Source organism: Panthera pardus, unplaced genomic scaffold (genome assembly GCF_024362965.1).
Source record: "Panthera pardus isolate Hobbes unplaced genomic scaffold, ASM2436296v1 HiC_scaffold_12, whole genome shotgun sequence".
NCBI classification, from domain to species: domain Eukaryota; kingdom Metazoa; phylum Chordata; class Mammalia; order Carnivora; family Felidae; genus Panthera; species Panthera pardus.
In genome coordinates this window covers 10,068,416-10,180,762 of record NW_026526677.1, presented here as the reverse complement: position 1 = coordinate 10,180,762, position 112,347 = coordinate 10,068,416, and the positions used below count along the sequence as shown (strand labels likewise).

General features: G+C 58.1%; 3 protein-coding genes across 13 annotated transcripts; 2 read left to right on the top strand and 1 right to left on the bottom strand.

Moving 5' to 3' along the window:
* The first annotated feature begins 22,038 nt into the window (after positions 1-22,038).
* On the top strand, positions 22,039-29,712 carry PPP1R32 (protein phosphatase 1 regulatory subunit 32). Of its 3 annotated transcripts, XM_053899190.1 has the most exons (13): positions 22,039-22,176; positions 22,700-22,898; positions 23,104-23,257; positions 23,982-24,110; positions 24,750-24,813; positions 25,267-25,379; positions 25,992-26,051; positions 26,188-26,274; positions 26,820-26,933; positions 27,015-27,109; positions 28,729-28,893; positions 29,362-29,443; positions 29,615-29,712. In XM_053899190.1, exons 1-12 carry the CDS (start codon positions 22,068-22,070, stop codon positions 29,429-29,431), a joined length of 1,359 nt encoding a protein of 452 aa, XP_053755165.1. In that variant the 5' UTR covers positions 22,039-22,067; the 3' UTR covers positions 29,432-29,443; positions 29,615-29,712. The 3 variants fall into 3 exon arrangements, with proteins under 3 accessions (XP_053755165.1, XP_053755167.1, XP_053755166.1); XM_053899192.1 differs by lacking the exon at positions 23,982-24,110; XM_053899191.1 differs by lacking the exon at positions 26,820-26,933.
* A 13,284-nt stretch (positions 29,713-42,996) lies between these two features.
* Positions 42,997-45,449, top strand: LRRC10B (leucine rich repeat containing 10B). 2 transcript variants are annotated; one of them, XM_019414624.2, is made up of 2 exons: positions 42,997-44,734; positions 45,037-45,449. In XM_019414624.2, exon 1 carries the CDS (start codon positions 43,413-43,415, stop codon positions 44,289-44,291), a length of 879 nt encoding a protein of 292 aa, XP_019270169.1. In that variant the 5' UTR covers positions 42,997-43,412; the 3' UTR covers positions 44,292-44,734; positions 45,037-45,449. The 2 variants fall into 2 exon arrangements, with proteins under 2 accessions (XP_019270169.1, XP_019270168.1); XM_019414623.2 differs by having other exon boundaries at positions 44,983-45,449.
* Positions 45,450-48,346: 2,897 nt separating this feature from the next.
* On the bottom strand, positions 48,347-111,550 carry SYT7 (synaptotagmin 7). 8 transcript variants are annotated; one of them, XM_053899630.1, is made up of 13 exons: positions 110,789-111,550; positions 85,821-85,924; positions 81,390-81,469; positions 77,244-77,375; positions 76,113-76,337; positions 72,359-72,730; positions 68,301-68,423; positions 63,336-63,471; positions 58,953-59,223; positions 55,430-55,599; positions 54,867-54,981; positions 54,136-54,335; positions 48,347-51,701 (listed from the first exon to the last, which is right to left on the bottom strand). In XM_053899630.1, the coding sequence occupies exons 1-13, from the start codon at positions 110,817-110,819 to the stop codon at positions 51,597-51,599; spliced, it is 2,064 nt and encodes a 687-aa protein (XP_053755605.1). In that variant the 5' UTR covers positions 110,820-111,550; the 3' UTR covers positions 48,347-51,596. The 8 variants fall into 8 exon arrangements, with proteins under 8 accessions (XP_053755605.1, XP_053755607.1, XP_053755606.1 ...); XM_053899632.1 differs by lacking the exon at positions 76,113-76,337; XM_053899631.1 differs by lacking the exon at positions 77,244-77,375.
* Between the last annotated feature and the right edge of the window lie 797 nt (positions 111,551-112,347).

Sequence of the window (112,347 nt, the reverse complement as noted above, 5' to 3'; positions counted from 1 at the left end):
GTGGACCTCACGAAGGCAGGCCAGGATTGACGAGCACACGGTGGGTGATCACAGGAGATGCCTGCAGAGAGGAAGTGTGGGCTTCCAGTTTTGGGGAGCCGTAGGGTTCCCATAGAGCCTCCTCATGGGCCTTCCTGCCCTTCAGTGCCTCCAGCTGAGGAGAGAAGAGAACCGGTCTTTACTTATAGGACTTCGTGAAAGCCTCACAGCCTCACAGCGCCCCTATGGAAAAGTGGTGTCATGCTAATTTTGCAGATGAGAAAGTGGGCTCAGAGTCATTTGTCCCAGGTCAGGTAGCTATTCATTCGTAATTCACGGTCTCCTTTAGGGGCACCTAAAGTTAAGCATCCAGTTTCAGCTCAGGGAATGATCTCACGGTTCATGAGTTCAAGCCCCACGTCGGGCTCTTTGCTGACAGTGCAGAGCCTGCTTGGGATCCTGTCTGTCTGTCTGTCTCTCCCTCTCTCTCTCTCTGCCCCTCCCCCACTCACACTTTCTGTCTCAAAAATAAAAAAGCAAGAGAAAAAGCTCGTAAAGCCCTTATGTGCCCCCCCCCGCACACTAGTTCTCAGTAGATATTAGGTGTCAGTGCTTGGTCATGGGCCCCTGAGGCCTGAGAGTTCAAGCTGTCTCCTAACACAGATTGCCTGGCATGTCCGTGAGGTCACCGGAGCTCGTGCAGGGCTGTCTCCTGCGCAGGTGGTAGGAAAGCGCAACCTGTTAAAGACCCGCACGCTATCGTCCCAGCCAGTGAAGACAGAAACCCCCCTGGGGGTGAGAAGCACTCTCCCCGAAGCAAGGAGTAGGAGTGACCTTTGGGAGGCAGCAGCAGGGCCAATGAGAAGGCGTCCCCTGGCCGCCCTTGGGCCTCTTGGTGAACCGTGGGGAGGGCGTTAGATGGAGGGTTTGTATAGAGATCAAAGTGGATGTAAGAAGTACACACGAACCGGGCAGTGACTGACTCGTCTGTTCTGGGCGCTTGTGCAACCCACCCCACCAGCCTAGTGTGCAGCGTGAGCTCTTTTCCCCTGGGGTCTGATCGCTCCTCGCCCTGATTGTGTCTCATTTAATGTAACGTTAAGCTCAGGCCGCCTCCACCTGGGAATGGCGTGCTTCTAAAAGGGATTGTTTTCCTCCCAGGCTGCTGGCTTGTGTCATCTGAGAGCGAAGGATCTTGCTCACTTCAGCCGCCCAGTGTCAGACTCAGGGGTGCTGTGTCAACAGTTTTTCCCTCTATTAGGCATTAACTGAAACTAGGCCGGCACAGTGCATTTTTTAAAAATTAATAAACGTCTAGCAAGGGCCTGCAGCCCCCCAAGGATCTGTGGTGAACAGGAGCTTGACCCATAGCTCTCAGTCTGACCCCTCAGTGCTCAGTGGCCTCATTGCGGGCCAGAGCCGGGCAGATGAGCGTCTGGCCCGTGAGTCCTGCCATTGCAGGCTGCCAGGTGACGCATCACGTTGGGTCATAAAGGCTCTTCTCTTCCATTCGTTCCTCTCTCCATCATCTTAAGCCTTCAGAAGGCACAAGCCAAACACCTTTGCCCCAGCTCTGTTGCCTTGGGGTCACTGTGGACGTGCCTCTCGCTGGCTTTGAGCCCCATCTGGAGATGATCTGGTCCGACTCCTAGCTCTAGCCAGGGTGGCACAGACACGCACCTGCTTCATACTTTGAAACGTCCCCAGGGGAAGAGATTGCACCGGCAGAATTAAGAGTCCCGGCTGCCCATCTGCCGCCACTGCTATGGCGAGATGGAGAGGAAGGGTCCGCGGGATGGAAGCTGGGCAGCCTTACGTGGCGAGCAGGTCTGGGAGACTTCTGAGCTGTCAGGTCCCCGTCACAGCCTAGTGTGTCTGACGGGGTGGGCTCGCCGTCCTGTGGCCGTCAGGGGGGTGATGCCTATCAGCTTCCAAACAGCTTCCAGTTAAGCCACCTGTCGGCAGGCACTTCCGTTTGCAGGGGAGCCCTCTGGGAGGGAGGTTGCGTGCAGAATCTTCCCCAGTCAGTCGGGTAGAATGGCGCCGGTGGGACAGGTGGCCTGACGCAAGGGCTGCTCTTTCAGCTTCGAGAAGCACATGTCTGTGAGCGGTCTGACATTTTTTAAGGTGACTTATAGAAAAGTGGAAGCTTTCCAAGATAACAGGCTCGAAGCGGAAGAGCTGCAGCGAAGAAATCTACCACCTTGTAACCTGTAACCACAGAAGCGTCCAGGTCTTTTGCTGGGTCCCAGGTCTTGCCTGAATCCAGATACCCCTGCCAGAGCGGAGAACGTTCTCTCTAACAAGGGCACTGTGAACACATCTCACGTAACTACACATCACAGCAGGTAGTTTTAAAGCACATGGTGACATTAAGGTGTGTGGGGTTTTTTTGCCAGTGGATTTCGGGTTGGTGGGTAGTGAATGGAATGTTCACATTTGGCGATGCCCTGGAACACATGTTTAGGGCAAATAGAGCAGGGCAGATGTTTGGGAGTCAGACTTAAGTAAACATCCTGGATCCCATTGGTGAGCCAAGTGGGCACAGCATTTAACCTCTGTGTGTGTGTGTGTGTGTGTGTGTGTGTGTGTGTGTGTGTGTAAAACGGAAAGGAAAGGAACCTCCCCGCACGTGTGGGGGGAAGGACCAAAAGGGTCACGCACGTCAGGCGCTCAGCGCAGTACCCCGCGCGTTGGCGGCACTCAGTAGTCATGGCAACAGCGCCGTGTGCCGAACGCGGGCCCAGCACTGCTAAGAGGACCACGTGGGCTCTATCACGGGATGCTCCCAACGGTAACGTGAGACGGGTACAGTTAGCATTCCCCTTCCACCGATGAGGAGAGTGAGGCGTGCTGAGACGAAGCTACGTGCAGGAGGTCACAGATGGGAAGGGGCGGAACAAGCATCTGAAGGCCGGCCTTGGTCACCATATGCTCCAGTGCCTCGAAACAGGAACGCCACCACCAGTACCCCTCTGCTACTGACTTCTCGTCCTGGGCCTCATCTTGGTCCGTGGAGGACTGACTGCTGGGCACACTTGGCAGAGATCCTCCCTTGGTTCCCGGGCCCGGGCTCTTGCAGAAATGACGTCATGGCCTCAACAGCTCCAGCCTCAACCACCTGAGCCTTACAAGCATGACAGGTGCAGTCTCCAGAGGATGGTTTGGAGAGACCCTTCTTTTGGACTTGGGGGACGGCCAGAGAGCGAAGCTCCAACTCTGCCCTAGTTTCGAGGGTTTTGCCCTTACCTCAAGCAGCGGGGAAGAGGTCTGAAGCTTTCCGGAGCTTCCTGTCACTGTCTCTCCTCTTCCTCCAAGTTGGAGGCTGGCTCTGAGAGCAGGATGTGGCTGGTGGGGAAGGCCACGAGAATCCCGTTCTAGGGGCCGAGACGAGCTGCCCACCCACACTGGCTCCAGGGCTTTTGCTAGGAAGACAGTGCTGGCTCCTAGTCAGCGGCTCGGACGCCAGGCCCCTGGTGAGCGGGACCCTCACCCTGTTCCCCTTGCCTCCCACCCCCCTCAGCAGGGGCTGGCAGAGGTGAGAAGTTCTTGTAGATGCTGCGCTAGATGATGTGTCTCCGGCTCAAGTAGAAAGAAGCAGCTGGTTTGGTCCAAAAAGGAAGCGATGCCCAGAAACTAATTTGAAAGATACACTGTAATGGTCTTCAGCACGGTGTGCATTAGCAAAACGTTCGGTAAAGCTACTGCCTGCTCTAACTTTAGAGGAAGCCCGCGTGCTTTCCAAGCTGACGACCCACGGAAAAGAGGTTGCAGAGCCAAAAACTAGTCATCTCTGTTGGCTGCTTTTGTGTGCGTTTGGTGAGGATTTACAAGGAAGAGATGAGCTCAGGAAAGAATTACCTTGTGTTCAAGAAGTAAGGAACGGAAGTGGAATCCGGAGATCCAGGGCCTTCCAGGGCTGATAAATCTTCTATACCCTAAGTAGAAAAAGATGAGATGTAAGAAAAATCGGGGGCAACAAAAGCCCAGTAAAACTTCTCCCTTGGATAAAGTGACTCAGGATAAAGTGGATAAAGTGACTCAGGACAGGACAGGCAATGCCTCCTGTTATTATTCTGAATAGCTTCAAGATAGCCATTGAGGGGAGAAGGAATAGTAGGGAGAGTGAACCAGCAAAACAAGTTAGGTTCTAGAATTGTCTAGGAAAGGAGGAGCCAAGATAGCAGAACAGCATGGAAGTATTTTGTGTGTTTCACGTCCATGAAATAGAATTGTCTAGGAAAATACTTTGGGGAGTGTGGCTACTGGCACACAGAACTGACTAGAAGCAAATGGGGTGGAAGCCAGCTAAGTCTGTGAGGGATTGTATTGCCCTTGGAACCATGACCTGGGGCTCCCCTCCCCTCAAAAAATAAAAGTCCTTGAGACGCCTCATTGGCTCAGTCAGTTAAGTGTCTGACTTCAGCTCGGGTCATGGTCTCACAGTTGATGAGTTTAAGCCCCGCATCGGGCTCTGCACTACCCTGCTGACCTTCCCGCTTGAGATTCTCTCCCTTCCTCCCTCTCTGCCCCTTCCCTGCTCACGCTTTCTTTCTCTCTCAAAATAAATAAATAAAAAGAAAAGTCCGTGACAGTTTTGGGGCACCTGGGTGGCTGAGTCGGTTAGCGTTCAACTCTTGGTTTTGGTTCAGGTCATGATCTCATGGTCCATGAGATCGAGTCCTGCATCAGGCTCTGCACTAGCAGCCCAGAGCCTGCTTGGGATTCTCTCTCTCTCCCTCTCTCTCCGCTCCTCCCCCCTGCTCGCTCTCTCTCTCTCTTTGAAAATAAATAAACATTAAAAAAAATGTTCTTTAAAAAAAGTCCTTGGGTCTCCTGGGTGGCTCAGTTGGTTAAGCATCCAACTTCGGCTTAGGTCATGATCTCGTGGTTCGTGGGTTCGAGCCCCCCAGTCAGGCTCTGTGCCAACAGCTCAGAGCCTGGGGCCTGTTTCGGATTGCGTGTCTCCTCTCTCTGCCCTTCCCCCACTCGCCCTCTATCTCTCTCTCAAAAATAGATAAACATTAAAAACAGATTTTTTTTTAATAATTAAAAAAAAGTCCTTGCCAGTTTTCAGCTGGACGTCCAACCATCCATGGGCAGGAGGGAGAATGTGCAGCCCCCAAGGAGGACAGGCCTATGTCAGAGGTGGCCAAGGAGGAAGTTCCCAGTGGAAGGAGCCGGGCCAATGTGAGCAGGGGGCGGCTCTGCAAGGCAGAGCCAGTCGGGGAAGGAGTTTCCCTGCAGCGCCGTCTCTGCCCCACTGCTGTGCGGGGCAGGGCAAGGGGACAGCGGACCTGGCTTTTCAGTGCCAGGGGTCGTTGGCCCAGGAAGAGAAGAGGTTGCTGCACTGACGTCACCAGGGACGCTGGGCTTCGAGCCAGATGCAGGGACTGGGCGAGGCTCTGGGTGGTGTCCCTCGAGGAGAGCGTGCGTGGGGGCCACGTGGGAGCAGACACCTTGCTGGTTTGGCAAACGGAAGGGCGGCTGGGGCAGGGACTACAGGATCTGCCCATCGCCCCGTTTCTTCCTCCTGAGCACCTAGAAGACCGCCAGCTCCCAGCCTCCCTTACCTAAGGGCGGTGCTGGGTGATCCGCACGGGCAGGTAGGACGTGGGCAAACATAACGAAGGCCACCTTCAGGCCTGGGCCCTTACGAACACCCCGAGTGACCTCAGGCCGCCGCCACCCGGCTGCAGACGTCCAAGATGCACGTTCACGATGGGGTGCCCACGCCAAGGAGGAAGGCCACCGAAACGCTCCCATACTGCACGGACGAGATACGAGCCTTTACGGTGTCGAGTCAGGGCGGTTTTGTGTTTTATTGATTTTCTTTTCGCGGCCTTTTCTACTCTGACCAGCATGTCTTGTTGTATCAGATACACAGCACAGCAGACCCCTGAACCACGCAGGGGTGGAGATGCACACACAGCTTTGACTCCCTGAAAACCCAGCTACGAATAGCCTACCGTGGACTGGAAGCCTTACCGATAACATGAACAGTCAATCAACACATCTTTTGGGTTGTGTATTATAGACTGTGTTCTTACACAAAAGTAAGCTAGAAAGAAAATGTTATTTTTTTAAAATGTTTATTTTTGAAAGAGAGAGAGAGACAGAGCTTGAGCAGGGGAGGGGCAGAGAGAGTGGGAGACAAGAATCCGAAGCAGGCTCCAGGCTCCGAGCTGTCAGCACAGAGCCCGACACGGGGCTCGAACCCACAAACTGTGAGATCATGACCGGAGCTGAAGTCGGATGCTTGACTGACTGAGCCACCCAGGCACCCCCAGAAAGAAAATGTTATAAAGAATATCATGGCGGGGGGCTGGCTGGCTCAGTTGGTTAAGTATCCAACTCTTGCTTTCAGATCAGGTCATGGTCTCATGGTTCCCCAGATTGAGCCCCGTGTCGGGCTCTGTGCTGGCAGCGTGGAGCCCATTTGGGACTCTGTCTCCCTCGCTCTCTGCCCCTCCCCTGCTTGCATGCACACCCCCCCAATAAAAATTAAAAAATAATAATTAAAAGAATATCATAAGGTGGGGGCCTGGCTAGCTCAGTGGAGCATGTGACTTAAAAAAAATTTTTTTTTAACGTTTATTTATTTTTGAGACAGAGACAGAGCATGAATGGGGGAGGGTCAGAGAGGGAGACACAGAATCCGAAGCAGGCTCCAGGCTCCGAGCTGCCAGCACAGAGCCTGACGCGGGGCTCGAACTGACAGACCGCGAGATCGTGACCTGAGCCGGAAGTCAGACGCTTAACCCGCTTAACCGACCGACTGAGCCACCCAGGCGCCCCAGCATGTGACTTTTTAACTGTTTATTTATTTTGGGAGAGAGAGCATGAGTGGGGAGGGGGACAGAAAGAGAGAGAGAGGGAGAGAAAGAATCCCAAGCAGGCTCTGCACTGTCAGTGCAGAGCCCGACTTGGGGTTTGAACTCACGAACTGTGAGACCATGACCTGAGCCAAAATCAAGAGTCGGATGCTTAATTGACTGAGCCACCCATGTGCCCCAGGAGCATGTGACTCTTAATCTCGGGGTCGTGAGTTTGAGTGCCACGTTGGGTGTAGAAGTTATTTTTTAAAAAAGAATACCATAAGGAAGAGAGAATACATTTACAGTACTGCACTGTATTTATGGGGGAAAAACCCACGTATAAGTAGACCCACGTGGTTCAAACCTGTGCTGTTCAAGGATCCACTGTATATCACTGCCATTTCTTGTATATCAGACCTCATCTTGGCCAGGCCCTCTCTGTTTTGGTGCTCCAGGCTTTAAGATGCTCCTTCAGCCTGTGCTCTCCACAGTCCCTCCCACCACAGGGCCTTTGCACATGCTATGTACGTTTGGTCAATCGGCCGTCTCACTCTCCACAATGACTATGTCAAACCTACCCATCCTCAAACCTGTGACCTTTCACGTCCCTCCGTTCTCAGGAGACAACCTCACTGACTTCCTTCAGGGAAAACTGGAACCATCAGACGGGTACCCCCATACCTTCCCATAGCTGCACACGCTGTTGTCCTGTTATAACACAAGAGCTGTCCCTCCTCCCACGTGCAGGTTCAGAGCCCATCCCAACCGTGTTCCATATCATCCAGCAGCAGCCCTTATACGCTCATGTATCTCTCTCCGCTGCATCCAGCTCGCAAGCCGGATCCTTCCCCTTTCCTCCCTTTGATGGCCCACCTTCCCCGAAGGATTGACTGCACTCCATTCCGTTCCTTCTCTTCATCCGACTAGCTCTCCACTTTGCTGTGCTATGAGAGCGTCTCTCACCGGGGTCCCCTAGGACCTCCCTGCTGCAGTGGACATTATACACCTGTGCCCAACAAGGGAAACCTCTTTGTCCCGTTTTCATGACTCAACGTTTCCTTGCGCCTCTCTAGCCACACCCCCGCCTCCGTAGAGGCACATTTACCCTCTCTCCGGTCATCAGAGTGGAAGGTCCTCATCGTGTTGTCCTGGGAGCACTCCTCTTTTCTCTTGATATGTCCTCTAGTGATCTCACCCACGCTGGGCTGTCCGGTACCAACTGCGTGCGGGCAGTCGGCAAATCTGTGTCTCACACCTGTGCTTTCCTTTGAGCTCCAGCCTGAATATCTAACTGCCAGCTTGACTCCTCCAGTGAGTCTCAAAGGTCCTTCAAACGCAGCACGTCCAAAAGGGAACCAGGCTATTCCCCATCCCTGGTCCACCCCCCTGCCAACCTCCCTAGCTTTCCTCTGTAGTCTCTCAGTGAATGGAGTCAGCATCCGTCCAGTTGCTCGAGCTAGAAATTGTCCCAATGCCCCCCCCACCCCCCATGACATCATCAAGGCCTATTGACTTACTTCCGAAATAGCTCTTGAATCCATCCACTTCTTTCTGTCTCCAGAGCCATCACCAGGGTCAAAGCTGCTCACACCCTGCAGCTGAACGACTGGTATGGCTGCTGGACACCCCCTTGAATCTGTTCTCCACCTGCGGCCCTGTATTCCGATACACTGTTCTGATCATGACTTCCACCTCCTTAAAACTCTTCCATGGCTGCCCACTGCTCTTCAAAAAAAGGGAGACACTTAACAGAGTTCTCTACGACAACCCCTCCCACCACAGGGCCTTTGCACCTGTAGTTCCTTCTGCCTAGAATGCTCTTGCCTCCGTTTCCTTCTTCACCCCTATCCTCTTTCAGATCTCAGCTCAGGTGCCACTTTCTCGGAGAAGCTTCCCTAGCCTCTCCATTTTAAATCTGTCTGGTGATTTCTCTGATCAAGGACTGTCTCCTCACCAGATTGTAAGTTCCATGAGGACAAGCATTAGATCTATTTGTGCTCATCTTCTTATCCCTAGCGCCTGGCATATCGCTTGGCACATACAAGGTGTTTCTAATTATTTTTTTTAATGTTTATTTATTTTTGAGAGAGACAGACTGCGAGTAGGGGAGGGGCAGAGAGAGGGGGAGACACAGAATTCGAAGCAGGCTCCGGGCTCTGAGCTGTCGGCACAGAACCGGACGCGGGGCTCCAACTCCCGAACCGTGAGATCATGACCGGAGCCGAAGTTGGATGCTTAACCAACTGAGCCACCCAGGTGCCCCAAGATGTTTCTAATTATTTAAGAAATCAAAAAAAAAAAAAAAAATCTATGCGTCAATCACATTGCAGAGCTCAAAGCAAACCTTCCCAGCAGGGAGAGCTGGGGTTCTGCAGGGATCGCAGCCCTCTTGGGTGCACTGCAGTGATGACGTATTTTTTCCCCTCTCTAGTTCCAGTGGTTTTGTGTGCTTGAAGGATTGGTCCCCAGCTTCCTAGGTGGCTGGATGCCCTTGGACTGAGGAGAAGGGTTTCCATGAGTTAGATGGGTCTGTCTCACGGTGGAAAGCAGAAAGTTCTTGGTTCTCTGCCCAGGTCTCTGGAAGGAAGCACACTCCCAAACCCAGATGTGCTTCAGGAAGTAGATGCTGCATGGAGGGGTGCTGAAACCTGGGGCGCAGTGTTTGTGTGTGTGTGTGTGTGTGTGTGTGTGTGTGTGTGTTGGGGGGTCTGTCCACCACCCGCTGAGGTGTGGGCGTTATTCCCGATACTTTTGCCAGATGGCGATGTTCTTTGCCTTTCTCGGAAGCAGGGAGGTCACTTAGCTGGGAAGCAGCAAGACAAGAGTTAAAGCCAGGTTTCCCTAGATCTTGGTGTGAACTTGTCCCGGACTTGCCCTGTTCACTCCTTGCCTTCACAAGCCTTGCCAAACCCATGCACCATCTACACTAATACTTACTCTCTTCCTTAAGTCAAATACCTTTTTTATTTAAACAAATTAATTTTCAGGAGCGCCTGGGTGGCTCAGTCGGTTAAGTGTCTGACTTCGGCTCAGGACATGATCTCACGGTTGGTGGGTTCAAACCCTGCGTCAGGCTCTGTGCTGACAGCTCAGAGCCTGGAGCCTGCTTCGGATTCTGTGTCTCCGTCTCTCTCTGCCCCTCCCCCCACCTCTAAAACTAAACGTTAAAAAAAAAAAAAGAACTTTTAAAAGGAAACTTTACATCATAACCGTGAATGGGAAAAACCGTATCAATGGCGTCACTGGCCAAAACGAACAAGGTACCTATAAAAAATGCATAAAAGTTATGGATTTTTTCTAACATTTTATTCTAAAAACTTTCATATACACAGCAATGTTGAAACAAGTTTTTTTTTTTAAATGTTTATTTTTGAGGCAGTGGGGGGGGGGGGGTGGCACAGAGAAAGGCACAGGGAGAGGGAGACAGAGGATCCCAAGCAGGTTCTGCGCCGACAGCCGATGCGGGGCTCGAACTCACGAAAGTGAGATCATGACCCGAGCCAAAGTCGGACGCTTAGCCAACTGAGCCACGCAGGTGCCCCACGATGTCGAGAGAGTTTTACAGCGAACGCCTGTATATCCGCCACTTAGATCCTACCATTAACTTTTTACGTACTCGGTTCATTGCCTATCTGCCCATTTTCCCATCCGTCTCTGTCTGTTAATCCATCTACTTTCTGATTCACTTCAAAGAAAATCACAGCTATCAGAACGCTTCCCCTAAATACTGCAGGACGCACGTCATGAACTAGACATATATTTACTTAAAGTTGTTTCCTTTTGTTGTAGAATTTGCATCCAATGGAATGCCCACCCCTTAGGCCACCATATCTGGGTTTTTTTTTTATTGTTGAGCCGAATGTGTCCCATGGAACAACTCGACCGCACTCAATCTGTCCGTTGAGTTCTTTCCAGGATTGGGCTACAGACAATTCCTTTTGTCAACAAATGCTTTTATTTCGCTTGGTGAATATCTAGAGGTAGAATTGCTGGGCCAGAGGTGGGCGAATGTCTAGCTGAAAAGCAAGTGCCAGAACGTTCTCCAGAGCAGAGGTGCCATTCTATACTCTCACGAACAACGTACGAGAGATCCAGCTGCCCCGTGTAACCTTGTCAGGATTTGGTGTCAGTCCTTCAAGATTTAGCCATTCTTTTTAAAAAAAAATTTTTTTTTAACATTTATTTATTTTTGAGACAGAGAGAGACAGAGCATGAACAGGGGAGGGGCAGAGAGAGAGGGAGACACAGAATCCGAAACAGGCTCCAGGCTCTGAGCTGTCAGCACAGAGCCCGACGCAGGGCTCGAACTCACGGACCGTGAGATCGTGACCTGAGCCGAAGTAGGACGCTTAACCGACCGAGCCACCCAGGCGCCCTAAGATTTAGCCATTCTTCTGGCTAAGTACTGGTGCCTCACTGTGGGGTTTTATTATTATTATTGTTATTTTAAAAATATTTATTTTTGTTTCTTCCTGGGAGGGCAAAAACTGGGGAAAGGCAGAGAGAGAGGGGGGACAGAGGATCCGAAACAGGCTCTGCACTGACAGGCTGACAGCAGCGAGCCTGATGCAGGGCTCGAACCCATGAACCGTGAGATCCTGACCTGAACCAAAGTCAGACGCTCAGCCCACTGAGCCACCCAGGTGCTCCTCACTGTGGGGTTTTTTAAAATTTCTTTTTAATGTTTATTTGTTTTTGAGAGAGACAGAGCATGCAACAGGGGAGGGGCAGAGAGAGAGGGAGACACAGAATCTGAAGCAGGCTCTAGGCTCTGAGCTGTCAGCACAGAGCCGGATGCATTTTTTTGGTTTTATAAAATGCGTTTATAAACTGTGGGGTTTTAATTTGCATTTCCCTGATGATTAACGGTGTTGAATTTTTTTTTCACGTGCTCCTTGGCCCTCCATATATCTTCTTTGGTGGGGGGCCAGTTCAAGTCTTTCGCCCACATTTAAATTTGGCTGTTGTCAATTTGTTATCGAGTTGTAGGTATTCGTGATACCTGCTCACCAGTCCTTTGTCGATATATGTTCGCAAATATTTTTTACCCAGTCTGTGAGTTGCCTGTTCATTTCCTTACGTGTCTTTTGAAGAACCAAAGTTTTAAATTGTGATGGAGTCCAATTTGTCAGCTTCTCTTTTCATGGTTATTGCTTTTTGTGACCTGTTTCAGAAGCTTGCTTATCCCCGAGCCATGAAGGTGTATCTGTGTACCTTGAATGAATTTTTTTTTTTTAATTTTTTTTTCCTTGAATGAATTTTTACGTGTGGTGTGAGGTAAGGTTTGAGGTCCTTTTTTTTTTACATATTGATACCTAGTTATTCCAACATCATTTATTAAAAAGGCTTCTTTTTTCAGCCTTTTTAAGCCTTTTTAAAAGGCTTGCTGTCATATCTTTGTCAAAAACCACATCTGTAACTGTGAAAACAAACAATTATTTGTACATTATTTAAAAAATTTTTTTTTTATTTATTTTTGAGACAGAGAGAGACAGAACACGAGCAGGGGAGGGTCAGAGAGAGAGGAGACACAGAATCCGAAGCAGGTTCCAGGATCTGAGCTGTCAGCACAGAGCCCGACGCGGGGCTCGAACTCACGGAGCGCGAGATCATGACCTGAGCCGAAGTTGGCCGCTTAACCGACTGAGCCACCCAGGCGCCCCTGTACATTATTGAATGTCCACACTTAAAAAAATTTTTTTTAATGTTTATTTACTTTTGAGAGAGAGACAGAATGCAAGAGGGGAGGGGCAGAGAGAGAGAGAAACAGAATTCGAAGCAGGGTCCAGGCTCTGAGCTGTCAGCACAGAGCCCGACGCGGGGCTCGAACTCATAGACCGTGAGATCATGACCTGAGCCGAAGTTGGACGCTTAACCAGCTGAGCCACCCAGGTGCTCCTGAATATACACACTTTTTTTAAAAAATTTTTTTTTTAACGTTTATTTATTTTTGAGACAGAGAGAGACAGAGCATGAACGGGGGAGGGTCAGAGAGAGAGGGAGACACAGAATGGGAAGCAGGCTCCAGGCTCTGAGCCATCAGCCCAGAGCCCGACACGGGGCTCGAACTCACGGACCGCGAGATTGTGACCTGAGCTGAAGTTGGACGCTTAACCGACTGAGCCACCCAGGCGCCTCAGTAATTCTCCTTTTAAACCGTGATGTTAACCAGCTTCGAGAATGCCAACAGCCCATATGTATGTAGGTGGAGAGAGCAGAAGCTTTTAACTGTCTTTTGTGATGCACTTGTTTCTTGGTTTGTCGCATAAAAAATGGCTGTCCACGTCCAGGAGCATTTGCTGTGGTGACACGTGTGTAAATCCAGCGCTGGAAAGCCCACACCGGTGATCGCCATCGCCTACGAGGCCCGTTGACCACGTGGCAGGAGGGGCACGTGGCCGCGTGGTCGGTGTCCCTGCCAGTGTCAGGGGGACAGCCAAGACCACACGTCTTGTAGCTTTCTCCTGAGACTAACGACAGCGAGATGTAACCGTGTGAGGCGCGCCTCTGGGGCAGCTCACTTCTAGAGAGAGGTGGAGGCTCTCGGGCCATCCCGCTCTACCTGGGGATCAGAGGTGCAGAAAAGCCGAGCCGCTTGGCCAGGGCGGCTCCGCCGGGGACCGGGAGATGTGGCGCGTAAAGCCGGGCAGCCCGGTTCCACGCCGGCCCTCCTCACCCCTCTGCGGTTTTGCCCTCTCGTAAGAACAGGGCTTGGCGTGCTGCCTGTAGTGGCCGTTCCTGTCCCTCGGTCATTTCGGTTTATAAATTGTTAAAAACCTGTGTGCGCCATCGGGGAGTGTCCCCTTTGGGAACTCTACACTGTCCCTTGGGTGCCCGCCGCCTGGATCTTGCTAAGCACCTCCCGGAAGCCACTGTGGGGGGCGCAGCGGCCACAGCACCCCGGTCTCTCTGCCGCCAGGCGGACAGCCCTGTTCAGATCTGTGCTTTAGGTAGAGCACTGTGGCAGGGAAAAGCATTCCAGGCAGAGGGAACTGCATGGGCGAAGGAAGGAGCTGGCAGAGGGCGGGGCATGTTTGGAGAGTCTGGAAACGGCTCTTGTTTGAGGCTGGAAGCACGGGGCACCTGGGCGGTTAGACTATGATAATAAATAAACCTCCAAATCGCAGCAGCTTTAACAAAGCGAGGTTTATTTCTCACTTGGGCCAAGTCCAGCGTGAATGGGGCAGTGTCTGCAGGGGGTGACTGGGTGATCCAGGCCCTGCCCTGTGGTCTCCACACATTGCTGGGGTTAGTGATGAGGCCTGGAAAGGAGGATGGCAGATTTTTAAAAATATATATATATTTATTTTGAGAGAGAGAGAGAGAGAGCGGGGGAGGGGCAGAGAGAGAGAGGGAGACACAGAATCCGAAGCAGGCTCCGGGCTCCGAGCTGTCAGCACAGAGCCCCTCGTGGGGCTCGAACTCATGAACACGAGATCATGACCTGAGCCGAAGTCAGACGCTTAATGGACTGAGCCACCCAGGTGCCCCAACTGTGGTCTTTTCTGAACCCTCAGCCTCGCTGTATGACTTCTGCTATGTGACCTCACCACTGTGACCTCATCACTCCAGCTAAGGAAACTTCTGCCCTTCGAGAAGTTAAGGGCATCTGACAGCACAGCCCTCGTAAAGACAGGGCTGCAGATTTGAAGCCGGATCTCCGTGTATCCAGACCCCCTGCTCTCGACCCCTGCCCCGAGTCTCTTGCTGATCGCTGCCGAGAATATCTTCATCTCATTGGACGACTGGGACTGGGTTCTTATTTTCTGCTCTGTCTCATTTCATCTTTCCCGGGAGTCATGAATTTTTAAATTTTGTGCGAGATCAACCAGTGCACCCAGAGGAGACAGTAAAAGAACAGAACAGGCAGAACCAGAACAGCCATCAAATGAGCACGAGCTGGAGAGAGAATGCTCAGGTCGCCAAGGGAATTGTTGCCTTTTAGGAAAGACAGAGACAGAGAGAGAGCGAGCGAGCGAGCAGACTTAGGCCATCAGACTCGGGCCATTTCAGTTCCTGGTGGTGACTGCGTAGTGAGCAGAATACTCTAGAGCACTTCTTAAAGGGGAGGGTTTCAGGACCCCGTCCCCAGCAGCCCTCCTGTGTCCCCAGGGCAGTTCTCCTTCCTAGAGGCCCCAGTCACAGCGCAGAGAAGCTGGAAACAGGCAAATAGTGGAAGCTGGGGCCCCCTGGCCTGCCCGCTGGCTCTCTGCCTGAACCCAGTCTTTGTACCCACGATCATCACAGCCCCATCTCTCGCTGTGCCCACTGTGTGGGTGCCACGCTGTGCCCCCTTCTTACTGCCCTCGGGTCATTCCTAAAATGGCCCAGGGAACAGCTAGCATCCTGCTGTCACAGAGAGGAAAGTGAGGCCCAAGGACACTGACCTTGACTGAGCTAAGATCTGAGTGCAGGTGGGTGAGGCCCCAAAGTCAGACCTAGTAGCCTCTGATCCCCAGCCTGGGCCATCCTCGGGGCTGCGGAGCCCTTGAACGGGACGGCCCCCACCAGCCACCCTGCTACCCCCATCCTGTGGACAAGCGGGCCCTGTGGGCTTGGCCATTGCCCCCATCAGCCCTTCCTGCCATGATCCTCTTTATGCCGTGTCTCCAGCTTCAAATTACTCTACACCAGGTCACTGAGATCCCAGTGATCCCACAGTGGGAGGCACCTGGCCTGGGTGGGGTGTGTCAGGTGGGCTCAGAAGCATCCTGATTCAGAAGCAGTGTTCCTGTCGGCAGAATGAGGGCTTTGGGGAGCTCGGTGCCACAGACCCCGTGGCCTCTGTGGCCATATCTCAGGGTCTGGGCCAGGAGACATGGCCAGTAGGGGGTCCAGCTGGTCCCAAAGCGGGAGTGTGGGCGGAGCCGAGGCGGAGCCCCCACCGCCCTCCCCCTGGAACAAGCGGAAGGACCTTGAAAGAGAATGGGCTGGGGTGCTGCTATCACACAGGGGAGGGCCTGGAGGAGGAGGTGCGGAGGTAGCTGTCATTTCCACGTCTGTTTGAAGAACGAGTTCTGAGGCCCTGAAGCCAAAGAAACAACACATCTCAAACTTAAACAAGCAAATCTGTTCTGGCCCAGCGCCCTTCGATTCACAGGCAGCAAGACCAGAGAGGGTGATGAACTAAGGAAAGTCACACAGCACTATTTGTGCCACAGCTGGGCATCAAACCCAAGTTCTGGAAGAGGCTCAGAAAGGAGCAGGGATGCGACCTGGTCTCACCCAAGACATCAGCCTTCCTGCCCCGTCCTCTCCCACCTGAAGGGCTCAGCCCAGGCCTTCCCTGGGGGCAACACTGATCCAATCCCTCCTCCCCCACCACACCCTGGTTTTAGTGCCAGCCCAAGGCCAGGCAACATTCCCTTTGGGGCCACCCCAGCCTCTAGCACAGGGACTTCGAGAGCCGACTCTTGATTTCAGCTCCGGTCATGATGTCACAGTTCCTGGGGTGGAGCCCACGTCAGGCTTGGGATTCTCTCTCCTTCTCTCTCTGCCCCTTGCCTGCTTGAATGCATGCACGCATGCTCTCTCTCTGTCTCTCTCTCTCAAAAAAAAAAAAAAAAAATTAAAAAGCTAAAACATTTAAAAATTGTGGTAAAATATACATAACATAAAATTTACCATCACAACCATTTTAAAGTGCACAGTTTAGGGGCGCCTGGGTGGCTCAGTCGGTTGAGTGCCCGAGTTCAGCTCAGGTCGTGATCTCACGGTTCGTGGGGTCGAGCCCCGCGTCAGGCTCTGTGCCGACAGCTCGGGGCCTGGAGCCCGCTTCGGATTCTGTGTCTTCCTCTCTCTCTCTGCCCCTCCCCTGCTCACACTCTGTCAATCTCTCTCTCAAAAAGTAAATACATCATAATATTGCACAACTCTCCCCACCACCCATCTTCAGAACTTTTTCATCTTCACCCTGTCGGTGCAAAGCCCAAAGGCTCGAACTCACAGACTGTGAGATCATGACCGGAGCCGAAATCAAAAGTCGGAGGCTTAACCGACTGAGCCACCCAGGCGCCCCTTAGCACAATTTTTTCAAAAGGAGAACAAAGTCCCCTCTCCCTGCCACCCCCAGCCCCCTGCTCCGCTGCACCCCGGAGCCCTGCTTCCCACTTCTCAGTCATCGTGGCCAATTTGGATGATTTTAAGCCTTTCTTCTGTAGATTTTCACCCTGAGGCATCTAGCACAGGCCAAGGAGCTGAGTGAGAGAGAGGGCAGGGGAGGCACGCGTCTCAGAAGAGAAAAACCATCATCAAACCTGAAAACCCATTTTCAGATTTTGACAACAGCTTGGAGAACCTTCTAGTTCAACCCATGAGGCAAGAGCAAAGCAGCCGCCAGCATGCCCCTCAGAGCCAGGCTGTCTGGATTCAAACAGTAACTCTTCCCCCATTAGCTGTGTGACCCCGGACAAGTCACACAGGTTCTCTGGGCCTCAGTTTCTTCATTTATAAAATGCAGGTGCTGATGCTATCACTCCCACCCAGGAGCACATCTCACCGTGGCGGGGTTCGAATGTGTTCATACATGCGAGGCACTTAGAACACTGCCTGGTACCAAATAAAGCCCGAAAGAGAGTTTGCTATTATTGTCATCCAGATTCAGGTGAATTCAAACTTGAATGCCTTCTGGGATGGAGAACTCACTCCCCACCAGGACTACCTGTTCCCCCATTAGAAGGTTGGGTGTGTCAGGAAGTTTTTCCCTCCTTGAACTTCTCCTGATAAAAGCCCTGGTCCTGCCCTCTGAGACCTGTCATAAAGACACACGTCAATCCGGGGCGCCTGGGTGGCTCAGTCAGTTAAGCGCCCAACTCTTGATTTCTGCTCAGGTCATGATCTCACGGTTCATGAGATCGAGACCCGCGTCGGGCTCTGTGCTGACAGTGCGGACCCCGCTTGGGCTTCTCTCTCTCCCTCTCTCTGTCCCTCCCCCCTCTCGAGTGCTCTCTCTCTCTGTCTCTCAAAATAAATAAACTTAAAAAAAAAGACACATGTCAATCAAAGACAAATGACACCTGCTTGGTGCTGTGCTGCCTCGTTCGCCTGAGTTGATCTTCCTTTGGGGACCCAAAGCCCACGCAGCCCAGAGCGCAGTGTGCAGATGTCTGTCCCCATTCAGGGCCTTCCCCTCATTGGTCCCAGCTAAGGAGTTCCGTGTGCCAGGGCCCCAAAATGTCCTCTAACTGGTTCCTGAGCCTCAACCTTCCAGGCTTCAGAGGGGAGGCAGCTGCTGGTGTCCAGGGCCAGCCCCAGTGTGTCTGTAGCTCTGCCTCCTCGAAGGAGGGAAACAGGGCTGAATCTTGCTGCTCAGGACCAGGCAGGCCTAGAAAGGAGAAAGAGGTGGCCCATCTGGCCGGGGCGGTCTGTCCCTTTGGGAGATCACAGAGCTCAGCCAAATGGTGTGAGAGCCCACTGCTATAGTCCCAGCACCTGACAGAGAATTTCCAGCACATTCTAGCCGGCTTGGTGCGGATTCTGGGATCAAAGCTGGCTCTACGCCTTCCTGCCTATAAAGTGGGGATAATAATAACAGTTCCTGTCTTCTGGGGCCGGACTGAAGAGTGAAGAGACAACCCAGCTCTCCACCTGCACAGAAAATGCTCGATAAATGGGAACAGCATTGGGAAGATGGGCTGAGGCGGGCCCTGGATTTTTCCCACTTTAAATCTGGAAGGATCCTTTAGTCCGTTGCTTCCTCTTACAGATAGAAAGATGAAGGCGCGGGGTGCCTGAGTGCCTCAGTTTCTTAAAGCGGTGAACACGTGATTTCGGCTGTGGTCGTGATCTCGTGGTTGGTGGGATCGAGCCCTGCGTGGGGCTCTGCGCTGAAAGGGGGGAGCCTCCTTGGGACGCTCTCTCTCTCTCTTTCTCTCTCTGCCCCTCCCCTGCGCATACTCTCTCTCTGTCTCTCAAAATAAATAAAGAAACTTAAAAAAGAAAAGAAAAGAAATACGGAGGACGCCCGCTGAGAGGTCCGAAAGTCACACAGCAATTCGGTTACCACTGGGGAGCGGCACCTGGTAAACTGCCCGGAGGTTCCTGCTCCTTCTAGGCTCCGGCCCTTGCCCTCCCCGAGCGCTCCTTGCCAGGTCGGCCCCGTCTGTTCTGGAGGGCAGGGGAGGCAGGGTGGTGTGTGGCCGGGGCGATGGGGGCCCTGCACCCTCCTCAGGGCGCTCCAGGAGCCCCCCAGCCCTATGAAGGCGGCACCTGCTGCACATCTTGCAGTTCCCTCTGGCAGCCGCTGGGTGTCGCCACACAGCAAAGAAACAAAAACAAAAACAAAAAAACAGGTCGCGGGCGCCCAGACCTAAGGGGAGTTGGGTCTGGGAGCAGACACCTCCCTGAATTCCTCCGCATCCTCTGTGGGCTCCAGCCCGGGCTGTCTCCGGCAGCTCTAGAGTTTCCCTCGCAGCGCTCCCGACTATTTCAAACCTCTCGCCACCTCCTCTGCCCCCGCCAGCTTCTAAAAGGAAAACCTGGCACAGCCTCTCCTGCCCGAGTGCTTCCTCCCCACACAGTGCTCCGGCCACCAGGGACCCATCGCGGCTCCGAGCATGCCAGTGCTACCCACCCTCGCCCTCGCAGGGCCATCCAGGTGGCGAGCCCTCCCTCCTCTCCACCTACCGCCTGCTAGACACTGCGCCTAGAGTATCTCAAGTGCTTTACAATGTACCACAACCCCATAGGCAGCTACCATTTTCCAGAAGGGGAAACTGAGGCACAAGTAGCACGCATGGAATCTTAGTTATGTGGTAGAGCCAAGGGCTTATGCCATCAGGCTTCAGGGTCCGAGCTCTTCCTTGTAACCACTTTTCTATGCACACTTTGGGGAGGGCCACTGCATCCCTCCATCCTGACGACGCATGGCGGTCTTACTCCCCTTTGTGGTTCGTGGGTGGAGCTCACCCGAGCCTCCACCATCAGACTGGGAGAGCAGGGCTGTGCGCTTTCGCTTCTGGCCTCGCAGCTTCTGATCCCTGAACAGAGTTGTTCCTCTGGTGGGTCTCCCCTTGGCCCTGGGGCACCTCTGGGTCCAGGGCCTCTCTGTGGGGGTCAGGTGTGGTCACAAGCTGGCAGGTCCAGTCACTTGAGGCTGAGGGCAGCCAGGGCACCTCCTGGGTGGGGCGGCCCCCTTTCCCTCGGCATTGTCTTCATTCACACCTCGTTTTCCCCTAGCTGTCGGGGTGTTCTAGAGCCAATGCACCCCAGCTCGTGAGAGAGCAGAAGGCAAAACCTCCAGGAAATTTGTGAGCTGATTGCCGAACTCGGCCACTGTTAAAAAATCCAATGATAGAAACTTACAATCGAATCAATTACATTAAAAACAAAGCAATACATATTCGACGTCATCCCCTCCTTATTACGTTCCTTCATTTGTCTGCCATTCGTGGTCTGGAGGCTACTTCGGTCTACTGGCTCTGGATGTGCAAGGCCTGTATAGTGGGGGCTGTGTAGGGGGTTGAGTATGACTTCCCATTTCCCTGCTTGGTGACATTGCTCTGGCAGTTTGAAAGCAGAAATGGGCAAATGCTACACATCAGGGCTCCCCACCCCCCAGCACACCCCCAGAAATCAAGTTGTTAAACATTTGCAAGCCTGAAAGCACCTGTGGGGCAGATGGGTCGGCCCAGAGGGAGCAGGGACTTCAGAGTTGGCTGACGCCCGTCTTAATCCTTCGCCAACTCTGAGGCCTGGGCAATGTCCCTGGGCCTCACCTTTCCCATCTGCAAAATAGGCTGAGGGGGGCCTGGGTGGCTCAGTTGGTTAAGCGTCCAACTTCAGCTCAGGTCATGATCTCACAGTTTGTGATTTCGAGCCCCGCGTTGGGCTCTGTGCTGATGGCTCAGAGCCTGGAGCCCGCTTTGAATTCTGTGTCTCCCTCCCTCTCCTCCGCTCATTCTCTCTCTTTCTCTGTGTCTCTCAAAAAATAAACCTTTAAAAATAGGCTGAGAATAGCAGCTTTGAAAAATTGAGCATCAACTGTCTTCCGGGAGCTGAATACATTAAGAGGATGGGCACCTCACTAAAGGTGACACGTCCGGTTTGAGCTCCACTCTCAGGGGCTGTGGCCTATTGGCCCTGTGATCGTGGTGCCCAGTTCACAGGGTGGTTTGGGGGGGGATTATCTGAGGTGACGTGTGTAAAAGAGCTTGGCACCGATCTGGCTCAAGTAATTCCCCGAGAGGCTTACGGGTGGGATCTGGACCCGCCCACGTTCGAGTCTCAATTCTTGGGTTCCCGAGATCTCTGGCCAGTCCAGGCACTGCTGTCTCGGCCTCATATTCCCCACGTGAAAAGAGGGATAATAATAGCTACCTTGAAGAGCCACTCAGAGCACTGGAGATAAAGGATGTAAAGCATCTGCCGAGGAGTGCATACCCAATAAGCGTGAGTGGTTGTTTGAGATTATCTTTAATTTCTTGTCACTCAGACAGCAACTCTGCCCAGCTCTGCCCAGGGAAGCCGGTGGTGGGGGGTGGGGACCAAAGGAGGCAGGACCTTGCCTGGGCAGCACCCCCCACCCCCCATCCTGGCCAGGTCAGCCTCTCAGTGGGCCCGGGGCTCTAGAAGGGCTTCCGAGGCGTGGGGACGCTGTTGCTAGGCACCAGTTGCTAGGCAACACACTGTTTCTCCTGGCCTGGCCACCTCCCAGAGGGCCTGGGCTTCTCTGGAGCAGCTTCTGCCTCCCGAAGCCTCTCTCGCCAGACCTCAGAGCCACAGCAGAGGGCAGGTGAGGGTGGGGCCAGCTGTGGTTGGGCCCCAGGAGGGCTGAGCCAACTTCCTCCAGCAAGGCCCCGGAGCTGGGGGAGAGACAAGGAGCCTGGGGCTGGGAGTGAGCTCTGGAGCCTGGGTGGCCAGGAATCCCCAGGTGGGAGGGTGTCTGTCCATTCAGTCCGCAGACGAGGCCATGAGGGGATTGAGATCAGGAGCTGGCAGTCGGCCACTTATTATGAGCGAATTCTTCATCTTCTGGAAGCTCGGTTTCCCGGCTATACCCTGGGGAGATGACAACAAGGTGTGAGGAAGGCGAAGCGAGTGCATACGAGTGAAGGGTTGACAACGAGGACTCTTTTCTTTGGGGTGCGGGTGTCGGTGGAGAGGGACAGGCCGAAGGGGAAGGCACTGGCTGGGTGGGGTTCGAGCTTCACCTCCATGGTCTCCGCAGTCCGGGCCTGAGCCAGGCTCGGGGCCTTTGGGCTGCTGACCTGATGGGGCTCCTTGTGTGTCCTTCCTAGGTGCCCCCCCCTCGGGGCCCTGCCCCACAGCATCATGATGGGGAAACTCCCCTTGGGGGTTGTGTCCCCTTACGTAAAGATGAGTTCAGGAGGCTGCACGGATCCCCTGAAATTCTACGCCACCACCTACTGCACAGCCTATGGTGAGGACCCCTTTGGGCAGAGGCCCCCCCACCCCCCCTTCCCGGACCCGAGGCAGGATGGGAGGAGGCCCTCCCACTGGGAGAGGAGCAGCCTGTCCGGCCTGTCACCACTCGGAGCGACTCCAGCACGCCGAGGTCCCCCAAGGAACCTCCCAAGGACCGTGAGCCTCCCAAGGACTGTGTCCACACCTGTACTGTTGGGCTGGTTTTGCCCTGCTGTCCCCGTCCCCCTCCCCCCCCCCATTCCATCCTGTGATTCTGCCACACTGACCTTGTCCCCACCTCGTCGTTTCTATTTCCTGCTGCCACGGTCTCGAAGGGCCAAGCTTTCATGGCTCCTGTCACACTTGTTCCAGCCCCTGGCTCTATGCCTTCTCCATCCCAAGGGGCCTGGGCCCCTGTGTGTGTGTGTGTGTGTGTGTGTGTGTGTGTGTGTGTGGAGGGGGGGTTGCTGGGAGGCCCTGCTCACTGCTTTTCCACTCCGCTGACCCTTGGTCCTGTCTTCTCGCTCCCCCTCTGACAGGTCAGGAGGAGTTCAGGCCCCGCATGGGCAGTCACGAAGGCATAGGCTACAAATCAAATTACCGTCCTGTGGTCTCATACCAGGCCAATCTCGATGCCCTGGACAACCCGGCCATGGGGCACGGTCCGTACAATCCCTTCTCACCCCCCGCTCCGCTGAGCCTTAGCTCTCAGGGCCATCGAAGCTCATCAGACCCACTGTAAGCTCCGTGCGCAGACGCCCTGACCCTTGCCCGGCCTAGGTCTGGGACCCTGGGGCACTCGGGGCGCGGCGCCCGGCCTGGGGCCCAAAGGCAGGTGGACTCCTGCGGGAGGTTCGAGGGGAGTGGGAAGCTTCTAGAGATAAGCACAGCAGCCTCCACGTGGCCCTGGTGGTAATCGCTCCCGCTCCTGCCCCACCCTCAGGGAACAAGTCCGCCCCAATTTCCAGTCAGTGACCAGTCAGAGTTACCGCCCCCTGGAGGTGCCTGATGGCACATACCCGCTGCCCTGGAACGTACACCAGACCAGCTCTGGCTATTCTCGGGAGAAGCCCAGCGAGGCGACCCCCACTAAAGAGGTCAGTGCTGGGCTAGGGGCAACCCCCGGTGGGGGGGAGAGGGGGAGCCCAAGGCTGGGGTAGAGGAAGAGCCGAAGGGAAGAAAGGGTGAGGATCCCTCCGGCAGGGCGAACTGCACCACCAAGGGTTGGTCAAGGCTGAGATGACTGGCACAGGGGAGCCACATGGGGGCTGGGAGTCGAATCACCTTTACCACCTTCATTCATTCAACCAGATTGTTCTGAACGTCTCTTCTATATATGAAGGTGCAAGTGCTGGGGGGGAAAAAAGGCAGGGGGTGCAGCAGAAGTGAAGGGGTTGCAACGGCAAAGCAGGAGGGTCGGAAAAGAGCTTGCTATGGGGACGTGAGTCAAAGAGTCAAGGGAGGTTAGTGTGCCTCTAAATGCAGCGCTGTGAGAGAGAGAGAGTTCCAGGCAGCGCAGACAGCACGTGCAAAGGCCCTGCGGTGCGAGTGTGTGATGTGACAAAGAACAGCAGGGAGGCAGATGGCTGCAGCCAAGTGAGGAGCCGAGGTCCTCGCGGGTGGCTGTCAGGCCATGGGATTCTACTCCCAGTGCAGTGGGAAGATTGCAGGGCTCTGAGCAAAGGAGGGACGTGACCCAACTTCATTATAAAGGGGCCCCTCGGGCTACAGATGCTCCATAGGGGTCAAGGGCAGAATCAGAGTCGAGAAGTGACTGCCATCGCCTCACCTGGAGAGTGACTGGCCGCTTCTCCTTCCCAGGTCAGGAAGGTCCATTTCGACACCCAGGACTATGGGCCGCAGGCCATCATAGGGCTGGAACCCAGGGACATGCCCCTGCTCCACCAGCAGCAGGGCAAGGGCTCGCTGCAGTGGGAGAACTCCCGGCATGTGAGTGGGCAGCCCCCAGTAAGGGCTGTGCCCTGGGCAGAGGGGCCAGACCCACCCGCTTCCCCTCCCGGAGACATGTACCTGCTCTGACTCACCCTGAAAGCCAGCTAAATAAAGGTGGACTCAGCATACCTAGAAACAGTGGGGAGAGCCAAGGTCATTTGTTATTTCCCAGACTGCATCAGAGCGGTCCTCCCAGGCTTCCTTACTCGTGTCTTGGGATTTAACCCCAGGGGCCCCTTCCCTCCCCTCTCCCATGCAGACCTCTTCAGCCTTGGGCGGTTAATTGTGAAGTAAGCACCCATTTTTCTTCCCTCAGCCTCTCTCCTTGCTTTGGGCCCCCTCCTAGTCTGGGTCCCAGGGCTCTGGGACCCCTGTTCATTCCTGGGAGTCCAGTGTGGGATGTCACAGTTGGCACTGCCACAGGGGAACCGTGTTCTCATGGTGGAATTTATGGGGCTCAGGTGCCCCATCAGAGACAGATTTGGGTCAGGAGCGCTGTGCTGGCCCTCCCTGCTCAGAACAGGCCACACAGGTCTACTCAGAGCACAGATAACTGAAGAGCCACCACTGCCACCAGCCGCCTCGTGGGCCCTGTTCTCTCTTACATCCCCCCCCGGCTCACCTTCTGTGTTCCAGGGCCCGCGCTTCATGACTTCTGAGTACAATTCCAAGTATCTCAAGGAGACTTCAAACCAGCCAGGTAGGCACACGTCTGAGCTCACGCCTCTCTCCCACTATATTACCCTACACCTGAGCCCTAGGAGAGACGCCAGGGGACCCGGATGAGCTGGCACAGGACAAAGAAGGCACCAGCGGGAGAAAAAAGGACACACAGGCAGCTAGGGGGAGACGTGCCTTAGTGCCAATCCCCCAAGGACACCTCACTCGCTTAGGAGGGCTGTTGAACCTGACCATAGCCGCCTCCTGGCCCATCAGCCCTGCCCTTCCTTCTCCTCTTCTCCTCTCCCCTCTCGCTGTCTATCTTGGACTCTGAAGTCTTCCAGATGCCCACGATCCTGTAGCTTGGGCCTCCAGACCCTTGGAGCCAGCTCTGTGCCCGCTGGCTGGGACACTGAGCCTCTGGAGGCCATGTGGGCAGGGCCAGGTGGCTGGAGTGGGGCTGGGGACAGCACAGGGGGGATGTCTTTTGCAGATCTCTTGCAGAAGATATCAATTGGCTCCAAGGAGGAGACTGGCTTCACCGAAGAGTCTACCAAGAACCCCATTGGCTTCCAGCCACCCTCCCAGACCGTCCCTGGGGACCTGGTAAGTCAGGCTGCTGCCCACTAGGACCTCAGGGTGACTTCTAGCTTCTTTAAAAGTGTGAGTTGGGGCGCCTGGGTGGCTCAGTCGGTTAAGCGTCCGACTTCAGCTCAGGTCACGATCTCACGGTCCGTGAGTTCGAGCCCCGTGTCGGGCTCTGGGCTGATGGCCCAGAGCCTGGAGCCTGCTTCCGATTCTGTGTCTCCCTCTCTCTCTGCTCCTCCCCTGTTCATGCTCTGTCTCTCTCTGTCTCAAAAATAAATAAACGTTAAAAAAAAATTTAAAAAAATTAAAAAAAATAAAAGTGTGAGCTGCGGAACCCTTTGTTCAAACACAAGATGAACGAGTGTGGGTAAAAACCACCGCTTTGGTCCAGCCCCCCCACGGCCCCATTTTATGGATGAGGAGACTGAGGTCCAAAGAGGAGAAGGGGCAGGGAGCCAATGTTTGGACAAGAGTTCAGACCAGAGCCCTGGCCTGCTGATTCTCGTTCAGCATTGTTCTCCCCAAACTCTTCCCTTTCCTCAGTTGCCCCAGTGATACCCAATTGTGAGCCCTCCCCTGCACGCAGGACAAGGGGCCGCTGCTTATGTTCCTCTGGGGGCCTCTTTCCAGGTCCTCCACCCTGGCCAGAACGTCACCAGGTCCGACTTTCTCCCCATGACCCACATTCGTGTAAGCTGAGCTGGTGGGGGTGAGGGCTGTCTGACCCACAGCCTGGGGTCCTTCTGTGGGGCCATTAGGACACTACCTGGAAGGGTGTGGGGGGAGCAGGCACGCCGTGGTGCCAGTGGCTGCATTCCTGCCACAGGGGGATGAGTTCCTGCCTGTGCTGGCCAGAGGCTCCGAGCGGGAAACAGGCTACAGCCGAGTGAATGAGAGGTTGCTGAACCCCAGAGTGAGTGGCCTTCTGCGGGGGGTGGGGTGCTCCCTCAGAGCAGGAGCACTCTACGGGAGGAGACAGGGAGGTCTGTTGGGCGCAGTGGCATTTGGGCACTAAAGAATGGGAAGAATCGGGATGTTTTGGACGTCCTGGTGGAGGAGTAAAGGCCTAGGAAGCTGGAAAGTGAGGCGTGTCTTTGTTTTTGTTTTTGTTTATTTTGAAAGAGAGAGAGAGAGAGGAACAGAGAGGGGGAGAGAGGGAGAGCATGAGCAGGGGAGAAGCAGAGACAGAGAGAGAGAGAATCCCAAGCAGGCTCCGCACTACCAGTGCAGAGCCCGACGCAAGGCTCAAACTCATGGCTCGTGAGCCGAAACCAAGAGTCGGACGTTCAACCGACTGAGCCACCCAGGCATCCCGAGGGGTGTCTTTCAAACCAGGAATTTGGTTTGTCTGGAGGGGGAAGGGCGAGGCCCCAGGGCCACATCTGCCTACGCTCCCTCTATCCTTGCTGCCTCGCCCTGGCCACCCGGCCACCTTTCTTGTGGCTCTGTCCTCTGCAGGTGCCCCCACCCGGCCCACGGCCTAGCAGCGTGAGCCACGGGCAATTCCAGCCCCCCCAGCGGGTGCAACAGACCAACGTTGCCCTGCTTGGCAGGGAGACTGTGGGAAACAAGGTGAGGCCGGGGTGCCCAGCCCCACTCCCGAATCTCCACCCCGTCCCGGCCTGACACGTCCCCTCTATACCTCTTGTGCAGGAGCCCACAGGGTTCAGCCTTAACAACCCCAGCTACATCCGGAACCCCTATGACCCAGACATGGATAATCAGTACCTGACCACCTACAACCAAGGGTAAGCCCCCCTTCCCCGTGCAAATCGACGGCCGTGACGCTGACGTGCGGTTTGTAGACAGACACTGAGACAAGTCACGAGCTCACAAGTCTGTGAGGTAGACCAACACTGAATCAATGTGGGTTCCCCCAGAAGCAGCCCCGGAGCCAAGGATTTGAGTGCCAGCCTCTTACTGGGGAGCGTGGGGGAGTGGGAAAGTTGTATGGGGAGAGGAAGGCAGCCCCGAGCGAGTGTGGTATCAGCCAGATATCCCGCGGGAAGACTCCAGAAAACGGTGCAAACACACAACCCGGGATCATCCCAGCCAAGCGGGGAGAGAGCTAGGGGGCTGATACCTCCACACCCATCGGTCGTTAGTTAAGGGCTGTCCCCAGGGACCATACTAAGAATCCCCGGTACCTCCTTGCTCAGGCAAAGGGAGCTGTAGCAGCCTCTGGGACGCCTTCCTCTGCACTTCTCTCTGATGCAATGCAGGCCATCGATGCCCAGGCTGGTGGGCGGGGGGAGAACAAGGGGGCTCAAGGGGGCCCGGGTGGGACAATATCCCATCTGCTAAGATCCTACATCCAGTCCATGGCAGGCGGGCTCTGTGCTCCCCAGAAAGTAAGCTCTGTGCTAAGCATCAGGGAGGGCTTCCAGGAGGAAGTGGCCCTAGAGCCGTTGGGAAGGGCTCCTGGGGCCAGGACTGGATGGGGAGGGCATTACAGGGGTGGGATCAAGGAGGTGTAATTCTCTGGACAAAAGCCTCCTAGCACAACATCTGCCCTCTGTGTGTCCGCCTGTGTCCACACTGCCCCCCAATTCCTTGGTCTCCCAAGATGCCTCCCATCCTCGGGCTAACTCCCCTCTTTGGGATGTGGACTTTGAAGCTCAGAGGGGGGAAGTGACGCCAGAGCCACACGGCAGAGCCGAGCCGTGATCTGTTCCAGGTCCCACGGAGGGCGAGGGGGAGGGGCTGAGACTCACTCTGGGTTTTGGGGGACAACAGTGTCCCTGCAAATGCCCTCGTCCTGTAGCTGCTCTGGCAGAACCTCTGCCCCAGCCAGCTCTGTGGGGTCCTTCTCCCACACCCCCCCTCGGCTTTCCTGAGCTCCTGCCCGTTGTCAGGCATGCTGCCCTTCCCCAGGGGTGGTAGCCACTGATTTTCCCACTTACCTGTCTGCACCCCTACTTTGTAAGCCCCAGGGCGGGGCCCACATCATACTCCAGGCACTTTCAGAGCCTGGCCCAGTTCTCAGTGAATAGTAGCAAAACGGAAGCCAAGTGGATCCCCTGGAGAGAAACGAAGGAGGGGGTCTCCACTCCCCACCCCTGAGGTGTTCACAGGCCGGGGAGGGAGGTGCACTTAAAGGGTCCTTTACGTTCCCAAGTGCTGGCTCGGCATGGGGGGCTGCACAAAGGAGGGCCATCCAGCTCACAGCAGAGCCAGCGTCCCCCATGCGGGCAGGGGCTCAGGGAGTGCCCGGCAGAGGGCACAGCGTGGGCAAAGGTAAAGAAGCTGGAGGGATCGGAGGCAGTCTGCCCTGCTGGATTCAAGATTCCCATCCCGGAAGGGCAGAGAGGCCGCAGAGGTGGGCAGAGGCCGACTTATAGCCAAGAACCCCCTCCCTGTGCTGCAGGTACTTTGAGAACATCCCTAAGGGTCTGGACCGAGAAGGCTGGACCCGAGGTGGCATCCAGCCCCAGAAGCCTGGAGGCTACGCCCTCAACCAGCCGGTCACCCGCATGGAGGCCACCCCCACCCCCACGGAGAGCCTACGGCGCCTGCACCCCCACGTGGGAAGGTAGCTGGCCCTCTCTCCCCCGCTTTGCCCTTTGCCAAATCCAGGCCTTTCCCCAGCTTCTGCCCTCCCTCACTCCCTCCCTCCATCCGTCTGTCTGTCTGAGAGGCCCCTTTCCTCTCTCAGGTTTGTTCACTGCTTTTCCTGCTACCCCCCTCTCCCCAGCGACCCCTCCCTCTGTGGGGGCTGCCCTCCACCCTCCCTGTTCCCATCCCCATCCCGGAGGCCAGCACCTGCTCCCTGCCTGGCTGCGTGGGGGGTGGGGACAAAGCTGAATGGACTGTGGTTCAGCCTCACTCTGACTCCTTTCGGCTCAGGTCAGTTTCCCCCAAATTACATTTGTAAGACAGTGGCCCAGAGTTGGCGGGCAAAGAGCGTTTGTGGCTTGGCCAACCGGGCTGAAGGCTGCCCCAGGGGAGGGGCAGGCAGAGCAGAAGGTCCCACCCGGCCCCGCTCCCCCCTCCCCTGCAGAACCCTGATCGCGGAGGACCCCTTCTACCGAGCTGTGCCTCCCAGCAGCCACTTTGCCACATCCAGCTGAGCCTGAGTCGGGGTAAGGGGCTCCCCTGCGGGGCCGGCCCCACTTCCCCTGCCCTGGGACAAGCAAGCCCTGATGGAGACCCTGTCCCAGAGTGGGGGGGGGGGGAGACTGGGGACCTCTCAGGGTGGAGGAGTGCCCAGAGCCACCCTGCAGCCCCTCAGGGGGCATCTCTGCTCCCCACAGGTTTGCCAACCCAGCTGGACAGGAGCGGATTCCCATCCCTTCCCCTGCTGGGACTCTCCTGTCTACTTTCCTAATGAAATAAAGAGCCTTGAAGCGGGTCAGCACGTCTAGTCCCTGCCAGGGGAGCTGGGGAAGGATTGGGGAGGGCGCGGCCAGAGTGTTGCAGTTGGGTGGCCGGGGCGGCAGCGGGGAGGGGGGTGTGCTGGGCGGCAGGGCCAACTCTGGAGTCAGGGAGGTCGTGTTGGACTCACTGTGATGCTATGGACCCAGACACAGTTTCCTCTTCGGTCAAGGGGTCTCCTACAGCCTGTGCTGAGGGCTCAGTCAGTGTTGGGTGGGTGGGGGGGGGGGGGGAGGAAGCCCCAGGAGGGAGCAGGTGGGACAGAGTAGGGGGAGGCAGAGGGGGGACAGAGACAGGTCTAGGAAGAATATGTTTATAAAATGGGGCAGGGGAATCTGAGCAGGACTTCCAGGGTCCTTCTGAGTCCCACACTGGATGGTTTAAAAGAGAAGGGAGGACCGAGGGGAAGGCAGTCATAGAGATCTCTCCCCAGAGACGGATGGAGAGAGGGCTGCAACTGGATGGACACCTGGACAGTGACACAGGAAGGAGTGGAGGCTGGTTGAAAAACCTGGTGCCTCGGGGCAGCCCTTTTGTGAGAATTAAAACGAGTGTCCCCCACCCCCCGCTCCGCCCACCGCTCCTCAAGAGGGAACTTCTCTTGGGAAGTAAATGCCTTCCTGCCTCCAGAAGCGGTAGCCTAACACCGGGTGCCTGTCCCCTCCGCCAGGTGCATTTGCACAGTGCACAACTACACAACTGTATGCTGTGGCCCCACCAGCGCCATCTCCTCCTTATATTAAGGGGACTCTGGCCCCAGAAAGAGTGCACGAGTGGCTTGAGGTCCCCAGGGTAGAGAGGCAGCAGCAGCCCCAGGCTTGGCTGTCCCCTGCACCTTTCAGGCTGGCCTGCGTGCAAAGGGGCAGACTCAGTGGTCTAGCAGCTGCCCCCTCCCCCACCCCTCAGTGGGTATCTGTGAGCCGCACTGCTGGCCCCCCCAGGCCTGGGTGTACCAGCAGTCTTGAGTGGCAGGCCCCGGGGGGCTGTCCTCACTCGGCCTGGCTGGGGCTCCATGTGGGATGTGGGTGGCTCCAGCTGGCTCCAGCACTGGAGGAGGGGACTGGGGACACAGAGTCTCTCAGCTACAAACCCAGCCAGACTCAGGACCCAGTGACAGCCGCCCAGACTGTGGGTGCGTCCTGCGGGTCCATGGCCTCCGGTACCGGGGGCAAGTTACCAAATCAGGGGTTGGCCAACTGGGCTGGGTGTCCGTTGTGGCCTGGCCACGGTGAGGTCGGGGGTGGGAAAGAGATCAACCAGCCCCTCCAGCCCACGGTCTCACACACACACACACACACACACACACACACCCTGCTTCACATCTCCATTTCTTTCTTCCCCTCCAGTGTCCTTTTACAGCTCAGGTTTCCTGCTCACCCCTCCTCTGTCTGACTCAGTAAAGGGATATGGTGTCGGGGACATTGGAGACTGATGACGCGCTCTCTCCATGGCCTCCCCCTCCCATTGTCCGGCACCCAGTTTCCAGGCCATGTGAGCTGGGGCCACCCCACGCTGTTTCCTGAGCTGGGAGCTAAGGACTCCACCCCAGAGAGGGGGCTGAGCAGCGCCCCTCTGCTCCCCTTAGCTCCTGCCTTTGCCCCCTGTGGCTTCTCTCCAGGAGCCCCATCCTGACCTCTCCGTTTGGATCCTGGACCCCAGCCCAAGAGGCTGCGTGAGGGCGGGGTGACCCAGGGCATGCGGTGGCAGAAAGCGGGTGCAAGAGGACCCAACGCCTAGCCTAGATGTTTCCGGAAGTCCTGCCCGGTACAGGGCACGGATGTCCCCATCTTCTAGATGAGGAGACAGACACAGAGGCGGTGCCATCGGCCACGGGTCGCGCATCAGCAAGATCTGTGGGTGGGGGCCTGCTGGTAAGTGCGGGAGGGGGGAGCCCGGACTGGCAGCAGCCTGGTGGGGGTGTGAGTCGCCTCGGAATCACACACGCCTTCCTGGCCTCTGCCCACCCCGCTAGGTTTCTCAGAGCAGGCCCCGTGGGGGAGGGTGTGTGAGCCGGACCGTGAATTAAACGGGCAGCACGGCCAGTTGTGGGCGCTGTAAGGGGCAAGGCCGTGGGCAAGGACACAGTGCAGGGGCCAGCTCAAGGCTAGGGAGCCCTTCTTTGACCTCCTCCTCAATGATGGGGCTCAACAAAGCCACAGAGGACGTCTGTCTTGTTCACAGTGGGGACTCCAAAGCCCAGGACAGTGCCTAGCACATTTGCAGGTGTTCAGAAAGTATTAGAGAATGAATGAATGAATGAATGAACGACCGAGTGAATGAACACTGCCTGTCAGCAGAGCACCAGATTTGAGCTTCTGGGTGTCACTTGCCCTAGTCCCAGGATGTCAGTCATCCAGGCTTCCTGTGTATGTACAGGCCAGCAGCTGAGACCCTGCTGTGCCTACCCCCCACCCCTTGCACGGATGCCACAGCTGTGACCTCGCAGGACCTCTGAGTTTTAAGGCTCCGGGCCGCCTCTTCTCTTTGTATGTGCCCCCTTGCCCTCCCCTCAACCGTGCCCACCCTCTGACCAACCCCAACCAAACTCCCCTGTCCTGTCCTGAGGGCCTCACATTCTAATCTTGACGCCCCCCCGCCCCCCCGCCACTGGCCCCAAGACCAGGATCGGGTCGGTGCAAACCTCTCTGTGTCCCCAGGGGAGGAGGGGTAGATACTTTCCCCGCCGTGGCCACTCAGGTTACTGAAACCCCACTGAAGTGCTGGCCTTTGCCACAGCACACCTGCTCCGTGCTGTCAGGTGAGTGCGGGCGCGGATAACGTGGCTTCGTTTGGGGAGGCCCCGTCCCCTTGCCCCTCCGAGACGTGAGTCTTTGGCCCGGCCGCAGCCGGCCTCAGCCCAGAGCCCTTTCTTCTCCCCGGGCCCAGGCAGGCAGCGGAGCAAAGCTGTCCTGACATGAGCTCTGGAGACGGTCTGGGTTCGTACCCAGCTCTCCACAGCCTGCCACCCGCCGGGGAGGCCACTTGACCATTCTCAGCTGCAGTTAATAGCATTACCCACGTCGTAGGCTAAACAAATGACAGGTATCGAGTGCTTGGCTGGCGAACAGTAGCTGGCTTGATGCTGGAGCAGAGGAACCAGAGGCCCACATAGGAGTGGGGACTTGGGACACTCACGGGGTCTGGCCGTCGTCTCGTCCCGCGTGGCCCGGGACAGGCGCCCTCAGGACCCTTGTCCAGGAGCAGCCCCTTGTTGGGTGCGTAATCTACCTGCACAGCCAGGAGGCCTAGGCCGCTCCTGTCGTGTCCCCAAGGCCAACTCCTGCCAGGCTCTCTGGCAAGCGGCCTGCCTCTTCCCTCACCTGGAAACCAGGGCTTGGGTGTTGAGGTGAGTCACTCTTAGTGGGTGCTGATTGTAGCTGCTACCAGAAGCTTCCTTCCCCTCCCCGCGGATATTCTAGAAGCCGTTCTGAGGTGTACAATGATGATGATTAACTTTATTAAGCCCCCACAGCCTGCTGGGTGCTGGGAATATTCCGTGGGCCTTCATTTTCTCAGCAAGAACACGGAGGGGCCTCCCTCGGGGGGGGGTAGTTTGGGGGTGCAGGTGGGTGCTGTGCTGACAGCCGCGGTGTGGGGGTGTGGAGGCCCGAGGGCTGATGGGACGGCAGGATTGGGAGGAACGCTGGATGTCACGCCATCGGGCCCCACTCCTGACGCACGGGGACGTGTGTGAGGCCGCTGCCCGTCATGGCACTGTGGCAGCTGATGTTGACAGGTACCATCTGGCCGGGTCACGTGGTGACAGGAAGAGCCACCAGCTCACAAGCTTGACAGCTGGCCAGCTGGGAAAAGGCACCTGTCTGTGGGAACTGGAGGCCCCCGGGGGGGTGGGGGAGGGGGTTAGGAGGAAGCCTGCGTGGGAAGGACCATGGGTTTGCTAAACCCAGACAGATGGAGGGCCCGAAACTCAGAATCCGATCCCCACTTTCCTCTCGGACCATCTGGAGGGCCACCCATTCTCGAGGAAATTTTCCCAACTGTCAAATACACAAGGGCAGAGGAGGAGCGGGACCCAGGATCCCACCCCCCCTTCCCCCACCTGGGAGCCTCCGTTCAAGGTCAGAGGAGAGCCTGCCGGTCTTTCGGGCCTTTGGACACTCCTTGCTTCTCACGAGGCTGCTCTGCCAAGAACGTTCTTGGAATCGTAAAGCTTCACTCCTGGAAAGACCTTTGTCATAACAGTTAACCTGGGCCAGACAGACGAGACAGCCTCCCAAACCACGCAGCTTGGTGAGCACACACTCGGGTCTCTGCGCTCTGAACACAAGGCCTTCCCCATGGTATCGCTGACCTGGGGCCCTTAAGTGGGCTGAAGTCGGGGCCTGGAAGCTTCCTAGGAGAACCGGGCATCTCCTTGGCAGCCAGCAAGGCGTGGGGCTTGGTTTTCTTTGGCTGAAGGGGGAACGTGTGAGTAGGAGTGTGTGTTAGCGTGCGTATGTCCTCAGAGGTCCCCAGGTTAAAGGGACAGGCCAGAAGGACATCGGCCTAGCCCACCTATCCTCAGAGAGACACTGGGTGATGCTGAAGGAGCTGTGTCCAGGCAAGACTTTATGGGACTCTGGGCCCCAGCATGCCTACTGTGGCCCCAGTGACAAGGGGTGGTCCCTGTGGCAAGACCCTTGCCGCAGAAACACGTTGTCCTGGAGGGCTCTGGCACCAGGGGCAGGAGGCTTTAAAGAACACGGGCAAACGGACTCCCGAGCGTATCCAAGGCATCTGGCAGTGTGGGCACTCCTGGGTACCGCAGTGAAAACCCTGGAGTGTGGGACAGCGGACCCTCCACTGTGACCATGTGGTCCCCTTAGTGCTCCACACTGCAAGTAACAGAAACCGACTTCAGCTAATGGAAGCAGAAGACGAGCTTACTACAAGGATTTCCGAGCTCCCGGAATCTTTAGGTAGACTGGAGAACAAAGCGTGGACGCTACCCAGCCAAGAACGGGGGTCAAAATCGTCCCATGAGCCCGGGCGCCTGGCGACAGCCTGCCTTCCCCATTGCCGATGCCCCCGCCGAGCCTCAGAAGGGATTCTGCTCCGCAGCTCAGATTTCCGATTCCAGATCAAGGGTGGGCGCGTTTCTGCTGGGTGGCTCCGAGGTCCCATGCCTGCACCCAGCTTGCCGAGGAAGCTGGGACAGTGAGTTCGTTTCCGGCATTTTCACCTTCCACAGGAGGAAACGGGTTCTGTTTCCTGAGTCGGTTGGGATCGTCCGACGAAGAAGAATGCTGAGGGGTCCGGGGATTTCAAATATCCTTCACATCCGGGTTACCAACGAGAAGGAAGCGAGCGTTTGTGCAATGCCTTAGGCACTGCGCAGGGATGCTGCTTGCCTTCAAGGACACTCTGGGAGACATGGGGAACAGACAGATCCCCTCCCTCAACTTCCCTACTGGTCTACCAACCTGCGAGGTCGCTGATGCAAAGGCGCCCCCTGGGCCGGGGTGCCACTGTACGTGGCGCCATCTGCACGGCGGGTGTGGACCTCACAGACACCTAGTCAGGAGCTCGGAAACGCACCGTGGTGTGTCTGTAACTGAACTTAGCGAAGACGTCCATCGGTGGCCTCCAGGCCAGCTTCCTCAACCCCTCTGAATTTAAACTCTGTCCATTCGGGACTCAAATCCAATCTGCCCCTCCTCCCTTTCCTGTCCTCTTTAGCAGCGTGTGGAGCTTGCTCTTGGGGGGCAGGCAGCCACCTACGTGGACTCTCCCGGAGATGTGGACCCTCCACTGTGATCTTTGTGGGTTTTGGTCAATCCACACGTGTCCCCCCCGCACCTGCCCCGAAGAAGCTGGGACCTTCTGAGCTCTGGTTGCCAGGGTTCTGTGAACCAGCCTCCAGCGGGGCCACACATGCAGCCCCTCGAGGTCTATCAGCTGCTGTCAGCACGCCAAGTCTATCTCAGAGGTGCAGAAACTTCTAGATGCTCTCTCTCATGAGACAGCAGTTCAAGGGTAGAGGGTTCAGGGGAGGGGCTAGCTCACCTCAATTTTGACTCTCCTGAGCCTTCTCCATCCAGACAGGGGCACTTGTGGGAAGCCTGATACATTCTTAGGCCACACTTGGTAAGGAAATTGTGGATTTCCTCTGCCCTGGTGTCCCCTAAGTGTTCCTGGAATGGTTTTCATGTCACCCTCTGCCTTAGCCCAGAGCAAGTGAAACCTGAGCACTTTTGCGCGATGTACCCATCCATCTGTAGGGGTGCAACTCTGCCCCTTCTCTCCCACATACTGGTTGAGCCCTTCTCTCTTTTTGGGTGGGATCTTGGCCCCTGTGATGACACATGCTGGCCCACTCCAGGGCTTCTGGCATCAACTCCCCGCTCTCCAAGTTCAAAGCCAAGCTTTTGGACCTACACAAAAGATTTCTGTCTCAAAACCCAGCTCCCGCAAGGCTATAGTCTGAACTCGGGTTTCAAAGCGTCTTTTGCAACTCAAAGGCAAGGATTTGATTCTTTGTTCTGAGTTTCCCTCCGAGAGCGCGCGCGAGAGCAGGGAATATAGGAAGCCAATTTAGTATCTGACAGATGGGAATGGGTGTGTGCAAATTGTCTACAGGGGAGCATTGGTTAATATCTCAGAATGACGAACCCCAGGTCTCATATTACTCACCGATGCTTCATGATAATTCTTCAAGAGGGGGTGACTGAGCCCATTCCAAGGCGGGGAGTAGGGTGAGGTGAGGGAGACGTCCTCCCAGGCACAGAATTTAGAAAAGTGTCAAAAAAAAAAAAAACAAAAAAAAAACCCTCTGCAATCCAGATAAATAATAGTGTAGTGCATTCGCTGAAAACATAAAAGTGAATGCAAAAAAAAAATCACAGTGAACAAAATACCAACACTTTAAGACAGGACAAGACCTATGGATTTTTCCTCTTGCCAAAGGCTCCAATGGGGTTCATCACAGCAATGATACTGATCCTATCTTCATTTGAAACTGTAAGGTTTTGTTCATTGTAGATTCTCTGCATTAATTTCGGACCAAGAACCATCGCATTGAACTATTATTTATGTTGATTACTGAGGTTTTCTTTGGCACCCCCTTCAATTTTGTGCCTTGCTCACCTCGCCCTAGCCCTGGGCTTCCTCCTCCAGATGTGAACATCGAGGTTCAGAGGTGGTGAGTGGCTCAGGCGGAAGAAAGGGCCTCACACGTGCTGGCCGTGCAGGCACAATGCCGCAGGCACCGGGCTGAGTGTGTGGCGTATCAGTGGATAAGGTCCCTGTCCTCACAGAGTTTGTATCTGGTAACAGGGGAAACACTTTCCAATCAAGTAACCCGCAGCTGATTATTTAATTACAATCGGGACAAGTACTTTGAAGGAGACACGTAGGAGCTCAAGAATCTACAGGATGGAGGCTTGACGGGCTCTGGAGGGTCCTGGAAGTACTCTCCGAGCAAGGAAAGTTGGAGCTGAAACCTTAAAGATGAGGAACGTGAGCCAAATAGAGAAGGAAGAAGAGAAGCCAGCATGTGTAGAGATCCTGGGGTGGAAAGAAGCTGGTGTGTGTGGGACACTGAGAGGGAGTATGCAAGTCAGTTCGGGCTGATTCTGTAACAAAGAGCCCCTAAGTCCAAATGGCTACACATATTAAAAATGCGTTTCTCAGGGCGCCCGGCTGGCTCAGTTGGCTAAGCGTCTGACTCCGGATTGCGGCTCAGGTCATGATCTCACGGTTCGTGGGTTCGAGCCCCGTGTTGGAGTCGGTGCTGACAGCGCTGAGCCTGCTTGGGATTCTCTGTCTCCCTCTCTCTTGCCCCTCCCCTACTCGTGTGCATGCCCCGTCTCTTTCTCTCTCTAAGTAAATAAACTTAAAGAAACCGTATTTCTCATTTGCCTCACAGTTTAACATGGGTCACTCATCTCCAAGTGGCGGGTTGGGGATCCGGGTCTTTCCACCTTTAATACTGCAGAAACCCAAAGAATAGAGGGTTGTGTCTGGATGTGGCATGTATCACTTCTGCCCATTTCCACGGGCCCGGTGCTCCATCCAGGGCCCCACCCCATCGGCCTGGGAGAAGTAGCAGGCTAGCCGCTCAGCGAGAAGAGGAGGAAAACAGAAGTCGTGACCCTCAGCAGCCTCTGCCACAGGGAAGGGGGCCAGGCCGGGCAAGTATCTGGCGGTCATGGTCGAGACTGGCATCTATAGTCTTAGAGCAGAAGACCCAGCTTGCCCTTGATCACGGATCCAGAAATGCATTTTTTTAAAATATTTATTTTTTTGAGGGGGTGGAGAGGCAGAGAGAGAGAGAGAGAGAGGGAGAGAGAGAATCCCCAGCAGGCTCCACACTTGTTAGCACAGGGCCCGATGCGGGGCTCGAACTCACAAACTGTGAGATCATGACTTGAGCCGAAGTTGGAAGCTTAACTGACTGAGTCATCCAGGCGCCCCATAGGAATGTATTAATGCAAGGGCAGCTGTTAGCCATGACCACTGTGGCCTCTTCCTGGAGAAGAAGCTGTCATGCCCAGAACCTCTTAGGATGGTCAGGTTCCCGTCCATGGCATGGAGGTGTGGCCTTCACTCTCTTGGCCTCTTTTGCTCCAGCTCTGGTGTCCCTAGAAGGGAAAGGAGAGAACTCTCACCTTTCAACAGACCAGGCAGCTCACTCTCAGAGCTCAAGTTCCAGGGGAATGTGATCCTCAGATCATGTCTAGCCTCTAGTTTCTAGAAGGTCTGGGGAGCAGGCTGAGTTAGCCTCATGTGTTTGGCTACCCAGTGAAGGGCTCTGGTCTAATAATGGGTCAGAGACTACCTAGAATTTGCTAATAGGCAAATCCTGAGCCCAGATCACCACCCCTGCACTTGAGGACTTCTTTGCTCTGCCCTCTTGAACTTGGTTGAGGTTCCTAGGTTTGTCCTGTGGCTTCCAGGGTGCCCCTAGCTGCTCAAACACACGGAACCCTGGGGCCATGGATCAAAGTCTCCAAGTAGGGCAGTCCCGGCAGCCGTTTTGCTGTTTGGAGGATGGGAGCAGTCATTTGGGCAACGCTGGGTGGTTTCTCTAATTTCCCCCAACCGAGGGAGACCATGAGACACAGCAGGAGACGCCCAGACTTTGCAATAGGATGGACTGGCTTTGCCCCTTCCCGGCTGCATAACCTTGATCAAGTTACTTCGCTGAATGCATTTCCTCAGCAGTCAAAGAAGGGGTGCTTGCCTGGCAAAATTGCAGTGAAAGATCAATGAGACAGCCTACAGGTGCCAGTAAGCGATAACCATCATTCTCTTGTGGAAGAGAACCCAGGTGAGAGGTGCATCAGTTGCACAAACTCCTTCCCTCCCCCCCTCCCCACACCTTCCTTGCAGCTGCAGCCAAAGGGATCCTGTTAAAATATGTGTCAGATTGACGAGGGCACTTCTCTGCTCAAAGAAACCCCCCAGTGACCTCCCATTCAGAGTCAAAGCCTTCACAAAGGCCACGGACCCAGTGAGGTCCGCCCCCTCCTCACTAGCTGTCTCTGGACTCATCTGTAACCACGTTCCCCCTTGCTCCCCCTCCCCGGGCTCCCTGCTGCTCCAGAATGCCCCAGTGCACTCCTGCCCCAGGGTCTTGGCACAGCCACGCCCTCTGCCCAGGATGCATTTCCCCTTGACATCTGTCTGCGTGGTCTACTTCCTCTCCTTCCCATCTTTTCTCCAAGACCATCCGGTCAATGAGGTCTCCCTGGCCACTCTACTTAAAATGGGGCCCTCGATCCTCCTTCCGTCTCTTTCTGGCTTTATCTCCTCCACGGCCTGACCATGGCCTGAATGCAGCTTGTTGACTATCTCCACTTACAGGGATATAAGTTCTACGACGTCAGGGTTGTGTTGGTTTTTTTTTTTAATTTTTAAAAAAATGTTTATTTTTCAGAGAGAGAGGGAGCGAGCAGGGGAGGGAGACAGAGGGTCTGTCAGCTCACAGCCCGATGCGGGGCTCGAACCCACCAACTGTGAGATCATGACTTGAGTCGAAGTTGGACATGTTAACTGACTGAGCCACCCAGGTGCCCCCAAAGTCAGAGGTTTTTGTCTATAATGTTCACATTCACAGACATCCCCAGTGCCTAGACATACACATAGGGGCTTCATGTTTGTTGAATGAATACCTGAGTGGAGGCAAGGACTCAAGTTGGGGAGGGCTGCAGACCAGAGGAGTGAGCCTGGCATGAAGGACGTCGTCAATTTCCTTTTTCTCCAAATGACGGAGTTGGACCAGAGCCCAGGAGACCATGAGCCCGTGGGAATTGTGCACATCAATGGTGAGTTCCTGCCTCCACACATTTTTCTAGGGTAAGGATCACTAACTTCCTGCAGACATTTAACAGAGCTAAGCACCGTCCCTGCTCCACTGTTTCATGGTTTGGATTCAATAGGCTCAAATCCTTGCTTTCTAAGAACCCACGATACCTACACTCCGTGATCTTATTCTAGTCTCAGCAGCCACAGGGGTTCTGGCCCCAAAGAGGGGGCCTTGGCAAGGTCAGCCTGGTGGGGAAGGGGTGCCCGTGGGTGGGAGCACGGGAGGGAGACTTCTGGGTTACATATACTGCTTTTCTTCTCTTTATATGAAAGAAAATAGATGTATACCAAGTGTGACAAAATGTGAACAATTGTCAATGCTGGATACTGGGCACAGGCGTGTTTATCACAGAGAGCTTTGTACTTTTTCTGCGTTTCAAAAATTTATTTTAAAAAACCCCACAGATTTGGAGGTGGGCAGGGCAGTTATAGCTTGTGATTAGGCATAGAGAGGCCGTGTGTGTGTGTGCGCGCGCGCGCGCGCGCGCGCGCGCGCGCATGCAGAGGGGACAGCCAGGGTCTGAGCCCTCTCTCCCGCCCTCCCTGCTCCCCCTTCCCAGGTCTCAGTTTCCTGCCTTCCTGGGGAGCAGGGACAGGCTGAGAGGCCCCGTGCTGGGGGTGAAGCTAATTCATTAGTGACGCTCTCGACAAGGACTGGGCGCCTGCAGTGCCAGCGTGATTCATCAACATGATTGCCCCGCTGCCAGCCTGCGTGGGCCTGGAACGCCAGCACATTTTACCTTTACCCACTGAGAAGGGCCCGGTGGGAGGTGAAGGTACATGATCTACTCAGAGCAAGAAAAAGACTCGGAGCAAAAAGAGGGCTGGTCCCCTGTGCCCTTGACCCCAGGAAGCTCTGCCAGGCTGGGGCTGGGGTGCGGGAGCTCCTGTGACTCCTGCCCATGCCGGCACAGCCCACGAGGGCTGCCTGGTGCTGGAGTGCCAGCTCTGAGCCTTGTGCCGAGGGGTGGGGGCTGGCTGGGCTTCCTCCTCCACATCGAATGTTCCCGGGTTGGGGGAGGGGGACTGCTTGGGGGGCGGGGGAGGGGGGGAGGTACTCAGCCTCTTCCCCTGCATCTTGGCTGGGTTCTTTTTCCTCAGCTTTCTAGCCTCTGAGGTATCACCTCTTCCACAGAGTTCTCCCAAAGGAGAAGAGAGAGAGTTGGTGATAAAGGTCGGACTCATGGTGGTCTCTGGGTGGGGAGGATTGACTGAGAGAGGCACAGGGAAACTCGGAGTGATGGGAATATTACATGGGTGTTTACATTTGTCAAAACTCATCAAACTGGACACTCACCATCAATGCATTTCACTCTCCGTAAATTTTGTCTCCACTAAAAAAAAAAAAAATGTTAAAAAGTTTGGGGCAACTGGGTGGCTCAGTCGGTTAAGCGTCTGATGCTTGATTTCGGCTCAGGTCATGATCTCACGGTTCATGAGTTCAAGCCCTGTGTCGGGCTCTGTGCTGAAAGCACGGAGCCTGCTTGGGACTCTCTGTCTCCCTCTCTCGCTCTCTCTCAAAAATAAATAAATAAACGTTTTTAAAAAGTTAAAAGTTTTCATTGAATGCTTACTATGTGCCAGGCACCTGTGCACTTGTCTGCCACCGGGGAAGCTTGCACTGCAGTTTACAAGTGGTTCTTATCCTTGCCTTGCCTTGGCCACTGCTCTCTGGCCCTGGGCTGGCCTCCCCCACTGCTTGCAGTGGGGATGGGAACCCCGGTGGGTGGAAGGAGAGGTTGCTGCCTGGACATAGTCACTTACATAGTCCCACCAGCCAGGTTCAAGGGAAGAGTTAGAGGCTCCCTTGTGAGAAAACTCATTGCCAGAGGTGGGAATCATCATTGTTTCTGTGTTTTTTGTTTTTGTTTTTTTTCATGTTTATTTATTTGTGAGAGAGATGGAGCGTGAGCAGGGGAGGGGCAGAGAGAAAGGGAGGCACAGAATTTGATGCAGGCTCCAGGCTCAAAGCTGTGAGCACGGAGCCCAAGGCAGGGTTCGAACTCACAGACCGTGAAATCATGACCTGAGCGGAAGTCGGACACTCAACCGACTGAGCCACTCAGGCGCCCCGTCATTCTTTTCTATTTATTGGTGTGATACATGATTAAGAGCACAAATCCCAGCCACGCAGGAGCGGGGTGACCTTGGGCAAGTCCCCCAGCTCAAGTCAAATTCTCAGAGCCTCAGTTTCTCTCCTTTGCAACTGGGGTATTGAGGGTACCTACCACCTCAGACGTGTTGCAAGGATTCAGTACAATGCCCTCAGTACAGCGCAGGGCACATGGCAGGCTCGCAGTAAATGGGAGCCGGTGTTTCTGCCAAGATCTGAAGCGGAGGGAAGAAGGCAGGGGCGCACCGCTGTTGGTGGGAGCATGCGCAAGAGAGTTACAGAAGGAGTGGTCATCCTTGGTGGCGCTCGGAGGGGCTCACGTGTCCCAGTCCTCTGCCCACCGCAGCCACGCACAGACCTTGAACACAGCTGGAGGGATGCGGCAGGAGACTGGAGTGAGTACACGAGTACGCGAACAAGGAACCTGTTGGGCAACGAGGGCGGGGAATGGGGGCGGAGCCAAGTCCCCACAAATCCTCAGCTGTGACCCACCCCGAAAAGGGCCAGAAAGTGACACTGTTGCGAGTTACTATCCTAAAGTGACCCCAGCGGGGAGAATGGGAGCAAGCCGGCATGACCGGGCCCCTCAGTCCCTCCCCGAGAGCCACTTGGCCAGAGTCCTGGTCGCGGGCCGGGTTTCCTAGGTCCTCGGTTCCTTCTTACTTGCCGCTCTGGGTTCCACACCACCGCACGCCCAAAGGCTCGCCGGGCCGAAGGTGTAGACAGCGTCGGACGTCGGGTCTGTGTTAGCACAGCGCCAGGCTTTCGCTGCGCGGACCTCGGGTTCCCCGGGCGTGCGGCGGATTCCGGGCGGGTCTCCAGGGCCGGCGCGGGGGGCGGGCCCGGGCGCCCGGACCCCACTTAGGCGGCACCTTGGCCCCGCCCGGCCCCGCCCCCTCGCCGCCTCATTGGCAGCCGCACACGCGTCGGGGGTTGCCAGGGCGACGGGTCGCGGAGCCGCGAGGAAGCGCGAACGCGAGCCAGTCGGCCTCCGGCGGAGGGAGCGGGGGAGGCCCGAGGGCGGGCGGCGGGGCGCGGCGCGCGGCGGCGGCGGGGGCCCCGAGCGGGCGCCTCCTCCCGGCCCGGCCCGGCCCCCCCTCCCGGCGCAGAGGCAGGCCGGGGCGGGGGGCCCCCCCGGAGCCCGCGCGGCCTCGGCCCCGTCGGGGAGGCCCGGGAGCGGCCGGGGAGGGGGCGATGCCGGGAGGAGGCGGCGGCGGCGGCGGCGGCGGAGGCGGCCCCGGCCGGGGCCCGTGACCATGGGCATCGCCGAGTCCACGCCGGACGAGCTGCCGTCGGACGCGGAGGAGCAGCTGCGCAGCGGCGAGCAGCAGCTGGAGCTGAGCGGGAGGCGGCTGCGGCGGCTGCCCGGCGCCGTGTGCGCGCTGAGCCGCCTGCAGAAGCTGTACGTGAGCGGCACGGGGCTGCGCGAGCTGCCCGAGGAGATCGAGGAGCTGCGCGAGCTGCGCATCCTGGCGCTCGACTTCAACAAACTCGAGCGCTTGCCCGACGGCCTGTGTCGCCTGCCGCGCCTCACGCGCCTCTACCTGGGCGGCAACCGGCTGCTGGCGCTGCCCGCCGACTTCGCGCAGCTGCAGAGCCTGCGCTGCCTCTGGATCGAGGGCAACTTCCTGCGGCGCTTCCCGCGGCCGCTGCTGCGCCTGGTGGCGCTGCAGTCGCTGCAGATGGGCGACAACCGGCTGCGCGCGCTGCCCGCCGAGCTGCCGCGCATGACGGGCCTGCGCGGCCTCTGGCTCTACGGCAACCGCTTCGAGGAGTTCCCGCCCGCGCTGCTGCGCATGGGCCGCCTGCACATCCTCGACCTGGACCGCAACCGCCTGGGCGGCTTCCCCGACCTGCACCCGCTGCGCGCCCTGCGCGTCTTCTCCTACGACCACAACCCGGTCACTGGGCCCCCGCGCGTCGCCGACACCGTCTTCCTCGTGGGCGAGGGCGCGGTCGAGCGCATGGCCGAGCGTGACGAGCCCACGCCCCGGCCGCCGCCCCGGCGCCCAGCTCGGGCTTTTGAGGATGAGGAGGAAGAAGACCTACTCATAGGGGGCGGGAGCTCCCGGGCTCTGGGGCCCCCCGGGGGCAGCCTCCCCGCCCTGGAAGCCGCCCCAGGACTGGGCACCTGAGCCTGCGCTCTGGATGATGGACTTCGGCCGTTCTGGGAGGAGGGGCTCCGGGAAGGACTGTGGGAACGGTGGTCCCCTACCTTGGGGCAGCGGAGGGACCGCTTTGGGCAATCTGTAGGGGACGGGCACGCCTGGGGGCCATCTTCAAGTATTCCTGTTTGGTAAGGAGACTGCCGCCTGGCTGATCTCTGGGCAGTCCTTGGACCGAGAAGTCCGGACTCAGTCCAGTTCCCTATGGCTCTGTCGGGTCTCTGACATCAGAGTCACTGACCGCACAGTAGAGATGCTGGCTTCCTCCTGGAACCAGGGTCACCGCTCGCTGCTGGCTGAGTCTGGATGCCCAGGCTGCCGCTCCAACCCCCCTCCTCCTGGAGTTTGGATCTCCTAGACCCTACCCTTTCTGGTGCAGGAGCCGCTACCTCTGGGGTGGACCACACGCCTGTGTGAGACATAACTGCCCTGGGAGAAGGGCCTGGGCCACGGGCGGGGGCTTGGGATTGGGGCCGGGGCCCAGGACAGAAGTCCTGGAAACTGGGATGGGGGCCCTAACACCGGAGCTGCCCTTACCCCTCCGCTGGGGGTCTTCTGCCCATCCCTCCCTCCCCAAGCCCTCTTAAATTTGCATGGGGGAAGGGGGGCGCTTAGAGGGCAGGGTCTCCACCCCCACCTTTGATTCTGTTCTGTTCTCTAGGCATGGGCCCGGAATCTTGCTGGGAGAAGAGAGCTCTCTCTCCTTTCCCCACAGCCTGAGCCTTCCAGCTGTCGAGTTTGAAAAGAAGCCACTGTGCCTCTAGGGCCTCCTGCGCGGAAGAGAGAGGTCCTCTGCCCTGGGAGGCTGCTCCAGAACCTCTCCGACTGCCTGTACTCTCCATTCCCTTAAATGGGCACAGACAGGGTAGCTGGCACGGTGTGGGGCAAGGGACAAGCACTGTGTGGCTCCGCTCCGTCACCAGGGACAGCCTCGGGGTGAGGAGTGGGGTATCGCTCTGCAATTCCCAGGGCCGGATCTTTCCCATCCAAGCAATAATGGGAGGAGGGGGCCAGGGTCAGGGACACTCAGGGACACTGTCAGGGGCAGTGGCCCCATGTGGTAGTGCTTTCTTTAGGAAGAAAAAAAAACCTGGCTGTAAACATAAATTATATTTCTTGGAGAAAGAATGTGCGTTTCCCACATGCCTGTTTATTTATAAGCCCTGGGAGGGAGCACCGGGTCCCATCGCTGTGGGGAACCTGGGCTCCCTCCGGCACTGCCCTCTTGTCCATGTGCCCCAGCTCTGCGTCAGATTGGCTCTGGCCAACAGTTGTGTCCTGTCTGGGGAACAAGTGCTTGTCCTCGGTTACAAATAGCTCTGGCTGCTCAAGGCTGGTCTCTTGTCTCGCTCTAACTTACTCTGCCTGCCAGGCACCGTTCTCTGCCCTCTCCAGCTTAATTCTTAGGTTCCTGACTCTCAATATAATTTGAATCTCCCTCAAGCTGGGCTGACCTTTCATCTCCCGCTGGTGCTAACCCCCGCCCCCGCCCCGCTGTGGTTCTATTCTCTCTCCCTCGCTCCATTTTCCTTTTTCTCAGTCTCCCCCTCTGTATCTTTTTTTTTTTTTTTTTAATCACGGTATTTCTTTCTCCCCTCATTGTTCACGGGGAAAAAGAAGATTTAGAGAAAAAAAGATCCTAAAACCTCAAGCCTAGAGGCTCATCTCCCGTGAGAAGCCAGGTCACCATCACCATGGCAACGGGGCTGATGTCATACAAGGCCCAAAGGTCAGGTCCGGCCCAGCAGCTCTGTTGGTCACTGGACTGGGCCCCGGTTAGGAGGAGGCTTGGGGTGAAAGAGAAGGGCCTTGAAAGGCCGGGGGTGGGGGGTGGGCCATGTCTACAGTGCCCCACGTGGTCCGAGGCGGTCAGCGGCGGGTGGGCCTTGGGGGAGCATGGCAGGGAAGCTGTGCAGGAGCTGTCTGTGTATCAGGGAGACGGGGATAAGAGCAAGAAGGCAGGCAGTGGGGACAGTAACGACAAAGGAGCAGAGGCAGTGGCAGGGCTAGGAACAGGCACAGCCAGGGAAGGGACTTGTTCATCCGCGAGTTTCAGGCCTCCTACCCCAGGGCTCAATCCACGCCACGGGAGATCCCCTCTGTCCTCGGCTGATGGTCAAGGTCTCGGTGTGGAATGGGTGGGATGTGCTCTTGCTCTCTCCCAGAGCCTCCCCACGGCCAGACCTGGTCGGCAGAGCAGCAAAGGGTGGGGTATGTGTGCATGTGGACCCTTTTCTTAACTTTGCTACAGTCATGCCCTGCTTCCCACCCATCCTCAGGGGCTCAGGAAAGCAGAACATGGTGTTTGGGAACAGGGAACCCTGCCCAGGAGCCCCTCCCTGCTTCCAATGCCACCACATTGGTTTGTTCAGCCACCTCTCCCAAAGTTTCCTTAAGACACCCGGCACTCTTGTTCTGAGGATGGACATTTATTAGCACACCTGGGTGCACCACACAGAACATGTATTCAGACAGGGATCTCTGCCCGGGGTGGGGGGGCTTACAATCTAAACAAAACACAACACACACACATACACACACACACACGCGGGACACAGACACGGGGACCGGGGCATCTTCAAGGGACACGGATGGTCAGGGGGAGCCACAGGCTGGGGCATACAGCATGTTCAAGCGTTGTCCTTCCGTTGTCTTTGGTGGGGGAGGGAGAGGAGAGCAGGACGTGGCCCAGGATGGCCTTCCAGAAAGCAGTAGCATCCAGGAGGGACTTGCATGAGGAAGAGAACACCAGAGGACAGTGGTCCCGGGCCCAGGGAGGGAGGGGCAAATTTCTTGGTGAAGGCATGGATGAAGAGAGAGCCAACAGAGTGAAGGCAGGAGAAGGCAAAAAGTCCAGGAGGAGCCCCTGATCCCAGGGCGAGGGGCTGTCCCGTCTGCCAGGCTGAGCTGTCCCTGCTTCCCGGCCCAGCTTTCCAGAGCCATTGTTCCAGAGAGATCCTGAACAGAAGTTCTGGCAAGGGGTGCTCTTGAGGCTACTTACCTGACCCTAGGGCTCCCTCTAATCTCTGGGACAGAGATCAGAAGCCAAAAGGAAAAAAAAAATCCACCTTTTAATGGGACACTTAAGCCAGGTTGTAAGAAATCGACGGGGCGGAAGGGGAAAAGGTGGGCAGCTTCAGGTGGGGGTACTCAGTGCCACGAAAGGAAGCAGCTAGCTGCCCACCCCAGGTGCTGGGGAGCAGGGGCGCGACGGCCAGCAGGTGGACACATGGTAACAGGTGCACTTGCCCCTTTTGTGTCTGCGACACATGTAGCACCTTCCTTCTAAAGTACCCTGAGAGCTGCCAGGCCTCAGCTTCCCCCAGGCTGTGTGTGGGGAGGGGAGGGAAGGGGTGGGGATGGTTATTGCTTTTTTTGTGAACTAAAGACCCTGGCCTTGGGGAAGGAAATAACTTGCCTGGGACCACAGTGACTAGAGAAAGAAGACACTGGGGCCCAGTGTCCTCAGACCGGGACTGGCCATGGCCTCTTTTGAGTGGGAGAGACTTTTCTAATCCTAAAGGATTAAACCAGAAAAGGATGGCGAGAAGACAAAGATCCAGCCAACACAGACCTGGATCCCTTTCCTTGTCCCAGCGAGGACCAGGAAGGAGACACTGGTCTGAAACCACAATGGCCCAGCTGGCATCAGGGGACAGTAGGGCAGGTGGAGGGCCCCGCTTCGGATTGTCTGACCTGCCTTGGAGGGGGGTGATGGTCCCCTGGGGACTGAGGGAGGCCGTGTGCTCTAGAGGACCTCAGGGAGACTCTACTCCCGACAAGCCTTGCTTCAGGCCTGATTGGGAAATATGGCTGCTCTCCTGCTTGCTGGGCAGCTGGTGGGTTCAGATTCTAGATCCGAGGACGAGCTGGAAGCTCAGGGAGGATCTCATCACCAGTGAAGCCAAATCCCGAAGGTGACAAGGGGAGACTCAGTCCCAGGCTCCCCATCCCCCTCACCCCGCTGCCTCTTCCCCTGGGAGGTGAGGTAGGGCTGGGACCCACGGAGGAAAGAGCCGAGGCCCTACTTTGTCACGATCCTTTATTAATCAGAACGGGCCCTGCCACAAAAAGCAGGGCCCATTCCCACAAAAATATGATTTTGTAAAGAGGAAATCTTGCTGGCTTAGAGGGTGCGTGTGGTGGAAAATTTTTTGTATGGTTCTTTTTTCCTTTTTTTTCTTCAGTTTTTCTTCATTTTCTCTTCACTGCAATTTTTTTTTTTTTTTTGTGATAGTGGGTTTTGTCTTTTTTTTTTTTTTTTTTTTTAAATAAAACACTTGCACTCAAGGACTCAAACACAATACAAACAGCGGCCACCAACCCCACCCCTGGGGTCCCAGCCGGGCTGGGGGCTCTGGCCCCCCCCCTTGGCTTTTATTGTGGCTGTTTTCCTTGTCCCTTCCCTGGCGTCTGGCGCCAGTGGGCAGGTGCGGGGTCCTGTGGCAGGTGGAATTTGTACAGCAGTTACGTAGGGAGATGGTCACAAGAAAGGATACCTGAACAAGATAACAACCAAATCTAGGGTGCCCACAAAGACGGCAGATGACGCTCATGAAGGGACCTGGGACACAGTGGAGAAGAGATAGATGGGCCCAGGCCAGCCTCAGCTATCCCTGGAGACTCTGCAGGGGGAGGGGCAGGGGGGCCTCGCTCTCAGGCTACAGTAATAATACTTTGCTCCCGGGTAGCACCTTCACAGTCCTCCTGCCTCAACCCCCAGGTCAGGTGACGGCGGCCTCACAACCTCCCCTATGAGGTAGGTGAAGTATTATGACCATCATTTTACAGATGGGGAAACTGAGGCCCCGGGAGTGTGGGTGATCTGCCCAAGGTCCTGGGATGGTGGCAGGGCTCCAGTGCCCTCCACCCATCCTCAAGTTCCCCCATTCCCTGTTCTCCTATAGGCCTAGCCCACCCCCTCCTCATCCCATACCACCCGCCTCCTCCTGTGCCAGCCCACCGGCCCCTGGGCCCACCACTTGCCACCCCTCCCCCGCCTCTGGGCTGCGTGTCTTGGGGGTAGGGGAAACCCAGGTGGGTCCGATTGGGAACAGACTCCGCCCAAAGATGCTCTCTGCATATGATTGGTTAATAGCTCCATGGGTGGGGCTGGGGAAAAAAGGGATGCAGTTGCCCCGCCCGCTCATTGCAGGTTGGTTCAATCCCTGAAGGCTCCAACAGGCCAGGGGACATGGGGCGGGGGCTGGCACCGAGAGGTGGAGGGGCACGGGATCTGAGGGAGGGGTGGAGGATGACAGACCCCTCGCCTCTCAAGGCTTTCCACAGCACCCTCGGATCACGTCCACACAGCCCTCGGAGTTGCTGCCCTCCCAGCGGGGGGGCTGGTCCCCAGCCTGCCCAAAAAGAACCCTGCAGTTGGGGCCGGCCCTCATTCTAAGCAAAGCTACAACAGAAAAATTGGGATTTACAAGAAATGTGGGTGACTATTTGCTTCACATAAGTACTCCTCAATCTACAAAATGATTCACTTACTCTGTGTGATATTCCTCCAGATCCTAGTGGGAGGGGAATGGGGCCAGGGTGTGAGATTCAGTGTAACACATGTGGGCAGCTCAAGGGGAAGCCTACCGAAGGAAAATGGTTCCCCAATTCCCATGCTTTTGCCGTGCTCCGCAGGTGGGGACCCTAACCTTATCCACAGTCTCCCCTGGGGTCAGGCCCAGCTCAGGGGAGGGGGGGGGGCAGGGGAGATGGGGTGTAGAACTGTGGTCCCAGATAGCAGCCACAGATGTGGTGTCCGGGCGCCACCTGGTGGCGTGTGTCAGAAATGTCAGGCCCAGGCTCGTGGACCCCTGGACTTGAGACAGTCGCCAGCTGCCTTGTATCAGTATCAGGACCCTGGTGGGGATGAGCAGGCTTAAGCAGGGATCATCTCGGAATCTGCTGTCTCCAAGGGGAAGCCAGTTTTAGTCTCTGCAGCCGCTGAGGCAGAGAAACCACAGCTTGTGTGGGGCAACCTCAGAACCTGCAGCATCCTGGACTTTTCCTGGTTTCCTGCCTGACCTGAGGGGCAGAAGCGGCTGCTGGGGAAAGAAGGTGGGGCCAGAGACTCCTGACTGCGAATGGAAGGGAGGGTCTGTGAACACGGGGGAGGGGGAGGATGCAGAGGTTCCAACAGCGTGGGGGGGTGGGCACCGGGGTAGAGATAGGGAAGGAGAAGGAAACTGGGAAGCATGGAGAATATTGCCAGCTTGGCTGGGATATGAGATCCCGGAAGGCTGAGGGTGTCTGCATGATGGTGCTGGAGAAGAGAGCTAGTGGGGGGGGCTTGGGCCCTGAGAAGGAAGGGAGGTGAGTCCTGGTGGAATGTGATGCATACAGTAGGTGCCTAAAAGGTGTGAAATGATGTGCAAGAGATGAAATTGCTAGGCAGGGAGCTACTGGAGAACACTGAGCAGAGAGGGGCTCGGGGTGGAGGCGGCAGGAGGCAGCCACGTTCTCAGCCCAGCTCCACTGTCTGCCCCTCTCCCCCCCACCCACCTTTCCCCAGTCCCCCCTTCACCTGCCTCTCCTAGCCCACCCCCTGGCTCTGTGCATAGACCTCTCTCAGCCTCCTGCCCTGCCTCACTTTATGAAACCCTGCCCTCTCTGCACTGCCGGCCCCGGGGGTGGGGACAGGGTAAGAGCGCCCCCACCCCCGTACACACACACACACACACACACACAGACACGCACGCGCGCACACAGTGGACACGACGCAAGGACACAGGCTGCGGCTCCAGGACCCCGGAGCGGGCTATATACTATCCTTGGCATTCAGGGCCCAGTCGGCACCTGAAACTGCCCGGGGAATGGGCCTTTCCTGGCCAGGCCGGGGCCAAACGCCCCGGCCTCCCCTCTCCTGGGCCCGCATCGGGAGCTGGGGAGGAGGCAGCTTCTCTCCACTCCAGGCACTGCCTTAAAGAAAACGGGGGACCGTGCCCACCTGGCGGGCCTCTGGAGGGATCTGCCCGTCTGCCTGTCTGGCCTTCACACTCTCCCTCACTTCTTTAGTATCAGCAAGTCAGGAAGGAAAGGGGCAAAGCAGGAAAATGGCTCCCAGAGCCCCTCCCCCAGAGCTGGACAAGTGGAGGATGAGGCTGGAACTTCCTAGAAACGGGGCCCAACTGACTCCTGGGACCCCTCCATGGCCAAGCCCTCAGGGTCCTCCCCTCACCTACGGCGGGGGGCCAGGCCGGGCATTGTGCATAAAGTGGTGAGGGCATGATGGGGACCCGGGCCCTCGGCCCCCTGGGCCTCCCTTGGCCCCACTTAGGCCTTCAGCTGGTGCCACTGGGCCACCGGCTGCCGGGGACGGGCAATCATGTCCTTCCAGTGCTTCACCTCCCCGGGCCCGCTCTTCCAGGACAGGTAGATCTGGGGAGAAAGGGAAGAGCACGGTCTCAGTGATACTCTCGGAGGAGGCATCGGCCCCTGCCCCCGCCGGGGGTGACACTCCATCTCCTCAATGACACCCCGAGATCAAGATCTTGGGGACCAAGGGACCTCCGCCCACAGAGACAACCTCCCCTCAGAGGCTCCCTCCGGCCTCCTCCCTGCCAGCAATGACCTACTTTCCTAGTGGCACTTCCCTCCGGGAGCCTGGGCATGCCTGGCCCTTCCCAGTTAAGACTCCTGACCTGCTTTGCAGTGGGGGATGGGGGTCGAAGGTGGGGTGGAGACGGTCTGTTCCCACGCCCTTCCCTGCCCTACCTGTTGGCTGCTGTCAATCTCTCCTGCCTTACGAGTCCTCCTACCTCCTCACCACTTACTGCACACTGAGCCCCGGGTTCGGGGCTTTCTACACACAGATCATCCTATCCTTACCTGTGCGGCAGGTATAGGATCCCCATTTTACAGATGGAGAAACAAAGGCGTGGAGAGTGAAGAAACTCACCCACAGTCACGGAATTTGTAAGTGGTGCGGAGGAATTTAAATCTAGGTCCTTCTGGCTCTGCACTATCAGCCCAATCCTGCAGCCTTCTGCGTTAGGGGCGGCCTCGTGGCGCCGCGCACGTGGTCCTCCAGCTGACCCCAGCCTTGTGACTGGTGGCCGGTTAGAAGCATAGGGCTCCCTGAGCTACCCAGGCCAAAGTGAGAACCAATCCTCCTTCACCTTCGTTCGGGCAACAGAAGATGGTTTCAAAAGCAGCTATAATTTGTATCTAAAGGACACCCAACTCGAAAAGGCTAAGCTTCAGAAAAGCTTAGAAGTAGATGTGGCTATGTGGTCCTTGGCCCCAGCTGGTCAAGGAGGGGGCTTAGCAGGCCTCAGGCCTGCTCGGAACACATGGTCCTGCTGGGGTATGGGTGACGCCACCCTGAGAAACTGTCCCACCTGTGACCACAGGCTGGTCAGTCATGCTCCCTGGGCCATACCAGGTGGGGGGCAGGACTCAGGTATCCTCTTTGAGGCCCCCTGCTTCCCTTAGCCCCAGGAGCTAAGTTCTTCAACCCCATCTGTCTGAGGCTTGCCTCCACCTTGGCCCCCTTCCCTGCGGGGGCCCAGGCCATCCTTTCCCATTTACCCCCATTTACCCCTGGGTCGCGCCAGGGGTAAGACCAGGTGATCCATAGTCTCTCCTCATGGGCGTCTGGCATCTGTCCTTCACCTGGCCTGCCCTGATCACTGGCTTCCTGCACTGCTCCTGGTCAAAGCTCCGCGCCCAGATGCACAAACATGCCCTTAGTAGGAATGTTTCAAAAATAACTTTTATTATAATGGCAGCTAACATATACCTTCTAAGCACTGTACTAGGGGTGTCGCCTGTGAGGTTAGGACTGTCTTACTCTCATCGTGAGAGGAGGAGATGGGGCGCAGAAAGGTCATGGCTGTCGAGAGGGGGGCTGGGCCCAGGAGGTCTGATTCCCAAGCCCAACCTCTCAACACTAAAACCATAAATGAACACAGGGACAGACATTTCAAAGTAGAGAAACAGAAGGGTTTGTGTCACAGAATCACATCCTGGAAAAACCGAAGGACTGGCATGGATTTTTTGGTTAGTAGATGATGAGAAGAGGTCACTTTCTACAAGGAGGATACCCACATATCTCAGGCAATTCTCACACCATTGGGTGAAGTGCTATAGGGTTGGTACTATTAGCTCCGTTTTACAAATGAGGACACTTCGGGCGCCTGGGTGGCTCAGTCCTGTTGAGCGTCTGACTCTTGGTTTTAGCTCAGGTCATGATCTCATGTTTTTTTGAGTTCGAGCCCCACATCGGGCACTGCTCTGGCAGCCCGGAGTCCTCTCCCTCTCTCTCTCTCCCTCTCTGTCTGCTCCTCCCCCACTTGCACTGTCTCTGTCTCTCTCCAAATAAATCAATACACTTTTTTTAAAAAATGAGGACACCGCAGGTAAAGAGAGACAAGTGACTTGCCCAAGGTCACACAGCTTTTAGTAGCAGATGAGGTGGCAACTGAAGCCAGGTATTTGGAGTCTCGCTGCAGCTCTTGACATTGGCCCGCATAGCTTGCCCTCTGAAGATGGGACCTGGGTGACGTTGCTCGGAGGTCCTTACCTTGCCCGAGGGTCCTGTCCAGCAAATCCTCTTTTGGGGATCCAGGGCGCTTCTTTCTCCCACTTCCTTCTTTCCCTGCCCTCCCAGTGGTCTGTCCTGAGCTGCTGAACCCACAGGAGGACACTTAAGGGAGATTTTGTCCTAGCCTCTCATTTTCAGATGAAATGGAGGCCCAGAGAGGGGAAAAGACTGGCCCTTCTCTCTCCTGCTGCTCAGCCCTGAGCTCACCTACTACCCCTGCTCCTTCTTGTGAGGACAGGTGCGTTACCCCTCCCACGAGGCCCCTACCTTGCCAATAACGTCATTGCGGCTAAGCTTGTCCTTGTCCATGACAGTGATGATGATGGTTGTCTCCCTCAGTTTCTCAGTGGGGATATCAAAGGCAAAAGACTCATTGAAGATGGGGTTCAGGTTCCTCTTCATCGTCACTGTCTTCTTCTTCTCTACCCGCTTGTCCTTGTACATCAGCCACACCTTCACGTAGGGGTCTGGCAGATGGGTAGGAGAAGGGTCAGATGGGCAGTGTGGGGGGCTCCCCAGGATCCCCCTCCTTCTCCAAGTGTGGAAACTGGGGCAGGAGGGACTGTAAGCTTTCCCCAGAAGGTGAGGAAAGCCCTAAGCAACAAGGAGAGGGATCTGGGGACCAGCGGATGGGTGAACTGGAAGGGACCTCAGCCATCACCCAGGGCCCTATTGTGAACAGAAAGGAGGAAACCCAACCCCACAGAGGCCGAGCCCCACAGTAGTCTCCGAGCTGAGGCTGGAGCCCAGGTCTCCCACCACAGTGCTCCCCTTCTCTCCGATTCTGGTAAGGGGAGAGTCCAAGATGATGCTGACCCCAGGGGTGCTCCAGAGGGGGCCACCTAGGGCTCTAGGGTAGAGGAGTTGAGACCAGAGGTGGGGTAGGACGGTCAGGGGTGAGTGCCACAGCTCAGACCCTGCTTTCCACATCCAGCATGACCCTCACGTCCCCACAACTCCCCAGTCCATCCACCCTCTGTGATGACTGGCCCCAGCACCTGATGTGCCCCCGATGTCCATGGCTTTGAGGTTCCGGGCTTTGATGATGTTCACGATGATGGAGTTGGCAGAGGGGTTGTAGCAGAGAGACAAGAGCAGCTCCCCTCGGCTCCCCTGGGAGGGATAAGGTGGGGGGGGTGAGCCTGGGCTTTGGAGAGGGTTGTCCCCCAGCCTTGCCTCAGCTCCTCTGGGAGGGAGAACAGGAGGGCTTGGGGACTAGGGGAGAGGGGACAGTTAGAGAACTCTGGCTGGCTGGGGTGCTTACCCACCCCCATCTGTCACCTCTGTCACACCTGGTGTCCCCTCATCTGGCAGTTCTGGGCGCCACCCCCACCCCCCATGAGCCCCCACTCCCTGAGCAGAGTCCAGGTTCCTTGTCACAGCTCAGGCAATTCTCCCCAGCGCGGTGCACCAGCTCTGAGACCCAGGGCGGGAACTCCGCTGCCCTGTGCACTGGCTGCACCTCCCCCCCCCACCCTCCTGACATGCCAGGGGACAGGACCAGATCTGCCAGCCCTGACCTGCCAGCCCCCAAGCCAGGGACCCACAAGTGGGGCCTTACACTCCCATCGCTGCATGGCTTCAGATCCTTCCAGAAGGTCTGCATCTGGGTCAGGTCCACCTTGTTGAGAGGGATGGACACCTCTCCAATGGGGTCATTGCGGCTAAAGCGGTCGTAGTCCAGGACCTGGAGGTAGAGGACCCTCTGCACCACCTTCTCGTAGGGAAAACCTGGGGGACAGACAGCCTGGGTGAAGAGTGAGACAGAGGGGCCACACAGGGCCTGGGCAGGGTGATGCTCCAGGGCAGGGAGGCCCCGGGAGGAAGAGGGCCGGCCCCCGTGCGGTCCCGCTGCCGCCCCACTGAGGCACAGCAGGCAGCAGCCGAATTCAGACCTTCCCGCAGTATTAGCAAGAACTGTCCCCGTCACATCTGTCTCTCTTGACGGTTCTCCAAGGTGGATGGCATCTCGTACGTTTCACAGAAGAGGAGACTGAGCCGCGGATGGCTTAAATTACTTGCCCCAAGTCTCCCAGCTGATAGAGAGCAGAACGGGGACCACTGACCCACTCGTTTGTCACATGGCTGTCTTGGTGGCCGGGCAGCGGCCCCTTTCTCTCTGGGAAGCCCTGCCACTGCCGATCATCCCGAGACAAGCCTGGGCAGGTGGCCCTGTCGGAGGTGGCCACGGCCACCAGAAGCCAAGCCCCAGGAGGACTCGAGGTGGAGGAAGCGGCAAAGACACAGAGAGACAGGAGTGGATGCTTGTCCTAGGACTCGCGCTTCCCCCCCTGCTTCCTTCCAGGGCATCGGCCTGTCCTTCACTGTTCCTCAACAGATCCTGCGGCTGTCCCCTTCTCCTCCCTCATCCCCGCCGCTGGCACATTTTGCCTAGAGAGCCGCGAGAGTTTCCAAACCGCCCTCCCTACTTGCACGCCTTCTCCTACCGTCCATTGTCAACACAGCAGAGCGATCCCTTAAAAATAGAAATCACATCATGACACTCCCTCGCTTAAAGCCTTTCAGTGGCTCCCAGGGCACTTAGAGTAAAAGCTGCGTGCCCTGCCTTGGCTTCAAGTCCTTCTGTACAGCCTGGCCCGCTGACCTCTCTCTGCCCCTCTTGTGAGCACTCTTGGCCGGCGATGGGCTCTCACCGCACCAGCCTCCTTCCCGGCTTTTCGGCACCCGGCTTCTCCTGCTTGGTGGCGCCTCCGTGACCCACCCTGGCCTTTCCTCTTCCTGAACAGGTCACCGCTTTCCTTCCTGACATCCCAGACGGGGTCGGATCCCCTGCTCTACGTTCCAGCAATTTCTTTTCACGTCACACACCCCGGGGCTGTCACAGAGATGTATCTGTTTCCTTGAGTCTGACTCCCACTAGGCGAGGATTTCCAGGAAGGCATCGCTGCCCTCAACCACCGGATCCCAGCATCTAACGCTGTTTCTGGCACATAGTAGGCACTCGATAAGTATTTGTTTAAGTGGATCAATAATTGGAAGAATGAATGAATGCCAGCGAAATGGCCTGACCGAGCTGCTGGAGTGTGCCGGGGTGCAGCGGGAGATAAGACCAGAGGGAGAGCCAGGGGAGGGAGCCTGAGTGGGATGGAAATGGATGGTAGGAGGCCTTGGGGAAGGGCTGAAGCCAGAGTCATTGGACCGGGGAGGCTTGGTCAGAGGAGGGGCCGGCCTGGGAGGCTCAGGGGGTCTAGGTCAGCCTGGAGGCCTGAGATGGTGAGGGCCTGAACTAGGGTGTGAGCAGGAAGGAGAGAGGACACTTAACACCTCAGCCCGACTGGTGGAGAAGATGAAGGGAAAGAAAGAGCTCTGGAGGATTCTGGCACGTTCGGCCAAATGCTAGAAGCAGAAATGCCTCTGAGAGGAGTGGTGTGCTGGAAGGGGAAATCCTATGTTCCCCAAGTCCCCAGCCTCTGAATTTCTTCAGGGCTTCCTCCTCAGACCGAAGGGGGCTCTGTCTTGCTCATCTGGGAGTCCCCCCTCCGCACTGCCCCCTGCCAGGGACCTGCCCAGGGGACCTTTGGCATCTATCCAGGTGAAACGCATGAGGACAAGTGTTCTAGAAACGGTGGCGGCTCCAGGAGGTCGCCGCACAGGAGTCAGCCTCTTCAACAGCAGAGGAGGAAGACTCTTATTGGGCAAACTCCTATTCATCTATCAAAACCCATCCTGAATGGCCCCCACTCTGGGGAATGTCTTCCAACACTACCAAGGGGAGCTCGTAGTGGGTTCCTACAGCATCTGCCCTGCAGCGTATGCCTTCATTATCTACACTTCTGTGTCTTCCATTAGATCAGGAACGCCTTGAGGGCCAATGGTGCCTTGCCCTTTTCTGCACCCCCCAGTGCCGAGAACAGCGCCCAGCCCATCGCTGAGTCTAGATAAATGTTGCAGAAGAGACCAGTGGATCGAAGATATGCTCATAAACCTCGCCCCGTCAGCTGGCTACACGCACCTGCAGAGCGGAGCCTCTCCCCAGCCCCCACACCGCACTGGGGAGGAGAAGGGTCCGGAAACACACAAGCACCCACTAGCTCACCCTCAACGATTTATCTGAGGCGAGCTGGCTGCCACCTTGCGGAACGGGTGGGGTGTCAAATGGCTGGGACACCAGGCAGGGAAGATTCCTCGGGGCACACACTGAAAATTCCAGAGCGCCAAGGCACCTGGCAGTTGGAGTTGTAGGGACCTATTCTCACTGGTTGAGCCGTGTCAGGAAAGGGCAATGGCTTCTCTAAGTGGAGCCCAGGCACCAAAAAAGGGCTGGGACGGAAATCACTCCCTGATCTCGCACCCAGCTTCCTGGTTACCTCGCATCCTCAGAGATAAGAGATAAAGGCGGCCTTCAGAGAGAGTCTGCAGGAGAGACATTTGTCTCAGTGCTCTCTAGGAGCCAGGGGCATGGTTCAGAGCTGTTGTTCCCGTGTATCTGGATGCGGTGGGGGCGGGAGGAAGTACAGGGGAAGGGCTCAGCGAAGGGGAGCGGACAGAGTGTATTTAACAAACTGCGCTCATGGGTTCTCTGGGTATCGTGCCTGCCTTCGCAATTCACGGATTTGTCTCCAACCCTCACTGGGATTATCTTTGTCTTAGAGACGAAGAAACCACGACACAGAGACATTCAGGAACGTGCCCCCGTCACACGGCTAGGAAGTGGCCGAGCCGGATTTGGAACAGACAGCCGGGGGGCGTGGGCCACAGCCTGTGCTCTCAACCTATGACTGCTCCCGGTGCTCCGCCCCTGGGTCCTGTGGACGCCTCCCTGCCTGCCTGCCCTCCTCACTCAGGGTGAGCCCTGTGTCTGAGCTGAAAGCCCAGGAGGTGGTCTAGTTCGGTTCCCGGGCCTCTGGCCGTGGTGCGGCTCCCACGGCCCCCGGTAACCTGATCCCAGCTAGACGCCAAATGCGGCAGGTTCACTGGGCTCAAACACGTGCCTGCGTGGGCGGGTGCACGCAGGTGTGGATGCGCGCGTGGGTGCGCCCGTCTGTACCCGTGCAGCTGAGCAGGGCCGTGGTGGCGGGGAAGAGGGGACTCTGGGTGGGGGTGGGGTGCGGCCCCAGCCTCACCTTCAAAGAGGAAGGTCTCATTCCAGTGGGGGTTCAGGTTCTTCCGCTTCACCTTGGTCTCCAGCTTGTGCTTCTTGTCCGGCAGCAGGTAGATCTTGACAAAGGGGTCGCTGGTGCCGCTGAAGTCCTTGGCTGGCAGTTCCTGGGCCTTCATGATCTTCACAGTGAGTGTGGACTCCTGGAAGTTGTAGCCGACACTGAACTGGATCCGGCCCAGGTTCTCCCGGCTGCAGCCCTCGTGGGCCTCGTCCTCCTCGGAGCCTGGGGACAGCTGGGGGTGGGGGAGAGGCCGGAGGGGTTAGGAAGTCTCCCTGTGCCTGAGGCCACGTCCTGGCTGCTGAGAGCTGGCTCTCCCTCTGGGCGCAATGTGGGGCTGGTGGTGATCTATCTCACGTTCACATCTGGGCCAGGATGCTCCGGTCCCGCAAGGGGGGGGGGGCGCAGAGCCGGGACAGCCCCCGTCCCCCGGAACCCCAGAGCAGTGCGCACCCCACCCCCTGGCCTCCCCTGGAAGCCCTGGGTCCCCCGAGCGTCCCCTTCCTGCCTTCCGCCCTTCCACAGCTCTGCGGGGCCCACAGAACAGATCAGGGAGACCACTCCCATCTCAAAAGAGTTGGCCAAGCTATTTCTTTGGAAGGTGACTCTCTGGGGTTCTGAGAGTGACGGGATTTACGCAATGAGACAGGCGAGTTTTCAGGAGCCACATCTAATCTGTGTAAGGCATAAATTCACGTAGAGATGCTAAAAATACAGGTTCCCAGGCCCCGTCCCCAGAGAGCCCGATTTGATGGGGCTGGCGAGGGCCCGGGGCGGCAGAATTGTTTTAAAAGCTCCTCAGCTGTCTGTACCGCAACCCGGGGCTGAGGGCCACTGGAAGGAAGGGCTCCACCTGCATTCGGTCCCACTCTGGGGGTGGGGCCCGCAACAGACATACACGTGGAGGGTGGCGTGGGTGTCCCCTTCCCACGCTGATGTTGAAAACCTAGGAAGTAATTTGGGGGAGGGTCTCCCAGCCAAGTCTTCTCGGCTGTGGCTGCTCACTGGGAATACGTGGGGAGGTTTCCCAGCTCCCCGGTCTCACTCCAGACCCAGGGGTCCAAGGGGCCCAGGCATCCCTCTCTCTGAAAGCTCTTCCGGTGACTGGAGGAGAGCCAGAGTCGGTGCTCATGGTACCACATTTTAGGCCAAAACTGCTGGCCCATTTTCTCTCCCCACTTCCCCTGTAGAAGTCTTCCGTGTGCCCTGTCCTTCCTCCAGGCTCTGAGATACCAAATAATACAGATAATAAGAATATATATAGTGTGTACCTACCATGGCAGAAGACTCTTACATCACCTTCTTACTGAATCCTGCCAACAGTCGGGCGAGGCACTTATCACCACTCTCTAGCTGAGGAGACCGGCTCAGAGAGGTTAAGTCACACGGCCAAGATTGCACAGCAGTATGGACCCTCTCTGACCTCAAAGCCCACTCTTTCCACCAAGGCAGCCTCACGTCCCAGGGCAATTTCGAGAACCACCCCTCCCCCTTCAAGCCCGTGAGGACTCACCCGCCCCAGGTGAGAAGATTTGAATCACACGAAGAACAGTAACTCGCCCTGTGCTCTCTGCCCTGTACTCATTTACTCCCTACGACCTCTGAGTGAGGCAGGCACTACCATGTACCAGGTCGGTTTGGAGCGCAGAGAGGTGATCAGCGTGCCTCAAGTCACCCCTGAGTCAACAGGGAGTTGAAACTCAAAGCCACGTCAGCACCCAGCCATCACGGGTGTCCTGGCTCCCCTCACTCTGACACTCAGATCCAGCATCCGGGGCCTCATCGGCCGCACCCTGGTCCCGTCTGGAGCTGGAAGGCGGGCTGAGCGGCCTCCCCTGCTCCTCCTCGCGGTGGAAGAGGGTCCCTCCAGCTCCTACCCGTTGGCCGGATCCAGGGCCCCCGCAGGCCCACTGAGAACGTGGCTTCCCTCCCCAGGTCCGGTGTGCCCCTGCACTCCCTCCCTGTGCCGGTACCAGCCTCACTGCCCGTGAACCTTAGATTCTGCATCTGCAGAATGGGACCATAGCATGTATCCCGCGGGGCTCCTGGGAGGGTTCGGTGGGTTCCCGTCCTACTCTGCAGTCTGGCCCTGGCCGCTGCCAGCCTAGCCCGGGGCCTCACGTGAGTAGGCAGGGCCAGCAAAGACCTCTTGCCCCTCCTGTTCCTTCTGTAGTTTGGGTGGAGTCCCTGGTGACCGGAGCCCAGGTGGCCCCAGCCCCAACTGAGGTCCCTCTGGTCACTTGGCTCTTGGTTCCCAAATAGGGGGTGGGAGGCCCAGGCTGGGCCTCACTCCGTGCCCACTCCCGGCTTTTCAAAACTACAGTCCTAAGCCCTAATTAACCAGCCGGGGCAGCCCGAGGAGCTGTTTCCACGGCAACCAGACTGGCCACCCCTGCTGTGGCCCTAGGGGAGATGTTGCCTGAGCCCCTGCCCCAGTAGAAACAAGCATCAAAAAGCATGCCAGAGCCGGGGTGACTCAGACAGGGGTGTGGCCTGGCGTGTCCTCTAACCCTTTTCCCTCAATCCCTTCCTTGGGCCAGCAGTGGGGGCCTAACTCCTGACCCCAAGCTTCTGCCAGCCAGGGGCCTGCTTATCTTCATCATTAATGACCATGACCCTGCTTTGGGCTAGGGTTGGGCAATTAGACCTTGCCTGCCCACCTCTGAGCTCAGGGTTCAGCCGGAGCCTACCCCGTGAGAGGGCCCTCGGGCCTGCACTGTCTTCCTCGGCCTGATGCTGTCAGCTCCTCCCTGGGGGCAGCAAGCAGCAGGCAGCGAGCTGGCTGGGAACGGGCCAGTCCCTTCTGGGATCCTGACTGCCAGGAAGCTGTAACCCATTAGGGGGCTGTGCAGGGAGGCAGGATGGGCCGGGGCAGGGCCCATCCAGGGGTCAGTATGGCTGGGCCCATCCATGTGGGTGGGGAAGACGGACAAGAGAGCAGAGGAGGGCCAGGCGTGCAGGGGCCTAGGTGTCGAGGCCCAAGGGAGACCAAATCTGGAGCAGAGAAAATCTGATGCCCTAATCTAGATCCAAGAGAAACGCAGACTCTAGGCTCCACCTCAGGCCTGCTGACCGGGAGTCGGTATTTTTTTAAGTTTTGTTTATCGAAGTAATCTCTACACCCAACATGGGGCTCGAACTCATGACCCTGAGATCAAGAGTCGCACGCTCTTCTGCCTGAGCCAGCGAGGCGCACCTGCGGGAATCTGCATTTTCGCAAGATCTCCCAGCGATTCGTGTGCATGTTACACCGTGAGAAGCTCCCGGGCTAGAAAGGGGCACTGGGGGTGGATGGTTAGAGCTGGCTGGAGTGCTATGGGGGCGAAGGGTGGGGCCTGGGGCTCTGGGGCCTCAGGCAGGTGGCAGTTGTGGCACCAGGCCACGGGCAAGGGAACTCTGAACTGGATGGTGTCAGCACTGGCAAGGGCTTGAGAGCCCGCACACCCGCTTCTCTCTCTCTACAGGAGGGATTGGGGAGGGGACTCAGGTCTGGGGAACGGGAATGACTTGTCCCAGGTCAGGTCCAGTAGGAACACAGCAGGCACCGGCTTCCCAACTTGATGCCCTAAGCCTCCTTGGGATTTCGGAGCTGCCAAACTTCGACTGCCACCTGCAAACCTCTGGCTGCCGTGTCACAGTGTCCCGGCCCCGTGGCGGCCCTCCTGGGGCGCTTTGGGGAGCACAAGTGGGGCAGATGGCTGTGCCTTGCTGCTGCCGCCACCAGGGGGCGCAACGTGGAGCTGCAACCTCCGTCTTGGTGAAAATGCCCCGGAACCACAGGGCTGGGATCCCGGTGGAGTGGGGTGTGCACAGAAGGCCCTCACCACAGTTGTTCCTTCGTAGGAATCATGATCAGGGGGGCTCCTACTCTCCTGTTATCTTGGGGCCTCAGCTGGCCCCCAGCAATGGGGGCGGGGGGGGGGAGGGTCCCAAGAATGGGCATATGAGACCCACCCCATTGGAAGCTCTGCCTCACACCTCCACTCAGTGGGGCGCCAGTCCAAGAGAGGGGACGGATTCTGCCCCAAGCCTTTCCTCGGACGATCATAAAAATATCTCACATGAGTAGGTTTTCCCCCACTCAACTCAGAAAGAGACCGGAGAAAGACGGGCGTTCTTATTCTCATTTGACCAATGAGTAAACTGAGGCACAGAGAGTCTGTTTTGATGAAAGAGCTCAGAAAAGAACCCAACCCTCACTCACTCAGTCACCATGCCGGTTTCCCTTCCTGAGTGGACAACTCCCATGCTGTCACCAATTGCCACACGCGTCCCCTCCCCTGCCCCGCCCCCCCCCCCCCCCCAATCCAGCTCCTGCCTGGGGCCCAGGCCTCCTGCCCTTCTCACCATGAGCATCTCACTGGTGAGGGAGTTGACGAGGTCCGAGACGGAGGAGCGTGGCTCGGTCCGGCGGTCAGACTCATCGTGGGGTGTCTGGCCGGGCACTGGGGCTGTGTTCACCGCCTTCCCTCCTGCAGGCAACCTGGGGGTGGGGGGAATCCGAATGAGCACGGGTCGGGAGGTGGGCTGGGCTGGGCACCTTGGCCTGGGTGGCGGCGGGACCTCCTCTGAGACCCAAGCAGCTGCCACTCCTGTGGGTCAGCAAGAGTTAGGCTCTTGTCCATGGGGAGGCCTGGTTTCCCCCTAAACCAGCGCTCAGGGCCCATTCCCCTCGCCTCAGCGTAATTCGGTGTGGCTGGCCCCGTGGGTGCTGTTTTGGTGGGTATTCCCACTCTTCCCGCTCCCCCCGAAAATCCCCCCCGCATCCGGGCACTGCTTGCGTGGTGGTATCTGAGCGTGCGCCCCTCCCCAGAGGCCCCTGTCGTCCCTGCTGGCTCCAACCCAGCAGGGGAGGCTCCCCTGGTGGCACATCCATGTTACCCCTCTGCGTCACTACCCTCTGCAAACACGCCCAGAGTGCTGGCTCCCAGAGGCCCCACCTGTGTTTGTTCAGGCTGAGAACACAGGTGCCCTTCAGACTGACCAGGTGAGGTCAGGCCCACTGTCCACACAGCTCTGGCCAGCAGAACCTTCTACGATGATAGCAGTGTTCTATTTCTGCACTGTCCATATGTGGCTACCGAGCATTGGAAGTGGCCAGTGCAACTGCGAACAGAATGTTCAGCTTTGTTCGGCTCAAACTAATTTAGATTTAAACAGCCACCTGGTGGATAGGGCGAGTCTACACCCCCTTGCTCCCCAGTCCCCACTCCTCTCTCGCTCTGAGGACTATGCAGGGGAGAAGGCTCTCACCCAGGGTCAGAGAGAGACGGGGCACCACCGGGAAGCCCCGGATCGGACCACTCCGCGGGAGGCCCTGTGTGCAACCCCGACTCCATGCTGATCCCGGAAAGCTAGGTGGTGAGCCCAGGCCCCATCCAGCTGGGGCTCAGAAAGGGGACACTAAAAGCCTGCCCAGGGACCAGGCTGGAACACCTCATGAGGAGGAGAGGTGGGGCAGGCAGCGAGGGAAAGACGGAAAGACTGGCGGCGTAGGGCTCACGACAGGCTACGATAGAACAGCTCGGAGAGTCCCAGAGCCACAGACACACGGGCTAGACACGCACACCCTTGGTATGAACCAGCTGTCAGCACATAGTTGGCCACGACGGGCAGACAGACATGCACAGAATATGCCAGGCCCCGGAGGGAAGATACCCGGACCCAACAGCAAGGTGTGCACGTGCGTGCACACACACACACATATACACACACACGAGCGCACACAAGCCCCACAGACACCCAGGGGACCAGGGAGAGAATGGCACAGCAACAAGGCAGGTCAACCAGAGCCGTGAGATGCCACACACAGCAGCAATGTGCACACTTAGATCCCGAGAGGAAACATTCGGGGAGACCAAGGCATGCCAAGGTGTGCGTGTGAATTGGGACAAACTGAAACAGAAAAAGCAGGGAGCCGTTTCGGGGACAGACACCCCGAGGATCAGACGCACACGCACCAGCTGGGAGAACCCGGCCTCGCCTCGACGGCATGAAACACGCCCCCCCCCCCCCCCGCCACGCCCGGGGCCGCACCCCGGGGTCCCTCCCAGAGGTGCGGCCGTAGCCACGCACGTGCGCGCGTGCACACAGGGACACACACTCGCGGACACGTGCGCACGCAGACAGGCGCGGGGAGGAAGAGGACACTGAAATAGCTGGAGAGGTAAAGTCAGGTTAAAAATAGAGTGGGACAGGAGGAGAGCGCCAGATTGACTGCTGAAGGTATGAGAAAGTCGGAGTTATTCTGGCCACACCACAGCATCAGCACAGCTGCAAAGCAGCCTGGGTAGATGGTCAGCGCCACGGAAGCTCTCGGAGGTCACAGGACAGAGAGACAGAGAGACAAGTGCACAGAGAGGCAGAGGGAGAGGCGGAGGGGCCCGTCACCGGCCCAGGGACATCCCTGTGAGGAGCAGATGGGAGGAAGGAGAGGAGAGAGAGAGAGAGAGAGAGACAGAGAGGCCAAGAAAGGTTAGTCGGAGACTAGTGAAGAAGGCTGCAGGGTGGACGAGGGGACGAGCGAGGCGGCCGAGAGGAGAGGCAGAGAGGAGGCGGGGGACACACACCGGGACAGAGGAAACATGGTGGTTTGGGGGCGAGGAGAGCGATGGGGGTGGCCCAGTCCCCGCCCAGCCCCGCGCCCCACTCAGGTGGGGGTGGGGCCACGGTGGAAACCATTTGGATCCCGAGGAGCAGTGGAAGGGGTGGCAGAGAGCATGATGGGATGGATGCAGGGAAGGATGGGTGAAGGCGGCAGGGCATGGGAGCCTGGGGTGGTCCTGGCCTCCTTCCTTCCCTCCCTCCGGGCTTCCAAGAGCATTCTGTTCTTGGGACCCACGGTGCTGAGGCCCGGAGACTGGGAGATCCTGAATGGGGGGCTTCCAGGCCACCAAGGATCCTGGGAGGGAGGTAGTGACCAACCTTCCCATCTCCGTGTCGCTTGCTAGATGCGCCCCTACCTTGCTTCAAGGGACTTGGAATGGCTGCGCCTCCTGCCGGGGCCCCTCTGCCTCCCAGGAACCCACTGCCGACAGACCCACCCTTCACCCCAGACATCCAGCCAAGGGGTCAGCTGAGTGGGGAAGGGAAGGGTCGGGGGCAGAGGGGCAGACTCTGGGTCTGGAGGCAGAAGCTGAAGAGGAAGAGGCAGCTGACCTGAGCCTCCCATTCCAAGGTCCAAAGGGCGGGGAATCCAGACGAGTGGAGCCCTAAGGCGCTGGGTGGCCCATGGGTGGTGCCAATGCCAATGCCAAGCTTGGGGACGGGGAGAGTGCCGGGAAGGTAGCGCTCCATTCTGGATACCCTGGCGGGGCCCAATCACCCGGGAAACGCCCCCCCGGAGGCCGTGAGATGGAAGGGGTGGGTGTGACCAGGTGGGAATGGCCCGTGTCCACCCGGAAAGTCAGGCAGGGTGGGGGCGAGGGCCCAGGGCCTCCACCTCTACACGCACCTTTCCCAGGAAGGCAGGGACAGCTGATGCAATGATCAGAAGGGATGGGCGTGTTAGACCTACATGGCAAAGAGGTAAAAATAGGCTGTGGGTGGAAATGGAGGCAGCTAATGAACGCATGGGTGATGTGAAATCTCGTTTCCAGCCTGCGTCTGCTCCCTCACGCTTCACACCTTTCCCCAGCAAGGAGCTCGGTTCGCCGCAGGCTTCCAGCCCCCTCCTGCGGCCTCTCATCCGTGCCCCCTGGCCCTCTCCCCTTGGCACTCTGGCCTGCCCGCGGCCCAGCCCAGGACTTCTGTGGCGCCAGGTGGCAGGCTCTGTTCCTCCCGCTCCCCAGGACATGGGCTCGAGGGTTGACACCATCTGTGCCACTGAGGGAAAGAACCGGTCCCGCTCTCCCCTCCCACTCTCTGGGGGTTTCTGGCTGTGTCCACCATAGACATGCAACAGGAAAAAATGAAATGAGAGGGCTGGTCTCCAGAAGTCACCGGAGGGACAGGCAGTCAGCTGTCTAACACTTGGCCTACCCTTCTGTAACCCACAGGCCCCCTGGTGGCAGCCGGGGACAGGTCTTTCCTGCCCTAAGGGCCTCCAGGACCGTCAGGATCCCTGTCCGGTTGACAGGATCAGACGGGTGCCATCCCCCCACCCCCAGTCCGAAGGTTTGTTCCCTTGTTAGAAGCTTAGCATGTCCAAGCTGGAAGGGGTCACCCTATCCGCTCCTTTATTCAACAGACGAGGAAGCAGAGGCTCAGACAGGGGCAGCGACTTGCCCAAGTTTGCAGAGCAAGGCTCTGGCACCACCAGAGCCAGAAGGGCCGGCATGCTGGCGGTCAGCCCGCACACTGTCCTGCAGGCCTTTGGTCTGACGAGAAGCGGACCTGACCAAGGTGATGAGCCCTCCCTTCACGACTGCAGCCAGCCCAAGGCCAGGTGATAGGAGGCAGCCAGACCAGGTGCAGGATCACCCCGCCGTTGTGACGCTGCCCGAGCCCCGGGACCTCTGAACCCCGTCTCCTTCCCCACGAGTGCCCCGTGAGACAGCAGGCACCACGAGATGCTTCCCTGAGCTCCTGATGGCCAAGACTGTGGACGGCTAGAGGCTCAGCCCTCTGCTTGGCCTGTGCGGTGGCCGTACGGGCAACTCCTGGGGACCAGCGGCTGGGTACCTGGTAACATGGAGCCTGACCGGCGCCTGCTGGCTGCTCTCGGCCCCTCAGCCCATTCCCTCCTCCTGCTCCCTCAGGTTCAGGGCTGCCTTTCCAGTTCTTTCTGGTCACCAGGCCTCTCCCATGCCCCAGACCCTCCCCACCAGGGGCTTCTCTTCATTCAGCCAAGCAGCTCGGCCACACCTCTGTAGCACCCCTGCGGCAGGGCGGGGGGTGGGGTGCTACCGACACCCCAGCGGGATCTCCAGGCAAGAGGGGGGTTGGGGTGGCGGGGATGAGGGAGAACAGGCTGGTGCCCCTTCCCTGCATCCCCCCCGTCCCCCAACCACCAGAGAAACGGGGATTTCGGGGTAGGGGGTAGGGCAGAGATGAAGGATGAGGGGAGGCAAGCAGGGAGATGGGGCAGAAAGGCTGGCTTGCTCCGGGCGAGGGCAAGCGTGCCCAGGGAGCAGGCTTGATCCAGAATGGTCCCAGGACAGCCACACTGGCCTTGGACCCAAGGGACACCCGGGGGGGGAGGGATGGTGCGTGTGAGGGCACCAGCTGGGGAGGGGGCAGTCCTCCCGCTCCAGGATCGCTGAGGGTGCCACCGCCTCGTCCAGCAGCCGGGCCAGGGCTGGTGGAGGCAGGTGGCCTCTCCACGCCTCCATCTTTGCCGCTGCCGCCGCAGGCCCTTGCCTGTGCTCGTACCTCTTGTCCCCCTGAGCGTTCTGGTTCTGCTGGGTTCCTGGGTTTTGCAGGTCAGGGATATTGGCAAAGTCATCCTGTTCCGAAAGCCCTAAGACCAAGGATAGCACCACCATCCTGCCTTCCCTGCCCGAGGTGGGCAGCCCACCGGCCGGGAGGAAACGAGGAGGCCCCGTGGGTGGGGGCGGGGAGGGGGAAAGAGAGAGACAGAGACAGAGACAGAGACAAAGAGAGAGAAGAAAAAAGCGTAAGAAACTGGCCCTGCAGGAGAGAAACCACATTTTAGCACTGTCAACAGTTGTAGAGCAGAGTCAGGGGGAGTCAGGGAGGGAGGGAGGGGATGAGGGGAGGTGTCCGCAGCCCCCAGACCCAGCCTGCCTTGGGAGCGTAGCAAGGTTCTCCGGAGAGAATTGGGGAAGGGGCCGGGCAGAGGCCTGCTGGAAGGCTAGGGGAGGAGAGCACAGGCCCTGGGGGCACGCAGACGGCCAAGGTTAATTCATCACCAGCGGAACAAAGGTCAGAGGCTACTTGCTCTGACCATCTGGGCCCCTGGGAGAAGAGGGAGGGGCTCCATTTCCATCTTGCTTTGAGACTGTGCAGGCAGGTTTAGGCTCCCAGGTGAGAGGTTCTTAGAAAGCTTGGAAATCCAATGGGCACTGCACCCTGTACTTAGGGAAGCCCCTCGTAAAGACATCTCTGGGTCATGGTCAGCCAGATGTCCTTGATACTGGGAAGGGTCCCTGGACACACGGCCCATCAGAGGAGAATGGAGGTCCCTTCTGGCATATGGTGCGCTGGCCATCACGGGCCTTCTCTTGAGTACCCCCCTTCCTGGAGATGCGGGGAATAACCACCAAGTCTTTTGGGTCCAGTTCTGGGGCCTTTCCCTGGAGAAGCAGTCCAGAAGTCACCAAAAAACAAAGGTGGAGAGAGAGAACGTGCAGGAACCTGGCAAGGTCTGGAGAAGTCCTGCAGACTCGTGTGTGTCGGGAGGAAGGTCTGGAAGAGGCTGTGACCATCCTGCTTTGAGGGAGGCTGAGTCCAGGCAGACAAGGAGCTGCTATGTGGACAGCAGCATGGGGCCAGCGGTCAAGGTGTGACAAGTTTCGTATGGGGCACTCTCAGAGAACCCCTGGGTAACTGTGGGGTCACCCTGCAATTTCCAGGACCAAAAAAATGACCTGTTGCCCCTCAAAGCCATCGGAGTTCACGGGCATTTTCTGTAGTTCATCCAGCGCTGGGTCTCTCATCCAAACAAAGAAAGAGGGGAATCTCGGATGGGGCAGGCAGGAAAGCATGTCTCAGGAAGGGCCAAGGGGAAGCTGGTAAGCCTGATGGAATGTTCTGGAAGGGGGAGGGGGATCCTGGGTCAGGAAGTCTGCCCCTTCAACCACAGTCGGAGAGGGCAAGGTTTAGATAAGAAGGGCCAGCTGTGGTTATTTCCCAGAGGGTGGTCAGAAAGGGAACTGGAGTAGGAGAGGGGTGGCCCTTCGGGGTGGGGGGGTGGGTGGGAGATGGCCGTGAGGGCCGAGGGAGGGAGGGGAGCTACGTGGTTGCACTGTCCTTCCACGTCAGGCATCTTTGTCCTGGGCCTGTCACTCCAAGGCTGACCCTCGTGCCGGCATCTAACTTTCGGGGAACAACTCCACTTCCCTCAGGACAAATCCTCCTTTTCTTCTCTGCCCACCGGTACTGTTTCAGAGTTGGTAAAATTCCATTTGGCTGCTCGGGAGCTGGTGGAGCTGGGGGAAGGAGAACCCAGCGAAAACAACATGTTTTTCCCCGGTTAATGCATTTTTCAGATACTCCTTTTCGCTCTTCTTAAAAACAAAACGGCTCCTCTGCATAAATTCCCAATTTGTCATTCTCTCCAGCAACACAGGCTGCAAGGGTGAGAACGAGGGACAAGAGGAGGGTCTGGGGAGAAGCTGGTGTTACTGGGGAGGGGAGTTCACACCCATTAAGCAGGAGGAATGGCCACCCTCCCCGCGAGAGGGGGTGGGGTCCTGGGAGGCCTGGCCAGCCCTCCCGCCCTGACTCTCTACCTGGACGGCAGCATTTGGGGCAAGAAAAGGGCCTCAGAAGCACACCAGCGAAACTGGAAGGCAGGGGTCAGAGGTGGGCAAAGGACAGCTGGTGGCCTGTCTTCCTACAGCCCACAAGCTAAGAATGGCTTGTGCGTGTTTAAAGTGTTGCTTTAAAAAATGTGATCGAGACCACGTGTCCCACAAAGCCTAAAATATTTATAATCTGGCCCTTTACAGAAAAAAATTTGCCGACCCCTGCTGTGAGGAATGACAAGAGGCGGAGGTGGGGAGCTGGGTGAGCTCCAGAGGTGGCAGGAGAGGGGCCCATAAAGCCAGAGGCGGGCAGAGGAGTGTGGACAAAGGATGCTGGTGTCTGAGCTCCGGCTCATCAAATCCCAGTTGGCGGGGGGCTCAGAGGGCAGGGAAGAGTTGGTACACAGAGGCTTTCCTGCAGCCGGGTCCTTTCTTCCCAGGGCCTGGGGACGGCCCCTGCCCCGGTGTGATGGCTGCTAGAACAGGAGGCAGGGTAATGGCTGTGCAAAGAGCAGTCTGAGCTCAGGAGGAGCCGAGGGGTGCGGGGCCCGCGGGCTCCCGGTTCTGTTCAAGCCACAGCGGAACCAATTCCCTCCACTCTCCTAATTCACACCAGTGCCACCGCATCCGTCCGGAAACAAACCACCACCTGGAAGCCAGGAGGCTCTGCTGGGCATCTTGTCGCCTGCAGGCACCAGCTGGATCCCCAAGGGTCCTTGGATGGGGGAGAGCCCCAGCAGAGGCACCGCCTGGATTTGCCGAGTAGAGTCACAGGCAGCACGTGCTCCCGGGCCAGGGCCACAGGCCACTTGCACGGATATGGGAAGCTGGCGAGGCAGGGCCTCTTCCGTCGGGGTGCCTCTGCCACGGCCAGCACTCCTGTCTGCCCTGGAGGCCTGGAGTCTCAGCTGGAGAGGCAGGATGCTTGGAGGGACCTGCCCTGCTTGTCTTCAGAATCCCCACATCTTGCCAATGAGCTGGGCTTTGACCTTGGCCTTCCCTTTCCTCCTCCCTTTCTCCTCTCCCAGGCTTAGTGCTGGTCTCTTGCTCCATGAAAAGTGCTCCCAGGAAGGCCTGGGTGATGGGAATAATCCCCAGAGCCTGGAAGGAAGGTCATGTTAGGCCGGAGGAGGCGACTGATACCAGGGACAAAAGCCCAGGTCTGCCCCGGGCTCTGAGAGTCCAGATGCCCAGAGTGATGGCAGAGAGAGGGTGCCCTGGGTGGGGGCCCTACCTGTGAGGGGGTTTCGGGGCAGCGCGTGGTTGGCGGGAATGAGGGATGGCTAAGATACCCACGGTGTGTGGTTACTTCCCAGACCCGTACACTTGAAAGGCTCTGATTGAGAAAGTACGGTTTCCAAAGCTTTGGGGGGAACATCTGAGGTTTGTCCTCAGGGGATGGGTCGCTCTGGGAGCTGGAGGACAGGTGGCTGTAGAAGGTCAGAGAGGCAGAGGACAGGGCTGATGGCAGGGACAGAGGAAGTGAGAGGGAGGGAGGAAGTGTGGGGCGGGAAGGTGAGCGGAGTCGGGTTACAGGGAGGAGGTGATCTGGAGGGTTGGAGGCAGGGCCGGTGCCCAGGTTTGGGGGGAGGGGAGGAGGCTGGCAGGGAGGCCAGGAGCAGCCTGGGACTAGCGGGAAGAGGAGGCCGACCTGGTGGCATTGTCTAGTGTCCCCACTGACTTTTAGTGGGGGTGGGGGGACCTTCTCCAAGCCCCGGGAAGGGAACGAAGTCGTGGGGGGAGCTGCGGCCTCCAGAGGGGTGGCTCAGATAAGAATCCTTCCACGGGGATGGGGGGCGGTGGGGGGCCGGGGGTGGGGTGGGGGTGGTTCGGGCAGGAGCCTCCAGCCACAAGAGGCTGGGGAGGGGTCAGCCGAGTCTGCTCCCGCAACCCTGGCCGCGGAGGGCCAGAGTCGCGAGGGACCAGCCGCTCCCAAGGAGACGAGGGGAAAGAGGCTGAGTCGGGAGGTGGGGGCCGGCCCGCTCAGGGGGGGGCACTTACAGGAAGGATTTCATGTCCAAGCCTCGGTTTCGAATCTGCCCCACCACGTGGTCCCAGCTGCCCGGGTTGGAGCGGCTGCGGCCGCCGCCGGCCGCCCGGTACTTGGAGCCGGCCGAGGCGCCCTGCCGGGCCTGGCCCCTGCCGTAGGCCCGGGGGTTGGGGCCCGGCGCCGAGCCCGTGTGGGCCTGCAGCTGGCCCAGGCTCTGGCTGGTGCTGGGCTGGCTGGGCTGCCGGCCCCGCTGGTGCTGGCTTAGCGGCTGCTGTAGGCTCTGCTGCCGCATCAGGGTGCGGGGTCGCTGGCATTTCGGCTCTCCCGTGGAGCTGGGGATAGACTCAAGGGTAGTGGCCGTGGACAGGGTGGAGTCCTCGAAACTTGGGGCGGGCGGAGGAGAGGAGAGAAAGGAGAAGCAGGTGAAGGGATCACAGTGGAGGAGAGAGAAGCCGAGGGTCAGGACTAGGAGGCCCCGGTGCGGGGCGCGCGCGCTGCCAGGCCTCGCCAGGCCTCCGTCACGGTGGTCGCCGCTGCCGTTGCCGCCGCCGCCTCACCCGGGGGGGGGGGGGGGGCCACCAAACCCCGAGCCCGCCCTGAGGTGCCCAGGTCGCCCGGCCCAGCCCACCCTCCGGCCTCGGCTCGGCTGGCGCCCTGAACACCTCCTTGTCTGAGTGGCCGCGGGAGCTGTGGAGGCTGGAGGCCGCGTGGTGAAGGCGGCCCCAGGGCCCTGTGCCTGCCGTGTAGGAGGGAGCTGCTGCGGTCTCGCTGGGGGACCCCAGGAAAGTCTGCCTCTGTGATCTAAGCACGGCTGGCCTTTGGAGGCATGAGGAAATCCAGGCCGGCACAGGGCTGGCCTAGTAAAGTGGGGCGAGTCTGGGAGAGCCAGTGATTTGTATGTTTGGTCCATGGAGGCTGGGGACTGTCCCCGGACTCCTAGACCTCCGCGTTACGGCCAGGGCCATCGGTGCAGTTCTTTGCCCTCCTTCCAGACCTCCTCGTTTCTAGGTTCAGCATCCTTTCCTGATATCTTGGGAATGCCTCCCAGGCAGAGGAGGGGACCCAGGAAAGGAGCAGATGAGCCGGGAGCCCCGGGAACCACTTCTCCGGCCACTGTTCTGATGGAAAACTGGGTGACCGTGCATTTGCAAGAGGCCACCCTCCTAACGGGCCCACCGGCATCCCTGAAGAGTGCCAGTAAGGGGGCGAGGACAGACAGGGAACAGGACCCGGCTGATTAGAGGTAGTATGAGGTCAGAGTGACCCGGGTTCAAGCCCCATCTCCGCTGCTTCCTGACCGTGGGACTTTGGAAAAGTGAGCCCACCTCTCAGTTTCTTCATAAAACCCAGGTGAAAAGTAATCCTTGAGCTGCCTCTGCCCCAGGGTTGCCACGAGGACCTGACGAGGTCTGGCCCGTGGACATGCGTATTAGCTAATGCTCCCCGTGCCAGTGGCACCCGCAAACATCGCAGGAGATGGGGGTAAGAAGGGTTAGAGACACACACCGCCACCAGCCTCCCCGGGCAACCTGTCTCCTTGGTCCCCAGGCCTGAGATTTCAGCACCTCCGACCGGCAGGGCCAGAGCTCGGAGGTCCCAACCTCCTTCTCTGTCCTCTCCCTCCATTTCCCAAACCAGCGGTCTAGGGCAGGGGTTGGCAAACTATAGCCTGGGGGCCGCATCCGGTCCACCACCTGTCTTTGTAAATAAAGTTTTACTGGAACGCGTTGTCATTAATTCACATCCTGTCTATGGCTGTGACAGGCTGGAGTAGTCCTAAAAGGCACTATGTGACTTGCAAAGCCTAAGTATTTCCTATCTGGCCCTTTACAGAGAAAGCTTGCCGGCTCCTGGTCTAGGACCACAGGGCAGCTGTGTCCCCTTGGGGGAGGCGGGGGGGGGGGGGCGCTGCCTGAGGGAGGGGCCCCAGGGCCTTGGAACCACTTTCACCACTGCAGCCAGACCTCAGCTTTGCTCATCCCGAGCCTACCCTGGGAACCAAAGCACAATAGTTAGGCTGCCCCTGTGGGCTGAGAGAGAGAACGAGAGAGAAAGGGAAAGAAAGAGAGAAAGAGAGAGAGAGAGAGAGAGAGAGGCAAAACATAGCTTTGGCTGGGGTCCTGGAGAGGGCAGCAGTCTTGCCTGGCTCAGGTCTGGAGTGGGGGCCACCACCAGGGACAGGCCCAGGCCTGGCCGGCCAGGTAGGCCCGCAGCTCCCTGGGGTCAGGCTGAAGCAGGGGAGGACGACCCTCGGACGGCCTCCTCCTCCTCCTTGCTGGCCTCATTTTGATTTCCTATCACATCCAAAATTAGTCCAATTTACAACCTCTCAGTCACAGGAAACTAAACTTGGTGCCTCCAGGCCCGGAGCCAGCGGATGGCACGAAGGCTTCAGCCGGCCTGGAGTCTGTGGCCGGAGCAGGCTGGGGAGGGCGGGGCGCTGGGCCTGGATCTCTGAGTGGGGGGGGGGGGGGGGGGGGTGTGGGGCCTCCCTCGGAGACCTTCCCGAGGCTCCACGTCAGGGCAGAAATCCACCTGTGTCCCCTCAGGCCGACAAGCAAATATGGTCTCAACACGGGGGCCGTCAGTGGTCCCAAAGGCGGGAATCACAGGCCTGCTGAAGAGAACCAGGAGGAGCCTGATTGGAGGGAACAGGACAGCCCACAGCTACGGAAGGGTCAGGGCTGCTGGTCTTCTAAGTGAGAGGCCGCTCCCTTTAGCTGGGAAGGAGGCAATTGTAACAGCCGAAAAGGGAACCTGAGTCCCAGTGGATGAGAAGGGTCACAGTTCAAAGGATTTAGAGCCTGAAAGGGCTCAGCTCTGGGGAAATGGAAGGTTCTACAAGCCCAGATGAGAATAAGGCTGCCCCATGGTGGAGGAGGAGAGACCACCCTCTGCTGAGAACGGGGGGGGGGGGGGTGGGGGGGTGGGCAGCCCTACGTCCATGGCCCACAAGAGGCACTGTCTCGCTCGGCAAGCTCAGAGAGCTCTTCAAAAGGAAACGGCCCTCTGTCCGACGTCCAGACCGCCCTCGTCAGAAAAGAGAAGCTCGCTGGGGCTCAGCAACCCAACCGCCAGGAACACACAACCCAACCGCTGACAGTGGGACGGCTCGCTGCCCAAGACTGGGACAGCCAGTGGGGATGGCCGAGGTGAGGATGAACCGATAGCGACAGCCCCGCTGCTCGTGGTGGCCTCGCAGGACGGATGGTGTCATGGTGCAAGCAAGAGTGGGGCAAGCCGATGGAGGCGCCGGACGGTCAAAAATGGAATGGCTCAGCCGCTGGGTCTAGAGCCATCTGCTGGCTGCAAGAGGGAAGGCGCGGTGGCAGATGAGCGGCATACACAGGCTGAGAGTGGGCCAGCTCCCCGGGGGATGGGATGGTCCGATGGCTGAGCAACCGCGGTGGCCCGCAGAGGGATGAACTGACGGCTGAGATGGGGCGGCCGGTCAAAGAGGATGGGATGACCCCAGGATTGAAATGAAGCTGCCGTGGGGGCAGGAAATGGAATGACTTGGTCACTGGCAAGGAAAGAGACCGATGAGGGCGGCAGCAGCCGGAGGCTGAGATGCGACACCGTGTGGCTGTTAGTTGCGCCCGATGGCAAGGATGACGGGAGTCTCATGAAGGGATGGAATGAGCCAGGGGCCGAGGACGGCACCTCTGGGGGCAGCAGCGGGCGTGCCAGGGGGTCCCGCTGTCCACCCTGGACGGGGGGCAGGCCCGAGCTCACGGCTCCGGCGGCCATGGGGCCATCACTCACTTGGACAAGTTGAGCTTCCCTGCGGCCAGGTGGCTCTGCACCGTCCGCCAGCGGCCTCTCCCCGCCTTGCCGCCGCTGCCCGGCTCGCTGGGGGCGGCCCCGCCGCTTCTCAAGGCGTCCTCTCCGGGTGGCGGCGCCGGTGCCGGCTTCTCCCCCAGCCGGCCTTCCCGCTCCACCGCCAGCCCCGCCGCAGCGGCCACTTTGGCGCCCGACAGGAGGGTGCCACTGGAGGCACGCAGGAGGCAGCCGGGCCAGAGGGGCACCGGGGGTGGCGGTGGGGGAGAGAGGGCAGGCCACACGTGGGGGTGGGGGGGTGGGGTGGAAGAGGAAGAAAAACAACGACAGATAAAAGGAAGAGAGAGACAGCGAGAGAGGAGGAGAGAGAGACAGACGGACAAGAGACAGACAGAGAGAGAGAGAGAGACATCAGCACTGCAAATGGGTTAACAGCAGAGCCTGCAGAGAGGAGAGAGGGGACCGGGCGGGCGGGGGGTCGGAGAACAACGCACCACGACAACGGAGGGGGGGCCCCTCCCCACCGCCTGGGGCAGGGGCGGCGGGGGTGGGGGGAGGGCAGCCACCTCCAAGTCTATCCCACAGGACAACGAAGGGTTAACGACGGAGGAAGAGCGGGCTGTCCAGGCCAGGAGGCCCCAAGGCAGGGAGAAAGAGAAAGCCGTGTTAGTCAGAGTTCATCACCACCACCACCGTCACCGCCATCACCGCCACCGCCACCACGACCACGACCACCGACCACCGACCACCGACCACCGACCACCGAGCAGCCAGGGCAGCAGCACACAGCGGGGAGGAGAAAGCGAGCCACACCGAGAGGGAGGGACCGAACGGGCAACCCCATCCTGACTGCACAGAGGGGTGGGGTGGGGGGCCCCGGGGGGGGGGCTGCGGGGGGGCTCTCCTGCGTGGCTGGCCCTGGGGGAGGGGACGGGAGAGGGGCAGGCGGGCGAGGGGAGGCAGGAGGGGTTGCTCGTCTCCATGGTCAGCCTGCCCATGGGTGCGTGGGTGGGGAAGTCCGGGGAGAGGAGCAGGAGGGGCGGTGAGGGCCGGGAGGGGGAGGAGGGCGTGCGCGGATACTCGGTACATATGATCAAACCAGGTAAAGTCACTCACTTGAGGGACAGTCGTGGGTCGCCATAAGGGGCGTAGGGTGAAATGTTTAGAATAAACTCCTTGGGAGGATAGGAGCTCCATTTCTGCTGCACTGTGCTCTCATTGTTATTCCAAAAGTCTCTGTCTAGATCGCTGGAGGGGCAGAGAGAGAGGGGAGAAAACAGGGAGATACAAGAAGAAACAAGAGCTGCAAGTCCTGCGGGGGCAGAGGGGGGACCGGGGCCCCGGGGGCCGGGCGCACACAGAGCGGAGGGGGCCAGGGTCTGCTCCTGCGGGAGGAAGAGAGGCGGCCGGCACACACACGCACGCGCCCGCACACGCGCACACACTCGAGGGCCGGGAGAAGCCGCGCGGAAAGGAGGCGAGCTGCAGGCAGGCACCACTGGAGCCTCGCACCCGGGAAGCTGGTGGGAGAGAGAAAGATGTTGAGAGAGGAGGGGAGGAGAGCGGGCGGGGGACAGGCCTGGGGCGGGATGGCGAGGGCAGCGGGAGAAGGAGAGGGTACCGGTTTCTGGCTGGAAAGAGCGGAAAGGTAGATCAGACCCTGCCGCCAACTGGCTGGGTGGCCCCCCTCCCTGCCCCCCACCTGGCCTCGGCCTCCCTGCCTGCCAAACCCAGAAGGCTGGCTGTAACCGCTGGGCTGTCAGCTCTCCCAGGGGAGACCTGAGGTTCTCCCCTCTTCCATCCACCTCCACTGAGCCACTCCTGGGGCAGGCCGGGCGCCCGGCCCCGTCTTTCTCCTCCTCCCATTGGCCTGAGGTCCCCCAGCCTCCTCTGCTCTCTCCCGTCCTAGGACACGGCCTTTCCGTGACATTGGTGGGGTCTCGGTGGAGCTGCACTTTGCACTCACTGCAGACGTGGTGGTTGGGTCGCCCCCTCCGCCCCCAGAAGCGAGAAGCACCTCCAGGCCCCTGACCTTGCTGAGGGTGTGACCAAAGTCACCAGGAGCCCTTCAGGTCCAATGTTTTGGGGCCCGTGGTGGCGGGGAGCCTGCCCTTCTCTGTGGGGGCTGATGGGCACGCTCGACCTCGGGCCCTTGACACGTACCTGACCTGCCAGCCACGGCAGCCTCTCCCTGTGCCCCTGTCCCTTTCCAAGGTGGAGTCTGGAAGGGACCCTCGGCCCCAGTCTTCCCACCCCCTCCTGCTCTGAGACAAGTCATACCAACGAAGCAGATATGCTGGAAGCACAGAGAATGTGGGGACTTCCGTTGGGGGCGGGCTGCAGAAACCTCAGCCGTCAGAAGGCACAGCCTGGAGATCCCAGGAGCCAAGGACAAGGGGCTCCATCAGCTTGTCTGTCAGGCTCCTGGGGCCCCGAGGAGCAGGCCTGGGAGCACAGGGAGAGGAAAGGCAGAAGAAACAGGCCAGAGGAACATTCCAGAAGGGAGCCATGCCTGAGACCTCAGAAGTGCATCTAGGGGAAGGGGCCCCAGGGAGGGCTGTGGGACATGGGCCCGGCTTGTGTTGGGGCTGTGCCATTGCTCAAGTCCAAGGCAAGGGCCCTCCTGGGAGCGGGGGAGGGCACTGCGGGGGAGGCACACCCCCTGGAGATGGAGCAAACTTGTTCTTGGGGGGCCTGCTTCTCCCCACCCCCAACCGCTGGAGCTTCACCTTGACCTTGACCTTGGTTCTCAGCCTTAGACTTGGGAACAAAGGAGAGAAGCTGAGCTGCCACCACAGGCCCAGAGGAGATGGTGGTCCCCGCCCAAGGGGGGTGTGGACAGCACATGTCTGTCCAGAGTGCACCCTGGAAATGTCTCACAAGGACCGCCTACACGGGGTTCAAAGCCAAAGTCCTGAGCCAGTTTGTGAGTAGGGCAGTGGAGGCTAGGGTGGGAGAGGCAGGACAGACCTCAGCACTGGGAGGCCCCTCCCTGGGGAAGATCCCTCAGCAGAAGACCCTTTCCCTGCCAGAGACATCCTTTGGTCCCCCTCCTCCAGCATAACAGAGATGGAACAGTTGGAAGGCCTCCCTCCCCCTGCCCCCTCCAGATCTCCAAAATCGAGGGCCATCCAATCCTAGGTCCTGGAGAGAAAGAGCCACCAGGGTCATCACTGCAAGGCTGGTCTCCCACCCTCTGTTCCAAGGAGCTTCAGGGTCCCTCATGTTGTCTGTTGCGATACTGGAAAAGAGGATCTTTAATTTTAAAAGTTTGGGAAACACAGGTTCCTCTACTGCAGGACTTCTCAGAGCCTTTAATGTGTCAATGAATACCAGTATCTCCAAGAGGGAGATACAGTGTGCAGTGTTTCCCAAACTTAGTTGGTCATGGAACCCATGAAACCTCAATGATTCATAGAGTGACTATTAATCATTGACGGAGTGCTTTGAGGAACACAGTTTGGGAAGCACTGCTGAAGAATGCAACTTCCCGGGATCCTTGACAAAAGATCCCTTCGGAAGAGGTCCTAAGCCCAGGAGGAGATCGTGCAGTGGGTGAGCCTTACTTCCTGCCACTGTACTGGCTTTGGGCCCTGGCAAGAGGTAAAGGCGTAGGAACCTAAGGGCATATAGACATGAACCGGTGGTGGTTCTGAGGCAGAGGCTGTGACAGCTCAGCAGGGTGGGAGGGGGCAGGGGCTGCAGGGCTACAGAGAAGTGGGAGACCCACTGCTGCCCCCGCTTGGTCTTAGAGCACTCATGGATGCTGTCCCAGCCTGCGGAGCCTGCTGCCTGCCCTCCTCCTTGCTGGGCATCCCATCTCCTCTCACAGGCCCTTTCCACGACTATCCAGAACACATACAACCCCAGGTTACGGTCACCTGGCAGAGACAGACCCCCTGGCCCAGCTGCAAACTGGGTTAGGGGCCTGGTCTGGAGGCGGCGGAGGTGCTGGGCTGGCCCCACGTGGTCCCTCTCTGCCTTCGGGAAGCCTGGGGCCTGGGCTCTGCCACAGCCCTTGAGACCTGCCAGCTCTTGGCTTTGAAGACTGGAGAGTGCGCAACCAGACCCAGCTTCAAAGGCTCCCCGAGGCCTCCTCCCGAGCCTCCTCCCACCCCCAACCTCGGCAGACCCACCCCGCCACTTGCCCACCTCTCCCGCCCCCCCAACCGCCACAGACACACACCCACCGGAAGCTTCTGTGAAGGCCCCAAACAGGGTCAGAGCTAGAGATGAAAACAGAGGAGGAACAGGGAGGGAGCCCTCAGGAGCAGGGGAGAGGGAGAAGGGAGTGGGAAGAGAAGAAGGGAGAAGGATGGACAGGAAGGGGGACAGACTAGGCAGTGGGAAGGGGGCAGGAGAGAAGGTGTGGGGCAGGGCTGGTGGGGGCTCTGAGTTAAAGGGAGGCAGGGTGGGGCAGCTCTCCTTCAGGCCAAGCCCCTTGCTGGCAGGCTCGGCCCTCGCCAGGCTAGAATGGAGGGGCACCCAGCCCTCCCTCAGCCTGACAGCCCCCCCCCCCCCCCCCAGTGAAGGCCTGCGTTCAGCAGAGAAGGCTCTCGAGAGAACCCTCCCGCTCCGAGCCTCTGGCCAGGTGGGGAGGTTGGCGGGGGGCTTCCCTTTTTGCATCCCAGCAACCGTGGCCAAGGCGGTCCGGGAAGGCAAGCCTGCCTACTTGAAGAGGGATCTCAGAGCGGGAAGTCTGGGTGCTTCAGAGGCAGCAAGACAGGCCTTGGGGGCCAGGAGTGACAGAGAAGGGAAGAGTCCCCACTGCTCCGCTTCCCCAAGTGGCCCGGCACTGAGGTCTGCCCACCTTCCAAGTCACCCTCAGGGTACTGCTGAGGTCTTCAATGAGAGCCTGAGCACCCCAGGAGAGGGGATCCCAGCCCAGGGGCTGCGGGAGGAGCTCGGATATGCAGGGGAGCTAGGAGGGGGGTGGGGATGGTGTGTGATGTGGAGGAACCAGCAACCAGGGTTGAGGGAAGAGGCAGACAGTGCTGGGAGTGAGAGCAGCCGGAAGATGGGGCTGGGGTCCTTGGAACGCTGCGAGGGTCTGAGGGACACAGGCAGAAAGGGTGGAGCCCTGGGGCCACCCTGAGGTGCTGGAAGTGTGTGGGGGCCGGCGGGGGGGGGGCAGGGAAAGAGAATGGCCCCAAGGCGTGAGGGGGAAACTGAATGCATGTGGCCAGCTCTGGGGAGGGGGGAGGCTCCTCCCACTTGGGCTGCCTGGGTGCTCCCACCCCAAACTCGAAGCCTGGCACCTACTTGATGGCCTTCTTCTCACTGCGCCCACGCCCTGAGTCTGGCGTGCCCACGGTCTCCAAGGAGTTCTTGTAGCGTTTGCCCTGTGGAGACAGCACCAGGGTCACTCCTGGGAGACAGGACTGCACCCTCCCTGCCTCCCCAGAACGGGCCTGGGGAGGGGAGTGGGCTGGGCCCGGCCTTGGCAACAAGATCTGAGGCCAAGGTGTGAAGGCGTCACCACGGTACCTGCTCCCCGGTTGGTAACTCCTTGGCCCCATAAGGCTCTAGGACCGACTCCGCTCCTTGACTGGCACCCCATCCCTGACCCCCAGGGATGGGGCCCCTCCTGTCTGCCTGTCTCCTGGGGCTCTGGCCCGGCTCCCAGAAACACATCTCCCTCTGCCACGGACAGACGGCTCTCAGGCGCCTGGCCACGTCACCGCTCCCAGATGGTGGGGGTGGCATCCTGCAGGGCAAGGTTGGCAGTGGCCAGTGACGTGAACGGCGGGGGCGGGGAGAGGGCCTCGTGCCCAGTCGTGCCCAGGACAGTGCCCAGCACTGTCTGGGGGCTCCCTGGGGTCCTCCTGCCTCAGGCAGTAAGGCAGAGTGGGGCTGGAGCTCTCTCCTTTATAGGAAGGCAGCTTTGGGAAGAAAGGCTGCCCCCCAGCTCTGAGGCTGGGGCAGCCGACCAGCACCCCAGAGTTCCTCACGCCTGCCTGAGCAGAGGTGGGGGGGGAGGGAAGGGCATGGCCTGCCGTCCAGGCGCTCTGGGTCCCCTGGCTCCAGGAAGGGCCATGGCTGAGCTGGGGACTGGGCCTGCTGCCGGGAAGGTGAGTGCCATTCACCTTCTCGGTTTGGGTTTCTAAATTTAGCTCATGCAGCGTCCAGCACCATTAACATTCCTGACTGTCACCAAGCGTCCTCACGTGCACCAATGGGCCATGGGCCTGGGGCGGGCCCAGGGCTGATGCGGGCAGTGGGGTGGCAGCACACACACACACACACACACACACACTGACACGTGCACACACGTTTCCCCAACATCCCACACGTGCACCGACACCACAGCCACAACACTCGATGACTCCGCCCGCCCTAAAGCAAAATGAAAGCCGCACCACGGTGCTCCCCGTGCTCCTCCGACACTCCTGCCAGCCGCAGCCCCTGCCAGGGCACGGGAGCCGCCCATTTGGGGAGCTGGGCAGAGGTAGCAGAACCCCCCAGAATGGTGTGGGGAAGGGGGTGGGTCCTCACTCCATCTCCAGCGCCCCCAGGTCTCAGGGGCGACTGGGTCCTGGTCCCAGCAATGCCACACCTTCCCCACGTCACCCCGGTTGAAGCTCCTTGCCCTCTCTGACCTCCTTTTCCTCCTTTCTGAAAAGGTGTGCTGTCTCCAGATGAGCCCCGGGTCCCTCATCCTTCCAGGTTCTCATCGCAGAAATTACTACTTCTCTCCTGGCTTTACTTTAGCTCCCACCCCGGGGGAACACAGCCCAAAATGGCAGGGACTGTTTGGTCTCTAGTACTCGGTATCGAAGCTGGTACCCAGCAGTTCTCAAAAAAAATGATCACATGGGAGCGCCCCACCCCCACCCCTGCAGTGCCCCACCTGCCCTGGGGACTCAGCCCCTGCTGTGGTCTCTGAGCCAAAACTTTAAGAGTTAAAAAAACCAGAGGTATTGGATCCTCTGAGTCTACAAAAGCTGCCCTCTCTCAGCTCCAGCTCTGCTCTGTCCCATCATTACCCAGAAGTTCAAATCCCAAACAATGCCCAGTCTGGCCTGGGAAGATCAGGGCCTGGGGTTGTTCCATGCTGGCCAAGGGCCCTTCTCTGGGCAGGACACAGGGAAGAGCCCCATCCCCAGCATTCCCCCACACTTCAGGCAGTGTGGCCCAGGGAGGACCCTCCAACCCCACCCCTCACTCCCTCTCCTGTCTCTCCCTGGCCTCGGCTGGAGAACCTGCCTCAGTCAGCACCTGCTTCTAAGGCCGGTCAGCTGCCCCTCCCCCAGGCCAGGCCTGGCTGGGGTGGGCTGTCCCCAGTTCATCCAGGGCCTGCCCCTCTTTCTCCCACAGCTCAGAGAACTTTCCCCTCTGGCTGCAATGATCACTCTGCAGCAGGAGCCGTGGGACTATGGGGGACAGGAACGTGGGCAGGACTTGACTTGGGGGGCAGGGGGATGTTAATGGGGCAACGATAGGAAACCCAGGCAGCGTCCAGGAGACACTGGGTGGCTCCAGAGGAACCCAATACCATCAGCCTGCTTCTCAGGGAGGGGGTTGGCCAGGCTGATCTGGAAAAAGCCAGCTGGAGATTAAGGAAGTTATTAATGTTTGGAAATGGGATCTGGGCTGTCAGGGTATCACATCACTGCTGCTGGGGGGACAGGCGGGCAAGGAGAGCCCAGTAACTGTGCAGGGAGCGTTTTAAAGCCCCTTCCATAAAGCACAGAGACAGTCCAGGCAGAAAGCCCCCAGGTCCCTCTGATGTGGGGGGCCGTGGGAGGGGTTGTGGCAGGGTTGGGGGCTGGGCAGCTCAGGGGAGAAAGTCAAAAGGGACAGACAGACTGTGGCTTGGACCCCTGGAGAAGTTCCTGGCTGGAGGCTGGGAGGAGGGGCTGGGGCTGTAAGATGCCTGAAGGGCTTCCCGCACTAACAGCCCCCCATCTGCTACAAAAAGCTGTCATCTTCGGATGCTGGTCCCCAGGTGAGTGGGGTGGGGGTGAGGCTCTTACCACAGCGCGCGCACACACACACACACACACACACACACACACACACACTGCAGCACTTACCACAAGAGGCCGGGACAGTGGGGACGAAGCAAGCTTCAGCTCACTCCGGTGGGGATCTGATGAGAAGCACATCCCATCATGCAGAGGTGAACACACACATACACACACACACACACTGCACCAATACCCTCAAAGTCGATGCACTCAGCACAAAGCCCCCCACTCAAGGTCACCCGCAGGGCCTGCTCATACACTTTCCTCTGTCTTCAAACACATACAGACAGATGGACAGCCCGACAGGCCGACAGGCCCCGCAACAAGACGCACAGGGCTGCAGTGTGTGCGTGCTCAGCCACTCCCACGGCCTCTGAGGACACTCGCATACGTAGGCACGTGGCCAAGCCCCCTCCTCCACCTCCCCAGATGCAGACACGGGAGATCCAGGGACAATGCAGGCAGCCAGCCTGTCTCCACATACCTGCGCTCCCACACCCAGAGTGGGCCCAGGTTACGCATATGCTCATACTTGGGGCACAAGGGGGCCTTCTCCATGGCTCCTCCCCAGAGGAAGGAGCCACCTGAAGCTGAATATCCCAGGATGGAGAGCCGTGTTCCCAGTTCCTGATTGTGCCTTTCCTGAAGGAGACCTGCTGGGTTATGGGCCTCTCGGGTCCTTCCCAGAGGTATCTGCTCCCTTTCCTTCCATAGGATTGGGGCTTGAAGCCCCTACCTACACAGTGCCCACGGCCACAGCCCTCCTCGCCTCGTCCTTAAGGCCCCTCTGTGACCAGGCAGTGACACCTGGCCCCCACTCCCACTGTGCACAATCTAGGAAATGGAGGTACCTGCCAGGGACCCTTCCTCACCTACCCAGGAAAGTCCCCACATCTGGGACACCTCCGGGTCCACCTTTAGGAGTGCCCCACCGCACCCCACCCCCACCCCCCCAAAGTCCCCACTGCACTTCTGGGTTGGGACAGCAGGACTGGGGTAGGGGAGGAGGAGGGGAAGCGGGGTGGTGGTGAGGGGGGCGTCTAGCCTTGCAGCCACTTCTGGGGAACTGGTGGCTGCAGGCGGGTAGACGGCTCAGCCCGGCTCCCCCTCCCGGGGCCTTCGGGTGATGAATGTCCCTCCTGATGGTCTCGTTACTTATTGATGGCCTAATCCTGCTCGTTAATTCCCCAGCCCTCGTTAAAAATGAAAAGAAGCCGTTTGTGCTTGTACAAACCCCAAGAACCAGGATGGATGTGCGGGAGCTGGGGGTGGGGCGGGGCGGGAAGCGCCTCCTCATTGGCCAGGAGACAGGGCTCGGTCACGCCCAGCCCTGGGGAGGTGGGGCAGTGGGCGGCAGGGAGTGGGGCGGGAGGCGCTGGGGTTGGAGGGGGCCTAGATTCTCCGTCTGCGCGGAAGCGTAAGGTTCTTTATGCCGCAGGTGGGGCGTGTGTGCGTGTAGTTGCGAGCGTGTGGAACGCCTGAGACCCACGTCTGTCCACAAACGTGTCCCTAGGTGTGTGGTTCTGGGTGTACACCCAGACAGATGGGGCCGACATCCAGGCAAACGCAGTGCGTGCATGCGTGTGAAATTCTGCGGAAACGTGCCTGACGACGTGGGCAAGTGGATCATCTGCGCGCGCCCTTGGGCGGGTTCACGAGCCAGTAGTTGTGGGGGGTGGGGTGCAGGGCCAGGCCCCAACCCCCGGGCCCTCAAGAGCCTCACCAGTTTGCGCTGACACCAGTGGCAGAGGCCGCAGAGGACGACAGTGACGCTAAGGCTGACGGTGATGATGGCAGAGACCAGCAGGACATCGCGGGTGGGCGCCCCTGGGGAGGACACACACAGGTCAGACCCTCATTGGCCAGGGCCAGCCACCCTCCCTTGGCTCAGAGTCCCCCAGAACAATCACCCGGTCCTTCCATTTGTCCCCCCACTGGGAGTTCTGAGTCTCAAGTTCTATTCCCAGCGAGACCTTGCTGGCTGACCTTAGGAAGTTCCTTCTTTTCTCTGTGCCTCAGTTTCCTCATCTGTAAAATGGGGGAATTGTGCAGGTTGACGTTCCTCCCAGGCCCTCCCTGCATGGGCTCTGCTGAGTCCAGAGGATCCACACCATCCCCCAAACTTGACATCTCAAAGGGAGAGGCCAAGTGTGCCCACCAGCCCAGCCAGGCCTCAGTGGACACTTCCAACCCCCCTAAAAAAGCCACTGCCTCTGCACAACCTTCCTGCCCAGCACTCTTCCATCCCCTCCAACACTGAGCCACAATGCCAGCCGACTTTGCCCAAAGGACGATGACTAGTTCCTACAGTCTCTCTCAGGCCACCTGCCCCACGGGCACTAACAGACCCTCAGAAGTATCTGGCCCAAACTCAAGAGCGATATGTGTAGTCAAAGAGGGAATTTCTGGAATTCTCAGACCAGCCCTCACTCCCTTTAGCTCAGCTTTCCTTGGGCTGGAAGCCCACCCAAGTGGCCTCTGTACACCCTGACCAAGCCTCAGCCTCAGCCTCAGGTCCTACCCTGTAGGCTCCAGTCCCACCTAAGACAGGCTCCTGTCTTAAATGCTCACAGGGGCCACCCGGCAGCTTCCATTCCAAGAGCTCAGGGGTCTCATACTTCAGGAGTGGCAACGGTGATACACCTGCCCTGGGAGGAAGATGCCAGGTTTCTGTGCAAATCCCACCACTCACTAGCTGTGGCTTTGGACGAGTCGCATAACCACTGAGTTTTCTCCTGTGGAAATGTGGATTAAACCTCCTCCCTGCCTTCTCCCAGGTGGTTGCAAACACGAGCCCAAACCAAATGCAAGGAAAGCAAAATTTCACCAGAAATTCTCATGTGGGGGAGTGAGTCGAAAGAGAGCAGCATAGATCACACGTGCACTGTAAATATGTGTGCACTAGGATGCGTCCTAAAGACAAGTAGACACTGTTTATTTACAGAGGAGCCTGCGTGGGCTTTTCGGTGCCAGCGATGGTGGTAATTAAGAGTTGACGGTATCTGTCTGGTCCTGCTTCCTGCGGTTTTAACTTCTGGGCTCCCAGTCTCTCTTGCTTGGCTGTGGGGCCTCGTGGAGAAGGGCCCAGCGGTTCCCCCGGCTCTCAGGGGCCTCGGGGCTCCCTTCTGCCACCACTCTAGTGCTCTAGGCAGCCAGTTTAGCACTTGGTCTCCCTAGAATCCTGCTTGGGTCCTGCCTCTCCCTTCTCAACTTCCTGAGCCTCCCAGCTGTGGGAAAAGGCCACCTTGATCTGGTCCCCACCTGTCCACCTGCCAGGCCAACTAAGCTTCCTCCTGTCCGGGGGTCCACAGGCTCGGCCCCCAGGAAGTCCCTGCACCCAGTTCACTGTCAACCTCAGGGCACACAGTACCCAGGAGCTCTGACCTGGATAACCAGCAGGCACCAAGGAACTGGTCCTGCCCTTCCCAGCCCGGGGTGGAGGAACACAGCTCTGCCAGACTGGAGGGGTCACATTTGCCAAAGTTCTCAGGCCAAATGGCAGGCTTCCGTCTTTAACCTCCAGGCTTCTGAGGGAAGGGGGGCAAGACAAGTGGGGACAGTGGTAGCCATAGTAACCATAGGTCTTGCCACCGAAGTCCCAGGAAAGGGGCCTGCACTTTCCCCAGCTCCATAGGAACTTCCCCTGCCCTGCTGGAAGGGTCTGGGAAAGCAGGTGACCTTATACCTTCCTCTGCTGAACTTGCTTTTATTTTTATTGAAAAAAAAATTTTTTTAACGTTTATTCATCTTTGAGAGACAGAGAGAGACAGAGCATGAGCAGGGAAGGGGCAGAGAGAGGGAGACCCAAAGCAGGCCCCAGGCTCCGAGCTGTCAGCACAGAGCCCGACGCGGGGCTCGAACTCACGAACTGCGAGATCATGACCTGAGCCGGAGTCGGACGCTCAACTGACTGAGCCACCCAGGTGCCCCTGAACTCGCTTTTAAATAAAATAAATTCCATTCTTGGACTGAGCTTTCTTCAGCCACTATCCATTAAGAATCTATCATGAGGGGCGGGGCGCCTGGGTGGCTCAATCAGTTGAGCATCAGACTCTTGGTTTTGGCTCAGGTCATGATCTCACAGATCATGAGTTCCAGCCCTGAATCGGGCTCTGTGCTGACAGTGCAGAGCCTGCTTGGGTTTCTCCCCCTCTCTCTCTCTCTCTCTCTCTGCCCTTCCCCACCCCTCTCAAAATAAATAAACTTAAAAAAAAAAAAAAAAGAATTCAGCTAATTATTTCTTAGCATGTCAGGTGCCCCAGAACCAGTGAGTGGCAGAACAGACAGCCTGGGGCTCCAGACTCCAAAGTACCCAAGAAAAGACCCAAGTGTGAGTGAAGCTTCTGCCTCTTAATAGCCGAGCGGCCTTGGACAAGGGTCTTAAGCACTCAGTGTCTTCAAGTAAAGATAAAATGGTGCCCACCCGTGGGGTTATTGTTAGCACTCAACAGATAGGTATTATTATTAAGGTTGATGGTGTTTGTTTTCTCTCCGGTGTAAACAGAGGGCTCTGGGAGCACAAATGAGGAAGTGACCGCTGGACTAGGGAGCTGTCCGGGGAGGCTTCCGCGAGAAGGGGTATTTGGTGTGGTCTGGCGGATGGCTGTGAGGTGAGGTAGGATATTCCAGGCATAGGAGGCAGCAAGAGCCAAGGGGAGAAGGGATAAAGAGGAGTCGAGCACGTTGTATGAGGAACTGGACTAGGTCAGTGGGGCCTGATGGGGAAGGGGCTTGTCTGTCAGGCTGAGGGGCCTGCTGTGTTTCGCAGGCCATGGGAGCCATGGAAGGTTTTTGAGCAGGATCAGAGGGGGTGTTAGCAAGCTCTTGCTCTGGCAGCTGTGGTGCTGTGGTAGGAGGCCCGTTCCAGCTGGGTTCCTCTGCTCTAACACGCTCTTCATGCACCCCGCCCCCCCTCCATACATCTTGGCCATGGGGCGATTCTCAAAGGCGCCTACCTCCTCTCTCTGCCAAAAAAGGGCTGCCTCAAAACTGTTTCTCAACCCCTGCTGTAGGAAGAGGGCCCCTGAGGACAAAGCCTATCAATCCCAGAAGCCAGGGGGCACACACTTGGAACAGTCCCCAGAGACCCAGGGAGGGCCCATCTTAAACAATTAGCATTCTGGGGGCATGCAGAATGAGCACTGGGCTTGGAGTCTAGGAAAACGAGCCTGAGGCCATTCTGGCCACTAACCAGATGTGGCCATGAGCAAGGCCATCAACCTCTCGGATGTCAATGCCTTCATCTGTGAAAGAGCTGCCCCTTCCTCTGATGACAAGCCAGGTGTCCTAGGTGCTCCCCGCGGGGTAACAGCTCAGCCCTTCAAACAACTTTAGTAAACATTACGGTTGTCCCCATTTTGCAGATGGGGAAACTGAGACACAAGAGGGTCAAGAACCTTGTCCGAGGTCATTCTGATAGCAGGTCGGGGACCCAGGATTCAAACCCAGGCAGCCCAGTTCAAAGGCTACTCTCTTTGCTTTGGGTGCCCCTTGGAACTCTTAGGGTTCTCAGGAATTTCTCAGGGTTCCTTAGGGTTCTCTGGGGCTACGGAGGCGGATGCTGAGCCGATGAGGCCATGGTCTCTCAAGCTCTCTTCAACAAGGCAGCACCATCTCCCTGGTTCACATCTTGGGTTTTTGTAGAAAGTTCCATTTGAAGAAAGAGATGGGTTGCTAAGGAAAAGCCGACCCCCCTAGATCGGGGAGCCTAGGATCCTCGACAGCACAGGGTGGATGCTGTCATCTTACAGGCAACGAGTCTGACCCCTCCCCCGCCCAGGCCCCCAGCTTCCCCCAGACAGCCCTCGGAGTCAGGGTGGAACAAATGCATGTCACTGCAAATTGCACTGATGCTGTGACCGAAAGTGACATGGTGTCCTCAGCCAGCAAGTGACATTGCCATCAAGGGGTGCTGGCGTGGGTTCTTGCCTGCCAGCCGGAGCGAACCCATTCCCACAGCATGGAGCCACTCTGTTGGGGGCTGGAAGGGGCCTCTGTGGAGTCTGGCCCCCCGCAATGCGCAAACCCTCTGGGCAGCCCTGTGGGTGACAGGAAGGAGGCAGGCCCTCCACCAACAGGCATCATTAGGGAGGGTTGCTGTGTCTCGTGCTGAGCAGAATCTGTCTCCCCAGAACTCCCCCCACCGGGCCCCCCTCGCTCCCCAGCTTGCCCTCCGGAGCTGCTGGGAACCAGCCGGCTCCCTCTGTCACATGACAGGCCTCCAAATCCTTGCCGACAGCTCTCATGTCCCCTTCCGGTCTTCTCCAGGCAAAGCCGTTCTGGCCCTTCTAACCCTTCCTCCGATGACATACATGGTTTCAAGTCCCCTTAGCGTCAGCATATTAACATTTGGGGAAAGAAAATATTGCAGCCCTCGTCAGCCTTTGACAGGGCCGAGTTCCACAACCTACCCTTGGACAGAGGAGACATCCTGGGTCCCGGGGCTGAGACACAGACAAGGGCAGACAGATGACATCAGGAGGCCCGGGCGGCAGGGTGAGCCAGGCTTCCCGGGTCCGATCCCCGAGGTGTCTTGGGAGTGAGGTGTAAGCTCAGGTTTGTTGCTGCCTCTCTGCCCAGGCCTGTGGCGGGCACGTCAGCTGACTAGAGCTCAGAACTAAAGATGATCCGGCGGGGTCCTGTGGATGGGGCCTGTGTTCCTGGCCATGCCACCAGCCAAGGAGCTCTCAGGGTAAAGCCTGTGTGCTCGAGAAGGCAGCCCGCCTCTGAGCGTGGACGAGACGCTCATGCGCGGTCTTCCCCTCTAGAATGTCAGCTCCTTGAGGGTAGGGCTTGCTCTCTGTTCGCTACTGTCTTCCCAGAACCAAGGAGGGAGCCGGGCCTACAGCAGGTGCTTGGCAAATGCTTGTTCAAAGAATGGGTGAGTAAGAACCTCAGGCCTCTAAGAATAATAATTACAGAGGCTACCATTTATTAAGCACCCACTCTGTCCCGGACTACAGGGTCCACAAAGGCAAGGGCTGTATCTGCTCTGCTCATTCCGGATATTCTGTGACAGGCTAACATATGGGAAGTACTCAGTAAATATTGTTAAATGTTCAGTGCTTGCATGGTATCCCGCTCGTCACCCACACAAGATGGGAAGGAAGAGATGGGAGAGACTGCAGGACAGAGTTTGAGCCTCTCTCTTTCACACACACACACACACACACACACACACACACACACACACACACCAGGACCTCCTTCATTCTTCCTCCATGCCACCTTTGCCTGACAGTTCCTGCTTTTTCTATACCCAGATGAAAAGCACCTCTTCCAGGAAGCCTTCCATAATATCCCCAGTGGGAATTAATTTCTCCTGCCTCTGAGTTCCCATCACCCTGCGCCGGCGCCCTTCTTTTCGGGTGCAGTGATTAAGCACCAGCGCTCTGGAGCCAGACTCTCTGGGTTCAACTCCTGGCTCTTATTCTTCCGCGACGTGTGACCTAAACTTTGCGTGCCTTTGTGTCCCCATCTGTAAATGGGGGCTAATAACAGTACGGGCCTCATAGGCCAATTGTGAGGTTTAAAGGAATTAGCACATATGATGCGCTTAGCACAGTGCCGGACACAAAATAAGTAGGCAATAAATGCTAGCTATTACCATAGCATTACCACGTCGGCCCTGTATTAGAGACGTCTGGGCCACGGAGCTGGCGCTCAACGAGTGTTGAATAAAATACTGAACTAGATACACATCTAGTTTTTCCCCACAGGACAGCAGAGGCCAGGGGTCACGTCTTACTCAATTCTGGGCACCCCAATCCCTGCCCCAGGGCTCGACCACGACCAAGAGCATCAGTGAATCCCTATGGCAGGAAGGGGGAGGGCCGAGGCCAGTGGGGGGTGGGGGTGGGGCAACAGCTGGGAGCCAGGCTGGGTTTCAGGTATGAACTGCAGACCTGAGCCCGTCTCTTGCCAGAGCTCTGCCCCCACTCCCAACTCCTTCTCATCTCCTCAGTAAGCCATAATTTATGGATGAACAGAATCAAACAGGACTGCTGGCTGCTGGGATGCCCTGGGGAGCTGCCGGAGAGGGAATAGACTTCTGAGGGCACGCTCCCCAGCTGCCCGGGGGGTGGGGAGAACAGGAGGGGACCCAGAGGGGGAGGAGGTACACACCCACACAGGTCACAGACATGGACACCCACAGCTCGTACACACACATGCACACGCCTCAGAGACACTCTTGACACAGACAGCTGTGCAGCCCACACCTCACACATGTGCATGCAGGTGCGTGCGTGTGCACACACACAGAAGCCACAGAGGCTCACCCCTTGCACAGATACCCGTGCTCATTCACACACGTGCAAAAATACACACCTGTGCACGGATACCCATGTACACACAAATACACACACATGCACTAGCTGTGAGACTCACCCCTTGCATGGACACCTGTGCTCACGCTCACACACACCAATGGCCTGGCCACAAGCAGATGTCCAGCCCACTCTGCCATCATGTGGCCTAGGTGTTCACGCACTTCCTCTGGCCTGCGATTCTCTCCCCTGCCCATTATTCGTCTACTCAAATTCCGTCTGTCCTTTTGTTTTTTTAATGTTTATTTTTGAGAGAGAGAGAGAGAGACAGAGTGTGAGCAGGGGAGGGGCAGAGAGAGGGAGAGACACAGAATCCGAAGCAGGCTCCAGGCTCCGAGCTGTCAGCACAGAGCCCGACACAGGGCTCCAGTTCATGGACCATGAGATCGTGACCTGAGCTGAAGTCGGAGGCTTCACTGACCGAGCCATCCCCCCGCGTCTGTCCTGAGGCAGAGCAGCAGGACAGGGAACAGACCTGGAGGCAGATGACCTGGATTCAAGTCACACCTTTGCCCCTGAGCTCAGAGCCATTTTTGGGACCTCAGGTAAAGCCCATTTTGGGACCTCAGAGGTTCACCTTCAAGCGATGAGAACAGGACCTGCCTTCTCATGCTGGGGTCCTGTCGACATAAAATAACAGCTCACGTGAATTGGGCATGCACCTTTTGTGGCAGACAGGAAGCTTACACATGCCATCCCACGTCATCTCCACAACCTGGTACCATTGTTGGCCCCATGTCACAGAGGAAGAAACAGGTATGGAGAACTAAGGCAATGTGAGCCTGCTCTTTACCGCAGCTGCAGAGACTGCCCTCTGAGCGCAAGGGTGTGACAGCCTCCCACAAGGGGCTACGGCGTGACCTAGCCACACCTAACTTTTCTGCTTCCTTCAAGAAGGCTAACCTCTTTCACTCTTGAGGCTTTGTGGCACGAGCTCTTTGCTCTGCCTAGAATACCTTCCTTCCATCTTCTACCATTAATATCCCTAGACCAAGATGGTCTTCGTTCCCTCCCACATGCCTTTCTGCCTCCCCTATAACTATGACAATTCATCATTGTGGGTTAATAATTAGCACTTGGTCTCCACCCCACCCCCACCCCCAACTGGGAACACCTGGAGGGCGGAGACCCCCCCACCCCCACCCCCACCATTCATCTCTGTAGCCTGAGGTTTGGTACCTGGGAGAGGCTGGGTAAGTAAGTGACAAACAAATGCATGAAGTTATTCAAGGCCCCAGGTAAGCCAGCCTCTTCCAGGAAGCCCTTCCTTATGGCCAGGGATTCACAGCAGTCTCGTCATTTTCCAAGCTTGAATTAACTGATCTTCTGTCCAATGCTCTTTCCTTGGGGGTTGGAGCCAATGGGGTAAGATCGTGTCTCCCCATCGCTTGGGGTCTCCCACAGCCCTCAGCCCAGGATATGACACAGGGAAGCTGCTGGACATGCTGAAATCTGTGCACACAGACTCTTTCCCCCACACTTTGCTTGCTCTTGCATTCTCAGCTGGTGACACGCACACTCTCCACATCCAGGCCTTCCGGCATTGTCCCCACACCCTCCCAACCTAGACTGCTTCCCTCTTTGGGGATCCCCAGATCCCAGGCCCTTGCTCTCCTGACCAAATACCTTTCATCACAGCACCGATGTGTGCTCAACACTGAATCATGTTTACAGTCTTTAGCACCCCTCTGGAGGTAAATACTCTCATGCTCGCCTCACAAAGAGAGAAACTGAGGCTCAGAAGGGTTAAATACTTGCCCAAGGGCACAGAGCAGCAGAGAGGTAAGGCCAGGGATGCACCTAGAGTCTGTAAACCTCAAACCCTACAGCTCGTTCTCTCTCTTGTTCCACCCGAGGGGAGCTGAGCCTTGAATCTAGTCACTCTGAGGACAGAGCCAAGAGAAGAAAGAAATTGAGTGAACACAAAATAAAAAAGCGGTCAGGGAGAGGAATTTCCCCCCAGAGTTTTACCAAAGAGAGCCCTGCCTGAGTTACTCCTCCTGGTGCTTCAGAGACTCACTTCACACACACCCTTCCCGGGGACCCTTTTTCCCTCCATTGGCCCAGCCCGCAGCCTTAGTAAAGCACCCTCATTAGAGAGAGGTTCAGTCCCCCCTAAACGTCCCCAAACAGTCTGGGGGGTGGGCCCCTGGGGTTAGACACAGGTGGGCAGGAAACAGAGAAGGGTGGGGTAGCCCAGGACGTGCCCAGCCGGGTCTCTGATACTGCCTAGGGCGCAACCACTATTCCCGAGATAAAGCCGAGTGATGTTGGGGGTGGTTGGGGCTACATCTGCCAGCGCCTTCCTATCCTAATCCTGCCTCCTCCCACCTGATTCTGCACTACTTCCGACACATCATGCCCCGGCGCCTCCCTCCTATCCTTTGGTGGCTGCGTGATGACGTTAGAGGTGGAAAGCAGTGAAAACTGGAGTCACAGGTTTTCAAAGGAAGCACCCTTCCACGTGCCTACTGAGCAGATAGAGATGGGGGAAGGTGAGGAGGGGGGGGGGCATTTACAAGTGCAGAGCCTGCCATCCCTAGGGACATTTGGGCACGGGAAGGGGGGACATTTTCAGTACCTTTCCCACCTTCCTTTCCTCCTCCCGACCCAACACACACACACACACACACACACACACACACACACACACACAGTCAGAAGAAGGCAGAGTTGGGCAGAAAGCAACAGAAAACCAGTGAGCAAAATTCTGAACCTTAAACTGCCAGGCTCCGGGCTGCCTGTCATGCCAAATTTTCTGCCCTCTCGCTACTCTAAAACTCCCCCTCCAGGCTACCCACCTTGGGAAAAAGAAAACAAGATGGGTAGGTAAAAGGAAGAAAGAAAAAGGAGGAGAAAGAGAGTCTGGCATTCATTTCCCAGGAAAGCTGGTCCTCCACCCTACCCCCATGCCCTCCGGACAGTCTCCCTGAGTGTCCTTCAGAAATCCAAGGAGACGCCCACAACCCCTCAGGCTTCACCTGGGGCCAGAGCAAGGCTGGTGAAAGAGGAGGCCCAAGGGGAATTGTTTTGGAAAGTTACAAGTAGCTGAAAATAGGGGCTTAGCACGAGCAAGCCTCCTCAACCTTGACTGTAATAAAAACAGATAATGCGTGAGTGAGCTAGGGAGAGAGCGCTGGCAGGGGCCGCAGAGGCCGGCTGGATGCAGACGGTTTAGAATTCAGAGGAGATGCCAAGTGAGTAAACAGCGAATGAAGGATTGTCCGGATGGGCCAGGAGCCATTCCAGCAAGAAATTGGACGGGGACATGTCAGGATCCACAAGCACTTTGACTCCTCATCAAGGGAGCAGGGCCTGGTGAGCTACAAAGGCCTCATCCATGCATTCTCTATGCCTTCTCTACCTTGGTTCTCTCTTCCAGCAGAGAACATGGCTTTGGTAATAATGTCTCCCATTTCTTCAGTGCAGAAGAGTTTACAAAGTGCTCCAGAGTTTACCCAGGGGGTCACATCTCTTGCCATATTTAGTGGTGATGGGGTATCCTCTGCCTGGTGACCCCTCCCCTCAGTCACCCCCACCTCCCACAATTCCTGGCTTATGGAAGCCTGGTGTATCTGGCTTCAGTCTTCAGCCTCAAAAGATGGGGAGGGGGAGAAAGACCATCTGCAGACTCCAGAGAGCTGCTGAGTCTGGAAGTCATCAGGGTCAAAGCCATTCAGGATGAACATGACCAGGTGCCAGCTCTGAGTTAGCCTAGAATCAGTCACCCTCCCCACCCACCCTGATCCCAAAGCCGAAGAGCCACCTGGGCAGCCGTGAAAATGATCATGTCCATCAGTGTAGCAGAAGCCCAACAAAGGAGGAGCTCAGGTGGAGGGCTTCTCCACCAGGAGTGTGGAGCAGGGGCAGGATCAGGGACGTGTGATGATTAAGTGCAGGCCCTGACCACTAGTTACTCCTATGAATAATGCATTGTTGTGCCTTGGCCTAAGTCAGCATCTTATTGTTATTAATAATACACGGCTGCAAAGAAGCTGAGGTTGGAATGGTGCGCTCTATTTTATTTGAGGATCTCAGAGCACTTAAGAGTTCCTCTCGCTGATGACTCAACTCCAGCTCCCCAAGTCTCAGCCTTCCTTACAGGCCAGGGCACCTGTCCTGCCCTGACACCCTTCCACCTGATGCTGGGAGCCATGAAAACCTCAGGGGCTAGGAATCTTCCATCCTGGGATTCAGATTCTTGATTGGGGTTTTGGTGGGGGAAAGGGCACACTTAATAGTTGCCAGCTCAAGGGTTCTTAAGGATAGAACCGAATGTGAAGCTGCTCCCGGGGATGTTTAGGAAGGAGGGAGAGATCTAGTGGAAATCCAGGTGGGGAGAAATGGTTGGAGAGAGACCATTGGGGCTCTGAATCCAGTTCTGCCACCCACTGTGTCGATGTGGGTGTGTGGCCTTAGGCAACTAACTCAACTCTCTGGTCCTAAGTCTCCTCGTTAGAACATAGGGTGACTGAGATTCCCTCTGGGAGGTGCCATTCTGCCATATTCTGGGCTATCATTTGCACCACAAATATTAGGAAGGAGCCACGGAGTGCGCCGCCCTGGGATCTGTCCACGGTGCTGAAGCAGGGGCGGGTCGCAGCACTCCTGTCCTTGGTGCTGAAACCCGTTTCTGTCCTTTGACTGCTCCCTCCTCCAGGCTGCCCTTTGCATTGCCCCTAACGAGCAGGATCCAAAGAACCGGAGCTGTTTCCAGGACTGCAGCATAGTGATTCCACTTTCCTCTGCCAATCGCTCCCGATCAGCCATGAGCTGAAGCCACGGAAGCGACCAGGCGACTTCAAGAGCTCCCTTTCCCCAGTGAGGTCCTCAGATACTGAGAACCCAGTTAGCAGTCCGACTCATGACCAAAAAAAAAAAAAAAAAAAGCCTCCCCGGTAAGGTAAATGCCATATCCCATTCCCTCAAGTGGGGCCCGCCGAACTGCCTCCTGGCGGCTGGTGCGGGTACTGCGCTTAGAGCAGAAACAGAATGTCCCCCGCGGTGGCACTGGGCGGGTGAAGGAGTGGCAGACAGTCCCCGTCGCCGTCCCCTCAGCCATTCCGGGAAAATATGGCGCTCGGTGCTTGCAGCGCTGCCTAATAACCTGCACGTTCCAGGCAGTCCGACCGCGTTTTGGCCGCCTTGGGGCACCATACTGCCTGGTTCATAGCAAAGACTCAACCCAGTGGTCAACCCGGACCAAGCTAAACTTCCTGCTCCCTCTTCCCAGAAGGGTGGGGTAGATCAGTTTAAACAAACACTTTTCCTCCCTGCAGTAGAGCCAAACCTACCAAAAGGAACACAAAGGGTTGTAATAGGCCTCCCTGAGGGCAAAGGCTCCCTACCTCACACCCACCCAGATGAGAAACTTGGCTAAAGCCCTTCTCTAGGAGAAAGTGGGAGTCAGGGAAGAAGGCCACAGCTTCACCCCACTCCTGTTCCCTACGCCACAGGTTGGGCCTCTTTGATAAGCAGATCTGCTTGGTGTTTCTAGGGACTGCTTTATTTTAGCCCCACTGGGTGTAGAAATTCCCCTCTTTCCAAAAACAAACAGCAAAACAAATAAAACCACCCTAAGACAATACCCCAAATCACAGCTTCTCTGGGTCCAGGTAGGGAGTAAAGATAACAGTCTTCAATTACAGTAGATACAGATAATATAATTTATTGAGCACTTACTATAGGCCAAGAACTGCTAAGAGCTCTGCAGACTTCATCTCCTTTAAAACTACAACCTCTCCCCGGGAGGAAGCATGATGATCAGCATTCTACAGATGAGGAAAGTGGGGTCCAGAGAGGTGAGGTGACCACTCAGGGTGGTGCAGCTGGCGTGTGTTGAGACTGCCATAGAAAACCCCATTGTCTGCCCTTAATCTTTCAGCTCCGCAGGATCCACCTCGCCATCCTTCCATGTTCTGGAAGCCTCACTGCTCCACCCCTCCACATCCTCACATCTCCTATGAGGGCAGACTGGAGGAACACAGTAACGCCTCACACTCCCACAGCACTTTACAGCCCGCGAAGTGCTTTCATAGCCATTGTCCGAATCAACCCTCATGATACCGAGGCGTTTTTCTGATTTTACAGGACAGAAAACTAAGGCACAAAGAAATAAGTGACTTGCCCTCAGTCACACAAGGAGTAGTGGAACCAAACTCAGATGACAATGGTGGTACTCCCAGCCCAGGGCTCTCTCCCTATTTCTGCAAGGCTGGGGTCCTGGGGGCAAGCCAGGGAAGGGATCCGGGGGCTTCCCGAGACCCTGACCTCGGCTGCTTCTCTCCTCCTGGTCCCCAGGGGCCATCAGTTGGCTCTGCTTTACATTGGAATCTCAGAGTCTCATTCTAAATGAAATTTTTTTTTCCAGGCAATTACTTCCTACTAATTAGGAGGCAAGGCTGCCAGTCCCTGGGCCCTGGGCTGACCCCCTTTCTGAACTCACAGGGGTGGGGGGTTATTGAGGTACTGAATAGCAGCACCAGCCACAGAAAGTGCCTGGCTCAGCCCCATCAGCCCCATCATCTGAAGGAGGCTGGGAAACTTTTGAGGGCAGGGGAGATGGTGGAGGAGTAAGGAGCACCAAGGAACTGGAAGAATGGAGGCAGAGGTGGGGACACTGGGGAAGGAGGGACTGTGAAGTGGGAGAGAGCCAGGGGACAAGAAATGAAGGGGCCTAGACATGCCCCTGCAGAGTAAGAGAGAGACCTAGGCTCAGGAGCAGCAGGGGCAGCCAGGAAGATCGAGAGAAACAGGGACATTTCTTCCATGTTGTAGGAAGGAAAAAGGAGGAATCTCAGGAAACTGAGAGACAGAGGAGGGGGGAGAGATCTCCCCTCTGCAGAGGGAGAGGGAGGAAGGAGGCACCCTGGAAAATGGTCAAAATTACTAAATTGGAGGAGGAAAGAGAGAAGGAGATACTGGGAGACTCCAGGAAGGAGAAGGAGAGAGGAAGGACAGGGAGGAAGGAGGAATTGCTGAAGGAAAGCCCGGGGGAGACAGGGAGGAGAGCGGGGGAGGACGGCTGGAGTGGCAGCTCCCAGGGCCCCAAGAAGGGCTCTCTCTAGTCATCGTCCTTGAGCCTCCCCAATGTCAGTGCCCAGCCAGTCGGGTCCACATGCCCTCCTACGCAGCCACAGGTGCGGGCTGGCATGATGGCAGGCCACCAGTCGGCTCAGGCCCCAGATGCTCCGCTCACTCAGGGAAGCCAGCCGACCTCTCTTCCTGTCAACCTGCCACCCCCTCCAGTGAGCTGAGCCAGGGACTCTCCTGGGTCACACAGCAACATGACCAGGAGGATCTGGGACTATGGGGTCCAGCCTTTCTAATTTACAGAAGGAAAAAGCCAGGACCCGAGAGGAAATGGTGCTTATCCAAGTTCATATACCAAGTGGGTGATGAGGCCAGATGTAGAGGGCTCAGGGGCTAAGTGTCAGTGGTGGGTCCTGTTCCTTTCTGGGCAAAACCAGTAACGGGAGGCAGAGACGGGTCTTGGCTGCTTGCAAACTGCCCCTGAGCAGTCTAAGCCCTGTGAAGTATGGAAGGGAGTAAGGGTAGTCAGAGGCTGAGAGAGAAGCAATTTGCCACCATTTTTTAGGAGTTTATTTATTTTGAGAGACTGAGCGAGTGAGCAAGCGAACACAAGTGGGGCGGGGGCAGAGAGGGAAAGAGAGAATCCCAAGCAGGCTCTGTGCTGTCAGCGTGAAGCCCGAACCGGGCTTAAACCATGAGATTATGACCTGGGCCGAAATCAAGAGTCAGCCACTTAACCGTCGGAGCCAGCCGGGCGTCCCAGGAAGTCACCATCTATGGAGCACTGGGTGGGAGCATTCTGCATGGGTTATAATTGCAGCTAACATTACCGAGCATTTATTAGGCACGATGTTCCAGTCACTTAAAGCATTGCATGCAGGATCTCATTTTCTTCCCACAATAACCCCATAAAGTATGTATTACTGTTATTCCATTATAGGGAAGAAACTGAGACTCGGGAAGGCTGAGTAATTGGCCAAGTCCACAGGCTAATCAGAGGCATGTTTCTAAATCAGGCGTCTAACCACTGCCCTGAGGACCCATCCACCCTGGCATTATCTGAAGATGCTCAGATCCCCAAGTTCCCATGATCCTGCCCAGCCCTGGCAGAATCTAGGCCCCAGATGCCAATGTGGTTACAGTTCTGTGTTGTAGGGACTTCTTGTGGTCCAAAGCGGGGGCGGTCTCATGAAGTTAAATTTGAACAAGCCCCGTCCTAAGGCACTGGAGTCTGGGTTCTAACCCTGGCTCTGCCACTCACTTACTGTGTGACTTTGGGCAGGTCACTTGCCCTCTCTGGACTTGGCGCTCCCACCTGTGTCACTGAAGGGGAGAACCCGATAATAAGAGCTAGTATGTTCATGGTGCTGACTCGGTGACAGGCACAGTTCCAGCCAGTTTATATACATCAACTCATCATATCCTCCCAACAGCCCTCTGAAGTAGGTGCTGTTATCACCTCCACTCTACAGACGGAGAAATGAAGCACTGAAAGGTTAAGTGACTTGCCCGAGGTCACACAGCCAACCAGTACATGGCAGAACTGGGATTTGAACCCCATTACTTACAATTTCTTTTAATTAATTAACGTATGCATTATCCACAACCTCCAACCCCCCAACGTGGGGCTTGAACTCACGACCCCAAGATCAAGAGCTGCGTGCTCTATCGAGCCACACGGGCACCCCATGAACCCCATTATTTCCCTGATGAGTCTCCCAGCTCCTGCCTAGGGCCCCAGAGAGGCCTTCCCATGTTCCTGTGCCCGGGCATACATGCCATCATGTTTCCACACGGGAAGCACACACACCCTCATGTGTCTGCCGGATGCAACACGTGTTTGCTGATGCTTCCCCACCTGCACCTGAGCTTTCGCCCAGTTTCTGTCTGGACTCGCTACATCCGCCCGGTCATACGTGTCCATGAGCTTTTTGGGACCTAGATCGGGCCAGCTCCAGCGGGCCCCCACGCATGCACACACACGTGCCCCCCTTTCCGGGCACTGGCTGCCTCGTGGCGGTGGGGGAGGGGGGGCCTGTGCCAGGCTTTCGCACACAGCCACGTGGCAGTGACGCGGGCCGCCACGCCCCTTCTCCTCTGCCCCCCTCCAGTGCCTGGGTGGCTCGCACATCACACTGCACGCCTGCCAGCACCCCCATCCACGCTGCCCTCCTCACGCCTCTCCCCTAACAGAAGCAGGCACCTTCTCCAGGAAGGAAGCAGGCACAGGCCCAGCCTGGCTCCCACGGCCTAAAGATGCCAGCCAACTCAGGGGTGGAGAGGGAGAAAGAGCCATCGACCAGAGGCTCTGAAGGGCCTGGGTGCCACGGTTCCTGTCTGAGACTAAGCCCGCCCTTGGGTCTGAGGGCCGGAGCTCTCAAGACCCAGAAATGGGGTCAGGTGGGGGATGTAGGGCATCCCTGCCCATCACGTCTGACTAGGGCTCTCGAGCCGTGAGGGCTGCTCTGGCCAAGTTAGCATTGTTGCACCCCCCCAGCACCCCAGCCTGGTCCCTGCTCTCTCCTCCCCCTGCCCAAGCATCTCAGAGTTCTGGGTATTTTTAGGTCTCAGCTGACAGGCTGTGAAATCGCTTCCTTCGCACCTCCCCAACCAGGCGGGGGCTGGAGAGGGAGGAATGGGGCCGGTGGGGGGGGGGCCACACACAGCCGATTCATCAGGCTCCTCCAGGGCTGGCAGGTGCCAAGCAGCGAGTGAGGGGTTCCTCCCTTTCTCCTCAGAGCCTCCCCTTGACTGAGAGGAACCTTCCACTGAGCCTGCCGAGAGGGAGAGGAGACAGGGTGGGAAGGGAGCTGCGCCCCACTCCAGGGACCTGAGAACAAAGGCTTTAGGGGATGCCACAAGCACTGAAGGAGGCACTGGGGACCCCTCTGTGTCCCAACGCCAGTTCCCAGCACTCCCTTCCAAGTGATGGGTCGAGAGACGGGCTGGCTTGGATCCTAGTGGGATTAGGGGGGCACCGGGCAGTGCAGCCTGGTGGTCAAGACCCAGCCTTTGGAGTGAAGCTGACACCCCTGCTCTACTGAGTGACCTTGTGGGACACTTCAGGTCCCCGGTGGGACCTCTCTGGGCCTCAGCGTCCTCATCTGGACAACAGTGGCAATGCTGTCTCCCTCGCAGGACTGCTGTGAAGAAGAAATGCAAGGCTGAACGTGGAGAACGAGGGGGTCTGTGGACCCGCCAGGCCCTGCTGGGAGATTCTGTCTCACCACCTTCCCCGACCTGCAGCCCCGCCCAACCACTCCTCTGGGCTGCCTTCCTCGCCGTGGCCCCTGAGGGATCATCCTGGCATCAAGCTCTTCGGTGCCCATCTGACCCTCACCCCAGGGAACAAGTCCCCAGCTAAGGTGGGTAGGCAGTGCAGACCATCCCCGCCTCCCTGCTTCCTGCTGTAGGGGGCACGTTACACATCTTGTGTGCACATGGACCCAAATACCAACACGCGTGTGCGACTCAGCGCCGGCTGTGAGGGCGTTTGCCCTGGGACGAGGCCCCAGGGAAGTGGGAAGGCGTACCCAAGTCCTGCTGTGAATGGGCCCCTGTGCCAGGGGCCGTGGGCACGGAGAGGGAGGTGCCTGCCTAGTTGCCGTGGAGATAGGTTGGCTCTGGTGGGGCTCTGGAGCTCAGGCCTGGCAGCGTGAGCTGTGCGGCTCTCCCAGGGCCTGGCCCAGAGGCCTGCGGTGTGGGGTACGGTTCACATCCAACCGCCAGGAGCATTTGCCATGTCCCCTGGGCCCTGGACTGGCCCACCTTGGCTCTACGTCCCTCTCTGGAAAGCTTTTTCTGATGCCCCAGATCCCTAGGGAAGTCCCCTGGCAGTGCCCATCTGCATCTGTTGTCACCTGGTGTCCCCTTGACGGCCCATTACCTGCCACAAGCTTTCCAAGGGTAGGGTCCCAGGCCAGCTGAACGCTGCAGACCTCCTGGTGTGGTGCCTCAGACTCAGCCCTGTGCAGGGGACAGACCCAGGAGGGGCCGGGCAAAGGTGGGAACAGATACGTTAACCTGCGACTCTGGCTCCATACACCTGCCTGGCTCCAGGCCTCCTACCCTCCACACTGCTGCAGAGTTAAAAGTTCTTTAATAGAGATCTGCTTGAAAGTCGTCCATGGCTCTCCATTGCCCTAATTAAAAAAAAAAAAAAATCCAGTTTTCCTATTTCAGAATGCCAGGACCTTCACAATCTGGCCCAACCTACCTTTCCCAAGCCTCAACTCCGGCTAGTGTCCCCTAACAGCTTCCCTTCTGGCCACGTCCAAGCACTCAGTGCTGCTTCAACTGAACGAGACCCCACTTCCGGGCCACTGCCTGTGCTGTCCCCCGCCACACCGAACGCCTCACCCCTACTGCTCACGTGGCAAGCTCTTAGCCTTTCTTCAAAACCCAAGGCCCCGGACTAAAGCTCATGCTCTTTGGGTCTGCTGGTGTTTGCTGGAACCCCAAGCCAACTTCTCACTGCAAGCTCCCCCTTTCCAGAGTCATCTGTGGATAGAAGAGCTAACACAGGTCATGTTCTTAGAACGGCACCTGGCCCGTAGTGATCACTCAACACATCTTTGCTGTTCTGAAGGTCGCTGACTGGCACTGCTTCAGTGGAACCCCCGCCCCCCGACTCCTTCTCCACCAGGGCTGAAGCAGGCATGTCCTCCCTGGAGCTTCCGGAACCCCCATCCCAGACATCAATCACTTGGTGCAGGATAATGACAAGATAACAGCTGTCATTGGCTGAGTGTTTACTATGTGCTGAGCTCTCTGCGAAAGATGTTTCCCGCCTTACCTAGCCTCACCCTCCAACCCTCTGGGAAATAAGAATCATCATCATACCCATTTAACAGAGAAAGAAACTGAAGCCAGAATAGTGGAGTAACGGGCTCCAGGGACAGCGCAAGTGTCTCTGCCAGGATTCAGAGATAGCTGTTTGACCCCAGAGACCTCGCTTAAGCAAGCCACCCCCTGCTGCACGTGCACAGAGTGCCTAGCAAATACTAGGCGCTCCTGCTGTTATTATCATGCTATTGTTATTATCAAGGGAGGGCGCAGGACGTGCTGGGTGACCTGAGAGGGGCTTCCTTACGCTGGACCCCCTATAAAGCATGAAACCCCATACCTGGAGAAAGAAAGTGAGGGCTCAGAGGGGCCCTTGAGCTGCCAGGGACGGGGGTCAGGATGGCGAGGAGGTGTGCACGACCTGGGAAACCCGAGGGGGTACTGGATTGAGCAAAGGCTCAAGGGGGCTGTCGGGGGCCCAGGCGGAGCGAGGGGGAGAAGGCCTGCCGAGTGCTGGCTGAGCTGGCCACCGCTCTCTGGCCCCGCTGACACCACCCGTGGTAATGAGACGGATCCAATTTGTACCCAGGGCCCCGCCGGGAGCAGCTGCCGCGGCAGGGTTTGAAGTAATTTAATTGGACACATTAGCCACAGAGCTCTCTTCTCTGCTCCCCCCCATGCGGGGCCTCACGCAGGCACCCCTTGTGGTCTCCCATACCCCACACCACCCCATCCTGGCTGGGGGCAGGCTTCACACTTCATCAACCAGCACTGTGAGACCCCTACCTACTAGGGCTGCCCCCCCGCCCCCGCCCCCGCCCCCGCCCCCGCCCGGCGGCACACCTGCTCTCTCATTCCTGGGGCTCCTGAGGGTTCTGGAACCAGAGAGTTGGCTGGGCTCTCTGTCAGCCCCAAGGTCTCCCCTTTCTCTGATGCAAGTAGCAACTGTGGGAGCCCCCTGGGGCTGGGGCTCAGACCTCTCCCTCCTGTTTCCTCTGATGGATACAACAGGTCACCCCCTGTCCCCCCAAGCCTGCCCAAGAGCCGCCAGCTTCCTGCGGCTTCCAAGAAGGGCATCAAAGGAGCCAGGACCACTACCAAGATGGGGGTGGGGGCAGCCTCCTCTCAGGGCTCGGAAGGAGGGGCGCGTACACATGCAGAGAATCGGATGTAGTACACACAGGTGCGCGTGTGCGCACGTGCCCTTGGACAGACCCGCATGCTGTCGTGAAAATGCTCGTATCTGTACCCACCAAAGCTCCAACACCCCACACCGATGCACGTCGCACAGCCAGGTGACGCCCTCCCTGCTCCCAGGAGTTGGAAGCCTCAGAGCCAGCAGGTGGAAGGGTGTGGCAGGGGGCAGGCGGGGCCCCTGGAGGGCACAGGCCCTGCCTGCCTGGGTATATATAGGGCCAAGGGAGGCACCCTCCCCAGCGCTCTCCGTCACAACTCCCCGTGCACCTCAAGGCACCTAACTACAAATACACTCATTAGCTGCTGTTTACAGCCCGCCCGGCACTCAGACGAGCGAGCGCAGCTATTACCCAGTCCAGCTGGCACCCGCACCCGCACGTAGGTACACACGGCACAGTGCTTTCCCCCGCTGGCCCCGCCCTCGCTTTCCACCCGCGCTGTGGCCCCACACGTTCAATGACAAGAATACATCAATTCCCCAAACATCCCGGCTCCTGATCCAAGCGCCCGCCCAGCCCCACAGGGGATGCACCCCTTCCTAGGGGGCCCTCCAGGTGGGAGCTGTTACAGAGCCCCCCCAGAGCAGGCCCGACGACTGCCAGCCCACCTCCCAAACCAACGGGGTCCAGGATTCCAGGCGCACGCTCTGGGCACCATCCAGCCCCTTCCACAGGTCCCAAGCTGTCTGCCAACTCCGTTCCAACCCTTGGGGAATTCTGCTGGGTGAGACCAAAGCCATGCCCTCCAGACATGAGTTGGACGGGGGCCCAGCAAGGCTGCCCCCTACTGCCTGGACGGTCAGGCACCTCCGTGTCCGTGGAACTGGCACCACCGGCTGGGGTTCCCTTGCAAGGCAGGCGGGCACCCGGGCCAGACCTGGCACGGGCTGGCTCCGGCACCTGGCCAGACCAGTGACCGCCACGACAGAGAGAGCTGACCTCACCGGCCTCATGTGCCACCTGCTGGGTGCTGCCCACGGAGCAGAGCTGCCCACCCCCACCTGGGATGCACTGGTGCCTCTGAGGAGATGGTCCTAAAGACTCCCTTCCAGCCAAGAGTCCCTGGCTCAGGACTGGGCCTCCTGTCCCCCACGAGGCCCCCCTCACTGCTCCTCTCCCTGCTCACTCCCCTGGGGGAAGCAGTTATTGAAAACGGTCCATCAGATTCAATAAGGATTCAAAGTCCCTCAGAGAATAGAGAGTGGGCGGGCAGTGGGGGTGGGAGAAAAGGAGGGGTGCCACAGGGAAGGAACCGCCCACTCCTCCCCTGCCTTTCCCTCAAGGCCTCCTGCTGGGCTGGGCTGGGCTGGAGGGGGTGAGGAGGGGGACAGCCCTTCCCTGGTCCTCTATATTGCCTTCCGTGCGCCTTGGGCCCAAGCTCGGGGTCGGCAAGGGGCAGGGCCCAGGTTCCTAGGGCCTGACACCCACCTGTTCCCCTGCCTTCCAGCTGTCCCTCACCTGTCACCTGCTGGCCTGCATGTTCCCATCCCAATCCAGCCTGCTGTAGCCTCTCTTCCCCAACCGGGAGGGGCTTTGTAACTATCTCCCTCCCCACCAGCCCCCAGTTTTTGAGTACCCAGCCCCGTTGGTCAAGCTATTCCCACAGGGTCATCAGACAGCATGACCCAAGGCCCAGGAGGGTCCTGTCTCCATAGTAACACACATTTTGGGGGCACTAGGCCCACAGAAGCCATCCCACTCACCCAGGGTTTCAGATCTGCCCAGCCCCAGGCCCCACTCCCGGCCATGGCCTCTTGGGAGATCATTTGCTCTTTAGTCCTAGCCTGGGGCCCAAGCTTGACACACAAGCCAGGGCGGTCTGGGCCTGTGCAGATGGGGCCGTTGGGGGTGGGGGGGTGTGGTGTGGAGGGGTGGAGGGGTAGATAGGGGTGGGGCTAGAGTTTGACAGCAAAATGGTCAGAGTCAGGCCTCATCGGACCTTCCCATACCCCAACCCTGGTCCCTAATCCTGGTGGCCCTTTCAGCTATAACCCTAACTCCTGCCCCATGAATCACCCAATGGCCTCTGCCCTTAACTTGTGCCCAGTGGGTGGAGGGTTGGCCTGGACAATCTCACGGATCCTTCTGCCTTGAGAGAGGATACCCACCATGCCAAGGCCCACTGCCCCATGCGTTGTGTCCCCTACACTCCCTAAGAATGACCTTTGTGGCAGAGTTGCTGTGGAGGCCAGGGCCTACTAACAGGTGGGCCAGACAAGACTTGGAGTACTGCTACCCCCAGGGACAAGCTCGAAGGGCAGGCAGCCTCAGGATCGGACTTCTCTCCCAGCCCTGCTGCACTGGCCCAGACTTTCCCTCTCTGGCCTTGTGCGCTCACTCACTGCAAGGTCACCTCTCCCTCCCTTCCTCCCTCCCTGAAGCCGCCTGGCCTGCCCACTGCAACGCTGACCCCTGCAGGCCTGCTGAGGCCCTGCCCGGCCTGGGGCCTGGGTCCAAGGGACACAGGGAGGCCAGACCAGGCCAGCTTCGGGATGAACACAGGATGATGGTTGAGGGCAGGGAGAGGGCCGCATGCCTTGGGGAGGGCACAGAGAGGGGACAGAGAGGAGGTTGCAGGCACGGCTGGGGGAGGGTGGACAGAGTTTGGAGCAGAAGCCCATGGGATGTGTGGGAAGGGGGCTGGTCTTCGTTCTTCACTGGGCTCTGGCTTTTTCCCACAGTCCCTTGCTTCTGCAGAGACAGATCCCAGAAGTGCCTGGGGCCCTGGGCCCAAGTAGGTAGGGAACTCCGGGAAGGGTCTCAGTGGCAGGGTGAATCCTGTGGAGACCAGAGTGAGTTGGCTAAGGGAGGGGGTACCTCGGGGACACTCTGGAACCAGCCTGGGAAGTGGGAGAACATAGGAGACTGAAAATTGTAAAAAGGTTGGGCCACAGGTGTTCCTGGGAGTGGGAAAAGGGGATCGGACAGACAAGGTACTGGCCCCTGGGGCACCAGAAGGAGGGGCCTGAGTCACACAGGAATTAATCTGCATATCTCATTCCTACCAGGTGCCAGCCAAAGGGGAGGTGGGGGACAGAAATGGGGGACCCAGAGCCCTCCCTGGGGGAGCAGAGTCTGGAGGGGCCTGAGGGAAGCTGGGGGTAGAGGGGAGATGTAGTCTGGCAGGAGGTGTAGGGATTCTAGGAGGTGGGCAGGGATGCCAGGGGGTACAAAGGCTAGACTGATGACTCGGGCCCCTCAGAGAGCCCCAGGGGACCAGGATCATAGGCAGACTCTGCCCTCTCCAGCCCATTTCTGGCCCCATCAGACCAGCAGCCACACCAGAGAGGTGTGAACCTCAACCCAGCCTGTTTCCCAGTCAGTGCTATCCCCGCCCCAGGCACTGGAGGGTCCTGAACCTGCATCTGGGCACCACAGGTCTCCACCCCCGGGGGGAGGCCTGTTTGAGGAGGGGGAAGAGGGAGAGGCCTGGGGGCTGCCAGCGTGCCAGGGGCAGCGCTGGGATCCAGGCCCTTCGCCCAGAAGATGCCAAGCACGTCAAGTTGGCCTCCATGGAGGGGATAGAGGTACTTGGGGAGTGGTGATGTCATGGTGCCCAGGCGTGGGTGGAAAGAGGGAGGAGGGAGAGGGGATGAGGGCACAGACCCAGGCCATTGGGTTCCTCCCAGGAAAGGGGAGGCCGCCAGCATGGCAGAGTGAGGGGGAAGGGAGTGTCTTCACTGTACCCACTCCTTCCATTCTCATACCCTAGAGCTGGCCTCTGAACTAAGCTACTGGTTCCTTCGAGGGTGATCCAGGCAAGAGAATGCCTCTGCCCTTGGTCCAAGCGCTGGAAGCTGGCAGCCTCTTGGGGGAAGATGCCAGGGTCGGTGACCTGGGTTCAGACAGATGAAGGGAAGGGTCTCCAAAGGCCATGTCCCTTCAGCCATCACCTCGAGGACACTCATAGATGGGCATGAGGTTCCAGAGAGGGAGACTGAGTCTCTCTCACCCTTACACCCAAGTGCTGAGTGAGTGCAATGCCTGGCACCCAGTAGGTCCTGCTCAGAGGACTCACTGGGCTGCAGTGATCTGATGGTGGTGAGAGCCTGAGTCCTCAGGAGGCAGGGACAGGCTGAGGCTGCCCCTAGAGGGAGAACAAATGTGGGGCTGGGACAAGAGTGGACAAAGCTAGTGTCCACCGGGCTGCCTTCAAAAGCCTTGGGGCTCTGGGCCCCTTCTGCAGAGGGCCTTAGAGCTGTCCCTTCCCCCAGGACCCCCAACTCTGGGAGGTCAGCACAGTAAGCCTGGAGGCTCCTCATTTGGGAGCAAGTCCTCGGGCTCGGGTGTCTGGCTTTTAGCATCACAGAGAAACCCAGAAGCAGAGACCACCCCCCCCCCCCCCACCCCGCCGCCGCCACTGCCTCCCGCTGCCAGAGCTGGCAGACTGGTGGGGTGCTGGGTCTGGGGTGGGGCACCCCAGGTGGGCGCTGAGACAGCCTGGGCAGGAGCTGCAGGGGACCTGCCTACAGGTGGGCACCGTGTGAGGAGGCGTCAGGAGCCAAGGAGGAAACGGCAGAGCAATTTCCCCAGGAAGGAGGAAAGATTCCTCGGCTTGGCTTTGAGGATGCCAAGCAGACGTGGGCTCCCGGGCCACTCCCCGGGCTCCCTCGGGAGAAAGGCAAAGGAGCCGGCCTCTCTCCCTCCCTCCCCCGACAGGACCGGAGTGAGTTTGGGGTTCTTTGCTTACCCCCCCCCCCCAAGCTCTGGAGCACATTCCCCTGGCACCCCCAATCTCACCAATCTCTGCTCTCTTTCCCTTCAGGTACTCCTATCTCCTTCCTCCACGCTCCTGCGGTTCCCCACCCTCCCTCTCCGAAGCCCCCCTCCCCTGTTGCTGCACCAGATTCCCACTTGCCCCCTGGCACCCTCTCAATTCACAGTTGGCACCGCCGATGTCAGTCTGCTCCTCGGTGCCCACAACCTTGGCCCAAAGCTGCCTGGGATCCTCCTCCTGGGGTCCCCCAGCCCCGGCACCCGGGGGGCACTGGTGCTGGGGACCCGGGGGTGCCTCTTGAGGGTACTGCCCGGTTCCCGCGGGGGCAGTGGCTCCTCGCTCCGCCACACACGTTGTCCTTGGGCTGCTGGGGGGTGGGGGGGGGAGGTCCTTGTGGGGACACTGCGAAGCCGGCACCGGGCATCAAGCCTGGCAGCGCCCGGACTGCGGGGGCCGGGGTCCGAGCCGCTGCAGCTCAAGCCCGCGCCCCCGGGGCTGGGATGACCCCGTGGAGGGGGGTGGGGGGGAGGGAGTCTGTGCGGCTCCCGGGCCGGGGCTCCGAGACGGCGCCCGGCGCTGCCGCCGTCCTGCCTGCCGGTGCGGGGCGCCCCAGCCCGCGCGGGGCCGCGCTTACCTGGGCTGGCCGCCTCCGGGTCCCGGTACATGGTCCCCTCGTCGCCGGCTCCCTCCGGGCTCCTCAGAGCCTCCCGCGGCCGCGCGCTGCTCCGCCGCCGCTGCAGGGCATGGGGCCGGGCGACCCCCGGGGGCGGGTCCGAGGGCGGGGGCCTCGCGGGCTGCACCGAGCCGCGGAGCCGGGGAGCGGGGGCCGCCCGCCAGCCCTCCCGCCCGCCCGCCGAGCACGCTGCCGCCGCCGCCGCCGCCGCCGCCGAGCCGAGCCTCCTCCCTCCGGCCTGCGCGCCGCGTGTGCGCGCCGGAGCGTGTGTGAGTGTGTACGAGGCCGTGTGTATGTGTGTGTGTGAGCGCGTGTGTGAGCGCGCCCCGGGCACCGCCGGCGCCGCCCGCCCGCTGCCGAGCGCCGCTGCCACCGCCACCGCTGCCGCCTGCGCCCGCTGCTGCCCGCTGCCGGCCGCGCCGCCGCACTGCAGCCCGCGCCCGCCGCCGCCCGGAGCCGCCCCGAGGGCACCAAGGCCGCCCCGCGCGCCCCGCCCGCGGCCCCCGCGGGGAGGGCGCGGAGCCCTCGGGTGGGTCCTGCGAGCTTGCGAGACCCGCCGCACTGGCGCGACCAGCCCGGCCGGCGCGCCCCCGAAGGCAGCGGCTTCGAATCCGGCAGGGCGGGGGAGCCGGCCGCCTCCTCCGAGGTGCCCTTTGACTCCGTTCCAAAAGGCGTGGAAACCCACTCCGGGTTTTCCGCTTGGTGGCGGCTCGAGGGCGTCAGCTCGGGACTCGACACCGCGGCGGTCCCGGGAAGCCGGGCTGGTGTGCGCGAAAACCAGGAGTGGATTTCTTTTTTTTTTTTTTTTCTTGCCAGAGCTGAGCCTGGGTCCGCCACGCTGGCCATCCCCTGAATTTGAACACAGTTGGGGCAGGAAGGACCAGAATCGCCACCCCCACTGGCAGACTGGACCTAGTGACCCTCTTCACTCAACCTAGCCGCAAAAAAAGAAGAAAACAGACATTTCAGCCGTCCATCCATCCCTCTCCTGTGCTGCTCCTTCACTTGGTCCCCTTTCCCTTTCCTGGATCCCAGCACTTCAAGGCAAGAAAGAATTCCCTCCTTCCAACCCTGGGGGCTCTCTTGGCTCTCTCAGCTCCTCTGTCAGTTCAGCCCAGTGGGAATCAGGTGAACTCTAGAATGGCAAGTGTTTGATTCCGGGGCAGAGAGGAGAAGGGGCCCTTCTCCCCCAAAGTTTCAAAGCCTGGAACTGAACTCTGGGTGGTTTCAGGTACAGAGACCTCCCTGCACATGCATACACACCTAATCAACCACACCACCGCCTCCCCCCTACACACACATGCACAGGCACACAAACACAGGAGATACAGACATTGAAGCATTGCACAGTAAGGGGCCCACCCCTACCCTAAACTGAAGGGGTTAGGCAGGAGGGCAAACCATCCCCCCTTCCCCCTGGCCCAGCTGCAGCATCCTGCCCTCCTTTCCACTGTGAATGAAATTCAAAGGTGAGCTAAAATCAAGATTCCTCATCCCACCCGGACAAATGCACTTAACTG

Coding starts and splice junctions, on each gene's coding strand:
- SYT7 (XM_053899630.1), bottom strand. CDS start 110,819: ATGTACCGGGACCCGGAGGCGGCCAGCCCAG. Junction 63,472..68,300: donor AACGCTCAGGGGGACAAGAG/GTACGAGCACAG, acceptor CCCCACCCCCAG/GTTGCCTGCAGGAGGGAAGG. Junction 54,336..54,866: donor GGACATCGGGGGCACATCAG/GTGCTGGGGCCA, acceptor CCCATCTGCCAG/ACCCCTACGTGAAGGTGTGG.
- PPP1R32 (XM_053899190.1), top strand. CDS start 22,068: ATGATGGGGAAACTCCCCTTGGGGGTTGTGTCCCCTTACGTAAAGATG. Junction 23,258..23,981: donor AGGCGACCCCCACTAAAGAG/GTCAGTGCTGGG, acceptor TCTCCTTCCCAG/GTCAGGAAGGTCCATTTCGA. Junction 24,814..25,266: donor GGAGACTTCAAACCAGCCAG/GTAGGCACACGT, acceptor TGTCTTTTGCAG/ATCTCTTGCAGAAGATATCA.
- LRRC10B (XM_019414624.2), top strand. CDS start 43,413: ATGGGCATCGCCGAGTCCACGCCGGACGAGCTGCCGTCGGACGCGGAG.